The 144,179-nt window shown below is 29.1% G+C and overlaps 8 protein-coding genes and 1 long non-coding RNA gene across 11 annotated transcripts; 3 read left to right on the top strand and 6 right to left on the bottom strand.

Annotated features, from left to right (window-relative positions):
• Positions 1-7,036: 7,036 nt before the first annotated feature.
• On the bottom strand, positions 7,037-7,761 carry LOC130933145 (uncharacterized). Its single transcript, XM_057862679.1, has one exon. It carries the CDS (start codon positions 7,577-7,579, stop codon positions 7,223-7,225), a length of 357 nt encoding a protein of 118 aa, XP_057718662.1. The 5' UTR covers positions 7,580-7,761; the 3' UTR covers positions 7,037-7,222.
• A 21,607-nt stretch (positions 7,762-29,368) lies between these two features.
• On the top strand, positions 29,369-30,919 carry LOC130933395 (uncharacterized). The gene is made up of 2 exons (XR_009067704.1): positions 29,369-29,950; positions 30,550-30,919. It is a non-coding gene; the product is annotated as an uncharacterized LOC130933395 (long non-coding RNA).
• A 4,430-nt stretch (positions 30,920-35,349) lies between these two features.
• Positions 35,350-40,274, bottom strand: LOC130936516 (uncharacterized). The gene is made up of 12 exons (XM_057866601.1): positions 39,953-40,274; positions 39,799-39,860; positions 39,306-39,356; positions 39,169-39,195; positions 38,940-39,044; positions 38,095-38,202; positions 37,867-37,938; positions 37,703-37,753; positions 37,263-37,325; positions 37,050-37,174; positions 36,464-36,659; positions 35,350-36,271 (listed from the first exon to the last, which is right to left on the bottom strand). Exons 1-12 carry the CDS (start codon positions 40,143-40,145, stop codon positions 35,558-35,560), a joined length of 1,767 nt encoding a protein of 588 aa, XP_057722584.1. The 5' UTR covers positions 40,146-40,274; the 3' UTR covers positions 35,350-35,557.
• A 9,579-nt stretch (positions 40,275-49,853) lies between these two features.
• Positions 49,854-56,325, bottom strand: LOC130936124 (conserved oligomeric Golgi complex subunit 8-like). 3 transcript variants are annotated; one of them, XR_009068065.1, is made up of 14 exons: positions 55,949-56,325; positions 55,628-55,780; positions 54,884-55,032; positions 54,696-54,773; positions 54,464-54,557; positions 54,288-54,362; positions 53,861-54,157; positions 53,563-53,630; positions 53,426-53,480; positions 53,129-53,267; positions 52,187-52,371; positions 51,640-51,992; positions 51,324-51,461; positions 49,854-50,002 (listed from the first exon to the last, which is right to left on the bottom strand). XR_009068065.1 is itself a non-coding variant. In XM_057866128.1 (13 exons), exons 1-12 carry the CDS (start codon positions 56,081-56,083, stop codon positions 51,654-51,656), a joined length of 1,767 nt encoding a protein of 588 aa, XP_057722111.1. In that variant the 5' UTR covers positions 56,084-56,325; the 3' UTR covers positions 51,144-51,461; positions 51,640-51,653. The 3 variants fall into 3 exon arrangements, 2 of the variants coding, with proteins under 2 accessions (XP_057722111.1, XP_057722110.1); XM_057866128.1 differs by lacking the exon at positions 49,854-50,002 and having other exon boundaries at positions 51,144-51,461; XM_057866127.1 differs by lacking the exons at positions 49,854-50,002; positions 51,324-51,461 and having other exon boundaries at positions 51,468-51,992; positions 55,949-56,324.
• Positions 56,326-65,351: 9,026 nt separating this feature from the next.
• LOC130934871 (uncharacterized) lies at positions 65,352-66,083 on the bottom strand. The gene has a single exon (XM_057864396.1). It carries the CDS (start codon positions 66,081-66,083, stop codon positions 65,352-65,354), a length of 732 nt encoding a protein of 243 aa, XP_057720379.1.
• A 3,779-nt stretch (positions 66,084-69,862) lies between these two features.
• LOC130936390 (fatty-acid-binding protein 2) lies at positions 69,863-74,412 on the top strand. Its single transcript, XM_057866454.1, has 10 exons — positions 69,863-70,797; positions 71,227-71,449; positions 72,002-72,077; positions 72,210-72,312; positions 72,558-72,626; positions 73,160-73,196; positions 73,296-73,370; positions 73,462-73,513; positions 73,653-73,697; positions 73,779-74,412. Exons 1-10 carry the CDS (start codon positions 70,280-70,282, stop codon positions 73,874-73,876), a joined length of 1,296 nt encoding a protein of 431 aa, XP_057722437.1. The 5' UTR covers positions 69,863-70,279; the 3' UTR covers positions 73,877-74,412.
• A 12,809-nt stretch (positions 74,413-87,221) lies between these two features.
• LOC130935699 (protein OXIDATIVE STRESS 3 LIKE 1-like) lies at positions 87,222-89,250 on the top strand. The gene is made up of 2 exons (XM_057865569.1): positions 87,222-87,632; positions 88,306-89,250. The coding sequence occupies exons 1-2, from the start codon at positions 87,340-87,342 to the stop codon at positions 88,820-88,822; spliced, it is 810 nt and encodes a 269-aa protein (XP_057721552.1). The 5' UTR covers positions 87,222-87,339; the 3' UTR covers positions 88,823-89,250.
• A 799-nt stretch (positions 89,251-90,049) lies between these two features.
• Positions 90,050-109,173, bottom strand: LOC130932746 (myosin-15). Its single transcript, XM_057862155.1, has 38 exons — positions 108,668-109,173; positions 108,116-108,262; positions 107,207-107,352; positions 106,968-107,124; positions 106,795-106,853; positions 105,729-105,885; positions 105,414-105,563; positions 105,182-105,318; positions 104,447-104,593; positions 104,254-104,355; positions 103,592-103,649; positions 103,368-103,469; positions 102,229-102,266; positions 102,011-102,137; positions 101,740-101,913; positions 101,428-101,559; positions 100,753-100,862; positions 99,943-100,003; positions 98,400-98,577; positions 97,832-98,037; positions 97,353-97,472; positions 97,170-97,268; positions 96,444-96,665; positions 96,080-96,219; positions 95,746-95,857; positions 95,547-95,594; positions 95,381-95,467; positions 94,716-94,886; positions 94,448-94,600; positions 93,390-93,566; positions 92,426-92,563; positions 91,987-92,057; positions 91,776-91,875; positions 91,645-91,701; positions 91,494-91,550; positions 91,221-91,301; positions 91,059-91,141; positions 90,050-90,566 (listed from the first exon to the last, which is right to left on the bottom strand). The coding sequence occupies exons 1-38, from the start codon at positions 108,812-108,814 to the stop codon at positions 90,428-90,430; spliced, it is 4,590 nt and encodes a 1,529-aa protein (XP_057718138.1). The 5' UTR covers positions 108,815-109,173; the 3' UTR covers positions 90,050-90,427.
• A 12,021-nt stretch (positions 109,174-121,194) lies between these two features.
• LOC130936100 (LRR receptor-like serine/threonine-protein kinase ERECTA) lies at positions 121,195-128,649 on the bottom strand. The gene is made up of 27 exons (XM_057866087.1): positions 128,178-128,649; positions 127,484-127,622; positions 127,324-127,395; positions 127,088-127,159; positions 126,909-126,980; positions 126,747-126,818; positions 126,574-126,645; positions 126,394-126,465; positions 126,230-126,301; positions 126,069-126,137; positions 125,880-125,951; positions 125,706-125,777; positions 125,546-125,617; positions 125,323-125,394; positions 125,160-125,231; positions 125,001-125,072; positions 124,790-124,861; positions 124,632-124,703; positions 124,471-124,542; positions 124,307-124,378; positions 124,089-124,157; positions 123,908-123,979; positions 123,745-123,818; positions 123,394-123,522; positions 122,901-123,248; positions 122,442-122,812; positions 121,195-121,916 (listed from the first exon to the last, which is right to left on the bottom strand). Exons 1-27 carry the CDS (start codon positions 128,272-128,274, stop codon positions 121,518-121,520), a joined length of 2,991 nt encoding a protein of 996 aa, XP_057722070.1. The 5' UTR covers positions 128,275-128,649; the 3' UTR covers positions 121,195-121,517.
• Positions 128,650-144,179: the final 15,530 nt, after the last annotated feature.

Genomic DNA, 144,179 nt, shown 5'->3' with positions numbered 1-144,179 from the left:
GCCAAAGCTATGTCGGCTTCTGACTTGTTGAGGCATTTGAGCAGAGGTCGAGTATAACCTCGTCGATATAGCGCACCATTGATGATTGTGAAGGAAGATGCTTGCCGTCGGAACTTTTTATCGCTCTCGACTCCTTCTGGTGTATTACCTGTTTGTAAATAGTGTATAAAGTCGTTTCTCCAATCTGTTACCTGCGAAACACTTAACACGTTTGCCAGAGTAACAGTCGGTGAAGTTATTGTGAACTGTTGTAATGTAGAGAGGTCGGATTGTGTACTGCCGAGCTTAGATAAAATATCCGCTCTTTGATTTTGTTCGCGGGGTGTATGTTCTATTTCAAATTTGACGAATTTTTTTGTTAACTGTTTTACTAATAGTGAGTATTTAGATAGTAGGGGATCTTTTACCTGAAAAAGGTCGTTTACCTGCTGTACTACTAACAATGAGTCGCAATATACCTTGATCGCCGAGATTTGAAGATCCAAACATAGTCGGAGTCCGGCGAGTAGTGCCTCATACTCTGATTGGTTGTTACTTGCTTTGAAAGCGAAGTGTATTGAGTGTTCCAATATGAATCCATCATCGGCCTCCAGACGAATTCCTGCACCACAGCCTCCGTTATTTGAAGAGCCGTCCACATATAAGATCCACTGTTTTGCATGGTCCTCTTCGGATGGTACTGTGAGCTCGGCAATGAAATCCGCCAGAAATTGTGACTTGATTGGTCCTCTGGGTTGATATCTGATGTCGAATTCAGATAATTCGACTGCCCATTTTATTAGTCGACCTGCGATTTCTGGTTTGTGTAATACCTGTCTTAGTGGGTGATCGGTTCTGACGTTGATTACATGGCTCTGGAAGTAAGGTCGGAGGCGTCTGGCCAAGAATATCAGTGCTAGTGCGAGCTTTTCTATCCGCGGATAGTTGAGTTCAGCATGTTGGAGGGTTTTACTGACAAAGTATACTGGATGCTGAACTTTGTTTCTCTCTGTAACAAGGGCCGAGCTTATCGCCCAATCAGTAACTGACAAATATAAAAATAAATGTTCCCCTTGTAAGGGTTTTTGTAAAATCGGCGGTTGTGAGAGTGTTGTTTTTAGTTTTGAAAATGCCTTCTCACAATCGTCGTTCCATTCAAATTTATTTTTCTTTTTAATTGTTTGGAAAAAAGGAATTGAAGTTGAAGCAAGGCATGGAACAAATCTGGAAAGTGCAGCGAGTCTTCCTGTGAGGCGCTGAACTTCTTTTACTGTTTTAGGGCTGGCCATGTCGAGTACTGCTCGGCATTTGTCTGGATTTGCCTCTATTCCCCTGCATGTTAGCAAAAAACCTAAAAACTTACCGCCCTGTACTGCGAATGCACATTTTTCGGGATTGAGACGCATATTGTACTGGCGGATCTGGCCGAATATTTCTGTAAGGTCGCTGATGTGGTTATTTCCGACTTTTGTTTTGGCGACCATATCGTCGACATAGACTTCGATATTTCTGCCGATTTATTTGGCGAACACCTTATCCATAAGTCGTTGGTAAGTTGCACCTGCATTCTTTAAGCCAAATGGCATAACCCTATAACAATAGTTACCAAAATCTGTGATAAAAGCTGTTTTATTCTGATCAGAGGGGTGCATCATTATCTGGTTATATCCTGAATATGCATCCATAAAACTTAGGGTAGCGTAACCTGACGCGTTGTCTACTAAAGAGTCTATGGATGGTAGAGGATAAGAGTCTTTGGGGCATGCTTTGTTTAAATCAGTGAAATCGACGCACATGCGCCACTTACCGTTTTGTTTTCTTACCATTACGACATTGGCTAACCAGGTGGTGAATCTGATCTCTTTGATAAACTCGGCGTTGATGAGCTTTTGTGTTTCTTCGAGTGACGCTCTTCTTTTTTCTTTGCCGAGTCTGCGTTTCTTCTGTTGCACTGGTCGGATTGCCGAGTTTATTGCTAGTCTATGACTGATGATCTGTGGGTCGATTCCAGGCATGTCTGATGGTGTCCATGCGAAGAGGTCGGCGTGTTCTTGTAGGAAGGTTCTTATATCCTGCAACTCAGATGCATTGAGTGAGGTACCTACATATGTGAATTTATTAGAGTCATTGTTGAAATACACTTTTTGTAGATCGTCGGAGGGTTTTGGGCGATCGGGGAAATCAGCTCTTGGGTCCAGTTCGGCTAGTGTGTCCTCCTTTTTGTTTAGGGCGACGTTGTTGACTTGTTGCGTCGAACGATTTTGGAATTTCATGCTGATGTTGTAGCATTGCCTTGCCTCTTTATGGTCGCCATGGATTGTAACAACCTGGTGGTCCTGCAGTGGAAACTTGACACAGAGATGAATTGTGGACACAATGGCACCGAACTTATTTAAAAAAGGTCGGCCGAGGATTAGGTTATATGGACTGAAACAGTCGACTACTAAATATTGAATATCATGAGTTTTTGAAAGAGATTGCTCACCCAGTGTGGTTTGTAACCACACTGAACCGAGGACTGGAACGCGTTCTCCTGAGAAGCCGACCAAGTCTCCTCCTGTGGACTGTAGCATGTTGTCGCTGAGCTTCATCTTTTGAAACGTGGAGTAAAACAGAACGTCGGCACTGCTCCCGGGATCCAAGAGCACTTTTCTTACTAACAGATCTCCTAGCTGAAGGGTGATAACCACAGGGTCATCTAAGTTTTGTATGTTGGAGTTGAAGTCGGCGTGTGTGAAAGTGACTTCTGGCTGTAGATTAGAGATTGTTGCATCTTGTGTTGGTTCGTCTACCGAGAATACTGCTCTAAACGATCTTTTTCTTGCTGAGTTTGAGTATCCTCCACTTGCGTATCCTCCTGAAATACAGTTGATTATACCTCGTGGTCTTTCATATTGGTTTGGAGATGCCTTCTCCTTTCCCCGGTGTTGTTCAGAGTGGTTGTGTGTTGTGGCGCTTGTGCCGCGCTTTTGGATATGACCACCAATGTATTTGTCAAGGTGTCCTTGTCTTGCTAGTCGCTCTAAAAGATCTTTGGCGACCATACAATCGTCGGTATTATGGCCGTGTTTCTGGTGGAAAGCGCAGTATTTTGATTTGTCCACGTTCTTTGCGTCTTGGTATGTGCCGGCTTTTCTCGGTGGCTTGATTAGTTTGGAGTTTAAGATTTCCTTGATTATGTCTTCCCTCTTGGTGTTAAACTGCGTATAAGAATCGAATTGAGGTGTTAGTTTAAAATTTTTCTTAAAGGATGAGCTCTTATCTTCTTCACGGAAGTGCGGCTTGTCAGATTTCCGAGCTTGTCTGAGCTCTTCGATGTCAATTTGTCCTTTTGCTTTCTCGCGAAATTCTGCGAGAGTCCTCGGTTTTGCTACCGCGATCGTCTCCTGGAACTTCTCGGGTCGGAGGCCGCTTTTAATTGCGTACAGATGGACTTCGGGGTGGAGATCTGGTATGCTGATTGCGACCTTGGTGAAGCGAGTTATATAGTCCTTTAAGCTTTCGTTTGGCCCTTGCTTGATAGTATTCAGGTAATCGGAGTCGTGCAAATATATTGCGGATCCGGCGAAATGTTCTTCAAATAACTACGCCAACTGATGGAAGCGCGAAATGGAACCTGCAGGCAAAGCACACAACCAATCAAGTGCAGGACCGTCCAAATAATTCGGAAAATAACGACATAAGACTGTATCTGATGCACCGTTGACGATCATTATTGATCGGAATTTCTTTATGAACTTCCTCGGGTCCCCGAGTCCATCATAAGGCGTGAGGGTCAACGGCAGGGTGAACCTCTTTGGTAATTCGAAGTTCATTACTTCTTCTGTAAAAGGGCCTACAGAATCCTCGGACTCTTCTTTTTCGTCTTCGGGTTGCTGCCCTTCGTGCCGAGCGGTTTCTGAAACATGAGTTGGTTGGGATTGATGCTCCTCGTCCTCCCCCTGACGAGCATCGTTGTGTTCAATCCGAACGTGATTTAGTTCGGCAATTTGGGCAGCCATTATTTGGTTCTCGTCAGCCATTCGTTGATTAGCTTGTTGCAGCTCAGCTACCATTCGCATGAGTTCGGACAACGAGGGAGGCGGTACGTCAGCCATGGATGCAGATGGAAGCAGTGGGACCAAAAGAAAAATTATGATTTCCTTGGCCCCACGGTGGGCGCCAATTGATCTTGCCTGGGAAATTGGTCGGCCGCAACTCTTCGAGATCGGCCGAGTTATACGCTGCAAGGCCGAATGTCCACCTCCGAATATCCGAACTTCTTATCTTCGTTGTAGATGTGGGTGTGCGAACAATGCAGAGAGGGCGGAGTGTACCTGCGAAGGCATTCCGAAGCTTAAGTCAGTATAGTATTTTTCTCAGAAGAATCTTACTAAAAAAGATATTTTACCTTTCTTTTATATATGTATATATTCGTCCGTTATGTCGTAAATGATATAAAATCGGTTTTGTAACCGACTTTATCTTACCGTTCGGGATGTCGGTTATGATGATATTAACATCGCCGAGTTATAGCTCATAAATGCCGAGCAATAACGGCAGGTGGCGAGTTATGGTGATGGCCAGTAACAGTTATGAGGCCGAGTTATAGCTCGTATTAATGGTGACCATATCAGTTCTTATTAATTGAGAAATAATATATAAAAATATAAAATTTGAATTTTTAATATATTTATTATCTATTTATTAAAATAACAAAAAATATTAATACAAAAATCCTAAAAAACTGATTTTTTTTTTTTTTTGTGTTAGTATCCCTGTATTTGCTATGGAGAACCACCTCATCACCTAACATAAGTGAGTAAGTTGGATTGGACACATCTACATTTAAGCATATTATTACCGAATTGGATCTTCTTTTCATATTTGCCTAGGGTTTCATTAAACTTGGGCACAGTCCACATGTACAAAGGCCTAACCCACTTAATGGTACTTACAGTTAATTGCTCAAATCCAAAAATGTAATAATGTGTTTAATAACTCCATAAATAATTAAACAGAGACCCAAAATCTTTTTCTTAAAATAGTTATTTTTTTGTTATTTACCGTATTTTCCAACTCGACAGATTAAGAACTAATCCGTTACGAATTTGAGTTCAATTTAAGGGTCTGTCACTGGCCAATATTTAAGTTATTCAGTTATTAAAAGCAATTTTCCTAAGTTTATGCTTTTTTGTAGGGAAAAAAGAAGAAGAAGAAAAACCTAAATTTGTGTTGTTTTTTTCCCAAAAAGAGAAGGTTAGACACGTTTTCTAGTTGCTTTTATAAGTTTGTGTTGGGTAGAATTTGGCTCAATAATACATTATCAAAGTAATGTTATTGTTGGTGATGAATTACCATATTTCACTTTGGTCCACATGCATGACATGCTTTATATATGTCCATGAGACAACTTTAATTAATGTTTGGGGAAAATGACAATTGCAAAATAATTATACAAAAAACAGCATTGCACAAACTGTATAACACTAAGGATAAGTGGAATCAAATCATGTTGTCATGTATTGTGTCAAAAAGATATTGATTTTGATAACATATATATATCATATCTTTGTGTGAAAAGAAAGAAGAAATTATTGCACGGGATGGGAGTATCATCTATCTATAATCTATAATAGTCTTTAATTTGTAGCAATTTAATCAAGGTTTTAAAATGAACTAACTAAAGACTAAAGAATGAAAATTTTATGTTAAAAATTTTAAAAAATCCTTTTGAGATATTAACTATTGTTTTGGTTTATTTAATAGTAAGATTTACTGTTACTTTTATAGTTTTATACATAAAAATCTAGATATATTATTCAACACTATTAATTTAACACCCTTAAATTAGAATATGTCCAATATAATGCTAGGTTAAGTTTAAGTCCTATAGCACTTCATATTAAAAGGACATTTTAGTCCATACCCCCTTTTTTTTGAAAAATATTTGAAGTTTTTTATTTGTCAAAAAGAAAAATTCATCATATATAATGTTCAATAATGATTCCTTGAGAGTGAAGATAATGGATTATAAATTATAATAAGTACTCTGATCTGAAATAAAGTATCATCAATGGGCCATGACAAGTGGGGAGCTTCTTGAATAATCATGAATCATGATCAACAATAATTTTAAGAAACAAATATGCTCTTTATGTTCTAGAATATACTCACTCTTAGACTATATTAATTAATTAAATATTTAAATACTTTCTATAGAAATGTGGTGATTTAGCATATACACAATGGATAAGAAAATTTTGGTTCAATTAGATCATCACGTAAAATCTTTATTGTTAATATATAATATATAATAACATGAATATCCGATCTAGTAATTTCTTAGATAGAAAACTAGAAATGGTATTCTTTTGTGTTGATATGACAGAAAGACTTTCTTTTTTATGGGAAATGGGATAGATTGATAGAAATTAAAGACTATACTATATAGTAACAAAAACATTTAATATTCAGTAGATTATTATTATTATTATTATTATTATTATTATTATTATTATTATTATTATTATTATTATTGAAAGTAGGAAAGATTTCTTCCCTCTTGTCATGTGCTCAACTGCAAGAAGGTTAATCTAGCTAATATTTTATACAAAAAAAAAATAATGACAACAATTTACACCTAAACGGCTTCAACAAAAATTGCATTATAAGTCCCTCAATTCTAAATGATGTGAATACATTTTTTACGTAAGTTAATGATTAATTTGTTGCAGATCGAAATTTTATTTAAGAGTTTTTTGTTAATTAATGAGTTATTGTATGCATAAGGTAGAATTCAAACTTCTAACATTTATTTAAGTAAACTAATAAACTAACTATTAAACTAACTCAACTTGATTATATGAATACATATATATTCATATTTGTGGTCATTTAATCTATTAAATATTCATCTTTAAGAGAATACTTACAAATTTTTTTTTTATAAGATTTTTTTAGTTTGACAGATGAAGAACTAATTCATCGTAAATTTAAATCTTGTGTTTCTAAGCTGTTTATTTGATTATAAAATCAATCAATCTTATTCACAAAATATATATGAAAATACATAATATATATAGAAACAAAATAAATTTATCAGTCCTCAAATAAAATTATATCAAGATCCATGAATCTACAATTAATTCTCATCCTCATGAACAGAAATATTCAAATTTGTAAACAGATAATTAGAGCATACAAACGTTACAAAAAGAATTAATAACAAACATTACCAATAATTAGATAATTCATTGATTCATCACCATCCATAAAGAACTTGTGTGTACTTATACTTGAGCCATCTGAAGCTCTTCCTAAAAGAACCTTTGACTTTTCCTTCAACAGAATACATTTTATAGCTTGCAACTCTCTTCTTCCTTTGAAACTCAGGATCACTTCCAAAACCCCATGACTTTGTTGAAACACTTTTCCCTTTCTTCAACTTAATACCCCTTTGATGATTTTTACTTTGTGCATATGAAACACTACTATAGGACCTTAGATCATGATCATCATGAGTCATAGTTGGTGGTGGTGCACCATAGTAGCTCTCCATATGCACCACTACTTGCCCATTATTATTTCCATAGGACCTTGATCTGTTGTAATTTTCCATGGAAATTATTGGGCTAAGAAAGAAAGAAAGAAAGAAAATAGTAGTAGAGGAAGAAGAAGATTAATTGAATTTTTGTATTTTTGCATATTCTAATCTCTTCTTCTATTTAAGGTTCTAAAGGCTTCTTTTATGAAAAGGAGTAATGAGAATTTTTTAGGGGATTGTGGAAATGTGGGGTCCAAAATAGAGACAATTAAGGGCCTTAGTAGAGTTGGAACTTAGATGGCTTGCTTTTATTTTGAATTTTGAGGAGTATTAGGGTAATAAGTTTTATAATTTGTAGTAATTAATTAGTTATTATTAATATTTTTAATAATATAAAATTATATTTAATAGTGTGATATTATTTATATTTTTTTATTGATTAAATATTGATTAGATTTTAATAAAAGTGTTGATCTATTAGATTCTTTTTAAAAAAAAATTATTGATATATGTAATTTTTTTGGTTTTATTAACAAGAAATTAAAGTTAAGAGAAATTAAGGAGTGTTTCATTTGTGTTTTTTATTTTTGATATTTTTCATAATATATTTAAAAAGAAAAAGAAAACAAGAGATAAAATAAAAAATATTAAAAATATAAATATAAATAAAATGCACTCTTATTATCTCTCTTAAGGAGTGTTAAAATATATGCTTAATGTTGCATTTGGATACTGTACTTTTGGGATAGGATGATAGATATAAAGGATACAAAATTTTGTTCAATTATGAAAATAAAGATAAAGATATAATTTTAAAAAAGAAATAAAAAAGAAAAATCACGTTATTTTATGTACATTTTTGAAAAGCTGAAAGAGAAAATATGAGTCTCTATCTTCTTTTTTGACACACTGAATTGTAATGAAAATTATAAAGAAAAATTTGTTAATAAGGACTTTAAAAATTAAAACATATTCATAAGATTTTTAGTAGTAGAAACTTTAAATATACTGAACACTTTTGTAACTTAAAAATTTTTATATTTTCAATTAAAATTTTTCATTTTAAAAATCTTAACCAATATTTTTTAAGTCACCGAGAAAGACATTATTATTAACAAAAAAAAAACTCCATTTAAGAAAGGTTTCATTTAGAGGCAGTTTCACTTCAAAAATATAAATTTTCAAAATTTCAAAGGAGATTTGTTCAGTATTGACGGCACTAATAAACACCTTACAATTTGGAAAACAAAATAAATAAAAAGAAAAATGAAATGAGCTAATCACATAGCTAGACAAGTTTCAATCACTTTCTCATCTAAATTCCAACAAATACTACTGACTTTGGCCGTAGAATTTTCTTGTCTATGCAGCGTGCTTGGAGGAAATCATTATTTGCCATTGACTTGGAGTAATACATTCGTGAAAAATATTAATATATTAAAAATAATATTCATACACTAAATATTTTTAATATCTGTATAAAATACGATTATAATTAATTAATTAATTATGTATTTAAATTATTTTTAAATTAATCAAATAAAAAAATTAAATATTTATTTATTAAAAAAATACTAATATCAAAATTATAAAGAATGTTAACGTAACAAGAGTAATATATATTTATCTAATCTTATTATTTTGTATGTATTTGCTCATTTTAAACATGACTTTTTATATTTTTAAAACAACTCTAAATATTATATCAAACATTAAATCAGAATTCACTACAACAATTTAGACTATTTTTTAGAATTATTATGTGTCAAAAAAAATTAAAATTCGTAAAAAAAAACAAATTTTGACACTATTTTAACTATGAAAATATGTTAATATAAGTTTTGTCAAAAATAGTATTTTTGACATATAAGTAATTGTAAAAAAGTTTAAATTTTATTTTGATAAATATTGGCCGTCAACAATAATTTGTTAGAAAAATTTGAGAATATATTTTTTGTAATACTTATTAATCGTCAAAAATACTATTTATTTTGACACTTATTGACCATAAAAAATTCTCAACAAAAAATTTTAACAAAGAATGAGATGAGATCTTGAAACTGAAGAACAAACTGAGATTTTGAAGATGAAGAATGAGTAATATGATCCCAAATTGAGAGCAGTGTGATGTTAAAATTGACGAAACTCAACGAAGAAAAGGAATAATGGAGTAAGTTGAAAATAAATAAATGTCAAAATTGAGGAGTAATTTTCTACAATTAAATTATTCATCAAAAAACATACAAAATTTGACATTTGTAATATTTGTCAAAAATATATATTAATTTTTACACTTAACTATGACCGTTAAAAAAAATCATGTTAAAATAGCTCTTTTTTCTTGTAGTGGAATTAATTCATTTCAATCTAACCCCAAACATCAGAATTGCCCATCGACACATGCATGCAGTGGCATCCGGCGGCAGATCATGCTGGCGAAACAAACTTGGACAATCTTTCTTTTTTGGGGCAGACGTTTGAAAATGAGACAAGAAATGAAAAGTATAGATTAAAAACTAAAATACAAAAATTAAATAAGTTTATGTATTATATTTGTTATAAAATATATAAAATTGAATTATATTTCAGTATAATATTTTATTTAAAATAAATATAGAGATGAAAAGATATATTTAAAATTTAAAAAATTAAATGAAAATATTTCAAAAAAAGTTATTAAAGTTTTAGTTTTTGTCTTTAAAAGCTTTAGTTCTTGTGTCTTTATTTTTAAAGAGTATTAAGGTAGCATTTGAAAGAGAGACTGAAACTGAGATTGGGAGACAAAAATTGAAATGAATATTAATAATATTGTGTTTAGTGTAAAAGTGTACAGAATTGAGTTAGATTTCGGTATCCTATTTGGTTTGAAATAAAAGTAAAGACCGAAAATGTTGCAAATTACTTAAATACCCTAAGATTATACAACCTAATCCCTTTCTCAATCTATGTCAAATTTCACAAAGCTTCACCCCCTTTTTTTCCTGTCGAATTTTATAAGTCGTCTGTCAACTTCTTTGTTGTCGCTTACGCCGGCTTAGAAGACTCTCCCGTCGAGTCTAGCTCATTACAACGTCTCCATAGCTTCTCAATTGTGTTGAAAAATACTTCGTAGGGTCGTCTGTTTGGTGTCTTTCGCCGCCTCTGCATCTGCCTTGTCACCTCCGCTGTCGTTTCTTATTAGGTCTATTCTTCATTTTAGAATTGTGTCTCTTCTCTCTTCTCTTTCTCTTCGTCTCTACTTCCTCTTTCGTGTCATATATCACTGAATTTGAAGGTGCATTTTTGGTCTAGATAATTATATAATCTCTAACTATAATTGGATTGATAATTTTGTGTGATAATTTTAATACTGAAATACTGAAAATGGTGCAAATTACTTAAATACCCTAAGTCCTAAGATTATAAAACCTAATCAATTTTTCAATTTATGCCAAATTTCACAAAGCTTCACCCCCTTTTTTTCCCTGTCGAATTTTACAAGTCGTCTGTCAACTTCTTCGCTGTCGCTTATGCCGGCTTAGAAGACTCTCCCGTCAAGTCTAGCGCACTACAACGTCTCCATAACTTCTCAATTGTGCCGCCAGGTACTTCGCAGGGTCGCCTGTTTGTAGGGGTGGCAAACGGGCCTAAACCCGTCGGTCCGGCCCGCGTACCCCCGCTAAACAAGGCGGGTCGGGTTGGAAAAATTGGGACCGTTAAATAGCAAAAGCTCGTCTAACCCGCACCGCTTAAACCGCGGGTTTTAGCTGCCTTTGGCGAGGCGGGGCAGGCTTCCCCGCCGAGCTTAGTATTTTTTTGGCAAAGGGTATTTTTACAATTTTTTTTTTGCCAAAACCCAACTTCCCCCAACCCAACTTACAAGAGAATGAAGATGAAAATTGAGTGTTTTGGATTATGTTTATTTTGTTTTAGAGACAATATTTATAATTATGTTTTGGATTATGTTTATTTTGCTTTGGGAATAATATTTATAATTATGTTTTGGATAAAAACTTGGTTTATAATTATGTTTATTAGATATTTATAATTACAAAGACTTCAATGTTTGTGAATATAAAAATTATAATTTGTTTATACTTTTAGAAATTATAATAGTTAAAAGTAAAAAACAGAAGAGATTTTTTATGCCTTTATATATATTATTTAATAGTTAAAAGTAAAAAAAAAAAGAGGATATTTGGCGGGCTTAGCCCGCTGGCCCACCAGCCCGCCAAAGGGGGGCTTCTGGCGGGGCGGGGCGGGGCAGACTTCCCCGCTTGCCACTCTTATCTGTTTGGTGTCCTTCGCCATCTCTGTATATGCCTTGTCACCTCCGCTGTCGTTCCTTTTTAGGTCTATTCTTCATTTTAGAATTGTGTCTCTTCTCTCCTCTCTTTCTCTTCGTCTCTGCTTCCTCTTTCGTGTCATATATCACTGAATTTGAGGGTGCATTTTTGGTCTAGACAATTATATAATCTCTAACTATAATTGGATTGATAATTTTGTGTGATAATTTTAATACTGAAATACTAAAAATGTTGCAAATTACTTAAACACCATAAGATTATAAAACCTAATCCCTTTCTCAATCTATGTCAAATTTCACAAAACTTCACCTCTTTTTCTCTTGTCGAATTTTACAAGTCGTCTGTCAACTTCTTCGCTGTCGCTTACGCCGGCTTAGAAGACTCTCTCGTCGAGCCTAGTGCAGTACAATGTCTCGATAGCTTTTCAATTGTGCCGCCAGGTACTTCGCATGGTCGTCTGTTTGGTGTCCTTCACCGCCTATGCATCTGCCTTGTCACCTCCGCTGTCGTTCCTTATTAGGCCTATTCTTCATTTTAGAATTGTGTCTCTTCTCTCCTCTCTCTCTCTTCGTCTCTGCTTCCTCTTTCGTGTCATATACCACTGAATTTGAGGGTGCATTTTTTGTCTAGATGATTATATAATCTCTAACTATAATTGGATTGATTTGTGTGATAATTTTAATATTGAAATATTGAAATTTTAATACTAGTATATAGACTAACAAACATGATACTAAATCTCAGTTTCCAATCTTCGTCTCAATATCTCAAAACAAACGCTGCCTAAAGGACTAAGTGTGTGTTTGGATTAACAATTTACAAACGAAAATTTGTATAAAATTGATTACAGTAAAATAAAATGTTGTTTGGATTATACTATTCAAAATCGCTTTTAGATAAAAAATTATTAAAATAGACATCAACTTAAAACATTTTTTTATATTATCCTATCATTTTAATTTAGATATTTAAATAGATCTTATTATAGTTGTAAAAATCGAACCAGACTTCCATAGCAAAGCATGTTCGAGCAAAAGACCTATTGGTTATGCTGCTAGGGATGGCAATTTTTCCCGGTGGGGCGGGTATCCGCGGGGATTTACCCGCCGGGGGACAGGTTTGGAGGCCAATTTCTCCCCGCGGGGACGAGGAACGGGTATCCGTTTAGTAAACGGGGCGGGGGCGGGGGCGGGGATAGAGATACCCGCCCCGTGGATACCCGTTTAATATCCATAAATATGAATTTACCAAAATATCCCCAATATATATATTTTTTTAACAAACCCTATTCCTACTTTCCCATTTCACTCATTCTCTCTGCCCGAACCTCACTCTCAGATCCTCTCCTCATCACTGCCGCCACCTCCCTCGCTCACTTTCCAGACTCACCGCAAGCTTCTCCTCCTTCGGCGAGGTCGCTGGTCGCCTCCCCTTCCCCCTTCCTTTTCCCCCTTTTCTCATCAGATCTCCTCTTCGCGTGCCATCCCTCCTCCTCCTCGTCAGATCATCAACGCCACAGATCTGTCCATCGCCGTCTCCGCCACAGATCTGCGCGTTACCATTAGCGCATCGCCGATTTTCTGTCGCCGTCTACTCCATCTTTGGGTCTGCTTCTCGCCGCTGTTGATTGCAACTACCTCGTCATTTACAGATCTGTGTGTTTTAATTTTTTTTAAATCTATTGTTAATTTGCATTGTTATAAAATCTGCATTATATAGATTTGCGATTTTTTAAATTGTTCTAAAATATGTATTGTTAATCTTCATTGTTTTAAAATTTGCATTGTACAGATCTGAGTTCTTTGAAATTGTTCTAAAATCAAAGTTGTTAATCTCCATTGTTATGAATGCTGTATTGTTAATGTGCATTGTTTCTGAAACCTGGGTTCTTTGAATTTTTTAATTTTTTTTAAGGAAAATCCGCGGGGATATCCGCGGGGAATGGATATCCGGCGGATATCGGGTATCCGTACCCGTCACGGATACGGGGCGGGGACGGGGGACTTCTTGGGGCCGCGGGGCGGGGGGTGGGGGCATGTCCCCGTCCCCATGGGGACCCGTTGCCATCCCTAGTTATGCTGCTTCTTTGTTGCCACTCTACCATTGTGGTTCTTAAGATTTTAAACGACAAAGACTAATTATATAGTAACTCTTGAATTAATTAATTTTATAAATATCTAATTTAATTTTAATTTTATATTCTCTATCCTTTAAATTAATTATATTTTTAATTATGTACTATTATTAATAGAAATATAAAATTTACTAAAAGTCTATTAATTTACTTTATCTATTTCAATATTAATGTTATGATTAAAGTTATCTTATTTGATACTAGTATTGAAATTGACGGATATTATGCATTGTTATTCTTATTATATCAAATTAAGATACTAGTGTAATAGTATTAACTAATTTTATATCTATTTTTATATTAGTTATCTATTTTATATTTTTTATTTACATAGGATCGGTTCAACCAGTAATTTATTAATTAACCAATAAACCAGTAAATCAGTAGTCTGAGCGGTTTGATTATTAGTTTGGTTCTTACAACTATGGATTTTATTAATTAATTTCATAATAAAATTAATATTTACTTATTAAAATAAAAATAACATATAAAAATTGACAAAATATACTTTTAATTAAAACTAAAAATATAAATCATATATATAAAAGAATATTTAATCAAATATGTTATATTTTTTTAAAATTTTAAGTATTAACGTGAAAATATTAATTTAGTAATCTTTTTATATTGAATTTTTATTCCAGTACTCTCAATAATCTTATTCTTAATATTATTTTGGAATCCAACATTTATAATTTTATTATTACTTATGATTAATTTTTTATTTAATTTGTCTTTTTTTAATGGGATCATAATATATATTATAAAAAATTACACTAAAATATAGTATATGAGAATTACAATTATAAAAAAAATACTAAAAATAATAAAAAATTAAATATTTACTTTGATAGTGATTGAAACAAATCTAAAAATTTTTTATGATATTTTTTATATAGTATATTTTTAGTACTTTTTTTTAGTACGTTATAATTTTTTATATTATTATTATTATTTATAGTTATTTTTTGTTTAATTTATTTTACCTAATGAGATCAATAAATCATATTATAAAAAATAATAACAAAAATAATACATAAAATCACAGTTATAAGAGTGTATAATGTCAAACAAACAGTTAATATAAAATAAAAATAATAAATAATAGAAAAAAAAGCTCGTATAAACAGAAATAATAAAAATTGCATAAATAATAGAATGATATGCATAAAGGATAAAATTAGTAAAAGATAAATAAATGTTTAACGTTGATGACTAAAAACCTATTAATAAAATACAAAATTAAAAATGGTTACTTTTTGTAGCCATAATTTTAAATACAAAATCACTTCTGTATTTATGAATAAAAAAATTAACCAAATCAAAAATTAAAGTTTTTAAAAAATTTAAACATCTTTTAATCTGTTTGCAAAACACACACTAAAAATTTTGTATTCAGTATAGGAGATGATTTCATCTCATCGTGTAGTACATACGTGATTTTTTTTAAAGGATGTACCTACTACCTATTAACACTTGTATAGCCCAGTTAACTCTTTGGGCCTCATTTAGTAGATCAATGTATTTTATTTTATCAGATCAATAGACAAAATAAAGATATGTCTATTTCTCCTGCTTCATTAACCAAAAAGAGATATGTCTTTGTTTTTGTTAGGCTGACAGCATTATGGTTAGGCTGATAGCATTTCCATTAAACTGTTTCTACTTTCTCTTCTTTAGCTACAATACATTTTTAATAAAAAAATTTGTAAAATAAGAATTTTATAAACACACAAAAATTCAATTATTAAATTAGTTATTAAGTATGTTTATATATTTATTATATATATTATTTTATATAATTTTAATAAATATTTTATATTTTAACATATATTTTATATAAATGATTAATTTCATAACTTATTTTTTTTATAAATAACATCATTCTTTATAAAATTTACTATGTAACTATAATTTTCTTGCACTTTAATTATATTTTTTGGATTTATTTAAAATTTTTATAGATTTTTTTGTTTATTTTATGTTTTTTTTAATAACAAGGATCAAATTTTAAAAATTTTTTGTTATAAAACTTCTTATACTATTCAAAATCACTCATATATATATATATATATATATATATATATATATATATATATATATATATATATATCCAACAACAACAATAAATAAAAGGAAATTGTAATTAACTTTTCTTTATTTCATGTGACATTATTTATTTTCTAATTTTTTAAAGGTGTAAATTCACTCCATGAAATAATAAAATGATGAAAACAAATACTTTCTTATATTATTTAATTTTTCAGGTTTCGCTAAATTAATATCATCTTATATAATTTTGAGTAAATTGTACAAACTCATCACCCACATGTAACAATAATAATAATAAGATATATGAATAATTATAGGTATATTTTACCTCACCAATCCATAGGTGTTCTCCGACTGGAACAAACTGATTGAGCTGTTGCTACATTTTAAACATTTGTACTAATTAATTGACTAATACCTGTACTCCAAAGATGGATTCTTAAAAGCGAATTTTAATGTGAAGCAAATTAAACTTGCATCTGAAGATATCATAAGCGTGATTTTTTTAAGCGAAATGATCAAATGAATATACAAACTATTTAACTAAAATTATGCAAAAATGGTAAATAATTTTGGATCAAATTAAGCCACCTTCTTCTCAATCTAACTTCTAGCATACACTATGCTGCACCCTCATTGAACTAACTTCTAACAAATCTAATAACTAACTTGTAACCGTAACTAATATAACAAAATAAATTAATTATCTAACTAACCAGCTGAGTTAGACTAACTAATTAACAACTTAACAAATTTAAGCCACCCTACTTGCATGTCTAAGTAATAATTATCAACCGCATGATTATAGTAATTTACATATATTTTATTTAGATTATATATCTAAAAGAATTAACCTAACCGGTTAGGGCAAATACGATGATGAGTCAAATTCTAACTATATATTAATTTAATTGGTTGTTTTTATAGGGATATACAACAAACGAGTTATTTTGATTTATATATGGCTGTATTTGATTGCTATCTTAGTATAAATGAGATATAAATATATAAAAATACATAAACATAAAAAATATTAATTTTATATTGTGTTTAATAAATTAGACATAATAAAATATTATAAAAAAATTAATATATCAAATTAAAAATTTATATCTTAATATTTTAGAAAAATATAAAATATATATTTTTAATAGATATTTATGTATGATCGTGTCTTTTATTATTTTTATCTTAATAAATAAACACCATACACATACTACTTTGTATTCTCCTGTATTTATATTTTAATAAACATGTATGTTAAAAATAAATGCTGCCTATGATAACATGGAGTACATGTACTAAGTATGTAACAAATATTATTCACATTATATAAGGGTAATTTTTTTTATAAAAACAAAATAAGTGGTATACTTTAATATTATAATTTTATATTTTTGTTTAAATTGTGGAAGGAAAAAGTATAAAAGATTGGATTTTTATATCTCAAATTTTTTAATCTGTTTAAAATAAAAATTAAAGAATCGGATTTTTTATCCCATAAATTAGATCATTGAGAGTCTGAGTTACCTTTTATATCAAATTAAAAAATGGGTGGATTCCATTATTTGTTTCTCTCTTTAAATTGCCAATACAAACGTATGACACTTCTCTATCTTCATGTATGTGTATTACACCCAAGTTTGGCCAATATAAAATTTAGGTTGCATAAATCTAGGTAACCCTAGAAAGCACACTAATAGTAGTTATTTGAGTTGAGAATAAATCTTTTTAATTTTTTAAATTATTTAATAAAATATATTTTTTTATTTTATAGTTTTTAAATAAAATAAATATATATAAATTTTAATAATTAAAAATCATAGTTTACCAAATAATTATAGAAAAAAAAATGAAGAGAAATGAGTCCTCTTTGAGTTGAAGTGCAAAGGTGGGGATAAGAAAGACACTGCTACACCGCCACACTGAGCCAATATGGGATTAGCGTGCACAGCAAAAGATGTGTGTGAATGCATGTGTGTGATCATAGCACATGCCTCCAAATTCAAGTCACATGCATCCTCATATCACCCTTAGTTGGCAAAACCCTCTAACCCCACCCCACCATCTTTCTTCTCTCATCTCAAATTATTAATAACCAATCAAAATACAATGTTCTTTAAATATATATTTTTTTAAAAACCATAGAATTGACCTTACTACTCCATACAAGAGATGTTATTGGATTTTTCTAAAATACTTTTAAAAGATTATAATTTATGTATTTATAAAGTGATACTGTGATACACCGTATGTCATTATTATTTACTGTTGATGATTTTATATTTTTTTATTTTAATTTGAATATGAATATTACTCTATAAGTAATAAATGAAATATATTTTATTAAACTATTCAATAAATATGCAATAACTTTTTTATTAAAGAGAACTAACATTTAACTAGTCAATATTAATTAATTTTTTTAAATTATCAAAAAATATTTTTGTAAAAGCAAGACTCTCAATTTTTTAGAAGATTTAAAATTTATAATCTAGAATAATTAAGAGTTTAAGATTTGAAATTTATAATTTAAGATAAAAAATATAATTTTAAAAAATTAACTAATATTCACGACAAAAATTGGTTTTCTAATTGATTTCTTTCCATTATCCTATTAATATTGTATTGGTTAAGATGGTAACAAAACAACCTTTTAATAATTAGAATGTTGAACTCAAGTACTAAAAATAAAAAAAAAATACACTTTATACAAAAATTTAATCTCTTTATAAAACTTCAATTAGGTAGAATTCAACTAATCAAAAATCAAAATACCAATCAATAATCATTCAGTAAAGGAAATTAAAAAAAAAAGACAGAAAGATCTCCATATCATGGCATGGATTTTTTATTTTTTATTTTATTTTTTATTTTATTTTATTTTATTTTTTGTGATAAGGCAAAGAAAGAATGAGAGGCTGGTGTGGTTTGACTGAATAGTCTTTGTTGGCCTGTTCCCAACACACTACATGTCTGGTTGTACCGAATTCCGAAGGACATGCCCCTTTTTTCTCTCTCTCACACTCTATAGTCTATAATAATAATAATAAGGGATTGTTATTATTAGGGTTTATGGAATCCACTTCTATGAACCAATTGATCATATGCCACTGCAAAGTGCAAAGCAACCCCAACCATCCAATGTGCGAGTTTGATTTCAATATATATCTTCTCTATGTCTCACTACTGCATTTGAATCTTATTCTTTTTCTATTTTAACCAATCTATCATAGTCTTATAAATAGTAACTAATAAGGAATAATATAAAGCCATTATATTGGACTCTTCTGTTTTTTTTTTTCTCTTTATTAAAAAAAATTTGCTAAAATTTAGGGCCAATAATGTGATTTAACCTGTAATAAGGATAAAGTTGAATATATAATATCATGAATTGAATTAATCTCTGAATATTTCCATATGCTAGGTCATTGTGAAAACTGAATTTCTCTAGATATAACTTTTTTACAAATATAACACATTCACTGCACTTATATAATAATTTATTGTAAATTATTAATATATATATATTAAAATATGTTGTAAAAATTGGATTATTGGAGGAATCATATATGAGTTGATGGGCATTATGAATGCCCAGATTAGGTTTGCCGAAAGTGGTAGTAGCACATCTGGAAGGATCCCTGTGGAGAACGTGCTAGTCCAGAAAGATTTACCTCTTTTTTTTAGCAGCAATATTCAAGCATTTGCCTTAATTAAAAAAATAAAAGAAAAAAAGAATTAGTTATTTCTTTTATAAAAAAGTGTAAAATATTATATCAACTCATTTATATTTGAATTTAATTTAAATCAACTTAAGATGGTCAAGTGGTTAACTCACTTGTTTAAACAAGTGTTAGGAGTTCAAATCTCGTTTTAGGTATATAATAAGGTGAAAATTCATGTAAAGTCGACTTCACGTGAAATTGATATCTAAGAGTCGTAAGATGAAAATTTAGTCAAATCAGTCAAATCATCTGACGACTCTCAGGTATCAACTTCACGTGAAGTCGACTGCACCTGAGTTTCCACCATATAACAATTCATTTGTCAGTACCAGACTCTTAAATGAAGTTCATTGAAAAATATCGTGGACAATCAAAAAAGTATTTAGATTTAATTTATATATATGATTTTTTTAGAAAGATTAGAAAAGAATTAAAGGATTTGGCAATGGTAGAAAGAAGATGCTCAGCATAATTGGTGTTGATGATGATGCAAGTGGCACTTCTTTAATCCACAAAATAAAACTGTTTGTTTTTATCACAATGTCATTTCTTGTCATTTAAAACACATGGAATCAACTAGTAATGTTAACAATATCCTTCTTGTCACACCAAAAAGGGTAACCCTAATGGCTCCTTACCCTTTTGGGAAAGTTTTTTCTTGCCCTTTGTGGTACCCCACCTCGTATATCATCATTATTAGAAGTACTAAATATAATTATATATAAAAAAAACCTATTTATATACATATATAGTTGCTATGAACATTTGGGGATTAGGCTCATAAATAGAAATATATATGACCTCAAAATTTGTACATTCATGCATGCCGGTGAAGCGTGAAACAATAAAATGTATGTTGGCGTGATCTAATGCATTATTATAAAAATCATCTTAGGGTATAGCTATAATCATAGGAGCTTCTTCTATCTTGCAAAAGGTGATTAATTAGTATAATTAGTTCCTCAAATCACGAGGTTTAATCATCAAATGTGTCATTTGTTCATACACGTTCTTTAATTTTACTTTATTGTTTAGGTTTTTGTTAAAGAGTGATATATATAAAAGTATCCGTTGAAGAATATTTAGTTTATTTGTGTTTTTATTTTTGATTTTTAGTGATTTTTGTATTTAGAATTTAAAAAATGTAAACAGAATTTGAAAATTAAAAATATAATTTTATTTTATTTTATAAAAATTTAAAAATAGAATATATTGAAAATAAAAGTAAAAAAAAAAATAATAATAATTAAACAATCAATTATTGGATGCTTGTGTTATTACTTAAACAATCAATTATTGGATGCTTGTGTTATTACTTATGCAACAAGTTTTTTACTTTTTTTTTTGTTATTTTCATATTAGTACTAGTTAACGAATTACTAAAAAAAAAAAACCAGTATTTCTTCGGTGTCTATCCATTGAATTTAAAAGTCTTTTATTATTGAATTTGTTTAGTCTTATTTATGAAGTATCTCTTATTTTTTCTGACATTATCATGTAATTAAAAAAAAAGAAGTAAAGAAAGAAGTAAAATCATTGTAAAATTAACTTTACATTTGATAGTAGTAGTGTAAAAATTTTTCCCCTTAAATTTTTATTAAATAAAATATTTCATATGAATATTTACTGATGAAGTAATTAAATAGGACGATTCAGTGATCATTACTATTAATAAAAAGTATTAATTTTTTCAAAAAAAAAATAAATTCAAGAAGTTAGTTGTAGTTTCTAAAATTATCGAGTAAAAAATTACAATATTCAATGAAAGGGATATCAAAGAAATTCCACGCCAAATGTTCTAAGGAAATATTAGATAATTAGATCACTCAATCTAAAAAGCCACGTTTAAAGCCTTTCAAATATAATGAATTTTAAAACTCATTGGGTGGCCCGAGAATGTGTGAATAGTAATTTTATTCTTAATTAGTTATGCTGTTAAAAAAATTAGATTTAATTTCGATCCATTGATCATTTAAACATTTAATTAAATTCACCTTTTATGGAATTATTCAAATACTAATTGTAAAAAATATAATTTTTACAAATGCAACAATATATAAATAAATATTTGTATAAAAGAATTAGGCCCAGTTTAAGTAATCAATTTAATTAAGTTCTTTTTGATAAAATAACTTAAACGATAAATGATTCTGTTAAAAATAACTTATAAATAAGTTATTTTGTATTTGGATTTTTAAATCTAAAAGTGTTTATTTTATAGAAATATAATAAAAATTAGAAGTATTATGAGAAAAATCATTTTTTTAATTTCTTTATAAGCTTCTAAATAATTTTTAAAAAAATTACAATTTAATTTTAAAAATTACACCAAATATTAATACTACTACTTTTTATAAGTCAAAAATAAAAAAAATTACTTTTAAAGTTTCCAAACCACCCTTATGCTAATAATACATAAAAGTTAAAAGAGAATATATGAGACTCAAACTAAAACCACTCACTTGCAACGATTGGTTCCAACATTGACATCAATGATTTACTTTGCATCAAGCCTTCAATAATTAATGTTTTTATTAAGTGCAATGATATATATAATTTATTTAAAAGTATAAAGCAAATATACTTTAAACTCCTTTAGCCGCCGCATTAAATCTTAATGTGGGGCCTTAATTTTGTGTGGTGTCGTTCAATAATTGGCTAACTTAGCTTCATGAATGTAATTCCCACCTTTTGTTTATTATATTTTAATTTTCCATTATATCTTTTGTTAAAGGAAGGAGGGAACCTTACATTATAGTTCCATGTGTTAGGTTTCAATTTGTTAATCATCACTTCATCAGCATATTTATGTGTTTATAAACATGCTAAGCATGAATAATATTCCCTTCAAGATTGGACTATATACAATAATGCATGCTGCACTTAGCTAATAAGTTTTGGACTATATATATTGACTTTGTGTCATTCATATAATAAGCATCAATTGAGATAACACATTTGTTTTTTTCTTCTAAAGTTAATCTTTGAAAATATGCGTGAGCATATAACCTTCTTGATTATTGAAGAATTTTACAAGAAGTGCCCAGCCAAATGAATTTGCTTCTAATTGTAATAAGTATAAAGAATTAACTTTTAATTAATTAATTAATTAATTTTTTAAAGATTTAAAATTTAAATTAGGATTTAGAGTTTAGAATTTAAAATTTTGGATTTAAAATCTAGAATTTAGTGAAATGATAAATATAAATATAAAAGAATGATTTAAAAAAAATTATTTGATATTAACTAAAAAAACAGTTAATCTTTTAGTTTAATTCTATAATCAATTATATAATATAACAATATAATAATCACCTATCTATTACTTGGGAGTATAGGGAATAGATTAGAGGGCATTTGTTTTAATGCTTTTGGAAATTAAAAGATTGTTATTTTAGAACTCAAAATATTTTTAAAATATTTTTATTTTTTTAGCTCTTACTAAACCACCAATATCCAGATCTTATTATTAAAATCCAATTAATCTGGTCCTTCCTGAATTGAATTAAGTCACTTTAGTAACTACTATTTCTAAGTTTCATTAAAAAAAAAAAGAAAATCTTAAATTTTTAAATTTAATTTATTCAATATATTCAAAAATAATTCTTTTAATTCGGTAATTAGGTATTTGATTAGTACTTAACTAATGCTTGCAATTGCAAATGTATGTTGGGATAATAATGAATATAAGATAGTAAAATTTAAGTTTCATCCAAATTTTATTGGTAGATTTAAATTCTTCAATTTGAATCTAACTTGCACCTTAAACTTATCAACCCAATCTTATTTAATTCGATCATATAAATCAAATTTATTTTCATTCAAACATAATATTTAGTTATTTTATATTTTATATAATATTAAATATTATTTATATATTATTAGCAAATTAATTTATTAGTTTGGTGACACTAAATTTAACTTGTGCTCAATTTTTTACTTATTTATTATACCAATTATGATATATAAACTAAAATTAATTACTAAAATCAATCTCTAATATAAAATATATATTAAAATATAAATATATATTAAAAATAAATTAAATAATATATTTATATATAAATATAAATATATAATAATTAATTTTAATAATATATTTTTATTATTAGATATATATATATATTATATATTAAAAATATAAATTGAGTGGATAAAATTGTCAACCCAATCCAATCGAATAAGAATATATTGACTAACCGTAGGTACTGATTAGGCTACCGACTTAGTGTTTCTCAAATATCCTTATGCATAAGGATAAAATACAAAAAAAAGAAGGAAATACAGTAGTATTATTTGTACATTATTTTTGGTATCTCATTTTCAGATATATAATTTATAATCATTAGATCATCATTTTCACACAATTTTTTGTTCACCTTTTCTATCATTAAATGCGTGCAATAAGTACATTAAGGAGACATTACATGTTTAACAATAAAAGCAGTTGTTATACATCTATATCATACAATGAATAAGGGGTGGTCCAAATACATAATAGTACGTACTAAATCACTATAGTGATATATCACTAGGAAAACTTTGATTAAATTCCTATAGAAGAAATAAGCGAGGAGAACAAATCTAACTATATTTAAAAACAATAATCTCGCTACATCTATATTATTTATAATAAACACTATTTTGATATTAATATTTTTTTAATAATTAAATATGTGTTATTTTTGTTTTATTAATTAAAAATAATTTAAATATACAAATAAGTTTTATACAGATATTAAGAGTGTTTGATGTATACATAATATTTTTTATTTAAAAATGTTAAAGATATTTTTGTTTGACTTTAATTTATTTGCCCAATTTTTTGTTTGGGTTGAATTATTTTGTCGGTTGGTTTCTGTAATTTTACTAAATTTTTAATTAAATTTTTATTTTTTTTTCAATTAAATTCTTATATCATATCAAATTTTGTAATTAAATCTCTGTCGTGATAAAAATATTAGAATTAACAGAATATTCTATTAAACAAATTAAATATGCCTAATACTTGAATGGATATTTTATTTTATTAGACAAGAACTTAATTACAAAACTTGATATAGTATAGAGATTTAATTAAAATATATATATATATATATATATATAATTAAAGATTTAGTAAAACTATAGAATTGGCAAAATGATTAAACCCTTTTTTATATAGTCTTTTCTTTTATTGATTTTATGCTGAATTTTTTTTAGGATCAATAAATATCAAATTCTTGACCTTTAAATTATAGAAATTTCTCATTTAGTATTTACCAAAAAATTTCAGAATAGTATGTTTATTACTCTATTTAAAACAATAGCGTTGTGGATGGACTTTATTGAGTAATAAATGTTTTAAAAGGACTTGATAGTTTAGCAGAAAAGTTTTGCTATTTTTTAATGATTAGAACCTTTCATTTTTAGTATTCTTTGATGATGTGTTTGATATATTTCAAGAAGGAAATCAATTCCCAATTATTAATATTTTAAGCTGAAAATATTTTTTCGGAGAGGGGGAGGGGGTGGTTTGCTTTTGTTGATATTTGAATAACAAAATATTTTAAAAAAATGAAAAAAATTGGAGATCAATGTTTGTTCCAACTAGTATATATACATGGGTTCTACACGGAATAGTATAAAAAATATATAAAATATTTTTTTAATTTTTTAAATAAAAACACGTATAGTCATTTTTGTTATAAAAAATTTATAAAATTAATTAAATTTAAAGTTTAGCTATTCTTCTGATTAAAAATAACAAAACTAATGAATAATAATTTTATTTATTTTTAAAGTATAATAATTACCCATTAATAGTAATATATATTTTGTAATTAAATTAAAATATTTACATTATAATGTTATCTTTTTAAAGATGTCTCTTTAAATAATTTGTGATTGAATAATATAAAAAAATATTAGTGGTTAAATTTAATTATAGACATCTTCTCATTATTCATGAGTAAAATTTTTAAATTCTTTTACTCTTAATTAAAATGAGTTTGAGCAGTATAATCTAACCTGAGATAAAATTTATTCGTAAATTATCTTTTTTAATATCATAGCAAAAGAAATTATTATAAAAAACTGATTTTGCTGCTAAAATCTACCTAGAACTACTTATATTCTAGTATTATATTTATTCTTAAAATTAATATAATATTATCAACGTTGTTATTTATTGAAATTTATACCAACATATTTTGTCTATTCTTAAGTTTAAGTAGCTATATTTGTTTCTAAAAACATAAACACCTACTAAAATTATTAAAGATAAGATGAATGGATAATTAAATATGCAATATCTTATAGTGAAAAAGTTATAAAGTACAAAAATAGGTAAAATAAAAAAATAAATATGTGTTTTTTCAATAAATAAAAAAATATTTATGATTATATAATTAATAGTGGACATATAATTATTAGACAATAAATTATAAGATAATATTAATGAAAATATTAGATTTGATATTAAAATAAAAATATATAAACAGTGAATAAAATATTAAGATTAAGGAAGAAAATAAAGAGGAACTTTTGATAAATAACCACTTAAATATTAACGTGACAATAAATTAAATCAAAAAACATATATTTGAATTAATTAAATTAAATAATTGATCTAATAAATATAGAAATATTTAACAATAAAAAAATATTAGCTAAACACTGTCAAAACTTACTGCTTTTAGTTTTATTTAATATATTCTACAATAAATAAATACTAAGTAAGATAAATTTAAACTGTTTAAGCTAATTATTTTTTGTCTTTCTAATATTATCATAATAAATTAACTATATTTTTTTAGCTCAACTAAGTATGTTAAATAAAGAAATAAATAACATCTTATAAATATACCATTTAAAAATTATAGTGCTTTTAAAAATTATTAATTAAAAAAAATATGTAAGACAACAAATTTAATGTAAATTAAAATAAAATTAATTCATTTATTTTAGTCAAATTAAATAATTAATATAATTGATTAACTATAATTAATATAATCAAATAACTATAATTAAATAATTTAATATTAGCTAAACTAAGTATGTTAAATAAAGAAATAAATAATATCTTATAAATATACCATTTAAAAATTATAGTGCTTTTAAAAATTATTAATTGAAAAAATATGTAAGACAACAAATTTAATGTAAATTAAAATAAAATTAATTCATTTGTTTTAGTCAAATTAAATAATTAATATAATTGATTAACTATAATTAATATAATCAAATAACTATAATTAAATAATTTAATATTAGCTAAACTAAGTATGTTAAATAAAGAAATAAATAATATCTTATAAATATACCATTTAAAAATTATAGTGCTTTTAAAAATTATTAATTAAAAAAATATGTAAGACAAAAAATTTAATGTAAATTAAAATAAAATTAATTCATTTATTTTAGTCAAATTAAATAATTAATATAATTGATTAACTATAATTAATATAATCAAATAACTATAATTAAATAATTTAATATTTATTTCAATCGAATTAAATAAATAGTTAATTATGATATTTTAAAAATGATTAATCAAAATATATAAAATAAAAAATAATTTAAATTTAAATAAAATTAATTTATTTATTTCAATCAAATCAAATAATAATTAATATAATTAATTAGTTATAATTAATTTAATCAAATAAAATATTCAATAATTTAATATTTATCTCAATCAAATTAAATAAATAATTAATTAATGTATTTAAATAAATTGAATAATAAATCCTAAAATATTTTTAAGAATATACCACGTTATCTATGTTATTAATCGAAAAGATTTGATTTTAATAATATATATAATAGATAAATTCTTATAATAAAAAAATTATGAGACTAGTATTTTTATTAAAATTTGGTCAGCACTTAACTAATAAAATAAAAATAAACAATCCTATATTATTAAATATAATCTTATACTATTAAAAATATTAATAATAACTAATTGATAATTTATAACTAATTAATAACTACAAATTATAAAACTTATTAGTCTTTAGTACTCCTCTTTTTTTAATACACCTAATAAATAATTATTGAAATGTTTCCAAAAAAAATAAATTATGAACACACCATTTATTATGAAAAAAAAAATGCATTTTGTTTCAGATAAGCTTTACATAAAGAGATGGGTGTTGGAGAAGATGGCGATTATGACAGCAGGGGATATAAATTATAATAGATTTTTTAATTTATTGTAAGCATCGGTAACAAGCAATGAATAAATGAGTGTGAGGATCAGAATTGAAGAAGTTGAACTTGTTGCTTATGGACGCATGGGATGTGTAGAAAACTTTGAAATAACAAAACACAAGAATTTTGTTGTGAACGAGTGTCTTAAGACCTTAGGAATCACATACCGAGAATAGATCTTCTTAATTTTTTTTAATTTTTTTATTATATATTTTTTAAATAAAACAAAAAAAATATATGACAAAAAATATTAAACAATAAAAATATCACATTTTATAAAAAAAAAATTAAAAAAATATTGAAAGATCTATTTTTCATTTTCGTGAGTTACTATATTTGTATATTGAACACATTTTGGACATGATATTTGATATGTGTATTTTTTGTATCTAATTATATCTTAATAAAAAATTTTTTTTCTAAATATATTTATATATATTTAAATATTATCACATGTCCAATTTTATTTTTAACATATATTTTTAAAATAAATTTAAAAATATTATATATTATTATTTATTAACATAATTTTTTAAAATATTTTATATAATTAAAAATATTAATAACAATTTTAGTTTATATTTTAATATCAATACAAAAATTAAAATATTATTCTAATTTTTTAAAAAATACTTTATATATATCATATTCATATATCTTATAAGAATTTAAAATTCGTATAGCCGTATATCTTATATCATGTCGTATTTTGTATTCGGTCGTACATCATACCTTGAGAATAGAGAATATAGTTCAAGATTTTAAAGAAAAGGATATTATTATTAAAAAAAATTAATTAAATATTGATAGTTTGATGATTTTCATTTTAGATATCAAATAATTTTAAAAATTTCTAGGTCAACTGTCTCATATGAATCAAGTTGTCTAAGCATATGTCTCTACCGATCATCGGCTTAATTTTTTAAACAAATAATTTTATAATATGGTATTTTAAAAAAATTATAACTAAAATCTCTATATTCGAGGAGTGATTTTATGAAAGTACCTATAAACTAGCAAAAAATTAGTCACCATATTCGGCTATAGACAACACTAACAAAATAGTAATAATAATAATAAAAAAAAACATATTGAGAATACATGTTTAAATAATGTTAGGTATGTTTAATTAAGCAAACAAAAAGTCACAAAAAAAATTAAGCAAACAAAAATTATGTATTTATTATTTTTTATTTACTATTTTTTTCATTGATTTTTCTCTCATTAACTTAACCAAGTTATTAGTGAAAATTTAACTAATATTACCTAACTTTTAAAATAATCGAACAATTGTTTTAAAATAAAAAAGCAGATATATCTTTTTTTTTTAAAATCAAACCTTAACATGTGTATTTGAACTTTGGACCACTTGATAACAAAACCCTAAAGATAAAGTCTCTACACTTTTTCTTTCTCTTATTTTATGCTATTTTCTGTTTTCACTTTCATTATAATGATTAAAATAATATGGGATGACCAATAGAAGATAAACCCCAACAATACAATTATTCCTTCCACATACATGATGCAAGCAAATTTCTCTTTCAGTTTCTGTATAAATACCCCTTCATATCCCTTCTTTCTCTTCATTACAACATCATATGAAACATTTTCCATAGTAATGGAACAGTTTTTGGGTAGGGAGAAGAGAGGAAATAACTAAGGGTTAATTAATTACTTGTCCCTCATAAACACTTTCAAAAGCAATAGTGATGCTTTAGTTAATTATCAGCTTAATTAGTGTGATTATTCATCAAGTAATGGAGAGTATTATGGTATTGAGTTTTCGTCTTCGCTAATTAACGGTAAAGGGTGGTGACAGAAGAGAGTGAGCACACATGGTGTTTTCTTGTATGGTGATATTTCATACTTGAAGCTATATGTGCTCACTCTCTTGCTGTCACCCCGTAACCATTTCTCACTATCTTTTTTCAATTTCTGCAATATATATAGATATACTATTTTTTTTTTGGATTTTATTATCTTCTTATGCTTTAACTAACCCTAGCTAGCAACTTATTAGGCTTAACTTATGAAGCTCACATCTCAGGTATGTCTTCTTCTTTTTTATAATTTATTTTTTTTTAATTTAAAAAATGAAATATTGTAGATATATACATATTTGTAACAATCTATATAACATATAACTGATTTGATTTATTAATTTGGATGGTAGTGGATTCAGTCAAAATTATACCATGGAATGAAGCTGGTGTGTTGATGATTATTGATAAGGGTATCTGGAAAATACTAGCAATAATGATGAAGTGACCTTTTTTGGTTTCTAGTTTCCACTGTTAACAAACAGTTGTATATTCCATTTCCATTTTCTTAAAATGAATTTACCCCTAATTCTGTGTTCACACCCAGATTTAGGGTTTTCAGTTCAATAAAAATAATTGATAAAATTAGCATTTTTTATTAAAAAAAACAATTTTGTTGTTGTCTAGTCCATATTAATAACTTAATTGTAGTTTCATCTTTATATATCATAAAGGTTACTAGCTAATTAATAATTATAATTTTTTTTAGCTAACAAAAATCAATCTGATATTAAAGAATGAAATTTAGAAATTAAAATATATACAGAATTTTGGATTTAAAATAGTTCAATTTACTGATTATTATCATATTTCATATCATTCTCAGGTAACAGTCTTGCTGATGAAATATATACATAGTCCCATATGAATTGATGAGTTGTGATAGGAGCAAAGCTACATCAATGAAATGAAAATTAATTAACAATAATATGTATCTTTCATTTCAAAACAAGAAAGAAGTATCAGGAATGAAGGATGTTGAAAGGGTTATTATATGCATATCTATCATCTTCTTCAATTTCTTGGATATATGTGTCTGTAAGAACAACGTTGTTGTCTCTGATCTGTCAAAATTTATTGTCAGAATTTTAATTCTTGAAAGAAAAAGAAAATGGTGCAGCTTACTATATGTATATGTCATATGTCATTCTAGCTGGAATCAAATAAATTTGAGCAAAATATATATTTGCCAGAAATTTTATATATGTATTATTTATTCTGAGCTATAACTTTGATTACAATAATACAATATTAACACAAATATTTTTAATTTTTATAACAATAATTTAATTAATACATATTTTTTTTATTTTATACAATTAATTAACAACAACTGAATATTAATAATGTTCAATATATAATAGGCTTATATATTTGGATCAAGTAAATCCAATGGCATTAGAATCATATATAAATATTGGATAAAGTTTACCAATTTATCTGTCTTTTATGCTTGTCTCTATCTCCTTGACTCATTCTTCATTTTGATGAATATATATCTCTTCAAGTATTTTGCTTTAATTTTCATATATTTCTCACTAAAAATATACTTAGAAATATATTTCTAAGTTAAGTAAATTCGAGAAAAATATTTTTATATATATATATATATATATATATATATATATATATATATATATATATATATATAAAAGTTCAAATTAAAGACAAATATTTATACCAAGCCAACATTAGTTGTTTATGATTTAATCTGAACGCAACTTGCATGTAACTTTCAGTTTCAGATCAATCTTCATTAATAGGAATGTGATTGATCTATGCATGTCATGAGATATCTGTGCAGTGTCTATTTGTCCAAATTATTTTTTTTTTTTCTATGCCATACACATGTTCAAGATTCCAACATTATTTGATAGGACTGAAATTGAGCATGAATAAGACTTGGTATAAATAAAGAAGAAGACTTCTAACTAAACTTTAAAGGGGTTTGGTGTTGAAAATGAAATGTAATATAGGAGTAATTTTAAGTTTAATAATGGTGTTTTGATATTTTTGATGATTATGGGACCATTGGTTATAGTATGAGTTATTATTTGTCATTAAAAGAAAATAATTAAACGTTAGAATAAGTTATGAAAAATATAATTGTGGCTTATCAAAAAAATGCTATATAATTGTGGTTATGAAATTTGTCATTACTAAATAATGGAAAGAAGTTGTGAAAGATAATAATATAAATTGAATTTAGTTTTAGAATAACCATCCGAGTATCCGGGATAATAAACATCTTTCCAAAAATTTAAACTGGTTTTGGGGTTCACCAATGATCAAACTCTTGATTTTTCGATTTAAAACTCTAATATCATGTCATAATACCACTCATCCCAAAAACTTCAGTTGATGAAAAAGATAACACTAATGGTTATATCTCTAATACTCTATAAACCTCCATTGTATACATTGTACAAATATTCCATTAGCTCTTCATACTTTTCCAATACATAAATATTTTTTTTGGTGATTGAAGTACATAGATATTTAATCACATTTAATCACATCAGTTTTTTTAGTAATTATTCACACAATCAATATAAAAAGTAGTTATTTTTATTAGCGTAGTATTATGTGATTAAATACACGTGTAAAATTGCTTTACATTATCATTATATCAAAGTTACATTTTTATAAAATATGTTGGATTTCTTTTATGTTTCTCAAAATTAAACTATCTTATGTAATTTAAAGTTTGTAATATAACAAAAGTTCTTTTGCCTTTAAGTATTTCCCACACTGCTAGCTCTTCCATTTTCAATATTCTTCTTCCACTCTATAAGGTATATATAACAATAGTTTTTTTATTATTTCATGCACTACTCCATGTTATATATAATATTACCTTTTGTTAAAGAAATTATTACAAAGTTTCTTATTAATTAATATTTGTTATTATTATACAGGTTTCTACATTAGTGCACTTTTAATAGAATTTAAAATTTGAAGTATATATATATGATAACATTTTATAATATCATCTATCTAATATATAGAATAAACACTTTAATAGAAATTTAAAAAACTTCACATTACAACTAATGAAAAATAAAATCAACTAAAATATTGTTTCTCCAATTTCCCACACCAAAATTACTGTATCAATTAGATTTTATACTGACAGAAAACCACAAAAAAAATTGGAAAAAAGAAGTCACTCAGATAAAGACGTTGAAAACGTCTTTTTATAAAGATATTTTTTAATAATTAAAATTTAACACATATAATCGATTAAATTGTGTTATTTTTGTTAAAATTAGGCTAGATAAATTGATTTGACCGAAAAATGATAAATCAAATCTTGAACTGATCTAAATTAATATTATTTTTTTATAAAAAATGACTACAATACCCTATTATAAAAAATGACTAAAATATTTCTATTATATATATATATATATATATATATATATATATATATATATATATATTAATTTTGAGAATCCTAAATTTTAGTTCTTTATTTTAATCATTTTTTATAATAAGGATATTGTAGTCATTTTTTATAAAAAATAATATTAATTTAGACTAGTTCAAAATTTGATTAACCATTTTTTCGGTTAAATCAATTTGTCTAGCCTAATTTAAAAAAAATATGATTTAATCGATTATATATGTTAAATTTTAATTATTAAAAAATATTTAAAAAAAGATATTTTAAACGTCTTTATCTGAGTGGTTTCCTTGAAAAAAAAAGGAAGTAATTAATGCTAAAGATTCACTTTACTAATGGATGAAGAATAATACCTAACCAAATTACCTTTGGTTTAGGGAACTTAAGCTGTTGTTGAAGATGGAAGTAAAGATGATAATATTAAAATGCATAATATTTAAACTAAGGAATTTTTTGTTGATACATACTCATCACAATAATATTGTAATGTAAAGGTAAAATTCTAAATGCAGTGAGCTGTACCCTTTGTAAATATAAAACCAAATAAAGAATATGTGCATGCAGATAAAAATAAACTTGTTATAGTTATAGGAAATATAATTAACATATAAGCTAAAGCCTTCTTTTTAGTCTTTTTATAAGAAAACATGCATGGAATAATGCTTCAATTTGAGTGAAAAAAGAAAGTGATGGTGCAAGTGCTGGATTCAGTTGTGTCTTTTTGCTAGAGTGGTCCTTGTTTTTCTCCTTTTTTTTTTTTTTTTTTGGGGAGAGGCTTCAGCCTTATGGAAGAAGAGGTTTGTTCCATTGGTTTAATTTTACCTTCTTTGAATGAAAATGTCATCAGCAAAATTTGCCTCCTTATATGCCTCTCTAATCTCTATATTATTATTAAATGTATGTTTGGTTGAATTAATAAAAAATATATAATTATTTATGTGTCTTTACTTAATAATTTAATTTTTTTGGATAATTAATTTCTTCTTGATATAATATTAAAATATTTATAATAAAAAAGTCTAAAGTTTAATTTGTGTTGCCTCAATTCTTTTAAATGAAATTTCATTATAAAACAAAAATAAACATATGCATAATTCATACTTCAAACTCAAGAAACTATTATATAAATTTGTGTTAGATGTGTTGTTATTTATGTATCTTTATTTAACAAATTAATTTCAAACTTTTGAAATCTTAATAACTCTATGGCAGTGCTTATTGTACCCTTAATGTTTGTTGGTTTTCTTTTGAACACATTTAACAAATAGAAATATTGCAAAAAATGTTATATCAATGTTCTTTTTTGAATGAGTTTCAGTTATTAATTCCTTCTAGTATATGTAATATTTATCATTTTTTTAATAGAATTTATTACAAATTCTAACTTAATTTGTCAACTTTTTGTTGGCATACGGAATAAATTTAGGTTGCATGCAATATTAGTATTAAAAGTAAAAATACTAGATTATATGATATTACAAAACTCTTTTACGCTATTAATGCATATAAAAATCAAAATGTATACAATTCCTATAAGTAAAAATATCACATATGTAAGTCATGCCATACTAGGGTTTTAAAGAAAATTAAACTTATTATTAGAGTGTAAATTAACTTGCAATTCCCACATAGGCATGCATTAGTTTGCAAAATCTTCTTTGGTTGTTTATAATATGAATCTATTTTTTATACACGGTACGTATAAAAAAGTATTACACAAAGAACAAATAGTATATTATGACATCAACAAAAGTAATTAGTTTTTAAATTATTTAAAAAATCATTTAAATATATAAGTTTAATTGAATAACTATATAAAATTTTTTATATTATTAATGTATCAAAATTAAACTCTTATAATATTTATCGTTAATAAATAATAACAATGACTAATTCTTTTGAAACAAAAGATCTCTCAACTCTTAAGAGAATAAATCTTTGATCACAATTCACAAGTATCCCTCCATTATATTCACAGAGATAACTTATATAAATACATGCTCTCAGCCTCTCATGCTTATTGGTACTACTTTGGCAGATGATTCATTTGAAAAAATTAATTAAAACAAAAAAGAAAACCCCCCCAAAAAAAGTAATAACCGTGCTTTCTCCGTTCAAAAATGTTCATATTATAAATTATAAAAAAAAAAATGCCCCCCTAAGTGGGGAATAAAAAAATGAACTTTAAAAAAAGACAAACAAAACAAAAACAAATCAACATACACAGGACAATGCTCCAAAATACCCCATCAATATCTAAATTTAAAACATACAAAAGAATCAAATTTGAAACATAATTAAGCACCAAAATTGTTTTTTGAGTACTTAAAAATGAATCTAACTTTGCAAATTGCATGATACTTTATCTCATTTTGTATTGTACTGAAGACAAGAATCAAGAAGAAACCAACTCCAATTCAAGCTCATTTCACTCCAATCTGAAAAGCAATATGTTTAATGCTGTACTAGGAAGTTCATTCAATAAACCGTTATCTGAAAACCATTTGCTTATAATGCCTTGAGACGATTCGTTTGGAACTCCGGCCGGCCACTTGTCTACTAATCTAAACCCGAATTGTGATGCGGCCGAAAGCAAAGACGGTTCATCTACGCGACGGAATATATGGCATAGAATCAGAGCAGGCACATTACCATGCTTGTTGCTTGCGCCAGAAGTAATTAGTTCTCTGGCGCTTGCAAACAAAGGCAATATAGCTTCAGGAATGTATGTAACATCTGTGCCAATGATGACATCAAACCCTATTTTATTCCCTTCTTTTATGGCTTCTATGTGATCATTGTTTCCCCACTCCAGTCTCTTTGTAACTAGTTTGGTTAGCAATGGAGGCTCAAGATTCGATGAGACATTTTTGGCAAGGAGGTCGAGGGCAAGAGCATCCCCATCGGTAGCAACAACTAGGTCGGCATGTTTAGCAGCAATCATAGAACAGATTCCCCCACAGCCACTTCCCAACTCCAAGACCCTTTTCCCTGCAACGATATCAGGGTTTTCGGCGAGGACAGAAGCCATCAATCGAGCCGATTCCCACAGCATTAAGCCCGTCGATTTGCAGGTATGCTGGTACTCTTTTGAAAGTACCCTAATCTTGAAGTCCCAACCTCTAAGTTTGATCTCAATAATCTAAAAGGAAAATTCAAGGAGGAAAATTAGCATTCAAAATTGCCATCAGACATTCAAAATTTATGGAAACGTCTTTTAGAAGTAGCCTCGGATAGTATACATCAAATTATTTATTAAAAAAAATGATGACTTCGAATATGATAATTCTATGGTAGAACTTAAAAGAATCAATCAAAGGCGAAAAATTGTTACCTCATAGTCGCTGGAAGGTAAGGCTCCAAACATGTCAAATGCCACACCTTCAGACAAGTCAATTGCAGTGCCATTTAAACTACCATTCGAACTATTTTGCTTCGCTTCAGAACTACCAGAACGATTTCCCTCAGCTTCGTTACTAGAAGAAGTGTTCAAATCCTCTGTAAACCGGAATACAGCTTGGACCCAACGCCTGAAACCACCAAAACACGGTAGGAGAACTATAAAGGGTTACTACAGTCAAGAGAAGATTGAAAGAAAAACCAAATTGCTTTTTCACTTTTAGGCAGTTGATAAAAAGAGGGAAGAAATGAAAGATCATAACTGAAGTAAGATTGTAACTCTTATATACAACACTAAGGTAACGTTGCATGATTGTCCTGAGACAGAGAAAACTGAAATCTTGCGGATAATAACATGTTTGGAGAAGGATACAGAGATAAAAAATTAAAATCGTCCGTCTTGGGACAATTTTAAGATAATTTACGTAGTTCCAAAATAAAGGGACGAATGTGACATGCCTTTCTCCAAAAAGAAAGAACGCAGAACACACATCTATAAAACTATGCAAAAGAAAAGTTACCGGTTCATGATCAATTCTCTCGAACGGTTCTCAACTTGTTTGCAGTATACATGAAGCTTGTCAACAGCAAAACCATTTTCTCTGAATAAATTCGTCAAGAACTCGTTCGAAAAGTAGTAAGCACGCTGGATAGAAAATAAAGCATTACATTAGGAAATAAGAAATTTGGGTGATCAAAGTTGTAAGATAACATTGCCAGAACTGAAACCTTACAGTGCCATCACCTCTGACATAAAAGTTGTCACTAATCTTTTGATCCTTCCCTGAAAATCTTTCCTATAGAACAGAAAATATGAATCACATGAATCATCATAAGCTCAGACAAAAAGAAACAGTGAATCAAAATTTGGAATTAAACAATTCCCAAAACAACACACTATAGTTCGTAATTTTTCCTTTTCTCTTATACTGTAAGCCATCCGAGCCGTATCAACCAAACCTCTATCCATCCTACTCTAACCACCTTGGTATAGTCATCAAACCTAAAAGTAGCAATGTTTTATTTTTATTCACTTTGATATGAACAAGAAAAAGAAGTAAATTTTGATTCATACAATTATTAAAGAGAAATCAATATCAGAAGGAAAATTATCTGGACAAAAAATTGAGCACTAGTCTATTCTTTAGGATATTATATGGTAACAAAAATCAACCTGGGCAAGATCTCCCGTGGCATAGTCTCGGAACAGCACATATCCATTTGGCTGCAAATGGAGAAAGGCATGAATTTCAACACATTTGAAATGAACTGTGAATAAGTTATCTAGCAAGTTTTATGAAAATGTAAATCCAATTATTGAATGCTAAAGTTTCTTACCTTGATAATTTTTCTAACATTTTGCAATACTAGATGCATCTTTTCCGGGGACACTGCAGATAACATAAATATCTGTTTACCAAGTCAGATACTTAAACAAGTGATCTACATATAGTTCTCAATAACAAGAGCACAAAACTTGTGAAATGAAGCCAAAAAATTGACAGATAGTAGCTAAGAAATGCAAATGTGATCCCATAATCATTCTACAATACACAATGTAAGTACCATGGTAACAATATCAACCGAAGATGGAAGAATTTCTTTGCACAGATCATCAACTGTCAAATCAGAGACAAAAGCTCTAACACGGGACTCCTTGAAGTCTTCATGCGTCTACAATTACAAATAAAAATATAATTACATAAATAAATGTAACAAAACATGCTTCCGTTCGATTTGGAATGCTGTAAAATAAGCAATACTTCTCCTTTTATTTTATTTTATTTTATTTTTTATAAATGAGAGAAGCTTAGGTGATACAAATTTGTTCTTGATCAACATATATCAAATGCAGTTAATGCACTCTTTTTCCATAATAGAAATATGAATTCCTATGTCTTACAGGTAATTGGATTGAGTTAGCGGATCACTGAGCAATAGACACTGAGGTTACGAAAGGGGAACTACATACTGCTAACCTGGAGGTGTTTGTGTCAAACACGGTTTAGACCAATGCTCCAATACTATGTATGGATGTGGATTTACATTTTCCGGCACAATTAATCATATCAGAAGAGCTGGCAATTAGGTCCACCGTCCATTACTCTATCATCCATCAAAACCATCTATATCTGAATTTAGTTTAATACTATTTACCCATTGAATTCAGTTTAATACTATTTAATATTGTTGGATGTTTTAACAATTTTGTAACAAATCAAAATGATATAATGGTTTATTTTTTTTATTGATCTTCTATGGTCCAACCCAACATTCATGATCCATCTATTTGCCACTCTAAATTACCGAGTACCATACATTTTTTTATATCAACAGATCAGGAATGAATCAAGAAGCAGACAGCAAAATTGCTACAATGGAGAGGAAGTTTACAAAACGAAGATGTCTACCTTAACTAACTCAATAGCCCGTGGCGAGAAATCACATGCATAAACAAAAGCATCTGGATAAGATGCTATCATTGGAAATATAGTATTTCCGGCTCCACAACCAACCTGTTTAGTAAAAAGCTTTGACTATTAAGCAACTTACTAATACAAAGAACTACTAAACAGGACTTTGACAGAAAATGAATTCCCTTCATAAACACCAAGAAAGAAGAAAATGCAAGTAATATACCTCCAAAATCACTTTTCTTCCTTCTCCCTAAAAATGATTTTCATGCAAAAAATTGCTTAAATTGTCAGTACTGCAAGCATCAAAGTTAAAAAGAAAACAAACCAAATCAAAATTGAAGATATTATTTCCTCACTCACCGAAAAGTAATCTCCCCATTCCTTATCCAAGTAGTGCCTATCCTTAAAAAACTGTAAAAAAAATTGAATCATCACTACAGCAAAACTACTTATAGCAAATGCCTTGAACATGAAACACAGATAATGGGTGGAAAACTTGGAAGAGTGATCATCCAGTTACAGCAATAGTCAATAGACACCACAGACAAGAGGAAACCAAATACAAAGTGAGGCAATAAGACATTTGCATTAACAGAGTATAGAACAGACTAGTCTAGTCTTTAGGTATTACTGCTAATCCAATTCAGTATATCATTTTCACCAATAAACTACACAAATCTCAGCTTTTTATTTTATTTTATTATTACAAATTTCAGCTTATCTTCATTCATTTGCACATCCAAATTCCCAAAACAATGAAACCAATGGCAAAAGATACTTATAATTAATACTAATTAAAAAAGAATATTTCCCCAAGTATCAACTAAATAAAACATAATAAACAACCCTTTACCTTGTCCTTGTGGCGCTTGTAGAAGACATCCCAATACCTCTTGGCTTCTCTTTCATACTTCTCTGCAAAGTAGAACCCAATAAACAAAATCCCAAAAAAAAAAAGCTTTTTTTGTGCGGGAAGTTGCAAGCATGAGCATTATAAGAAAGAGTACCTCTCCAAAAAGGCGTGACCCCATTATTTGAATTTGGGTAAATTTGCAACCTTTGAGTTTGTTGCGGTTTCTGTTGCTCCATAGAATCTTGGGTAGGTGATGATGATGATGATGATGTCATTGCCCTCACTGTTCTTTGTGTCGTTAGGCTCATACACAAGGGTGTGTTAGCACCAAAACTGAGATCAAGCATTTATTTGCTTAAATTGCAAAAAAGAATGAGAAACACTATGTTTATCTATAACAAGTTAACAACATTTCAACGCGCCATTTTCTAACTTTTCATCTCCAGGGTTTAGATCAAGATTCGCACCTCGGGGTTTTACCCGAATTAAACTGGAAAAATCTTTACAAAGCTTAACGCTGTTGTGATATTAGGGAAAAACAGATCGTACGGTCCGATTTGATGGTAGAATAATCGAACGGTCCGATTTAGGTAAACAAATTGGGCCGTTCGATTTGTGCGCCAATGCCACGTGTTGCGCATGCAAGGAGTCCCACTCCTCCTTAATTTAATCCGTGCAAGCTCTCTTTCTCTCACAATCACAATTCACAATTCACATTCATTCTCTTCTCTCTTCTTCAACCTTCTTTCAATTTATTCCAAGTTCAAAAAAGCTACAGCACCACAGTGTCAAAGAAACTTAACATAAAAGATGTTGATCATCTTAAGCTTTACATGGGTAATTATTTCAACTATTTTAATTATATGTTATTATTTTTAGTTTTTTTTTTGTTTTTTAGCAAAAATATTAATGATAATGTTAGATATTAATATTGTTTATAATAATTAAATAATAGTTAATAGGGGTGTGCATGGCCCGGCCCGGCCCGAAGACCCGGCCCGGTCCCGAACACTTTAAGGGCTAATTTGGTGTGATTTCATCGGGTTTAGGGCCGGGTTATGGTCTCAAAAATAGACCCGGTCATTATTTCGGGTCGGATCCGAGCCATAGCTCGGGTCACCCGAAATCGGCCCGGTGGCCCGGTCACCATACACAATAAATATTTTGTATTATTAGTGATGGATGATGGCTATTATTATGTGGAATTTAAGTATTGTAAACCTTAATATTTTGTGTTATTAGTCATTATATATAAGACTATAAATTAATGTTTTATATTTAAAATGCATAAGACTTTAGACTAATGCATAATATTGTGTTATTTATATTGATTTAAATATTTGGTGTTATTAGGCAATATTAGTATTGATTATGGTTATGCTTTAATTTTAGAGAAGAGTTGGTTCTTGTTATATTTTTCTAAGTGAATTTTACCATGTCAAATAATTGTTGGAGTCTTGGAAATTTGGATATTTTTACATGCTAACTTACAAGAAGGTATCAAGGTAATATAATGTTAACGGCCCGGTTTTCACCCGATATAGTTGTGGCCCGAAATGGTATAGGTTTCATCGGGTTTAGGGTCGGGTTCGGGTCTCATAAATGGACCCGGTACATATTTCGGGCCGGGTCTGGGTTACATCAAACCCGGTTTCACCCGGCCCATGCACCCCCCTAATAGTTAATATATTGTAATTAAAAATATATTATTGGAGTTAGTTAGTGAATATTGTTAACGTAGATTTATATATTAGAAAATATATTTTTAATGTATTTAATAATAATAATAATTATTATTATATTTTAGATATATTTAAATTTTATTAATTATTGTTAGAAACTAAATTATTATTGAAGAATATCTGAAAAATAAGTTTAGCATATTTTAAGTAAGTAATGAAAATTAAATATTTTTAAATTTTAATAATTAATTAATTATTATTGGATATTTAATTAATATATTATTGTAATTAAGTTTTTTAAATTTTGAATAATGTTAGTTAAGTAATTTATATGTTAGTTGTACGTAATGCAATAATGTAATAATTGAATTTAGTGTAAATTAATTAATTTATTAACACTAAATGTAATATTAATTTAAAAAATTATTTATTATTATTAATAAATTTAGATGCTGCTTAACATTTTTAGATATATTATTTAATAAATTATTTATTATTTAATAAATTATTTATTATGAGTAATAATATTAGAGTTGTTGAAAATAAAATACTATTTGTAATGTTTGGATATATAATTAGTTAGTTATTTTAAGTCATTAATTATTATTATAATAATATAAGTTGTATTAATCTTGTGTTATATGTTGTGTATGTGTGTGAATAGATAGAATAAAAGTAATACGATATTAGTGTTATTATTATAATTATAGTTTTATTTTATTGTTTGAATAATTAATGATTGTTTGTTAAATATAAATAAATGATATTAATATTAATAAATAATTATGTTTTAAGATTATAAATTATGATAAAATAATTAAATGTAAATTAATTAATAAAAATTTTAATTATTCAATATTTATAGATAATTTTGATGTATTTGACTATATTTTGTAAAATTTATGAATGTTAAATGTAATCATTAATTGGATCTGTACAATTCTATTGTAGATGAGTATTTATGAGAGATTGATTTTTATTATGTTTTTTATATTTAAATAATCTAATGTCAGTTAATAATGGTAAACGTTCTAATCGAGAGGTGGTTTCTGACACACATACATTTCACCTTCCGGTTGATGAGTGTGTTGTGACATTAGAAAATGTGGATGTTATTCTTAGCCTTCCAACAAATAATCTTCGAGTGATTGAGTGACCATGAGTAGTCACAATGTTTTAAAGGCTGAATGTTTGCACCTAAAAGGCAGATTACAGAATAAACTTCATAAAGTTGACGTGATTTCAAAACCTAAAGAATCATTTAGATTTGATTGATCTAAATGGCATTTAGAGGTTCGTGAAGTGTCACATCATATTATTATTTGGGACAATTTTATTTAGAGACATGTCTAGGACAATAGTGCACTGAAAATTTTTGTCTTTGCTTTGTGACTTCGTTAGGATCAGAGAATTTAGTTGTGGATTGACATGCCTAGCACACTTGTATAAAGCGCTATGTAGGACATCTCGTTTCTACTGTAAAAATTGATAGTCCAATGACACTTTTGCTAAACGAGATGTTCTATATAACGCTCTATACAAGTGTGCTAGGCATGCCGATCCCCAACTAAATTCTCTGATCTTACGAAGCTGCGGAATAAAGACAAAATTTTAGTGTGTCGCTGTCCCAAACTTGTCTCCAAATAAGATTGTTCAAAATAATAACATGATGTGGTACTTCACGTACTTTTGAATACCATTTTCATCAATCAAATCTAAATGATCCTTCAGGTTCCGAAGTCACGTCAACTTTATGAAGCTTTCTCTATAATTTGTTTTCTTAGGTGCAATCCCAAATTTGTGCAAACATTTAGCCTCTAAGACATTGTGACTACTCATGGTCACTCTATCACTCGAAGATCATTTGTCGGAAGACTAAGAATAACAGTCACATCTTCCAATGTCACAGCACACTCATCAACCAGAAGGTGAAATGTATGTGTGTCAGAAACCATCTCTCGATTAGAGCGTTTACCATTGTCGATTGATATTAAATTATTCTAATATGAAAAATGTGATAAAAACCAATTTTTCATAAATACTCCTCCATAATAGGATTGTAGGGATCGACAGCAGTAGGTGGTTACACGTCAACATCCATAAACTCTACAAAATATAGCTAAATAATACATCAAACAAAATTATCTAAACACATTGAATAATTAAAATTTTTATTAATTAATTTATATTTTATTATTTTATCACAATTTATAACTTTAAAAATAGAATTATTTATTATCATTAATATAATTTAATTATATTTAACAAACTAACATTAATTATCTAAATAATAAAATAAAATTATAATTAATTATAATTTTAATAAAACTAATATCGTATAACTTCTATTTTATTCTATTCAATACATAACACATAATACAAGGCTAATAATAATAATTAATGACTTAGAATAACTAACTAATTATATATTCAAATATTTTGAACAGTGTCTTATTTTCAATAACTCTAATATTATTAATAATAATTTATTTATCAAATTATTTATTAATTTATTCATTAAATAATTATTTATTTATTAACGTAGTTTTTGATTGCGGATGGCAGCTCATGACGGTGAGCCAAAAATTCGCCATAAAATAATGGCGAATGGCATTGCGAAAAGTAGCGAAAATAACGGATTACCTAAAAGTGCATATATATGTACAAAAAAACATGTAGAAAAATTGCAAATATAATAAACTATAAAATATAATCATATAATCATTTTTCTAGTCATAAGACATCCAATTAATGCAGTAAATATAATAGAAAATTCAGCAAATAAACATAAGACATGGAACATAAAAACTAAAAACTTAAAAGAAAGACCAAAGTCATTGTATTATCGTGTCTTTAAACTAAAGAATGATGAAATAAACCATCTAAATTCTAGCTCTAATAAACTTGGTTCCCCCTTTGGAGCTGCAGGTTGTTTCCTTTTTCTATTTTGTTGTCTTCTCCTAGTATTTTTCGTAGGCTCATTTTTCCATTGTTTCAATTCTACTGAAACGGACAGCAGCTGCAGGATGAGCAGGAACAGTGCCAACAACATGACCAGCAGAGGTAGGGGCAGGGGTATTAGAATCAGGGGCTGGTCTGGAAGTTGACATAGGGAACTAAACTGAACGGAAAAAAATTGGAGGAATATAGGTTTATGAGGAAAGAGAAGGAGACGATGAACTGAACGAACAACAAAAAAAAAAAGGGAATGTATGTAACTACGAACCAGAAAGAGAGGGAACTGTGATGATGAGCAGCGGCAACCACCAGCGGCGGCAACCACCAGCAACGATGGGCGGTGACGAACAGCGATGGGCAGCGGCGAAGATCGGCGCCGATGGCAGGCACAGAGAAGAGAGAACAGAGACGGAAAGCCGTTTTTTACGTTAAGAGAGGAAGAGAAGTTTTTGAATAACAGAGGCTAATTAGGGTTACAAGTATCACTTAGGGTTTCCTAAATTACCCAATTACCCCCAATTTTTTTCAAAAAATCCGAAAATCCCCGCCATTTCCGCCATTTCAATGGCGTTCCGCCATAGCGCCACCGCAATTGCGGCCGCCTTTTCACCCGCCGTGAAAACCACGTTGCGGTGGCCTCTGTATGGTGGCGAGGCCAAATTCCGCCACGCCATACCGCCATGGCGCCGCCATAACCGATATTTTAAAATACTGCTTATTAACAAATAATTTATTAAATAATATATTCAAAAATGTTAAATAATATCTAAATTTATTAATAATAATAAGCAATTTTTTAAATTAATACTAAATTTATTGTTAATTAATTAATTAATTAATTAATTAATTTTCACTAAATTCAATTATTGCATTATGCACAGTTAACATATAAATTACTTAATCAATAATATTAACAAATTTAAAAATATTTAATTTTTATTACTTACTTAAAATATGCTAAATCTATGTTACAGAAATTTTGCAATAATAATTTAGTATCTAATAATAATTAATAAAATTTAAATATATATAAATATAATTTTAATAAAGTTTAACTATTCCGTTAGTTCTTATAATTTTACCAAATTTTTAATTAGGTCTTTATACTTTTTTTTTCTTTTAATTGAGTCATTACACTACTTTTAATTTTGTAATTACATCCTTTTCATGTTAAAAATGTTAAAATTAACATAATACTTTTACCAAAATACATGCAGTCAAAGATTTAATTAAGTTTTTAATTATAAATACTTTCAATTTGCGAAGAAATATTCAGTTAACTCTAATATTTTTTATACTAGGAATGACTTAATTACAAAATTAAAGCAGTATAGAGATCTAATAATTAAAAAAAAAGCATAAAGACCTAATTAAAAATGTAATAAAATTATAGGGACCAATTAAGTAATTAAACCTTCTAATAATTATTACTAAATACACTTAAAATATACTTTTTAATGTATAAACCTATATTAACAACATTTACTAAGTAAATCCAATAATACATTTCAAACTACAATATGTTAACTATCATTTAATCATTATAAATAATATTAATCTCTAACATTATTACTAATAAATTTTGCTAAATAAAAAAAATAAAAAATAATAACTTACATAATTAGAATGGCTGAGATAATTAACAATGTAAAGAGCAGGACAATCAACATCTTTAATTTTGAGTTTTTTTGATATTGTGAGGACCGTGAATGTAGATATATATAGTAAAGAGAGAATGTCAAGAAAATAAAGAAGAGAATCAAGAATCAGTAAAAATTATGGAACGTACTACAAGCAAATAGGAGAGAGTTTCATTAGTTAGTGTTCTGTTTCAATAACAAAAAGTAGTTAGTCTTATAGCTATATATGTAGAAGGTCTATGGTGTAGTTAATGGATATAATTCATTCCTATCAATTCTAGTCATAAAATATTACTCAATCACTTCTTCTCTGCACTCATATCTCAGCAAGCCTAACATCTTGCTGCAGAATTCATCTTAGTTCTTTGCTGCATTAATCTAATCAACTCATTGGGTAAACTTCACATGGTACCAAGAGCAAAAGGGTAACACCATGGCTATGATCCTTAATTCCGTTGCATCATCTTCCAAGTACTACCTTTCAGTCATCACAGACAAATTGGATGCAAATAATTTCATCCCATGGCACCATTCAGCCACCATTACAGTTGAATCTCAAAATCTTGAAGATCATTTTCACAAGGATAAAGTTCCTCAACAATTCACTGATCCTACTGATGTCACTAACCAGGAAAGATTGAATCTGAAGATTATAAAGAATGGAAGTTGCAAGATCTTTTTCTACAAACATGGCTTCTTGCTTCTATCAATACCAATTTCAAAAACAAAGTGGTAAAATGCAAAATCTTCTATGATATGTGGGAGAAGCTTCAAGAAGTCTTTACAACATCATCAAGGGCACGCATTCACAGTGTAAAATCTCAATTGAGATCTGTCAAATATGAAAAATCAGCAAAAGATTACATTGGTAAAATTCACACTCTTGTTGATTCTTAATTGCAATTGATAGTCATTATCCGGATGATGATCATATTCAAACAATCCTTGATGGATTAACTGAGGAGTACCAAGGATTCATCTCATCTGTCATGTCTAAGATGGGACAAATCACTGTCATAGAGACAGAATCATTTCTCATTGCTTATGAAGAAATGCTCCAAAGATTCAAGAAACCGCAACACTTGATTCCATTAGCTAATCTGTCACAAGCATCAAGTTCTTTTGCTTCTAATTTCCAAAGAGGCATGAATACAAGAAGAGGAAGAGGAGGAAGGTTCTCTCAGAGAGGAGGAAGATTCAATTCCAATAATACAAGGCTCTTTTGTCAAATCTGCAATAGACCAGGTCATGCTGCTTGGAATTGTTATTTCAGATTTGACCAAAATTATGAATCTCCAAATGTTATCTCTTCCATCCAATCTACAAATCTTCCTCCACCTCCACCCTTATTCCATCAACCTAGACCTTATCATGCAACAACTTTGTTGAATGAATCACCATGGTATGCTGATTCAGGAGCTTCTCATCACATCACTGCTGATCCCTCAAATCTTTTACACGCTTCAAAAACTCAAATAGGTTCAGACCAACTTTATATAGGTAATGGACAAGGTATAGCCATCTCTAAGTCAGGTTCATCTCTGTTACATGACTCTAAAACTGATCTCACATATAAATTGAATAATCTTTTGATAGTTCCTTAAATTTCACAGAATATTCTGAGTGTTTCTAAATTTGCAGTTGACAATTCAATTTTCTTTGAGTTTTGGCCTAATCACTACCTTGTTCATGATCAAGTTACCAAGAATTTTCTTCTACAAGGAATAACTAAAAATAGCATATATGTGTTTCCTCATTTGTTTTGTTCTATGGCCAAAATGCACAAATTGCCATTTGATGACTCTAACTCTGTTTACTTAACACCTTTAGAATTGGTATATATAGATAATTGGGGACCAGCCCCATCTATTTCCAGAAATAGATACAAGTATTACATATGTTTTGTTGATACTTGCACTAAGTATACATGTATTTCCTTGTTTAAATGAGAGTCTTGTTACATTTCAAAATTACAAAAAACTACTTGAAAATCAAACTGGATGTACAACAAAATCTATACAAATTGATCATAGTTCTGAGTTTTTATCAAATGCTTTTAGATCTTTTCTCTTGGATTGTGGCATTTCACATAACTAGCTTGTCCTTACACGTACTAACAGCAAGGTAGTGTTGAAAGAAAACACAAGAAGATCACAGAAATTGAATTATCTCTTTTGGCCATAGCTGGTTTACCTTTAAAGTTTTGGGAAGATGCCTTTATTACTACTGTACATCTTATTATTAACAGATTACCAACTCCTCTCTTGAACAATTCTTCACCATTTGAGGTTTTGCATCATAAAGAACCAGATTATACTACTCTCAAGGTATTTGGTTGTGCTTGTTATCCATACCTCCAACCATATAACAAGCATAAATTGGATTATAGATCTCAATTATGTTTATTTTTGGGTATGATAGTCAACATAGAGGGTATAAATGTTTATCTTCAAATGGTAGATTATATAGGTGTTAGGCATGTTCTCTTTGATGAAAGGAAATTTTCATATTCTATCATGTTCCCTACTAATCAGAATACTTCTCAAACAAAGGCTACTAATAATGATTTTGTCCAGGTCATAAATATTCCTTTTTAGCACTAATTCTATTGATCACCTCCATATTACACAACCTCAACTCCCATCTTCTGACTCTCATATATTATCCTCATCCACACACATGACACAAGCCTCATCCTTAACATTAACACCTATAGTACACACTACATCAGAAACAATACCTATCAATTCTTCAAAATAGCAGCATATTACTCAAAATCTTCCTCATGGCCATATTCCTATTTCCAACATAGAAATTTAACTACCAGTGTCACTACCTTCCCAAATTATACCAACTCAATCTCTCCCACTCCCACCCCTATCCCCTCCTCCAACTAATAGACATAAAATAATTACTAGATCTAAATCAATTAAACCTATAAAATCTACACTAACTGTGATTACTAATGTTGTTGATGATCCTGAATTTCTGTATCATATACCTAAGAATGCTACTAAAGCTCTCAATCATCCCCACTGGGCTCATGCTATGGAACAAGAATACAAGGCTCTTTAAAGATGTCAAACTTGGACTCTTACAAGTCCACCACCTAATTCCACTATAATAGAAAGTAAGTGGTTCACCAAAAAAAAAAAAAAAAGAAAGTAAGTGGGTGTTTGCACTCAAAAAGAACCCTCAAGGACAAATAATTAGATATAAGGCCAGATTGGTGGCAAAGGAATTTCATCAAAGGGAAGATTTTGATTTTGATCAAATATTTAGTCCTGTAGTTGAGCCACAAAATATTCAGATTGTTATCACTTTAGCTCTTAATAAGGGTTGGCAATTGAGACAATTTGATTTTGATAAGGCATTTCTTAATGGTATTTTACATGAAATAGTTTTTATGGAGCAGCCACAGGGGTTTATTCAACAAGATTTCACACATGTTTGCAAGCTTAACAAGGCTATATATGGTCTTAAACAGACACCCAAGGCCTGGTTCCTAACTCTAGCTTTTACTCTCTCTCATTTTGGATTTAAAAATACTAAATCAGAGAAAAACTGCAACTTCTATTACTCTTCTTCTAGCATATGTAAATGATATTTTATCCACAGGAGATAATTCACATGAATTGCAGACTTTGATTCAATAGCTCAATACAATTTTTTCTCATAAAGATTTAGGAAAATTTAACTATTTTCTTGGACTGGAAGCTACATACCAAGGTGACAATTAGAGTTTTCTTCATCAAAGGAAGTATATCAAGGATTTGTTAGATAAAACAAAGATGTCAACATCGAATACTGTACCAACTCCGATGGTTACATCTACAAAATTACATATTAATGATTCAGAACAGTTTGATGTAGGTCTATTGCGGGAGCTCTTCAATATCTTACTCTGACCAAACCAGATATCGCCTATTCAGTACACAAAATTTGTCAATTTATGCATTCTCCAACTGTCAATCAATAGAAAGTAATCAAGAGAATTTTGAGATACATTAAAGGTACAATGGATTAGGGGTTGTTATTTTCTAAAAACACTGGCTTGAGGTTACTTTCCTTTTCAGATGCAGATTGGGGATCTGATGTTGATGATAGAAAGTCTATCACAGGGTATTGTGTCTATTTTGGATAAAATCTTATAGCTTGAAAAAGTAATAAACAACAAGCAGTCTCAAGGTCTAGCACGGAAGCAGAATATAGAGCCCTGGCAGCAGCTCAAGCTGAATTAGTATGGGTACAGAATTTACTTTTTGAGCTAAATGTGACATTGAAGACCTCACTAGTCATCTACCGTGATAATCAAAAAGCTTGTCTCCTTGCAGCTAACCCAATTCTGCACAGCAAGTCTAAGTATTTTGAACTTGATCTATACTTCATTAAGGATCATGTCAGCAGAGGCAAATTGTTTGTACTAATATTTCAACTCAAGAACAAGTTGTTGATATACTGACGAAACCTCTTACATTGCCTCTCTGAGTGAAGTTTAAGTACAAACTTCGGGTTTACTCAAGTTTTCCCTTCAGTTTGAGGGGGAACGTAAAGAGAGAATGTCAAGAAAATAAAGAAGAGAATCAAGAATCAGTAAAAATTATGGAACGAACAACAAGCAAATAGGAGAGAGTTTCATTAGTTAGTGTTCTGTTTCAATAACAAAAAGTAGTTAGTCTTATAGCTATATATATAGAAGATCTATGGTGTAGTTAATGGATATAATTCATTCCTATCAATTCTAGTCATAAAATATTACTCAATCACTTCTTCTCTGCACTCATATCTCAGCAAGCCTAACATCTTGCTGCAGAATTCATCTTATATTTTTGTATATTTATATATATTATTTTACAAATATTTAATATATATTTTATATTTCATTATATATTTTATACTGCTAACATAAATATCTGTTTTTTTTAAGACATAATATGTACATAGTTTTTTGTTGCCGGTGCACGGTTGGTTTAGGATAATGCTTCAACAAAAATAGTATAATTCAGTAGTGTTGTTTTTCGCTGTTGTGTGGAGGATTTGAAGAGGAAATAATGCACTTATATCTGATAAAACTTAAAAAGATTAACTCTTTTGCACAAGCATGGCTAGTAAATAAGAGGATTGAGAGGGAGTTGCGAAGTAGTGGGATTAGAAATAGGATACAATTATGTGCTTATTATGAGCATAGGACTTTGAGGTACACTATTAGAGTATGTCAATTTGTGTTGGTGGATTGGGTGAATACCTCTTCCATTTGCATGGCAGAATTTTTGGCACTGGAAATAGTATTACATCTGTTCCTTGAGGAGCTTGGAGACCCATCGGGAAGAGTGTCTTTCATGGTCAGGGATTTCAATGTTATTAAGGGTAGGAAAACAACACTCTGCAATATAAGCAACAAGCTCTGTCAAAATTCTCTTCTTTCTTAGGACAAATGCTTTCTATGGACTAGAAGATTATGTAAATTTGACGAAATTCGATAATATAATTACAGCTAGCGACATCCTTTCTTGAAGATACAAAAGAATAATAAAATGCAGACAAGGGAAGAACAGAAATACATTTATATCCATCACTAAGATGTCACACTCTCATTCATGGGCTTTTCAGTATTGGTGTGTTCTTGTTCTGTCTCTGGAACAGGGACTTTGTCCACCACCACCTCATCAGCATTGATGGCTTCGGATTCTTTGGCGGTAGTGGTTTCTCCGTTCTCTGCTGCTGCCGGAACATCGCCATTCTCATCTGCACCCTTTGCTTTGCCATGGTTCACTGGTTTTGGGAGCTCTCTTGCAGCAGAGGATGTCTCTAATAGGCGGCTGATTCCGTCATACAAGTTCTTAGCATCCATAATAATTGTTGCTCCACCGGGGTAACAACGTCCAAAACATGTTGCAGAATGAGGATAAGCAACCTATACATCAAAATAAATATTTCAAGGAATCAAGAACATATATTTACAGTAATTTATTGAAAGAGCATCAGAGCAGATTAGCAGCTCAAATTATAAACAATAATTTTGTATGTACTCCACTCAATGGGACAAAAGTTAGTTAATTTGTTATTATTTTTATAGTATCAGTCTCATGGATGTAAATCATAAATCACCTCAATAAATGCCCGGCAGAGTGAGAGGAAAAGTCCTGATTCGTTCGCTCTGAGCACTCGAGTTGTATTGTACAGCAACAATGAATCAGAAACAGCTCGTAATCCCTTAATCAATTCTTGGGCAAGGACATGTTTTAGACTTATTGGGGCACATGGACGAAGCTCATTCATTGCTGCAGATACACCTGCAGCCACCACAGAGATAGCAGTGCAAATGAATCCAAGGATAAATGAGACTGACTAGAGGAGGAGGACTAAGTGATGAAGCACAATAGCACATATAACATCATCCCATCATAAGATTAACGGCACACATTTAATAAAATTGCTACAAACATCACATATCAACCATGAATATTTCCATTATGCATTGCCGTTTATATTTTTTATCTGATCCAGAAGTTTATAGACACATTCATACACACACAAAGTGATAGAGTCTACGTGGTATCAATCAACAATTGACCATATTGTAAAACAGAAATTACACCATTCAATAACTTCTGGTAGAAATTGGTTTTGATTAATCCAACTAATGTGTCAATTGTTGATGAGAAATTGCAAATTTTTAAAAATTAAATAGTCAGTATGAAATTAGAATTTTAGTGGAATATCACAAATGTCAAATTTTATCAGCAGTACATCCCTTAATTTATTCAGTTGATTTTGTGAGGATCCATTCTGCAAGAAGTATTCATTGGGGTAAAATTGGTCTGAATTGAACTGGAATAAAGATGATTGGCTTTACAAGAGTGTAGAGTATTTTCACATTAGTAATAAGAAAGGTTTATTTACACTTTTTGAATCCATTAGAACTCTTCATCCTATACTCTTATTCAAATGAGGCAGTTGATATGAACTTGCAACATGAATTTGTAGATATAGGCAGATGATGAAGCATCAGCAATTTCCAATTTAGCAAGAAACAATAACTTGACTTACCATTAATAAAAACAGCAAGAGGTGGATGCTCCATCAAATAAGATGGTGGAGTGACATCCTCCTGACTTTCTTCACCAACAGTATTTGCAGGGAAGCCAACAGCTGGGAGTGGAACCCACCGATGCGAATCCAAGACCAACTGAAAACAAATCAAATACTTGATTGATCATGACATGAAATTGGGCTACTTACTGAGAATAATATGGAGGCCATTGGCTCATTTGAGTAAATGAAAAATGGAAAATACATAATTTCAGTTTACACACATGCAAAATAGTTTAACTGTACTGAACTTGCCTGAAAGTTCTCTACTGCGGTACTCATATTCTTTGAGAATAAGTTAAGAACAACCCTGTAGAGAAACCAAAGTGTATTATGATGTGCTTTGAGTATGACTTAACCTAGAGAAAATCATAAAAAGAACTATGTATTACTCTTCAAAGAGTGATGGGAGCAAGCCTCGAAAATCTAGTCCAACCCATCCAAGTCCCATAGCACAGTACTGTGAGAAAAGCAATAAGAAAATGTCATATTAATGTAACTTCTGCATGGAGCAATAATAAATATTTTTATCTCTTTTATTTAAGGCTAATGTTTGTGTTTGTGTGTGTGTGTGCATGTTCGCGCTGCAGGGGGTGTTGAGGCGGGGGAATCTAGTCCTAAGTCTACAGAAATATACCAATGCATTCCGATTTCAACATCAAGTAGAAAATGATGGAAGAAGAAGCTCACCATGCATTGATCCAAAATATTTGAGAGAGATCCACCTTCAGTTATTTTTGGAAGCATAACTTTCAAAGTTTGAAGATGTGACGTAATTTGATGCATTGACCAACTAAAAAGAAGCCCACCATCATAATTTTCCTCACTTCCTGAAGTATCATCAGCAAATATTGCTCGATATTGATTAACAACGTCAAAAAGATGCATTCTGTGACAGTTAATCATCCCTTTTAGGTACTCATACGGATTGCTCTGGTCCAGATCCTCAAGTATACCAGTAAGCCAAGCTTCACGGCATCTTAAGAACTAACATCAAATAACTGTCTTGAGTTAAAAAGAAGCAGGAAGATGGTAATTTAAAATAGTATTGGAAATGAAATACAAAAGATGTAGGCAGAAGAATATTGTATGAAAAATAAAATGCATTAAGTCTCACCAGCAAGCGCATTCCATACTCACTAAATACTCCTATTCGCCGTAAATATCCAATAATGCGGAGGCATTCGGGTAACTAGCAAAGGTAACATTAGTAAGAAACTAAAAGTCTAAATATTTTTCCAGATGAATCAAGCAGCATTTGTACATGCATTAAATAAAATCATGGGCAGGAACCTGAATATTTGAGCGAAGTTTCTGAAGAAGCTGAGAAAGTAGTGATTGGGTAGTTAACCTAACTTCTGCAGCTAATGCTTGAATAACTGGCAACCTCTCCAGAAGAAAAATAAAAATTATAACAAGAAGCTATAAGCATTTCAAAAAAGGAACAAAGAAAATAAGACATTTCCTTAAAATCCAAAAGCAAAACTACATGCTTAACAAATATGGAAGGTACATATAAACTTACTTGGGATGCATGGTTGAAAGTTTACCAACAAATGCTTCCAAATCTAGTGCCTCATCATAATTTCCATTTCGTACACAACTGGACAAACATAGAAATTTATAAGACTTGGTTGTCATCACAAAGGATGTGTTTTCATGCACCATGCAAAACATTAACATGACAATGGAGAATGTATCATTTCAACATACGTGTCCATAAGTTGGGGAATTTCTAGCAAGTCTAACAAAGTGCTATGATTGGCTAGCATTGTTTGGTTCATCTTCCTCTTTTCCAGAATCTGTTCTGCAGATTCTATGAACTCAGTGCATCCAGATGTCAGCTTTGGGATTTCATTTATCTGTAACAAAGGAGGTTGATGTGAAAAACGACACAAGTGTTTTTTATTGTATACAAGAAGAAATCAATCAAAATTACAAGGGCATAACATGGCAATTGCTTTTCTATAATCATAACATTCTATTTGAACAAAATTATTCCACAGTTCCAGAACTTAGTTTTCTATACAATCCAGTAGCGTCAACTGATCCATGTGGTCAGCCCACCCAGTGGGGTGTAACATTCAAGAAACCAAACACCTACCCCTATGTAGCCCGCAACATTGGCCAAGATGCATCTAAAGTTCTATTCCCTTCCCGAAATTGGAAAAGTCATCACAACAATCAGATATGTGTCAATCGGCTCATGAAGAAATATTATATCAAATTGGATGAAATTAATCTTATACTTGCCAACTGCATTAGGACTTTATCACTCCTAAACAAATTCTCAACTCAACGCACAAAAAAGCACAACTACGCTTGCAATACTAAGAAAATCTGCTAATGCTTACGATTTAAGCTCAATTGATATCAAAACTGACATTTGAAAAATATGAACAATACATAACACACAATAAGAAAAATATAAACCAAATTATTTTAAAAAAAATTTACCATGGCTTCAAGATGCTTGTCAATAAAGGTGACTTCCTCGCGAATCGCTATCAATGCATCCGCGGCGGAAATGAACGACCGGTAATTCGTTACGGCTACCTCCTGCATTTGCCGCCGGATCCGCTCCGCATCAACGCGAAGCAGCTCCGGTTCCTAAAAAAAACATCCATCACAACAATTAACACTTCTTTTTTGCATAATCACCAACACTACATTCTGGAATAGTACGAAAAAAGAAAAGGCTTAACGCCAAGTAATCTGTTACATTTAATTAGATAATTCAACAAACTCTATCTGTGAGAAAAAGAAGTGAAATGAAACCTTGTGGAGGCGATCGAGGGTGAAGGAGAGGAGTTCGGAGACGTATGGTTGCTGCGAGTCGGAGGCCAAGGGGAGCAGCGCTGCCATCGGAGAAGACGACGTCGTTTCCTCTGCGCTATGAGACTGATGCTCCATTATTTTGGAGCTCCGAAATTGAGATTCAAGTAACCACTTGGGGGATCTGGAGCGAGGTTGGGTTGGGGGTTCGTTGTTGAAGAGTGAAGATGACGGTGCAGGTGGTGGTGGGAATCACAATGGTTTGTTGCTGTGGTTAGGATCTGGATCCACTGAAGCAAAATTCCTCAAGAGAATGAATGCTATGGAGTTTGGAGTTGGTTTTAAGCTGGACCACTTTTTCCAGAGACCATTGATGGTCCCTTGAAATTTCACTGTTGATCGTTGTTGTGCTCCCGTTTGGCCGTTTACTTGTTTATTCTAGTATTTCTAATAAGAATCTATCTATATAAAAAAAAAAAGTAAAATGTCAACATTGAAAAATGAATGGGTAAAAAATAAAATAAGTATTGTAGCTGCCAAAATAATAGCTCTGAAAAGAGTGTGTTTGACAAAAAAAAAAAAAAAAAGTTATTCCCTGAGACAGAGTAATAGAAACTTCAAAGCATATAAAATTGGGAAGGAAATTTTGGCTATGAGCGGCTTCTTTCTCTTTTTTGGGTTGAAATTTCAAATCAGAACTAAGTGAATAAATTTAAACTTAGGGTTTTATATTTCAATTCTTCTATGTTCTATCCTTGATTTTCTGTCTCTCTTCACTTCTTTCTTTCTACTTGGGCGCTCTCTCTCTCTCTAAAAAGAAAAAAGAAGGAGCTCACTGGTGATGGAAACAGTAACTGGCATAGAATACGACGACAGAGGCTCCGAATTTGTTTCTGGCGAGTAGCAAAGATGAAGAATAATAAATTAGAGGTGTCGGTTGCTGTTGATGCAGCTGCAAGGAGAAAGAATAGTGGCACGGTGAGTGGTGTTACTACCGTCAGAGAAGAAGGAGCAGTTGGCAACAAGTTGACGACTTCAGTCAAAAGAATGGAGAGCTCCGAGATCCTGTCGGTGGTGGTGTGGCAGAGGTAAATTTTCTTCTTTAAAAGCAGAATTTTATTTTCTTTTTTCTTTTGAAAAAAAAATTACAGAAAATGCCATTAGGGTTCGGGATGCAAGCAGAGAAAATGCCGGAGCTCCGGTGCAATGTTTAGGTAAGCGTTCCGACAATGTATTTTTGTGGTGTGGTATTATTAGTATTTTAGTTTACTCTGTCCCCTGTTAGCAAAATCTTCTAACTAATAAATATGATGGAACATATTCTTCTTCCTTTTTTTTAACATTTTAATTAGAATTTTTATATAAGTAATTTGAAAAGCTCTGGCTGAAGCTGCGCCTGCCAAAACGGTATGAGTGATGCGTCTGCCTTAATTGCTATTTTTTTACCTTTCTTTTATTTATATTATATCATTTTTGTCACTTCTTTAATTTGTTCAGTTTAATTTTTGGATGGCAAACATTAATATTTAACTAAGTTTATATGTATTTAACTAATTTTGTTCTTCCTTTTCCTTCCATAACTTTTGTATGTTTGGTTTTGAGTTTCCTTTAAAAATGAGTTTCCTTCCATGTATAAATATTGAAACTCAATGGCACACAGATAATGCAAATGGTTAAAGTCATGTATTACATGCAGTATTTTGTGAATATGCAGCAATAATACTAATAATAGTTCATAAATTATCTTCTTTAATTTACCTTTTCTTCTGCCATACATGCATAATGAATGTACCTTTCCAATTTTTAGTTTGCATTGCAATTTCTATGAACTCAGTATATACCACTGCTACAGTTCTATGTTATGGTTTGTCAGACAATTTTTTAATCATTGAACCATGTTCTTGAAACAAATTTTTTAATCAATTGCATCTTTCTTGTGTGCCCTCGATATGATGAACTTGGATGTAGCTGCTCAATTGTGGTTTAGAAGTACAGAGAAGAAGGCAGATAATAAGAGATGTATTCATACTAATTTTGTGTTATTGCTAAAAGTTTTTAATTACTCTCTCTTGCTTTTTGTGTTGTTCCTCCCTCTCTGATTTGAACTTTTATGTGTATTCAATTTTCATGATTTTATTTTCAGCTTAGATAATATTGCTTAATCTGTTCACCATTCAATTTGCATCATTATATTGATCCTTGGAGATGATGTAGTTGTTGTGCTACTAATAATCTCATTTTTAATTATTATATTATTTGTGCTATGTTATTGTTTCAGAAATCACTTAGTACACAATTATTAGCATAATTTCATAATGATATATATGCGATGGAGGGGAGAAGAGAATAGATATAGATTACACACTAAGAATCACAGTTTTTGGGTATATATAGATGGATGATCATATTAGTTAAAGAATAGATTCATGGACCGAATTCTTTTAATGTATACAAATGATTTTTCGGAAGATTGTATAGTGGTAAATAAATCATCCGGGTCATTATATGCTTTTAGGATCCTTGAAACTTTATACTAAAGATATTTAAGTACAGATTATATATTAATTATTAAAATGATTTCTTTTAAAAGCCACGGCTCGACCATGTGATCTTATTTTATAAGATTTGACGCTGCTATAGTTTGGGTAAAGGATGTATGATATGGAAATTAAATTATATTCATGTCTCGATCATAATGCTCTGTTAGAGCTTGATTCTGTGACTTTTGGCTCATAGTAGAGACCTGTTTAAGATTAGGAAAGGAATATTTGGATACTCACATCCATATGTGTTTTTGACTTATATGTGATTTGAAGTTGGCTTAATTACTTTTGATACAAGGCATATTGGTGTAAAGCTGAACCCATAAAAGAAAAAGTAAATGAATGATATTTTCATATGTAGAATATTCAATTCATCATCATGAATAAGTTTCTGCTTCAAACTGCAAGCTTCCAATTTTATCTTAGGGACCATATATGGTTAATGGTTTAGTTGCCAATAGCACCATTGCCACTTATATGTTGTCTCACTTTGAATTTCAACACGTATTCATGTAGCACTGATGGTTGTTTTAATCGATAAACATGTTAGTCTCTTCCTAAAAATAGTTTTTCATTCTACGTCTCAAATTGACTTGCCTAAGGATTATTTCTTGTGAAGTTATGAAGATGTAATGTTCATAACTTTGAATTTGTAAGATATTGTACCTTTTTTGTTTTGTTCAATTGTGTTCATGTCTTGAGTTTCATCTTTTTATATAGTACTATTTGTTCCAATCATCTCATTCCCCAAGGCATTATTGTTTTTTTATTGGAATCATGGTGCAGGTTCCTCCTATAACTGATAGATGCAATTGAGAATGAATCAGATTAAAGCTTCCTAAAGTACTCTTGAGAAAACACAAGAAGTTTGAAGGAGATGGTTGTGCTTTTAAGATATATCTCTTAGTTTTAATATTACTGTTTTTCAATAGATTCCAAATTCAGATTGTAAATCAATGTAGAATAATTATTATTGATTTTATTTTATTACTTTGATTTTACTTTGTAGGTTTATGACATTTGTGCAGACGAAAGTGATCGGAAGTATAAATAGTTGTTAGAATGAACACGTATAAATAGTTGGGTAAAAGACTTACTTCAATAGTTTATGGTGTTTAAGTGTCCAGCTATGATGTCTATTCTTACAAGTTGGAATCAAAGTTGTTATTAATTCTTAACTAAGACTTATATATCTCTTGAATATATATTAGATATAGGTGTGCATATATAAGATTTGATGTACTAATATTGTTTTAATTAGTTCTATTGATTGTAGAATTATTATCTCGATTTTCTAATCTGATTTTATAATATTTTTAATCAAAATACAGAAGTCATTTGTCCAAGTTTTAGGTTATTGTGACCAAAATGACATACCTTCTCCATATCATAGGAGTAGAAAATTACTATGGTATCGAGAATGTATTTTTTTTTTACAACTGACTTGATATCTAAATTCTGTTGAAGGTCTTTTACTTGGTCAATGTCTTTGTTTTTGCTTGAATTTGTATTTCTATTCTGATTTAGTTTTTTGTTGTTGTTTTTGGTTTCTTTTCATTATTTTTCCGCCTCTTATTCTTTATTCCTGTTTGACTATCATGTAGAAAAAGAAACTGTTAGTATTTAGTATTGTCTAATATTTTTTTTTTGCTGATTTGTCATTTTCAGTTGTACTTTTGGGAGTTTTTGAATTTCTAATTTGTGATTTGAGTTTTGAAATGATATTATTTTAAGGAATAGGGCAGATAGAAAAGACAAGATAATCATCTGTTATATTTATTTCATTTTCACTAATTGGATCTAATATTAAAATATATTTATGTGTTCTAGATATGCATTTACCATCAAAGTTTTAGGGTTTATAGTTTTGGTTGAATGGAACCGTCTTATACACTATATTATAAATTTATATATATTAGGATTTTTTTTCAAGTTAATAGTAATAACTATTAGTATTAATAGATAAATACAAACAAATTTTTAGAATGGATTAATATTTAGTCCGCACGTAAAAATAACAAGATTTTTTGGCTTTCATCGTCTTATATACTCTACAATTAATTTTTATACATTAAGATTTTTTTAAATTAAGATTTTTTTAAGTTAAAAGTAACAACTATTAGTATTAACAGATAAACACCAACAAATTTATAGAATGAATCAATATTTGGCCCGCGCGTTGGCTCTTACGCTAGTTTCTTTTATAAAGAATAGAATTGAACGAAGAAGAATGAACATTTGTGTTTAATTTAAAGGGGGAAGAATATATATATTGTACATGATAATTCTTTTAAATTTTTTTTATTCTAAAAACAATAGTCTTCATTTTTTATCAAAATCTTTTTATTTATCACTAGTAGCTCAACAGGTGTTGCCGTGTCTGTTCAACCGCTTTTCTATTGAGTTAAAAAAATATTTTTATATTTTTATTTTTAAAATTATAAATTTAATATCCATAATTAAAAAATAAATTATAAAAAAATAAAATATTTTAAATATTTAATATATGTAAAAGGTATAAAATAAATAAATTTAAAATAAAAAATTATATTGTTATTATGTGTAATAAAATTAAGATAAAGATTTACTCATATTATTTATAAACTAGTTATTTATATACTAATTTAGGGCAAATCACTATATTAAACCAAGAGAAGAAAAAATTTATACAAATAAGTCAAATGAAAATCTAGAATCTACCAATAGCCATTTTTATATAGTTCGAATATACTCAATTCGAACTCTATTTACATATAATTCAATCATATTGATTCGAATTATACACACACGCACACACACACACACTAATTCGAATCAACCTGATTCGAATTACACATATAGAGTAATTCGAATAAGGATGATTCGAATTACACCTTGATTTATTAAAAAAATTAATAATTTATTAAAAAAATAATAATTTAAAAATTAAAAAATATATATTTTATTTCATTCATTAAAAAAAGACTAACAAAATATTTAATTACGAGACTTCTTTAAAATATTAATGAGCTATCAATTCGAATTCCATACAATACACTTTTGTCCATTTTTAATAGCTCATAAATATTTTTTAATAAATTTTTTTAATAAATTTATTTAAATTATACTACAAAAAATATTTTATTCTATGCAAAATAATTTTTAAAAAATAGCTTAAAAAATGTTAGGAGTACTATAAAAATTTGTAATGTTCTAATGACTTAGGTAAATACATGCATGTACTCAAATTTTAAGTAAAGTACTCTACATAGTCAATAATAATTTAGAAATTAAAAAAAATATTTTATTCTATACAAAATAATTAAAAAATATATTTTATTTATTTTTCCACACATATTTTCTGTCATTATATTGTCATTGGAATTCTCATATATTTCTAATTTCTCAACCTAACCTTCACACATTCTAACACAATTTTCATATAATTTTACTTGAGATATGTGTCTCATTTTTTGTGATTTGTATAAGTGAGTCAATATATATAAATGGGTAATAGACGTATCAGTACAAGCTTTATTATTGACTAATGATAACTCTATTTATATTAATACAGAGACTAAATCAAATAAATATTTAAATTATTAGTCTCTAAAATTTGAAAAAAAAAATATTATTCTTCGTTATAAATATGTTTATTATAATTTTTTTTAATTTTTAAAAGCTGTTTTACCAAACACAATTATAGTACTTGTGCTTATTAAAAGCTATTTTTAATGTGATTTTACCAAACGCAAGTGCTGTAGCTTTTAAAAAGTCGTCTTTTAAAAGACAGCTTTCACGAGCTACTCTTCAAAAGTAAAAACTTTACCAAACCAAGCTTTATTCAAATTATACGGTGAGCAATTCAAATTTTATACAATACTCTTCTGCCCATTCTTGATAGCTCATGAATATTTTTTAATAAATTTATTTAATTTATACCACAAAAAATATTTTTAAGCCATTTTTTTTAAAATTATTTTGCATAGAATAAAATATTTTTTGTAGTATAATTTAAATAAATTCATTAAAAAAATTTATTAGAATTTGTTAGGAAAAGGGAGTAATTCGAATCAATATGATTCGAACTTCCCCTTGTCACGTGATGTATGTAATTCGAATTGACTAAATTCGAATTATGGTTGTCTAATTCGACCCTACTTGATTCGAATTACTTGTACACTTGGGTTGGTCATAATTCGATCTAGGTTGATTCGAATTATGAAGAAATATAATTCGAATTTAGTTGATTCGAATTACATTATAGTGTATTCTGGTTAATTGATGAATGAAATTTTTGTTTGGTTGATTTGCGTAATATCAATCTCCCCTTGGCATATATGTGTTTTTTACCCTTAAATTTACTTATTTTCTCAATCTTATTTAATTTAGATTAAATTTAAAAATTTATATTCATATTTAAAACACTCTTTAGCAGCAAGGCTTATATATTAAAAATTTACTTATTTTTTCTTTCTAACAATTTCAAGGCTTAAAAATTAAAATTAATTGAAGAACCAAAACAAATTAACAACTTCACATAATTCTATAAGAAGTTCAAATAACAAGATTTAGCATGTATATATATATACCGAAAAAAATAAAAATATAAAAAAGAAAACAAAAATAGAGAAGAGTGGTAAAAATAGGTTTAGAATTTTAAGAAAGTAAAGAAAAAATTATTTAAAAATATAGTTTATTTTGTGTCTCAAACTAAAAGTTAACAACTTGTTATTTTAGAAAAATACAAAATACACATATTTTGTATTTTTGTATATAATTATTTTTTTATATTTTAGAAGACAATTATTGAATATGTATTTTATAATTTAAATCCTCTAAAATGCAAAAGTTAATAAAATAAAAAAATGAAGAATTAATTATTATTAATTTTTTAATTTCTATAAAATATGTGTTATACTATCTTAATTTAAGAATAATTAATTTTTATTTTATTATTTTACTAATTTTTTTTAGAAAATCTTCGTTATCTTAGGTTGTATTTGTTTCTGTTGACAGATCACAGAGACATGAACAATAAATATATAAAGAAATGTTTAAATAGAGAGATATGGATATTAGATACAATATTTTTGGAACATTTTTATTTCATTTTTGTATTTACTCCTAAAGGAAAAATACGAATAGACACAGAGATAGAAAGGTGGACACACAATTTTTAATAAAAGTTTTTTTCTTTTTTGTTTATAGTTATTGTTTATTATTCTTCTATTATCTCTTTTTATTATCTTGTGAAAAATTGTATTCATTTTATTAGATAGATCTATTTTAATAATTTTATATTATATTTTAATCTTATTTATATTTATCTAAATATAATATTAAATATTATATTAGTATCTTGTATTTAAGTACAATATATAAAAAATAATTTTTAATATTTTTATTTCAATATCTTTATCTTAATGTCATATTCTGTCTAAAACAATAAATACAGCCTTAGATATTGAAAATAACTAAACATCCTCAAAGTAGAAAGCAATCCCTTATAATTGAGGATTTTGAGGAAAGATGGAGAAACATCTCTTTATAACTCCTTACGAAACTTAATAATTGGCCAATTGATAACATATCCATTGTATAACATAATAATTGGAGTACTCTAATAATTGTTTAAAGAATTTAGAATCGAATTTGATAGTCAAACTAATTTAACGTGCATAATCTCTTGTCTTCTTATTTTTCTTTTAAAATTAGACATTTAAATATATTACACCAAATTTCATTCAAAATAACAAAAAAATTGTAATAAGACTATTTAGTGTACGTCAATGAGTTATATAATTTAAATAGTATAGTTTTTCCATACTAAATTAAGAGGTTACAGGTTTAAATCTCCTATTTTTAATAAAAAAACTATTTAGTGTACAAAAATTTTGTTATCTTTCTTCTTTTTACGAAAAAATTTTAATTTTTTTATTTTTTTATTATATTCCCAACTCAGTATGTTAAGAATTAATTTACTGTTGCGATACTTAATTCTGTTTAAGAATTTGTCATTAACTTAAAAGTTATTATATACATAAAACAAAATTCAAATTTCTAATATTTACTTAAGTAAACTAATAAATTAATTATTGAACTAAGTGCTTATTTGGGGTCATTATTTTGATAAAAAAAATATTTTTTCAATAAAAAGATCTTTTTTTAATTTTTTTAGGGTGTTTGGCAAATTTCTAATAGTAAAAATAAAAACACTAGAAAAATAAAAAAATATCTTTTTTGAGAAGTTATAATTTACATCTTTTTTTTTTATTTTTTTTCTTTTAAAAAAAAGATGTTTTTTATGTACTAAATAAACAAAAAAGTACTTTTATATTATTATACCCAAACATAATTGATAAATAAAAAGATCTTTTTACATAAGATACCCAAACATAAAATTACTTTTATTTTTTATAAAATCTTTTAAAAAAAGATAACTCAAAAAAAGATTTTTTCTTAAAACTCACCTAAACAAACCCTAACATATCCGTGATCCAAAAACTCAAGACTCAAGAATCCGCATTGGGAGGCATAAGGAGGTATCCAGAAGGCCATGAAGTGCAAAATCACATAGGCGATTGATAATTATCTTCAAAAACACTCAAGTTTAATAAAATTCAGAATAACATGACAAATTAACCAATTCTTATTGTTTGTGCAAAATTAATTTACGCAGACTGATTTAACAAAACAACTATTAGAATTATACTCTTTAGATTGGAGATTTATCCTATGTTAAGAAAATTACTATTTATTCACATTTTAACAATTAGGATAATAATGCTACATAATTAAAACAAATTAAAGAACCCTATGGAACACAAAAAAAAAGTTCCTTGAAATTGTAGTGGTGGGAATATAGCATGGTGAAGATGAACCTATTCATCATTTATCTCTGAAGTTGGAAATATGATGCTGCGGCACAATGGGCAAGAATACGGTGACTGACAGTTGGCACAGCGTCGGAGCCAGCGGAGCAAACAGCGATCATGAAAAACATGCCAGCAATTTGTACGAACAATTTCTACGCTTGAATCTTCATTACCATAGTCAAACTTCTCCAAACAAATCGCGCATTCAGCATCATCATCTTGTTCATCAGTTTTCGATCCCTCCAACGGATTCACGAATTGTACTCGTTCAAAAAAGTTTTGACAGAGATCATCACTATAGATATCAGAATCTTGAACAACAATGTAGGAGGTAACATGAAGGTTCACAATCATCTCCCGCCTGTTGGAGTCACACCTTTCACCGCTTAAAATCCTTCTTGCAGTTTCGCCTATGTCAGGTAAAATTTGGTCCAATACCTCAGGCGGCACAGGTAGTGAAGAAAAGATTTCATGTAACAAGATTGTGTCTTCTCTGCTAAGGTTTGTGAGTGGAGTACAACTACATAGGATGTCTGAAGGAACCAGGATTGCTTCAGTGGCTGTAGTTGTAGTAGAAGAAAAGTGAACCTCAGGAGTTGGGTTTGAGCGTTCAATAATTTGGATCACTTTTTTGGTGCAGTTGAAGATGATGGAGAAGCAATCACCGAAATAAAACTCTTGTGGTATGGATGGATCTTCAATGGGAGTGATTTGCAAAGAAGAAGAGGTGAATTCCATGGAAAGGTAATGATAAAGAAGTTATGGAGGGATTAGGGAGTTTAATAAATTTGAAGTATTAAAGTCCGAATAGAAGGATTGGAAGGATTGGAAGGGGATTAAAAAAAAATGACACAAAAAGATAAACAAGAATTACTAGATAAGAAATTTTTTTACTAGACCTTCAAAGAGACTAGCACGGAAAAAACAAGAAAATAAATCACTCACTTCATTTAATCACACTAAAAATATATGCATAAAGCAATTGAAAATTTTAGTTGTCAAAGTTGTGTAAATTATTCTACCAAACGTGTTTAAATAGACTCTTAATAAACTAACTAAAAGATAAGATAAAATAACTTAATTTAAATTTTCTAAAGATAAAGATAAGATAACTAAATTAAAACTTGATTTATTTTAGGATAAATTACATTTGTTTAGTGTAAATCAAATATAATTAAAATTTAATTTATATAGAATTACAAATAAAACAAGCATGTAACACAATTCAGTTTAAGATATCTACTTAATATTAATTCTCAATCTATTTATTCATATAATTTATCCAAAAATAAAAATTATCTTGTACGAATATAAATACAGATTTTTCGTGTTGAGTAGTTAAAATAGGTGTCCAAAATTAATTATATATAAAAAATTAAAAACAAATAAAAATATTTTGATTTTAGATCAATGAAATTAAATGTACAGAATTATTCTTAACTATAAAAATACTAATATACCCTTTAAGAATTATAATTATTTGATTGTGTGAATAATTTAAAATTTGAATTTGATTTAATTAAAAAACTAAAAACGTGTTCATCAATTTGATACATTTGTTATTATTTTCTTAATGAATCGCATTATATCTTCCGCAAGGTAAACGGAGGGTTTTTTTTTTTCTTTTTCTAGTAATCTATTTAGTAATTAGAAAAAGATTTTCTAAAATAAAAAATTAAAACAATTATAAAATAAGTTATTTTTTCACCACTTTTTCGCTCTACAGCGGCTTGATTCAACTTTGTTTACTCTTAACAAATAATTAGAGACAAAAGAAGAGTCAAAATAAAAGAAAATCAGAAGCATCAATGAGAAAGTGGAGTGCAATTTTTCTTGTGCAACTCGCTTCCGCAAAAATGTGTGTTACAATTTTTGTCCAAACGAAAACGCGAATGGAAAGAAAACGCCGACGACGATGCAAGTAACCATCATAGTTTGGGAGCTGTCTCCATCGTTAGAGCCACGTCACGGAAAAAATGATGGCACCAAAATCCAAAAAGGGCATAACTGTCATTTCATGTTTCGTGTCCAAACCGTGGCCCCTTTAAACAACTCAACTGATTCATAGCACTTAGCTGTGAGAGTTTGTTTGGAAGAAAAGAAAAAAAAAAAAAACAATAATTCTTCATCTCTTATTATCAGAGTTTCTTAAATTTGGTTTTTCTTAAGGGAATGGACTTTATCATTTTCAGACATATTTTTTAATAAAAAAAATATTGTTTATCCTTTAAAATTTAATTGGTCAGTCTTTTTAACATTTTATTATTATTTAATTAATTTAAATATTCATTTTAATATACTAATTATTTAAAAATAAAAAATTTATTTGTTTTTTTTAAACTGAACAAAAAATAATATTTAAAGAATACTTAGTTATAGTATTTTTAATATAATTTTCATTCATCACAAAATCATTAAATTAGAATAATAGTATTAAATTCTAGAATGATATTATCCTTTTTTTAAATTTTTTAATAATATATTTTAGTTATTTAGTTATTGTATGATAATTGTACGAATTATAAATTGGTTTTCACCGGAAAGGGAAAAAAGAAAAACAACTTAATTATTGTGCACATGCAACCTAAAAGAGTTCTATATTATCTTATCAAATAATTGTAAGTGAATGACCTTTTTTAGACCATAAGTCAAATCATTCACTTTAATCCAAGTGACAACTAATATAAAATTAAATAAAAAGGCCGAAAAGAAATTGAGGACTAATTTATACCCACTTTTTAGTTTTTTATTGATTAGAATTTTTAAAGGAATATACAATTGAATAACAATATAAAAGTTTAAATATATTGGTTTATTAAATTAAAATAAATTTTTTTTGATAGACAAACACTAACTACTTTGAAATGATTTTTATTATTAATCAATAAAATTTAACAAATTACATTAACTATTTTTAATAGTAAATAATTATTTAAAGAAATTAGTTACTCTTTTAAATACTTGATACGTACTTTATATTTCGACCACAACTACTATAAACTCGGATTTATAAGCCACAAATCAAATAACAAACCAAATCGAGATAATGACAAAATCATAAAATTGATAATGGTAACAAAGGCGAAACCTACCGAAAATATCAACATAATTTGAGTCCTACCAAATATAATAAATTCTGACTATTTGAAACGAGGGAAAAATAACATAAAAAGAACAATTGAGAAATAAGGAATTATGCATTCATATTCTCTTATTTACTTGCTAGTCGCTTCTTTATTAGGATTTCGACCCTAATTTGAGTATCGAAATTTCCTTCGTAAGTGTCTGAAGTCGACGATGAACGAATCAACCCGCTATTCTAAAAAGTTGCTATAACTCGGTGGAACTTTCATGGATAGAACAATATTTTTTGATCAATAGTATAAAATTATTAGTAAAAATTTACATACAATTATTTTTATATGAAATCAACTTCAGTTTTTATCAAATTTATTTTACATACAATTTTTTTTTATTTGTCTTTTTTCTCTCCTTTCTCCTCCTTTTTCATTATCATTATAATAATCATCATCTACTTATCTTCTTTTTCTTAGTTCAATATTACACAATTAGTTTAATAATAAAAAAATTTTAGATTAATGACACAAAAAATCTATTAGAAATGACACTAATTTTTTTCATAAATAACACAAAATAATTTTAAAGAACTACACATATTCAACATCTTAATTCATTCGATCAACAAAATACCTTTAAATTTATTTTAGAATAAAAAAATACAATAATTTGTTACAAAAGATATAAGAAATGGCTAAACATTTTATATATGAGTTTAATACCACTCAATTAATTAAATGATAAGAAAAAATGGTTAAACAATTTTTCGTATCACGATTAAGAAATTTTGGTGTCAACATTAAGAAACTTTATGTGTCACAATTAAAAATTTTCGATATTATTTTCTAATAAATTATACACAATTCAAATCTTTTCTTCCTTTTCTGTTATCATTATCTTTTTTTTTTATTTCACTTTCTCATAATTCTTCTTATTTTATCATTTTAACAAGAATTTGTATTATAGTTAAAAAGTTATAGTGTTATTTTTAATAAATTATGCACAATTTAAAATTTTTATTTTTCATCATTATCATCATCATCTTAGTTCACATTCTCATAATTTTTTTATTTTATTCTTTTTACTAGAATCTATGTTACAGCTAAAAAAATTTAATATCAAAATTATTTTTTTTTTGTGTTACGATTAAAAAAATTTAGTGTTATTTTTTAAAATAATTTTTCTAGAATTTAAAACTCCTCATTCTTATTAATAAAAATAAAATAAAAAAATGCTGCAACAAGTGAAAAAAAGGAATAGGAAAAAAATAACAAAAAAAACGACAATAAAAAAAACGTAAAAAAATGTGAAAAAAAATGCGTGATTTACATGTATATTGAATTATTGTATAAGTGATTTTTGTTGAAATTTAGGCCAACTTAATTAAATTTGTACCATAAAAATGTTAGATGCGTGGCGGGACCAAAAAAGAATATCAATGTAACATAGAATTGGGTGCTGGTCGGAAACAAGCAAAAAAATTCCACTTGGAAGAAAGAAAAGAAAACAAGTTTTCCAATTGTGTCCCCAGATTCTGTTTGGAAGCGCAGAATCTCACCGGCCACCGTTGAGCGGTGACTTGTTCCTCTTTTCCACCCAAAGCATATTCTCTATTCTCTCTCTCTGATTCTCTTCAATGCGGAACCCATTTTCATTTTATTTATCACGCATTTTCATTCCAAAAGCTTCCTTTCATATTTAATTCCCAGTTTCTCCCTCACAATTTTAAAACCCCCTACAAAAATTTAAAATATCTAAAAAACCCCTCTCACAAAAGAAACGTTTTCTTCATTCTCCTTTTTTCTTGGACCTCCTTTAATTTTTTTCTTTTTCAAATCGATCCTTGCGTTTCCGCAATGAAGAACGATTGGTTATACCCAATGGATTCTGATTCTCTGTATCCGGATTCACTCTTCTTCAATGTGGATCCTTTTATTGTTCACAATTTCATTAACTCTAACACGATCTTTTCTTTTCTCGAGAATTCTAGAAGCTTCGGGAATGACGCGTTCTGCTGCGTTTCGAAGTTCGCCGGCGCGTTTTTGCTATTGTTCACTGGCGCTTCCGTCTCGAATTTGGCGCAGGACATTGCAGGTTCCAATAACGGTTATGGCGGAATTCGAATGGGGAATGGTGGTGGTGCTGGTGTTGCAACTACTGGTTCTTCTGTTAGGGTTAAGAATGTGCCTAGCGTTGGAAATGATGACGGGTTTGGGTTTCGGTTTCGGTCGAAAAGGAAGAGAAATTTTTCGTCTGCGAGTTTGGGAAAGGTTTCGAGTTTAACGATGGATTTGATTTGGAGAGAAGCTAAGAGGTTTCAATCGTTCCCTGTTCTTTCATTAGCTGCAGCATTGGTGCCACCACTTCAAAATTTGTACGTTGTCGCTTCTAAGAATGACTTTTAGATGTTTGATTAAATTCCTCAATTAGTTGAATTTTTTTTTCCATTTCCATTTTTAAAATGATATTTGGAGGACTCATAATCAATTATGGAATGTCAGCATATGTAAGTTAATGGAGGACTCATAATCAATTATTAATGTGGTTGATGATTGTAATTATTGTTCAGAAGTTGGCAACTGATTTTAAATTCGTCCGTCCTTTGACTGTTGAACCCTCGAGGGATGAATTTGAAATAGGTTGCCAATTTCAAGAACTAATTCAATGGTTTACTCTAATTTTGTTATGTGATCTAATTTGTTAACAATTTGAATGTTTACTTTCCGAGTTCTCATTCTTTATTTTACTGCAATTGCAGCTCTTTTGGTTTTCTTTTAATTTTTTTCATTGATATTGATGCTAGATCATCAAATGTACTAGCTGGCCCATGGCAGGATCCTGATGTGCCAATGCATGGAGGAACCGAACAAGTGGCTAAGGAGGTTGAGCGCCAAGGATGTCCCCGTTTGTTGTTTCATGAATTGAATCTAGCAAAAGCTGCAGTGGAGCCTAAAACTGGAATTGAGTTTCCTATGATTCTGGAAAATGCGTTGGCTGGAGCGCAGAGTGCTGGCTTCAACTCTGAGGTTAATGTTTGGTTTCTTGTTCTCATTCTTTTGGCTCCTTTGTATGTTAACTATTCGCACCAGGCCTGTTTGAGTTTCAGTGAACATTATGCTGCAAGATTCTTTTCTTATTGATGGCTAAGATTCAAGGTGGTTAACAAATATAAATATTGTTGGGAATTACTTAGCTAGTTGCTCAGATGAATTCTACCTATGTTACGCTTTGTTGCAAATTTTTTTCATAGCCGATCCCAAGTTGTCAGTTGACAGCAAACATAATATCGAATTTTCATGACCTTGGATCAATAATGTGATTATGCAATCCCATCTAGGTGAAAAAGACTTCGTTCTTGTTGTTGTTGTAGTAGTAGAAGTAGTTTGGGGTGGCAAATGAATGGATCTTGGATTGGATCATAATTTACACATTACAAGTTTGTTAAAACCATCCAACCGAATTATATATTGAATGATTCAAGCATTTGATTTTATCCATTGGCCTATGAGCACATGTGGCATCTTAAGGTCACACTTACCTTCATTTTCAAATAAATTAATGAGCTTAATTTGTTTCAGGTGCTGGTTGGTACAGGATCTAAAAACATGACAATAGTTAGAATCAAGTCACTGAAGCTCTATGCTTTTGGATTCTGTAAGTTTCCTTGAATACCTGATATGTGTTTGCCTTTTCCTTTGAAAAGATAAAAGAAATAGTTTTTGATACTTATCCTGTCCTTAGCAAAGTTCTTTGTTTATTGAGAGACTCCTGGTCTTTATTTAACAGATGTTCATCCATACTCCCTCTGTGAGAAACTGGGCTCAAAATATGCATCAATTTCCACTGATGAACTGAATAATCGTCAGGATATCTACCAGGATCTTCTGAGGTCTCGACATCATATGGGCTATTTTACATATACATCATTTTTATTAACAGATAAAAGAATTCTCATCTCTGTGATTGTAATTAACAATGATTATTGAAAAACACATGGCAAAATTTCTGGAATCTGTAAATAGTCAAAAGGGAAAATTTGGCAAACTATTGGGTGCCAATTTTATGGTTTCATCATTCATGACTAATGGCTTTGGTATCAGTTTTGACAGATCTTTTTGCGTGTTACTGTTGCAGGGAAGATATCACTATGACAGTCAGGCTTGTTATAAATTGCAGGGGAATGAAAATTAACAGTGTGAGAGAGTAAGTAATATTTTTCTCTTATAAGTTGTGAAAGTTTGTGTTTTTAATCTTACAAAAAGACATTTGGCTTTCCTCATGTTTGTGCATGTGCTTTCCCCTTCTATAGAGGATATTTTGACTGCTGCCATTATGCTTTAATCCTTTTTAATCTTTTTTATTTTTTTTTAAAGAAAAAGAAAAAGAACTTAACTTAAAATGTGGTATTTATTCTAAAACCAGATTCTGCCTTGTTTCTCAAGTTCAAATGATATAGCTCTATTTTCCACTTTACCACTGGGCTAATCTTTATTCAACAAAATGAGAAGTTGATATTGCTACTAAGTAGTTGCTGAACCATGTTTTCATCAAGAACGTAATTTGGTTGATTTGGATTCAATAATTTTCGGTACCATCCATTCAATTTTGTTTAACCTCAACCTTGTAAAGGAACTGAAAAGAATAGGTCCTCAGTTGATTATAAAGTTGCAAGGTAGCAGGAACTGATTTATTTTATTTTATTTTATTTTGTTAACCACTTGTATGTTTTATTGCAGTGCTTTCGAGAAGTCACTTCGGGCACGACTTGTTAAGGTACTCTACCTCTTGTAGTATCATTTTGTTACCACTGCACTGGATTTGTTCTGGCTTCTAACTTCTGCCAAACCTATTTCTAACACTTTTTATGGTCAGACAAATCCCTCAACAGACTTCAATTGCATAACTGCATTTGGTTCACACTTCACACAAGATATTCCTTTACCGTTGGTAAGCAGTCTATGACCAAATTTCTTTCTATTACATTCCCAAAGTACTAATTATGTCATGAAATTACATTTGTATCATCATAATATTACAGGGAACAGTAGTTGAATTCCGACGAACAGTTGATGGACGTTTGATAACTGAAAGTGAGTAATACACTCAACGAATATTTTTTTAAATGTATTACTGAATTCATGCTCAATTCCTTTATAATATCTATGTATGTAACTAGATTGTTGACAAATTGTGTTTGCGCTGCTAAAAATGTTGGTTTTATCTGGACAGTTGGTGGCAATCAGATTGGAAGTGTCCACAGCAAAGAATTGTGCAGTGAGTAAAATCAAAATCAATTTCTATAATTCCTTAGTACGGTATCAAACTGAATCTGGGTTCTAATATTTGAATTTTCAGGAGCTTTCTTTGACATGTACCTTGGAGATTTCCCTGTGTGTGAGCAAACAAAAGATGAGATTGGCAGGAACATTGCAAATATAATTAGGAAGTGTTGAAATGGTTGATATTTTACCTAATTGTCCTGCTTTTAGAATGGACAATTTGGATATGGGTGGCATATATCCTTAGGTTATAGCTTAAGTACAAAGCACAAGCTCACTGGCTTCATGAAATTGATTTCTATCTGTCTTTAAAAGATCATGATCATTCCTTGACATGATCTTTTCAAGATTTGTAAGCCACTGGCATAGCAAAAGTTGAATTGTTATTGGAAAATTCATTGATGATTGATGTGCATCAAAGTGATGCGCATATTCATCCAGATGTATATTCATATTTTAGCAATTGAATGGGAAAAAAAAAGGTTAGATAAGAATCAGAATCTTTTTATTTTTGTTTGCTCAAGTTGCTAATGATAAACCGGCTAGATTTACTTGGCTTTTTTCTTAAGGCCATAGGATAAATTTGTGTGAAAATTCTACATGGCTTATTACATATTAGTTTTTATCATGGATTACATATTTACATTATAGTCCAAAATATAAGACTCACAAAAACATCTACTCGATGGTGTAAGTTAATTTATAATCTTGCCTTCAATCATCAAAACAAGTATAGCTTTCATACAAGTCTTGTTTTAAATTTTAATATTTGTTATATGTTCAAAGATTCATATCATTGATTTTACAAATAAATTTGCTTGGGATATAGTATTATGGTTTATCTTTTATTATGATCTCTGTTCAATTTCAACTGACTATTGTGGCCTATATAAATTGTCTCAAGCTCCGGTTATGGTTCAATGGCCAAGAGAAGGTTATCCATAAATGTTATGTCTCAATAGAATATTATAGTTACATAAAATAAGTCTTATATTCCATTTAACAGAGGAGGGTTATGCAAGTTTTGCAAAAGAAAAGTACAAAATACGTAACAGACAAAATAAAAAATTGTAGTTTTTGGATTGACAAAAAAATTTAGCATTTTGTTAATAGTAAAACATAAAACTTTTGGCTCCAAAGTGAACGTTATTGAGCATGACAATTATGACAGATTTGAGAAATTATAATGTTAGAACTAGAAAATGTTAAATACGAAGTATCCAGCCTGTTGTTGAGCTTCAACCTTTTGTAAGCTATAAAATCATGTGTGTGTTTTCTTGACTTTTTTTTCTCTTGAAATTTGCTGTTGTCATATTCTCTAAGTTAATTCTACAGTGTCTTTTGTTTAGTGTCTAATTTTTGTCTAAATTATCTTTTATAATAATTTTAAAATATTTAAAGTTTTTAACTTTAAAATTAATTACTTAACTTATGTTAACAATTAGGCAATGTGACTTTTAGACATCATAGCAAACACATGTTCTCTATCAGGCAGGGACAAGTTGTTGCATGTTTTAATTGCCATGAGTTGGTGCATACCTTTTGGAATTGAAATATTTGTAGAAACCCTAAAACTAGATTCATTGAATGTAGTCCTATTTGGTTAATAACGACATTAGGAAATGCACATGCTTGATTATGACACCAACTTGGAGGTTTTCCAACCCTAATGTCATGGTTTGGTTTTTTAAATTTTGATAAACTAACAATATAAAAAATTTTACACGGTTATTCAATCGAATTTTTATATTTAGATAATTTTTTAAATAATAAATTTAAAAATTAGTTAGTTTTGTTATGTGACAACAAATAATTAGTTGTTCACTTGTTTGTATAAAATTCTTTTATACTAAAAATGTATGTAAATTGATTCTAGAAATACGTTTGGTGTGCTATAAAATTACCTATAACTATATACTATCATTTAGTTATTATGCATTATTCTGATAATAAAAGGAGACTAAATTTTATCCCCAGTAAGTGAATAAATAAATTCGTAGAATAGTATTAAATTTGCTTTAAACATATAAATAACTCAGTTTTTTTTTTATGTCTAAGCTCAATACCCTTTTTCTTAATTGACTGTTAACTCCACTAGGCTGTTTTAGTCGGACTATAATTGCACAAAAAATATATTAAGAATTCACAATTTTATTATTCAACTCATGTATTTTAATGACTTTTTTTTGGGTATGAAAATAAAAATAGTGATATACTTTAATATTGTAACTTTTTGTGTTTTTTAAAATTGTAAAAAATACATAAATCGGAGGGTCCAATTTCTGTATATTAATTTTTTAATTTATTTTAACACATTAGACGGTCTGATTTTTATACCTCTCACAAATTAAACGGTATGATTTCTGAACTTCTTATTTAAAATGCCAAATCCTATCATACCAATTTTTTTTTTTTAAGAGCTAATATATTTTAATATCAATTGGCTAAATGGTCAATTAGCTTCTACATGTCTTTCCATAATTCCATCGTTTTTTTTTTTGGTATTTCTCTTTTATTTTTTGGTACTCCATGTCTTTCCATCGTTGTTAACTGTTTTTCTTTTTCCTCCCTTCTATGGTCCAGCAATTCTATATGTTTTTTTTAATTATTATTTGAACGAAAAGAAATTTAAGTAAGTTTTGTCAAGCCATCTTGTCAGGTACAAGCTTGATAAAGTTGGTATGGGCTTGAGCCTTGTGTAGGTTTGAGAGTAAAGACTTGCAGCAAAAACATGAATAGAAGAGTTTTTGTCCTGACCAAACAAAAAGCAAAGAAAGAAAGGTTAAGAAGAAAAATGAGGAATTTTCATGTGAGATTTCAAGGAGTTTTTTTCCCTTGGTGGATGGAGGCTTGTACTAATGGCATAAGTTGTACAAGATGAACTTTTAAGTAGAATATCTTAGACAATGTGTGTGAGTTGCATGACAAAAAAATATTCCAGATATAGTTGTTGTATACACATTATGAGATTTAAATTTCTCGATATTTGTTTAAGCAGATAAGTAAGTGAACCACTTAATTAGTCAACTCAAATTAGTTTATTTTATATTTTGTTAATTTTTTTTTTTACGGTATTTCCTAATCTGACAGGTTAAGAACTAATCCGTCGCTTCATTTAAGGGTCTGTTGCTGGTCAATGAATTGCTGCATGCACAAGGTGGTATTTGAACCCTCGACACTTGTTTAAGTGAACGAGTGAGGTGACCACTCAATTTTTTTGTTAGGGTTATTTATGGGGTTGGGCTGAGCTAAATTTTAATCTGGCTGAAGTGTTATCTTGGATCGTTTCCGAAACACCAACTCTATGACCCAAAAAAAATTGACCAACTTGAATTGTTGAGTTAGACCCCACAAAAAACAAAAACTCCACTTATAATAATTTAGAAAATGACTTGGTCAAACCGAGTCAACACATTGTCCAAACAATGTACATGAATTTAAAGTAGGCTAATTTTATGGTGTCTTTTGTTTGGTATTTAATTTTTATCTAAGTTATTTTTTTAGTAACTTTAAAATATTTAAAATTTTTTAATTTTTATATTTTTAAATTTAAAATTAATTATTTTACCTATTTTAGTAATTAGGCAATACTTTTTAGGCACCATAGCAAACACCTTTAAAATAACTACAGATAACATTCAACAGATATTATATTATACAAGATGTATATCAAAACAAAATATTTTAATATAAATAACATTATATAATCTAAAATTTATTAGTTCTAATATAAAAGTATAATTTATCATTGATTTGTTGAATAATATACTTCTCAAAGAATTTAACTTAGGATAGTCAAGTTGGACCAACCTAAAATTTGATCCAAATTTGACTAAAAAAATAAATTAAGTCAATTTTAGACATGATTTAAAACAAAAAGATTGATTTAGAATAGATCATGAATATCCATAAATTTAATTTATGAAAATTGACTCAATTTGAACCAAAATGAAATTCAATCTTTAAAAAAATACACCCGTATAAAACAATTAGTTATAAGCAAGAAATAGATTCCCTTAAATTTTTATATAAATTTATTTTGTAAGTAGATTTCACTTTATATAAGATTTAAATGAAACTAAAAGAAAATATGTAAAACAAATGTTGTAAGAGGTGAAATGTTACTTTGTAAAATCAAACAAGAGTAAAAAGTGAGAGGATACATTATTTTCTAGCCATGCATTGTAGTTGTAGATCCATAATTAGTATGGTTTTGGTTTCCTCAAGCATGTTTCACAAATAAAATAAGAAATGTATAAAATAGAAAAGAAGCATTTGCGTGTAGGTTAACAACCAACAAAAGGTGGTATATGATGGTGACTTCCCCAAACCTCACCACCGCCACCACGTGATGATGGAAATTGGAATTAGATAACTTCCTAATTTCTATCCTAATCACATTCTCACTCTCTTCATATGAATTTGGATATTCTAATGTGAAAAAAAAAAAGTAGTAGAGTAAATGGTTTATTATTATTGATTTTATAATTTTATAAAATATATATTATTATTTTAATTTAGAGAATTGTAATCCTATTTATATTTATTTTTCTTGTCTCGTTAAAATACACAATTAATTACTAATAATTTTGTTATATTTATATTTTTATAATAAATATTTTTTATATTAATTTTTAATAATTAAATATATATTTTTATTTTTTAAATTATTTTAATTAATTAATAATAACTATATTTTTATACTGATATAAAAAATATTGTGTATGAATAATATTCTTTTATATGCCTATATATGTCAATGTGTGTTTAAATAAATAAATACAGTTGCTTGTGGTCCTTGAAATTCTATAAAGAGTACAACTTCAATTTTAAGGCATGTGCGTATAAATAGTGCTATTTATCTATTTTATTTCTAGGTTTTAATTGCTTTATGAGTTGTGCCACTCCTTTTACCACAAATGAGAGAGAGATAATAAGTGCTTGTAATTACTAGATTGAGAAAATAGATAGATCCTTTTTATCTTGCATTTCACGCAACAAAATATTTTTACATATAGAGCCATGTTTTAGAGTAGAAATTGGTTAGGTCAGGTAATCAGATTTTGTTTTTAAAAAATGTTGGAAAAATAAATTATTTTTGTAATTAAATTTAATTAATTTTTTATGTGTCTTATTTTTTTAATTGATTTTTATGGTGTTAATAAATTATTAAACTAATTTAATTAAATTTTAATTATCAAAATAAGTTTATCATATAATATTACCGTTTATTTTTGATAAAATAGATTTATAATATATTCTGACTCAGCTCAATTAAAAATTAGAGATTTATTAAACGGATTTGTATCTAGTCTGTATGACGAGATGTTCTCGACATAATCCGATCTTTATAAAAGAAGATTCGGACAGTTGACGAAAATTTTTAAAGGGCAGAATTCAAGTAAAAAGATCGCTGGAACAGATAGTGGATAAAGGAGAGGAACTTATTCCTCTTATCATATACATCATTTTTATCTAAATTAGCCACCTACTTATGCGAACGTTTATTTTAATATCAGAATATCTTTACAGATGACTCCAACAGCTGATTCCACACCATCTCAACTCTGACACTCAAATTCCGACCCTCACCTCCAACAATCTCTCTGCCAGGAGTCCAACGAACTACCAAACACAATATAATTTATCGGAGTTTGCTGCAAATTATTTTTCAAGTAATAAATTCGATCTGCTATTGAATCTGGTTAAAGATAGTATGATTCACAGTTATCAAACTCGGACTGGACCGGCCGGTTCGATCGGAAAACCGATGAACCGGATCCTTAACCGGTTCGGGTTAACAATCAAACCGCATAAAGCATATGAACCGGTCAAACTCGGAAGACCCGGTAAAAGTCGGACTGAACCGCGCATTGAAACCGGACCGGTCAGACCGGGCACGTGGATTTTAAAAAATTTTGACGCTGTGTCACCTGGCACTCCTTGGAAAATAAAGGAATTTGTAACCACCAGGCTACCATGCTTTTTTGATATTTTTGATGCCTTTTTATAAATATATTATAACTTATTAGACATATCCTAATTAATAACTTTATCTTATTAACGCTTTTATTCATGTAAAATTTAAAATCTCCTTACACTTTTGTCTTTTTATTCTAATGATTAATTTTATATTTAATTTAATTAATTTTTTATTTTATATTTACTCACTTAAATTAATTATTTTTTAATTTTACATAATTATTAAAAATATTAAATGTTGTTAAATATTCTTTAAATTAAAAATATAAACAAAAATATTTTTATTAATCATACCATATTTTTGTTATTGATAATTATATAATATTTATTAATATTAACTCTTTTTCAACATATATTTGATTAATATAATTAATTAATAAATTATTGATATATTAAAATAATTTAATTTTGCATAAAAAAATTTTAGTATAAAAAAATTAAATTTTATATAATTATTTAATTATAACCGAGTCAACCGATTCAACCTGTGACCCAACGGTTGAATCAGTGACCCAGTGACCCAGTGATCTCACCGGGTTGATTACCGGTTCGGTTCTGATAACTATGGTATGATTGTTCATTCACTCATTCAGAGGAAGATCATTCCCTTATTTATACATTTATTGGATTCCTTAGCTTGATGAGATTGGATATATAAGGCATAGAAAAATATATTTAAAATATCAAAATATTTTTAAGAGTATATATTTAAATTAGTTTTTAATAAACTTTAAATTAAATATTTTAGTTTTAATATTTTTTATTATTTTAAAAGTTTTTGAAAATTATACATGTCAAATAAATTAGTCTTTTTATCAAATTTTTAATGTATATCAAATAAATAAATTTTTAATAAATTTATTATAAAATAATTAAATTTTTGACAAATATTTTTATAAGATAAATTAATTTTTTATAGATAAAAATTTATTTTAAAAAGTTTTAAAATAGTAAAAATTTATTAAACATTAAAGTGTCTGATTTAACATTTTGGGACCAATTTAAATGTTTGTTGTATTTTTAACCTTAAAAGACTCGCTCTTAAGATATAATGTCTCATATTATTTTATTATTCTTAATAAAAGAATAAAATTACAAAATTGGGAAGGTGGGCGTTGAATGTTGAGTTCAAGGGAAGGGCCCCACCGGGCTTCTTATGTTTGCTTCTTCAATTCAATATTCAATTGAGTATTGAGTTTTGTTATGTGTTCGGATAAGCTTCACATTTCACAAACCCAATCCACACTTCATTTCCACCTCATCACTATCCAACTCTTTCTACTGCATTTCATATTCAAATGTCGCACAGCCAATAATATTGAAGTCTCTGTCATTTTAGGTGAGTTTTATGGTATTTTTTATTATGGTGTCTAAATTGTCTATTTTTTTTTTAAAAATAAAAAATAAAATATTTAAAATTTATTAAATATTATCTATTTACCTTTTTTAGTAAATTAGGCACAATATCAAAGACACCATAATATTCACCGTCATTTTAAATGATGAATATAACATCACACTTTTTTTAATTCTTTAATAATATTTTAAATAGATCTAAAAAAATTTGATCATTTAACAGATTTGTTTTTCAAAAAAATTAAGTAGGTCTTCAATTTTTAAGATTATTAAATATATATCATATATGTCTTCAGCTTAAGTTTAGTCAATTTACAAAACACTCTTTTTTCTATATAGAGATGATTAGTGTAACGTATCAGGTTCAATGATATATGTTACTTTTAAGGCATATTAGTTCCTGTGCACATGGCCAAAATATTATTTTATACGATAGCATTTTGAACGGGAAATTTTCTATAAAAAAATTCATCATTTCCTTTTCTCTCTATAAAATTACTTGATACCCAAAATCATTACCCATTTTTTACAAGTTAACTCTTCATCTTCCTCACATCCATTAATGTTGACTGAAGTCTGTAACAGTGTTTTGACGGAGTTGACGACGACTGATTGGTAGTGGTATGTCATGCATATCGCCATTGTTAATAAACTTTTTTCTGGATTAAATTGAAAGTGAAGAGTGAAATATGATAAACGTGCATGTCATGTATAAAGTAAATTAAAGACAGTATGTAGTTTATATAGCTTAAGTAAGAGTTATAAAATGGTTTAGGGATTGCCATTTCATAATAACGTTAACAATATATGTGTTAAAAAATTTGAATTCGTTTTGATGATGTTGTATTGTGTTTGTTGTTTGGTTAAGTTGTGATAGATTTTTGTTTTTTGATATTTAGATGAGTGAAGGCGTGGTACCTGTATTTCACCACGGTGGAAGTTTTGTTAGAGACAACAAGGGGTACTTGTGTACGTCAATGGAGAAGTCAAAAATTTTTTTCAATGTACATTGACTTGATATGTTTCTTTAATTTGAAGAAACTTTTTTTGGACTTGAGTTACCATGACTACAAGACAATGTATTGGTATGACCTTACTTCTGCTAATTTGAAATATGGTCTTCATCTAATTCATGGAGATAAAAAGATCAAAACTCTACAAAAGAACAAGATGCTAAACGAGGATATTGACAAATTCTAGATCTATTTTGACCATCCAATCATAAAAGATATGAAGTTTATTGATAATGATGATGATAATATTAGTGTGAAGAGGTAGATGTGCAAGAGGTTAGTGTTGAGAATGATAGTGTTGACAATGATGCAGATATTGAGAGTTTTAATAGTGATGATGGGTATGAGTATGCAGGAGATGAATTCATTGAATTGTATAAGTCCCCACTTTCCGGATATAGTTTTTCGGATTCAAGTAAAGATGAAGAGTCAGTCAAAGGTGGTAAGAAAGGGAAGAGTAATGAGAAGAAGAAATCTCCAATGAACACCTTACATAAGAAATCAAAAATTGGTAAGTTTGCTAATGGACCAATTGACAAGGACAAGGACAATGATAAGTAAAAAAAGACAAGCATTAAAAGACAAGAAGGAGTTGGACCATCTGTTCAAAAAAAGAAAAATGGCGGACCTATTAAGCCCAATAGGAGTGATACTGGGCCTGCTGGAACAGAAGAAATTGTTAATAGACCTCGTAGTGACAACAAAAATAATGCTACACTTGCTGGTGCTAATGAAAATGCATCAAAGTCCATAAGCTTGCTAAACTTGATGAAAAACTTGGTGTGGAGTTGTTACCTAAATTAGACATTGAATTTAAGTATGAATCTGAACAATTTTGACTCCTAAAGATTCAAGTGATGATGGGAGAAATGAGTTTGATTAGCTTCAGTTTAATCCAAGTGCAGAATTTGGAGAGGTGCAATTTCAACTGAACATGGAGTTTGAGTCACTTGAACAGATATTGGAATGAATGTAAATGCTACAAGTATAAGTGTATATGCATAATGTATTTCACTATTTATCCCTAGCACTAAATCCTAATATCTTTTTATTTTGGACTCTCAGAATGTACCTACTAAAGAAGCAAATGTGCATGCTAAACCTCCACAGCAACTTTTTAAGCATCCAAAGTAAACTATAGTGAAACTGAATTGACCAGCTGATGTCTCTGCAAAGACAATGATAGCTGCAACAAGTGGCACAACTTCCAGATTCTTTAAATTCATTCCTACACCAGACCTAAATGTCTCTAAAAAAATAATTACTTGTCAATAAAATATTTTTTTTAAAAGTAACATTTGTGTGACTTGTTCAAGAAAATCAACCTACTTTTTTAGCCTTGTATGGTAAATAGTTTATGGTCATATTTTGTTGTTTAAGATGCTCTTGCTTAAGATTTTAAGTTATTTGTTTAACATATTCTATTTTAAGATACCTTATTATCTATAGGTTTATGAGATACACTTATATGGTCTCTATGTCTTTATGATATATTCTATTTTAAGATACTTTATTATTTATGGTTTAAATACTTAAAATATATTTTTTAGTTTACATACAAAATAGTATATCCTTAATTTATGTATTTCTTATCTTATAATTTGAGATTATATGTACAATGTCACATTTACCAAAATATCATTATAGTCATTTTATATGTTATAAGTTATAAGGTCATTTGAAATAACAACTAAATTTATAATTCTAAACTCCACCAAAATTACAACAAAAAACAACTACAAATGTCCTTAATATTAAACCATTAACAAAGGCAAAAATTCTACTTTTTTTTAACAACATTGTCATTTTTTTTCAAATATCAGTTCTTCTAATACCTTAACTCTCTCATCTAAATCACTATGTAAACCTGCACCATCCAAAGAACCATTCAAATAAGCCAATTCACTTCGATCTGCTACGCCATTATTCACATGACTAAAAATGTCGTCAAATCAGCAAAAAATCACAATGTGATTGATTTTTCTGTAGATAGAATAACACATCCAACAATCACCATCTAATTCTTAACAAATTTCTTCAAAATTAAGATCTTTACATTGAACAAAATCTATAAATACCTTGAAGTAAGGACACTCGAAGAAGATTCTATTTGAGTTCTCCACTGTCTTAGACCGAGTGACTATAGCATATATCCTGCACTTGCACTTGGGGTGTTCTTCTTTTATAAAACGCCTATTACCACCGAAAGTAGTGCTTTCAATGCTCAACCTATCACTGGCAAATCTCCCACCACGATACTTACTTGTTGTCGATGTATTGCCTGCTATCGCCATCACAAATTAACTTCCCTCAGTCTATAATGGTCTTGGTCAAAAGCACAGAAGAGAGATCAGTCATGGATTACGTTATAAGAGAGTTGAAAGATAAACTCTAATTTTATGAAACTTTCAGGCTAAAGGTTGGGAATTAATTTGTTTCATTCAAAACGACGTCGTTTGGAGTAGTCATAAAGCGATGTTGTTTTGATCACATGTACAGAAATTAATGTGTCCTAGAAACAACGCGTATCATTGAACCTGACACGTCACATTAATATTTTTTCCATAAGAGAAAAAGTGTTATGTAAATTAACTAAACCTAAACCGAAGACATATATGACATATATCTAATAATTTTGGGACTGAGAACCTAGTTATTTTTTGGGAGGCAAATCTCTCAGATGACCAAATTTTTAGAAATCTATTTGAAGTATTATTATTATTTTTATTTTTTTTTTTACATTAGATTGCTGTGTATTTTTGTGTGAAAAATGACATTTAACTTATGGAGCATCACATAGATTTGATTCTCTAAAGTTATAAGTTAGTATATGGAAAAAAAAAAAAAAAGATTTTTTCACTCTTTTTTTTCAAAAAATAATTACTTTCTATGAATGAATAATCAGTGACAAGTATTTCGTATTATTTAATAAATATGTAGAGTTAAATTGTAATTTTAAAATTCCATTAAGTAAACTATATATGAGCCAAAATTTAAGAAGTAAATAATATTTTTCTATATTATTTTACTACTATGGAATTTATTACATGTAAAATATTTTATACACATTTTATATACTATAACAGATAATTCTTTTTAGGTTTAGTATAAAATTTAAGATTCATGCTTTATGATTTAATATTAATTAAAAATTTATGATTTAAAATTTAAAATAAGATGAAATTTGGGATTTGAAGTTAAATATTCAGGATTTAGGAGTTTGACATTTGGAATAAGAATTCAATCCTAAACCAACACATGATCTGCTTGCTTGCGTGATGTGTTGTGAATAGTCATTAACCTTAATACATAGATTAATTAGCACCCAGAACATTAATAGATGGATTAATTAACCATGAAAAGTTATGATAGTAAAATAAAATCTCATGGAAATGGAATTGACCCACTATAAGGAATGGTCTTCAACTTCTATTCCTTAAGTTTCAAACTTTGTATATTAATATTTGGATGAGATAATTGAGATCATTTATATTTTTTCTTAATTAAACCACAAACTTTTAAATTTTATTAGTAGGAATTTGATGTTACACAGTTCTATAAAAAAAAATTATCTTATTCATGAAAATTGTATACAAATATAAGGGATATAATTACCCTAAATATTTCTAGAGACAATGCAAATATATATTTTTTTGAAAGATTATTTCTAGAAACAAATAGAATTTGAGAAATAAAAGGTAGATAAAGATGCTTACCGAGTCATTTGAAGATACCCCTGTATTATAGATAGAAAAGATAGATCACAGCTCATTCTTAATATTCAAAAAGGAAAAGAAAAAAAAAAGAAAAAAGAAAACTTGCAAAAGCTTCATACTTTCTTTTTTTAACATCCAGTGGATCAAGATAAGACCAACCCCCACTTTACCCCCCTCATCCCATAATATATTATTATATTTTCCCCTAACTACTAATAATAGTTTTTTTAAATAAATAAAAAACAAAAGTACAGTACTATCTGTTGGATACTCTATAGTCTATCCACTACGTTCTTTATTTAAAGAATAAAATATTATTAAGAGGAGGATGATAATCAAGTTGAAGGAACTCATTATCTATTAATTAAGTATGGAGAATTAAATTTTCTAATAAAATAATAAAAATATTTTATAAATTCTTAAAATTAATTAATAAATTAATTATTATATATTTATATATTATTTTCTTTTAAAATAAACTATTTTTATCTAAGTTTTCCTTGCATTGTCATCAAGACATGGAGCAAAGTCAATAATTAAATTTATGGTAACAGAATAATAAACTATTTTAAGTGATTCTTTTATGAACAAGAAGGTTATAATTATAACTTCATTAATAAGCGAATGATGAACCGGCCAGCACTAATGATTTTAAGAAAAATAAATATGTAATGTCTAAGGATGAATCTTATTTAAAGTGCTAAAATGATAGATACGCAGATATATAATAGAAAATATATTTAAATTGACAAAAATTATATTACCTAATAAAAATAAACATTAAAAATTAAAAATATTAAAGAAGTCATTAAATTTTTTTGTCAAGAACTAATTAATAATATTTAAAAATATAAATTAAAAATTAATTGTTAGATTATCAAAATAAAAAATTAATCTAATAACTAAAAATATTAACAAAAAATAATAAATTTTACTAATTATTAAATTTTTTTAACAATTATTTAAATTTAATTTGAGTAAATAACTTAAATAAATATTTTTTTAAAAAATTATTTAAATAATAAATATTTATATTAAAAATAGGTTATAAATAAATTATTTTATGGTTAATTTTTTTATTTTAAAAGTGTTTATTTTAAAAGAAATACAATAAAAAATTTTATTATAAAAAAAAATTATTATTTTTTATTTTTTATAAATATTTAAATAATTTTTTAAAAAATTATAATTTAATTATAAAAATTATATTAAATATTAATATTATTAGTTTTTATAAGCTAAAAATTCAAAAAATAATTTTTAAAATTTTTTGAACTAAAAAATATAAATAATATATATTAATTAAAATTAACGAAACAACTGAAATATAGATATACTTGAAATTTTTCCAAAAGTTTAAAAGACTAAACTATCTCGTTTTGTGTAATTACTCCTAAAATTATAAATAAACTAACAAACAAATTAAAAAGAGCTATAATGTGTTTTGTGTTTTTCTGACAAAAGCACATTACTCTCTCTCTCTCTCTCTTCATGCAAATCTATCTGTCTCTCTCTCTTTCTTGAATCTTTGTATGTTGAGTTTTGTTTTGTGTTAGGCTTCTTGAGGACAATGATGAGCCTCGAAACGCTGGGGTTGGCGGTGGTGCCACCTCCACGCGCCAACGTGTTTATGGAGGCGCGTGAGGTTGATGACGTGGCAAAGAAGCCTGCAGCTGCGGAGGTGGAAGAGTGCAGTACGTCGTCGTCGTCGTCGATCGGAAGGAACAGCGACGACGACGACGACGTTTCGTCTGAGAGATCAATGGACAGTAATAGTAATGAGAATGGTGAAAATGAGGCTCAGAGTTCTTACAATGGACCCTTGCATGCCATGGAATCTTTAGAACAAGTTCTTCCAATAAGGTACCCTTTTTTTTATTTTCATTTTTCAACATTATTGTTTAGTTTTTATGCATTTTTCAACTCATAAATTTAAATGTGTATTTTAAAAATCATTTATGTGCTTATACTCCTTAGATCCTTAAGTTTGTAGCTTTATACTATCTCATTCTGTATTTATTTTTTTAATTAGAAGTTTTTATAAAAGAAAAAAGAAAAAAAATTTATTGAACTCAGTTGAAGTTAGGTTGGTATGTCATTTTGATTTTATTAGTTTTTTTGTTTTATTTGTTTGTTAGATGAGTTAGCTGGTTGTTAAGTTGGAAAGGGTGCTTTTTTTTTGGGGAACAAAGTTATTTATATTTTATTTAACTAAAGTAGGGTGCCAAATTGTTCAATCTTTTATTGTGATCATGGATTATGCATCAACTAGTGTCTTGGTTGATCCTTGATGTAATTTCCAGCTATTGAATTTGTCTCCATGTGTTTTCACAAATTAAACTCGGCCCTGAAAATTTGTGTCATTTGTCTTTTATTTTTGGTCAAAATGGTAGAAACATGTTAATTTGATTTTAGCAAATGGATACACCCTATATAAAACATTAGATTAGTCAAGAAGATGTGTGTAACAGAAAATACAATTAGGTTAATGTTTTTTAGCATCTTTTGTGATGGTTTGAAGTATATGATTATGTAGGAGGGGTATTTCAAAGTTCTATAATGGCAAGTCCAAGTCATTCACAAGCCTTGGTGATGCAGCATCTACACCATCCATGAAAGACATTGCGAAACCGGAGAATGCATACACAAGGAGGCGTAGGAACTTGATGGCGTTTAACCATGTTTGGGATAATAAGAGTCGAAGTTCCATGTTGAGGAGCAATAGTGGTGGCATTTACAAGAGGACAACAACATTGAGCTCGAGTCGAAGTTCATTGGCTCTGGCTGTTGCAATGAACAACTCTGAAAGTAGTAGTAGTATGACTAGTAGTGAGGATTCGACAACTTCAAGCTCGAATTCGACGCCCCAATTGCTTCTTCCGCCACTACATCCGCGTAGCAATAAGGCGTCTGTGTCTCCGACCTCTCTGCTGCAGAGGAGTTTCTCTCCATGGAGGTCATTTTCCATGGCCGATCTACATCATTGTGCCATTGCAGCAACAGTTAAGATCCCAAGCCCCTCCCTTGGAGATGAAACAGCTCATCCATCATAGGAAATAAACTTTCTTAGTTAAGAACTACGTCTTTAATTTTGACTTCATTTGAAAGAATCTTTGCTCTAGTGGTATTTATTTGAAAGAGCAAGAGGCTATTAGGGTAAAAGAAAAAATTGTATGCAATAGATAGAGTCTTGCATGTTTAGGAATGAATCATCTCATGTAAAAATTTCATCTCTCGTTATTTTCACCGTTGATTAGATGTTTTAGTGGGTTGCAAGTTTGACTCCACTTTCTTAATCAATGGTAAAAATTGACATATCGTGTGAAATTTTCACATGAGCGATTACAGTTAGGATATCTTCCTGAGTTCTGATAGAGTATTATATATTAGGCCATGAGAGCTCTAACTTCTCCAATTTTTCGACTTTGTAATCATATAAGCTATATTATAGATCGAATGTCCATATTGTGTATTCTACTTAGCAATGTGATTAGATGTTTGAAGAATCACCCAAATAGGTAAGAGTATAATCTCCTTATGAAACGCCGTTTGATGGCTATTTATTTACTGAACTTTGAATTTATCCCAAACATAGGACGAAACTGACACTTTAACCTATATGCCTTACATATTTTAATGCCTTTATAAAACAAATTAGAATAATTATCCAAATTGATTCTTAAAGATTTTCAGACATTTTGATCTTCAACAAATTTTTATTCTCAAAAAGTCTTCAAAAATTATCGGATAAATGATTCTTACACCATTTTGAAAGGGTATTAATTTGTTTTAAGTGTATTTTTTAAGTACCTAATTGTCTTATAATAAAATTTGTTAGAAATTTATTGTTTAACACGTGAAAGATTTGATTCAAAGCGATGTAAAAAACCAATACGGAGTATAGTATACTTCTCTAGAATTTTTAAAGAATACAAATTTATTAAGAACTAAAATGTTCTATCTAAAATTCTTTAGGAACCAAAATAAATAGTTTCTCAACAAATCAATATAATCATATTTACAAAGGAGATTAGTATTACAATTTACAATTGATATAACCTAATTTTGAAGGCAGCATATCATCTTCCAAATGAAGTACCATCTGTAGCCTACAATCATAGGGAAGGGAAAGGAGTAATTTATAAAACTAAACCACATCCTCAGCTTGGGGAATCATAAAATTCTTTCACAACTCCTAAGTATATAACCCTACTTCTAAAGTTCTGCAAATTCATAACTTTAATTTGAAAGACTTAACGGAGAAAGGAACTGGACTAGTATTTACATCAATGAATGAAATTACATTACCCTTTTTTTTTGCCATGGCTTTCTGAAGCAATTATACTACAGAGAATACAACATAAAAACCAATGACAAATATACACCAGAAGAAGAGCTGCAGTATTAATAGCAGCAGGATACCATCCATTAAGCGTCATCTATCCCTGAATAATTACTTACAAGTAACTAGAACTACTCAGAATAAACAAAGTAAATGACTCTCTGACTTCTGATTACAATGTCATGCACTTGCACAAATATATATGATGATAACCATGGATGCACATGTGAAGAGAAACTTGTGTCTCCACTGTGGATATGCTTGACATTTAATTCAAGAGATGAGATACTGAGGTTAAATTGAGCTTCAGCAACGATCATGAAACTGTAGTAGACTTCTGAAGCGAAGTAAGAAATTCGGCACAGGGATGTTCAGACAAGAATGGTGGAAGCTCAATATCATCCGGATCTATAGCAGGGATTGCCATATCTATGTCTTCAGCCGAGAAAGGGATACTGCAACAGGAACCAAAGGTGATTACAAATAAACAAACAAATGGCATACTCAACTCACAAAGTTCCGAAGTCCATAACATAAAATCCTAGGATTTGGCTCCTCTACACTGCATGTTGCACTTTAGATTTAGTTTAAATAAATAATTTAAAAAAAAACATTTATAGCTACCCATATCAACGGTTGAAATACTTCACTCTCCAATATGTGACATGCACTTTAGAGGAGCAAAAGTGTGGAGATTGACATCAACATCTCATAGTAGAAGATTATATTTATTTTGAGACAATTTCTTTGATTGTTGTTATCCTGCATCGTACAGAAATTCAACAAGAACCAACTGAAGAGCTAAAAGCTATGCTACTCAACCATAGACATCGTCAAGTCACTTCATTTAACTCTTTTTTCACTTCAGATTTATGTCTTAACATCAAAGAAACAAATGTTAAAAACACAGCAAGCACAGCACAACTAAATGGATGAGAGAATTGTACCTCAGATCGTCATCCAACAGAAAAGAATTTGAGGTCAAGTTCTGATTGTCCTTACTAACAATTTCCCTCATTTCACTGACTACCTGTTCACCATAAATAGCTCAGAACAACCAAGGGAACAATATCACAATTGCATTTAAATCAGTTTTAAACACGTCTTACCTCATTGGATACGCTCTGGGTTCCATACTTGTCGTCCCAGTACATAGTACTGATTCGATAGATCTGCCTCACCGTCAGTGCCTGTCAAAGAATTACACTTAGCCTTCTTGCTAAATTTGTGTTTATATAAACTTTGTAAAAGAATAGATGTTGCAATGGATGCAAGAAAGTTACTATGGCACTGGCATCTACGTGAATGATGAAACTCAATAGAATGAGAAGGAAAATATAGTGAATTCAATGATAACAATAATGCTGTAACCATAATCATACCGGGCAAAGATCTTGGCAAATCTCTTCCAAAGATTTCTTCCTCTTCTGATGTATTACCTGAATAATTCGAACATTGGAAAGCAAAAATGAGGGATAGCTGTTCTATTTGACACCATCAGAAGTCCAAAAACAAAAAAGCAAGTGCTTATACCAAGAACCCAACAGCTTGTCTTATATAATTAAGCTCATGCCAAGATGTTCCTGCATACTACAATTCACAGAAGAACCAAGTCAGGTCATGAAACAAAAATCTCAAACTAGCATTAGCAATCACATTTTTACCTCCTCTGTTGCATTGCCTATCCACTTCTCCAATTCTGCTAGACCAGACTTCACATACTCACCATTTGAGAATGTGCAACATTCACGCCGCAAGAGAAGACTACAAATAAATAAATAAATAAATAATGTGGGCTAAGAAAATCAACAAATTAACAAAGCAAAATAGCGAATTGAGGCTATAAAAAATATTAAAGTAATTATAGTTTTTTACCTGTTAAAAAGGGTTATATTGATGAAAGAAAAGACCTGGGTAACTAGCTTGCGGATGAAGAAGGAAGGCACCTGAACATGTAATATTTTGTTAAAAGGAGGGAGAAAGGGATCAGTAAATGGTTGAGACTTTGTTAACAATAACAGCTCAAGACACCTTCACGTAAATACAGAAGGTATAGCTAAGACCTAGGTAACCATGCTTTTATATATTATATATATAAGAATATCACCAAGAAAGCAAAAAAGGAGGAAAAGATATCCTCCTAACAAAAAGATAAAAACTAAATATTACTGAAGTTTGTATATGTAATACTGCAGGTTTAACATGCATATCGATGTGATACACACAATTATGATGAAATCATGAAAATGGACAAAAACATATGATTAGACTAAACAGAGAAGTAAAAGGACCAATGAAAGAATGCAGAACATACATGGTTTCCACAAAGTTGGCTCATGAGTGTGTCCAAAAATTTGACAATATTGTCCCATTGACCACCAGATGATTGTTGAGGAGGTGCACCAGGAGATCTGGTTGATTTTCCACCATGGGATCGTCCTGCTTTGGGTGCCTAATGTCCCATAGACATCAAAAGTAAATTATAATTCTTTTAGGAAAAATCACTAGAATCTTAATGTTGACGTGAAATATAACCCTAGCAATCATTGATGAGGAGAGGGTCTGAAAATTGTCAATAATAATAGTAGCAATATTAGATAATAATAACTTACAGGATTATGAGGGCAGTTGAAAAGCTTATCTATAGCTGCTAGTTACAAAAATTATATCATTCCATACTAACATTAATTTCGAAAAGAATTCTAGTTTCTTTCATCCACCAAGAACTGTATTTTCTGAACTTCCCCACAAGAACCAAACACCAAAATCAAGCTTCATGGATCACAATTCACAAACAACTAAGATAAGTTTCAACAAACACAAGTATTTCCACATATCCCAAGATAGAGCAAATGGTGATTGCTAGCTGAGAATCATCACTTATGAAATTAAAATTCATCTCATTACGAAATAAGTTCCACTGCATAAACTATTGTAAGTAAAATGGAAGTAAGTAAAATGGAAGAAATTCAATAATAATGCCGTTGTTACAGAGATACTACTTAAATACATGTGGAAATATTTTAAGTAATAAAATTGGTTCAGAAAACAATAGACTCTCTTTCCCTCCAACCTAAAAAATGATTGTGTAATGGAAACCCAATTCAATAATCTGCTTCACTTGAAGATAGAAAGCTAGTCACGCATTATAACCATAAGATTATTGAAAGCAAAAAGAAAGAATCAACTACTCAAACAATTGATACTGTAGCCTTGGCTTATTTGCAAAATAACAAGTCAAAAATCAAGAAAAAGTTAAAGGAAAGATAAAGGGCCACCTGAATACATTGCCCCAGAAGAGGGGAGAGTTCCTTTTTTAAATTGTCTCGTATAAGACCAAAAATTTTCTCTACACAAGCAGTGAGCTGTTGCTTAAAAAGTATAGCTGGATATCTTGCCTCCACATGTGAAAAACCATCATCATATCCAATAAGCTTCATTGGAGATTTTGGTCCCTGGAAATGCTATCATAAGTTCATAACTACATAAAGAGGAAGACACAAAATAAAGTTGCGGAATACTGGACAAACAGTGTAAACTAAAAACTCTGTAAATAATCAATGCTGATGAAGTTTTAGTGTGTTTCTGCCCCTATATTACCTACACCTCTAATGTGCAATTCATTTGTTCTTTCACACCTGCCTGGTGTGTGAGATTAATATGTCATTACCCATTAGTATAAATCATAATTATGTACAATAAATAATAAATAATGTAACCAAATAACAGGAGTTGAATGTTAAATGGCCTTATATAATCAAATTTTAAACTTAAAGGTTAACTTATCCGTATATTTTCACTTAATTTTCGGTTATATTCCTAGAGTTTGAAACTGAGTTACGGCATTGTATAAAAAGATGCAATCAAATCCCTTTAGTTTAAACATTTCTAACTAAATCCATGTATATCACAAGCATTTCTAAACCAAGTCCCTCCAGTTCCAAATTTTTTTATTAAGCCTCTATAGTGAATTATAAGTTCTTTTTTTTCTCATCTCTAAAACTTTTTGTACAATATAGAAACTGGATCACAAAGTTCTTAAACTACAAGGATTTGGTTGGAAAATGTTTGAACAATATAGGGACTTAATTGGAAATGTAAAAAGTAAGTGCAAATTTTTTAGCAATACAAAAACATGATACTGATTTTTTTAAATAAAGGGACTTCAATGAAAATTGAATGAAACTATCAACACCAAAGGAATTAATCAACTTTAAATGTCCACAATTTAAGCTATAGAATCTTTTCCTGTCATCCATCATAATGGGCCCTTAGTCCCGCCCCCAAAAAAATCTTATTATACATTTATGAGTGGGAGCGGTAGAAGACAACTTACATGGCCTAATCGGCTGCTGAAACCAGAAGATCCCGTATGACGATGAGCAGTGGGAGTTAAAAAGCCATTTGAACGTATGTTCCTCTGTAAAAGGCACAGCAGGGCAGATGTATTTGAAAGCCAATATGGCAATAGAGAGGCATCATCCTTAACCTGAATGACACAAAGAAGCTACATTTCAGATACAGGACTACCAATATTAAGCTACACTGAAAGAAAACTGCTATATGAGAAAGTTTTTACCGATGAGAGAAAATATCATATTTACCTTTAGAACATCGTTTATGCCTTCAATTATGTAATCAAAAATAGCTGTGCGCTCAGATTCGAAGGCACGCCATTGAAGAAGACATTTGTATATGATACGAGCTGCCAGAGGTTTACCGTTTTTAAATCCCAAATTTTCTTTGATACACCTAGAAAGAAATTCATAGTTATCCTGCACAACGTGAAATCTGTTAGCCAATAGAAAACAGATAATTACATGTTAAATAGAAGATAGAATCATAGAAGCAATTCTAGCTTTTGATGAATAAATTTAGAGGAATGTGTGTGGTTCTTTTTTTATGCACTCACTTGATACTCACTTTGAGCAAAATGGGATCATACAAATACCTACCTAACTTACCTTGGTCCTTGTGATTAAGCTATTTTACTTTTATAAAACGAGGTTGTTAGAATTGAACTTCATACACTTGGTTGTGCAAACTATTAAGCTACAAAAATGTGAAGAAGTTCTAAAAGTAAAAAAGTCAATAGAATAGTTTGTTAACCTCACAAGAATTTCCTCTACTCTTAGACTCATCATACCTCCATGTTTTTATCATCTTTGTGGAAAAAAAAATCATTAAAATTGTACGTCGTCTAGACAAAACATGACCTCAAACTAAAGGCAAAGGATATAGTACACAACCAGAACAATAATAAGTCTACCTGGTGCCTCTCTGCTGTTAACTTAGGACGACGAGGGTCTGTCAAGCCTGATGTAAAGGGAGCAAGTTTTGTGGGTGTGGGTGTCTCCTGCAAAAAACCATACCACATAAAATCTATAGTTCAATTTAGAAATTATTTTAAACTGATGAAAACAAGAGTAGCTTACAAATAGGGGCTTTCTCTCAGTTCGGGAAGCAATTACGCTTGAATATTTCTGTTGCAGAAAAAACAACAAATTAAGCAATAATGTTTATACAATTCACAATACAAACTCATGAGAACACAACAGATAAAATAAACTAATAATAAACAGAGCAAACCAGAGAAGGAATCATCTATTAATGAATATGCATGAAGCAAATTACCTCTGACAATGACTTTGCAAGACCTGAACGGTTACTCTTAGGAGCAGCACTTAAGGCTTTCTGCCGAAGCACATGATTTTCTTCCTCTAAATTCAATACCTTCCCCTCAAGGCTGTAGTTGAGTTTAAAAAAATGAGTAGTTACAAAAAATTACCTTCTAGAGTGAGGAACCATATACAATATTACAAGTCAGGAAAATTTATAATAAAGCTAAAACTTTAAAACGTGCAAAAAGTAAAGGCCAATGTAATGGGAAATATACATTCAGTAAATAAATTTGTATTTTGGTAGAAAGTGGGAAAAAGGGGTTACAGGGAGGAGAAAGAAAGGGCACCTCTTAACACTTTGCTCCAGTTGAGAACACTTCTGTTCAAATTCTCTCAGTTTCTCAACCATTTCTATACGGCCTTTTTGAGCATCCATGAGTTCAAGCTCCAAATTTGTGCACTTCTTTTCGAAGGCACTCAAAGAATCCTAGAAATATAAGACAAGGAAAGAAAAATAATGTAACCAAATTCAGGAGAGAAAACAAGAAAGAAGTAAAAGTTAAAACAGCGATTCTGCAGACATAAAACTTAATCTCAATGCAGCATTGGCTAGTCTCAAAATATCCCATATACATGGAATTGGAAATGAACAACTTTGTGTTCTCTTATCGCACATATAGCAGCACACGTGTAACCACATCCACGAAATACCTTTAGGAGAGCATTTTCCTTCCGTACTTCCTCCATTACAACCAACTCTTTCTCTAAAGCAGATTTTTCCTTCATTGACAATTCCAACTGATTTTGCAGAACAGCATTCTTATTGCACTCGTTAATTGTTGCCAATTTAGCTGCATCTAATTCAAGATTCAAGGCTTCTAACATCTTTTGAAGTTTGGAAATCTCCATTTGCTTAGACTCTTCATTGGAACCCTGCATATGAATGCAGAAATAAACCATAATAAGTTGCATACATATCAAACCTTGAATTCAAATAATAAAAAATAAAAACGAGAGAAGAGGAAGGAAACAATGGGGATAAAACAATTTGAAATGTTGTCAACAGGCAGATATGCCAGATATGAGATAATTAAATGATAGGAGCTTAAGTCCAAATGTTCACATAAAAGAGTAATCATGTATGTAAACAGAGTGGGGGAGGTAACTGGAAATAGTACACTAGATGATCTCCAGTCACATTTACCAGTTAAAATCATAGAAGCCCCCCAAAAACTAAATATATCAGCCTTTGGAATCAATGAGATGTAAAAGTAAAGATAATCTAGATTTTTTTTTTGTGGATGTGTGTTTTTTTGGTTTTTGGGGGGGGGCATGTTTCAAACACATTCAATGCACAAAAACTCTTTCGGCATAGAAGGATTAAACATTTCCAGCATAAAACCTATAAAAAGTGTCTTTATGACGGGGAAAAGGTACCCTTATTTTCTTTTCAAGATGCAAACGCCATGTAAGCTCGTCCAATTGCTTCTCAAGTTTACTCTTAGCTAAACGGAGAGCACCAGCCTCATTAGCCTCCTGAGAAAGATGAATCACAAAACAGTTTAGTTAACAACAACTGCTAAATTGGATCTCCCCAGTCTAATAAAGGAGATCACTTACTTGCTTAAGTCTCCGAAGCTCTCTTTTAGCTTGTTTACGCCGCCAAAGGCATTGTATTGCCACAATTGAAGCTTGACGTTGTCGGAAAGTTGACCTAACCTTGGCCATCCTCCAATATGCCTGTGATATTCAAGTTAAATGTTCAATAAAATAATACAACAGATTCCATCATGCCTGAGTAACAACTGCACACAAACAACAGCAACAGAAAGTAAATGTAGCAAGAATTTAAGTAATTAATGCATTGTCATGCCTCATGTCATAAAAACATGTGTACTAGAAGATTGGAACTTTTAACATCAGCTATAATACTGCTGTTTGATAAAATCAATAAATTAAAAATTCCTAACACAAAAACAGGAATAAGTAACATCTGATAACTAGGATGATAAATGCAAATTTAACTGGACTATATTAAGACCAAGAAAAAGGCCATTGCAAAAGTCCTACCACAAATAAAATCCCCTTGGTAAAATTACCTGAATAACAGTAGCAGCTCTATGCTCCTTTCCATGCAAGAATCTTTTGCGAGTTGTAAAACCACGGACATGTGACTGAATGATGACAGTAGATGAATATAGTTCTAAGTAAGCACACCTCTTTAGACACATACGGATGTATTTCTGAATAGAGATAGCTGCAGCGGTCTCCCTTTTAGCAACGTAAATCTTTCGTGCAATGCACCCTACATTTACAAAAAAAACAGATAAAACAGAAGACCACCACATTGACGTAAATACAAAAGTAGGGGTTCCTATATGGAACATGACAGATCTTAGAAGACTGCCAACCAAGAGAGCACAAATCCATCATGTGTTGTCTGGCACCAAGATACCAGTTAAGGATAGAAATGTAACTGAACTCGATAATATAGAAATTAGAATAGTTTAACCCATCCAATATCCATTTAACATTAAATCCCAAATTAAGTACTTTCCACAAAATTTCACTATCTATCAGTTGTAACAACAGTTAACCATAGAAAGACAACTTCTTCTGGGAGCAGCAAGAAGTGGTTCATGCAGTAGCAATAAAGAAAAAACTAACCCCTGCAGCATGACTGAATAGAAATTGCAGCAGATCTGAGTGAGATGAAATCCCTGTGTAAAATAAATGTCCTCAGTCGCCGCTGAATACATTTTGCAGCATTGTCCAGAACCTCAGCTCGTCTGGAGTCTAAAATACCGATTTGACCAGCCCTGAGAAATACTTTGGTCCTACCCAACTGAAGAAGAAGAAACAAATATAACCAATATAAATTAACTAGATTAGTAAATCTCAATTTTGTTATTGAACAGCAAATACATGGGGTAAATGAATGGCTGGAACCTATGTTACAAGGAGAGAGAAGAAGTTGATGATGACAAACAAAGAAAAACAAAAGAGACAGGGTCTGCTAGATTATTTAAGGAAGGCATAATTGCCAAACATAATCATAATCATCATTATCTCCACTTATGTCATCCTTACATGGTATCCAGCATAGCAATCAAAGAATTTAATTCATTAACATATCAATTACATAGAAATACATGTTAGTATTTGTACAAAGTATACTTGCATTATAGTGATACTCAAGGATTATTAGGGAGATTTTATCTCGGGTAGTTATATGACGACTGTTTTTACATTGCGGCCATGGCGGTACCATGGCATTATGGCGTGGCAGTTTTGGGCTAACCGCCATCTTAAACGTGCGGCATTGCAGAAATGGTGCTAGGCAAACGGCGGCCACATGGCGGTGGTGCCATGGTGGTCCAATACTGGTATGGCGGCAATGGCGGTACTTTTGCAATATTGTTTTTAAAAACTTTAAGGATCTTTTGGTCATTTTAATAACCCTAAACCTAAAATTTACAAAAACAAACCTTCTCTGGCTCTCGTATTCTGCCTCTTCACGCCCTCTCTACTCTGGCTCACTCTCTCTGTCTGCTGCTTGAGTAAGATGAAGACTTGCAATGCTGACAGCATCGCCGCCAATAGCATTGCCAGCGTTCTAGAAGACCAGAACAACAAAGCGCCATAACACAAAAGATGCACGGAACATTAACGAATGCGCCATGACCTGCAGAGGAAGACGATGACATTGAACTTTGCTGGTGAATCTGCTTCTCTAACTGCTTCCTTTTTTCTTTATAATTTGAACCCTCAAGTTTTTGTTTTTCCATTCTAATCCCCCTTTTTTTCTATTCTCACCCCTCAATTAGTTTTAATCTTTAATATTGATTGTTATAATATGGATAAACAGTTTCATATTATTATTGATAAATTATCAGTAGTTAGTAGTTTAGATATAATTTTTTATTCATCTTTTAGTAGTTTCACTTATATTTTTGTACATTATTTTAGCATTTTTTTAATGTATCCGCCATTTGCCGCAACACCATCCTTTATAACCTCATGGCGGTTTACCCTTCTGCCATGAGCCGCCATCTGCCATCAAAAGCTATGGATGATGATTAACTTACATAATGCATAATTTATTATAATATTGAGTATGACATGGGATTATGAAGTTTCCCAGCTTAGAATTGTGTATCCCTTGTTGGTCAGTGATATTCCCAGAAATTGGGATGTAATAGAAGCATACCTGAAAGTTATCAAGCTTGAGCTTCTTCAGAATTCTCTCAGTTGCAACTTTATCATCATAACTATTAACAAAATCAGCACATAAAAATTGATGAGAAGTGAAAATATTTAAATTTTTTTAGAAAACGAAAATTAAATGAGAAGCACATATTGATAGCCAGAAAAGAATAAATTGTTCAATAGCCACAGCTTTTCCTTAACAAATGATGATAAGAAAATATACAGTTAAGCGCACACTGCAGAGGTGGAACCAACTTGCTTTTACAATTCGTTCATTTATGGTGCTGCTAATTAATACCATCAAAAAGATCACATCACCAAACCAGAACAAATTAGCTATGTGACCAGATTACCAGGCATAAAGCACATTTTCTAGCCCAGCATTTAGAACTTGGTTTTATCCAAATCAATAGCTAGCCATGCAAAACCAGCAAACTAGGACTAAACCTGAGAATCACTAACAATTATCATTAAAATGGTTTTAAGGTTTCCACTTCTTATCCATAAAACCTAGTATACGGGAATCAAAGGTTGTAGGATTAAATCCTTCAACAAAAATTACTAACTACCAATATAGCACAGTTAAAGCTACATGATTTGATAAGTTTGTCATTAAGCAGCATAAATGCAAATGAACTTTGAATAGGGTAAGAAGTGTTGGCTTCAGTCAAACTATTCACCATAGATTCACATATGTTAGCAATTTGAATTTGGACGTAACCAAAACCATGAATTGGACAAAAATATATAATATGAATAGAAGAGGTATCCCTTAATGGGTAACCACAAAAATCACATTTAGTAAACTCACCTCCCGTCCATTAATTCAGGGCCTATTAAGCCAAAGCGATCCACAAACTCTGAATAAGTCCTTCGGGTGGGGTAACCAGCTAGGCTTATACGAACAGCCTCAAGGACACCCTTAATGAAAGAGATGTATCATATATGTCAAAACACCGTTCAATGAATGAGAAGCTACAGCTTGTAAACCTAGAAGACAACATGCGAACAATACCCACCATATTTGCATGAAAATGTGAATCAAAACTTCATCATCGACTTGGGTTAGAGCTTTATCTTTTCAATTCTTTGGAAGGAAAATCAGTGACAAACCAACAAAGACACAAAAACAAAGCTTTTTCTGACAAAGAAACTGGGGAGAGGAAAGATTAAATGTGATTGCGCTAAACTATGGTTATGCCAAGGTCATTTGCAACCAAATGCATCTTAATGAGTTTGTCTATTGCTATCTTTCGTTTCCCTGCCTCTAACCACTAAACTATCCCCCATGTCATCTATTCCGAGAGCTTCCATAGATTTCTTCTCTCACATAATCAAATGACATAAGACAAGATTTTCACCAATCCCCCCCCCCCCCGAAAGGTGTTACTCAAACATAACGAAGATTAGGAATCGACATGCTGATAATCATCATGTCAGAATATTGCTCCAATAAAAGGGGATACAAAATATCTAAACTACTCACCCCACATCGCAATTGGTGTATGACACTGGAATTCTCAAACTTTTGTGGTCGGTTCAAAGAATTTGGCTTCACGCATCGTATGTAATGAGGCTCTGTTGATTTAAGGGTCTCCATAAGAGCTTGGAGTTGTTGCTGAGCTCACAATCCACCAAACATGCACAGAAGACACCCCCAAAACAAAAAAGGAAAGGTAAGTAAAATCAGCCATATGAAAATTGATGTTGAAAAAACCTTATTCTCCATATAATTTTGTCCCAAAAATGGATCTCCAAATTAGTAAGTAAAATGAGAAAAGGAATCAAATCTGCACACCTTAAATCTGGATGCCACAGATGAAAACTTGTAAGATGATCTTGAAGATTCCTCTGGTAGCAAAGGAAAAAGACCAGACACAAAGGGGCATTTCGAAGAAGATAATAGATTACAGTGTTCTACTACAACATAATCACAATTTTTGTCTAAGAAGGAATCTGTGTGATATGTAACCTACATAAATGAAGCAGATGATCTCGCCAAAATTAGTAATGTTACATTACAAGAATTTTCGTCCAAAACTACAGGATGTACAAAAATACAGACTCACCTTTCCAGCATAATGAGAAATACTGAAATCAGTTTGTGAAAACTTCTCCTTTTCCAATCTCGGGTGAGACTGGAAATGGTTAAACAACTTGGTTGAGAATGTTTCATACGTAGATTTTGGGAACATGCTGCAAGGAGAAGAAATTCAGCACCCGTTAAATTTGGAACTGAAATATACCAATATACACCAAAATTCAAACTAAAGAACCAAAACTGTACCAGGCTTCATCCAAGAGAGCAATGATACCAATGGGTTTCTGCAAAAGAATGCAATGATAAGACCTCAGTAAACCAAAATTACAGACATATATGCACAAGGTGAAATCCAGCTTAGACATTGAGCTATAAAACATTAAAATATATCGAGTTTGTTTGTAATAATTAATAAACTATATTATACTATCAATTGTTTCATCTGAACATTGTATCACCTAAAACGTTAAAATTATGGATAGAAGTAGGATTCAAGCCTAATTCATTTTACTGTGCGAGGACTTCCTTCTTTTCTCTCTTGATAAATAAAGTGTTATTAATATAATATTATTTATCAAAAAAAAATTTCTACAGTTTTTCTTGATCTCCATTTACCTCAAAATACTGGCTTATACTCTTTTTGATCTTCTATCCTATAGTGACTTAAGAAAGATGTGAAATACAACCATCTTTCCCACAAGTGCTAATAAATAGAAGTTACTATTTTACTATATCTTTTTGTTACCATGTAATGATATACAACCAAAACAATATCTAAATGTACAAGAGAGTATCATGTGTTGGTTAGTTTTTTATACTTTATTACATAAAAAAAATATATTAACCATAAAATTAGATACTAAAGAATATGTATCTTCAATATATTTTATAATTGAAAGCATTTAAGAATCCTGAAATTTTAAAATAAGAATAAAAGATAAACAGGTCCTTAGCCATTTTTGGAGGGGACACTCAAATCCCTAACTAAAATTAATTAAGTCCTTGACCATTGAAAATGTGAGACACATGCCCTATTGACTAATGGAGGGACCTATGCATCTCATTGGACTTGCATTTCCATTGGTCAGAGACTTATAAGTCATTAATTCTGGTCAAAAACCTATTTGTCTTTTATCCTTAAAATAATTATAATTTACAATAAATAAGAAACAATTATAATATTAATAATTTCATTTTAAAACTTATCAAAATATTTTTTTATTACAATTTGCTTTTACTTGTTAAAATTTTGCTTGTGTTTAGAACTAATTACTACCATCAAAATACAATATAAATAGTATTGACAAATCTTATAAACTTGGTCCTATCCTATCATAAAATTTGGAAAATTTCCACCTGAAAAGCAATAACGATTAACCAAAAACCTTTTCAATTAGATCCAACACATCTTGGTTGTCCACAAATTCAATGTAACTCCAGTTTATTTCTTCTCTACCATACTCTTCCTGCTCCATCTTGAATACATGCTGAAACAAGTCACAAGATAGATGTTACAAGAAAAAAAAATGAAGAAAAAACATCAACAAGACCATATAGAGAGATCAATGCATGAACTTAGTGAATGTAACGTACAATAACACATGTATACCTCATTAAAATGTTGCTGAAGCTTTTCATTTGCAAAATTGATGCAGAATTGCTCAAAACTGTCGGAAGAGAGCACAATGGATTGAGCAAAACAATCATAGTGGAAAAAGGACCAATTTAAATAGACAACAGAAGCAAACAAATAAAAAACCAACAAAGGGAATAACAAGATAAAAAAAATCCACATAGGATATTAAGTGCATGTTTGGGCGTCATTATTTTGTTAAAGAAAGATCTTTTTCCAATGAAAAAGGATCTTTTTTTTATTTTTTAACGTGTTTGGCAAATTTCTAGTAGTAAAAGTAAAAACACTAGTAAAATATAAAAAAAAATCTTTTTTGAGAAGCTGTAATTTACATTTTTTTTAAAAGATCTTTTTTCCTTTAAAAAAAAGATGTTTTTCATGTAATAAATAAAAAAAAAAAGTACTTTTATATTGTTATACCCAAACATAATTAATAGATAAAAATATCTTTTTACATGAGATATCCAAACATAAAATTACTTTTACTTCTCTATAAGATCTTTTAAAAAAAGATAACTCGAAAAAAGATCTTTTCTTAAAAGCTCACCCAAACAAGCCCTAAAGCAAACTATGCACACTGACTGAAAGGCTAAAGAAGGAAAAGATTAAAATCCAAGAGACATTAATCAACAACTTACCTATTATCCTTGAAGCACTCAAAGCCATAGATATCGAGAACTCCAATTTGAATCTGAGAATTTGTATCCTGACCAACAGACCTATTGATCTTATCAACAAGCCTGGCAGAGCAACAAGATCAACATAGTGACACCTTAAACAGTGCATAATAAGAAGATAAACATGTTGATTCTGAATTGATCATAAGCATACCAATCAAACAAACGAGCATAAACCGTTTTTGCCAAAGCATCCCGTCCAGCAACAGCAGCATTACAATCAAGAGCTTTAATTATATTTCCCTCTCGAGTTTGTATTGACCGAGTACACAATGTTGCTAGTAGTAGCTCTACATCACATCTAGAGTGAAAATTAAGTCTTTAATATTGGCAAAGGAAAGAAACTTCCATTGATGAGCAAATCTTAAAGTATAAATACCTAATAGTCCAACTCATTTAGTATTTTTATCATTTCTAATTCTGCAATACAAAAAAGAATAATAGGCAACATCTGTTCACAGATAAAGTGATATACCCAACCAAATATAACCTGCTAAGGCTCTTACTCTGATATATAATGCTTTAGCCCTGACCTGTGAACAACTTATATTCACATGTTCATACTTGTTTTCAAAACGGAAGTTGGTTTACAACCTTACTTCTTAGAAATTGTTGTATGTAGAAGTTATATTATTTCCTCTTACCCCAGCCAAATTTTAATTGTATATAAATATCCATTTCTACTTTGTCATTCATAAAAAAATAAAATAAAATAAAAAAACCAGTACAGAGCATTACATGCTTTATTGCATGGTTTTGTCAGTTAGTTCTCGCCATATATTTGTGTGAAGTATATTTGAAATAAATGCATAGCGAGAAAATTGAAATTTCAGCCAACTTATAATTCATATTAAGAACATAACATTTCAAAGATAATGTAATTGCGTACATGAAGAGTTCAGCAGCCATCCGCATATGAAATCTTGATTTCTCATCCTTTACTACTGACGAGTCATGCTCTTTTCCAGGAGAAAATTCAATATTCCCCAAATGTAAAATTGCAGCTAAGACACGAAATATGGCTTCCTGAGAATAGGTGGAGGGGTAATTATAATTAAAGGGGAGCCTATATGTAAAATTATCTAATAAAGTGAGTTATACTAATGTAAACATTATCATACCTGGTCCTCATGACTTATGCCAACAATATCCATTGACCTCCTCGTCTTCACATATTCTTCAGCATTGCTTACACCATCAAGTTCATAGATTTTACTTTGGTTTAAATAGTGGAAGTGGCTTGGATGTCCTAACTTATACTTTTCTGCATCCTAAAATGAGGCACCCCAATTATAAAGTATTAAAAATTAATACTTTGAGTGATCATGAAATTATGAAAACCATAACCTGCACATATGCAATGCAAAATATCGCATTATACTGCGATGCTGGCCCAAAACAGAAATCAAATCATGGGTGCAAAATAAATTGAATACCATTTCAGATGCACACAACTGATAAAAACAGTGATAATTTCTTTCTGGATTCGTTATCTGCACTACTCGTGATCTTTCCAATAAGTATGTTCTAATTGCAGCACCAGATATTCTACCACTTGAATCAAACTGAATTTCAACAAACTTCCCAAAACGACTGCAGCAAAAAAAGATAGTAACAAGATTAGGTTTGGGCAGTAATAGTTTCAAATGAAGAGCTTTTGAAAAGGCATCACAGTAGTCACAGTTTGCATAACATACACTAAAGTGGAATCATCAAAAACATACAGACTGCATGATTGAGCATCAAATCTACTCATATGAAAACTTTTTCTTGAGCACTGCTACACAAACCATGATGTAGTTTTTCCAAATAGAATTGGCACACACAGCAAATTTTGAGTGATTGGATAGAAATCATGAGTGATCAAAGAATTTAAGATGTTCCTATCAAATTTTGCCACATAATTCGAGCCTTATGTTTCTGGCAAGTTCTTGGCCATATAGTCTCTTCCAAATTTTAAATCTAAGAATTTAAGTGATGCTTTTTCACCCACTTAAGTCTCTGTCTGATCTCACAAACTTCAACAACTATCATCCGTTAACTTCATTGCTTCTAAATCAGAAATCTCTTATATGCATGAGAGGCTATAAATCCCAGAAAACTTTCCTTTTTCTATGCTACATTCTGCACCTTTTGAAATTTTAAGTATCCACAGAACATTAAATAGAACTCCAAATTAATATCCCAAAAAGGACTGACACTTCCATATAATACATAATACAGTTTGTTTCCATATAATTCCACTGTCCTGGATACATTGAATAGATTCAAATGTTGTCTGGACCAGTGAAGGGGGAAGAACAAACACAACATTACAACATCCACAGTTAAGCCTTTTCCTCCTATAACAAGATGGGAACAGTTATTGCAAAACAGCTATTGCATCTTATCTTAAACTATGACTATAGACAAATAACCTAGAAAAATCTAGAGATGGAATCTATAGTAAAGGGCAAGTAGTCACGTAAAATAAATAAGCAAACAATGCAGAGCCAACTTCACCTTGAATTGTCATTTCTGACTGTCCTTGCATTACCAAATGCCTCTAAAAGTGGATTTGACTGAGCAATGAAAATGTGAAATTAGTTTCTCATAGTGGCACATAAATGATAATTGGAACTTCAAAGCGGGCCAACCACTGAATTCATGATTGATTGAACCCAAGAATAGCTTACTTCCAGAACTTGTTGTTCAACTGTTCTATCGTCACCAGCAGCACGTCCACCAACAAAGGTAAGATACTGCATGATTAATTTTGTTGTCTCAGTTTTGCCAGCACCACTTTCACCGCTTACCAAGATAGATTGACTTTTACCTTCACTCATCATTGCTCTAAATCATGACCAACCAAAAATAAATAAATTAAAAAAATAAATTAAGAAACCAAAAATAAACACATTAGATGCATACTAACCTATAAGAAGAATCTGCAACAGCGAAAACATGTGGGCTAAGCTCACCGAATGGAGCTCCCTTATACTGCTCCATCATATGGATTTCATACAAATGAGGAAGCTTTGTGAAGGGATTAACAGCTATTAAAATGCTTCCTGTATAAGTCTGTAAAAGAAAAACGAATCAGGGGGGAAAACCATTAAATCACTGCCACAATAGGGGGAAAATGTTCATAATCAATAATTAATATTAGCAACAACAGCTCTGCATTAAAATTAAGTCAAATCCATTTAGTGGAGTCACCAAAATGGAAAATGCAGACTTCAAAACTACATAAGATAAACTATCTTAGGCATTTGAAAGTGACTGATCCAGATAGGCAACTCAATGCCAAGTCATAAGTTGCATTCCAAACATGAGTTACATTGATAATCCATATAGAGATATTTAAGAGCTAAGACTTCAAAAGTGGTCTATCTACAACGAGCCATATGTACAACGCCATAGAACATGTCATATATTCTTCAAGAATCCACGACCACCAAACTAGATTTACGAAATTTATTATGCTTACGGTTATATTGCTAACTTTTAAATCGTTATTAGTCTCTTTAATTGAAGATTTATACCTGTTTGTTAACTTTTTAATTAATTTTAAATTTTTTATGCTCTACCACATACATGTCCTGTCATACAATTTTAAGCCATATCCTCATGTTCTCTTATCATGTAGGTGTTCCATGAGGCCGTGATATATCCTCGGTTCATAGGGTAAGAAACATATTTAACTAATGTAGCTATCCCAATGTCAAACTCATATTATCAAACACTCTCTATCTAATTTCAAATGCCTAAGCTCTCAACCAAACTCATTATTTTGAGCATCCAGAAAATATTCAGTTCCATTCAATTTAACCCTCTCACTCACATAGATATCATTGAGCGCATATCTCCTCCGAAGATTGTACAACACTCCTGGCTCATTCAAGTAAGCCAGCTTAGTCATGTCTTCAACTCCACCATGCTCTTCTTCATCCGCATCCCGCGGGAACAGCTTATCAGGGGTAGAAAAAACCTGCACCACCACCACCACCACAAGCAATAAACACACCAATATCCAACATAATAGCTTTTTTTTTTTTCAAAAAAAATAATCCATTCTTTCTCCAAAATCCACTGAAAATCAAGATCATTACTTCATTAGCTTTTCTAAACCTAAAATAAAACAATAGCAAATAATCCACACACACACACCCCTGAACCTCCGTTCAACTTTGAACTAGCAACAAAAAAATCAGTGACTCACTAGAATAAGTTACGAAAATAATCATTTCTCTTTTCTTTGTCCATAATCTACTGAAAATTAACATTTAAGATGTTCTGAAACCTAAACGTTAACAAAATTAAAACAAACCTAAACCTCGAATAAACTAGCAACAGAACCGAACAAACACGTGAATAATGAATGAGTGACACTCACCTTCTTGCCGGAGTCGGTCACGAGCTGAATACGACTATTGTTGACTCCGCCGCCACCGCCGCCGCCTCCGGAGTCAACAACTTCGGCAGGTATCCAAGCATCAACCCTGTCCTGGACCCAAACCTTAGCGCCCTTACGAAGACTCATTGTTGCTTAGTCAGCACTGCAAATTGAAATTGAAACCAAAAGCGAAACCCTAGGAAAGCGAGAGAGAATACGAGCATGAAGAAAAAGAAGAAGAGGAGGAGGAGGTTTCTTCGGTTTTTGGGTTTTGGTGCAGTGTACTTGTTGAGTTGTTAGTGAAAAAAAAAAGAATTTCAGGTTCCCGCCCTAAGAAAGAGGTGTGCAGCGTCCGTATTATTTTGATTTTGACTGAAAAATCAAAATCTCGGAATGGCGTCGTTATTTATATCACAGGCTTTGGTGGTCGACACCACACGACACGTCACCACATTAAAAACCCACCCCTGCCTCACCGCCGTTAATACTACTCAGTCAGTGGGTTTCCGTTTTCCTTCTTTTCAGCTTATCTTCTTCCGCTTTCAAAGCTATCAAGCTTTGACGTATATTGCTTTAACGGATTCACGGAGAGTATAAATTTGTCATTAAGCCATTACTAAACTTTATTTTATTTTATTCTTTTTCGATTTCCGCTTAGGTAAGTAGTTTTTTTTATTATTTTGGTTATGTGAGTCGAGTTTTTATTTTAATATTAGAGAGCAGTACGTGGAACACATATATATTAGACAAAACAGAGTTTAATAGAAAGTTCGAAATTCACAATATGCTTTTAAGATTGTTGTACTTTTAGTTTTTTAGACATAAATATTATATTTTTACGAATAAAAAAAATTCTCCTACAATATGTTTTGACAAATTATTTGTGTTAAAAATGTTTCAAAAATTTGTTAAACACTAAATTACCTAATATTTAGAAGATTTACTAACGATAAAACAACGTAAAAAAAATTTCTATGTACGTCTACATATATTAATAAGGGTCTACTTAGGTATAGAAGTTATCATGACATTATATCAATAGTAAACATTTAATTTAGTTTCTATTTTTATAATAACTAATTCAATTCTTAATGATAAAATGAAATGTGATATTGTAGTTTCTAATCATAGTCTCTGTGCTTTTAGTAAAATTGCAAATTAGTATTTACATTTTAAAAGTTTGTAATTAAAGTCTTAAAAAAATTAAAATTTATAATTTGTCTCCGCTGTTTAAAAAGTATTTAATTTAACATAATATTCTCAACATATTCTCTATTTTAAACATGTAAGCTGCACATGGTTGACAATAGAGACCAAGTTATAATTTTAGTATAAGTATGGGACCAGTCGTGTAATTTAACTATTTGAAAATGACCAAAAACTCTCTATGCTATCTAAACTCACCCCGCTCCTCCTCAGCTCTCTCATTCTCGTTTTCTCATTTTTCAAAATGGCACTCCAATCCCAACGCTCTCTGTCTCTCACCTTGACTCCCCATTGCCGTGCCTCTCGCCTCCATCGCCACGTCGGATCCACTGATAAATTGAGTTGCTATTTTATGTTGATTTGTTGCTATTTTCTTCTTAGACATTGAATTATCCGCTTTGAGCATGTTCAGGATTGGAATTGTTCTCTTCCATTTATCGATGTTTAGTATTGGGATTGGAAGAGAAGAAAAAGTTGCCGGATGAGAGGCTAAATGGAGGAAGGAGGCGAGACCCAACTCGTGAGCACAAATACGGTGGATCCGGCGCGACAACAGTGAACCGAGGTGAGAGACAGAGAGCGTTGGGGTTGGGGTGTCGTTTTGAAAAATAAGAAAGTGAGAGTGTGAGAGCTGGGAAGGGGAGGGGTGGGTTCAAATAGATTAGGTTTGCAGTGCTGACTAAGCAATTTATAATAGAGAATATGTTGAGAATATTCTATTAAATCAAATACTTTTTGAACTGCGAGAACTAAATTACAAATTTTGATTCTTTTTAAGAACCTAATTATAAACTTTTAAAGTGTAAGGACCAATTTGTAATTTTACTAAAAGTGTAGGGATCAATTTATAATTTAACCTAACAACTATTTAACATCAATTGGTTTAGCACAATTTAAAAACAGAGAAGAAAAAGATGGTGGTGGTTTTGAAAGAAAAAACAGTGGTCGAAATTCTTGTATCTTTAATCTTCACACTCCTTGTCACCATCACCAACAATTAGAAGAATCTTAATTCACATGTAGAGATTGCAATGGCATCTATGAAGACGGAGATCTCTTTTTCGCTCTCCATTCCCATTTAGTAAAATGCTCCCCGCCCTTGTTCCATTTTTATTACATATCTCTGTTAATATCCATGGATATTATTAAGTTTTAAATTTAAATTTTTTTAAATAAATTAGCACAACTATAATAAAATCCTATACAATTCAACTAAGTATATCAAATCAAACACAATTTAAACACAAATTTTACATAATAACGTACATATAAAATTGTTAACAATTTTTTTGAAACAAAACATTCAACACAATAAGGTGGAGCATCAAAAGAAAACTACTAAAAAGATAAAGAACCTAAATTATAATCATCTTTGACAATGCCATCAACAACCCAAAAGATCAAAATCACTCCACTATTTGTAACTCCTAATCGACCTGTTGACTACTTTCACAACACCTGTTTATTGACTTCTGAAGATTCTGTCATTTCTTTCTAACCAAGTGCTCCAAATGATAACAATAAAACCAAACTCACCAACATTCTATCAAATGGACTACACGATTGACCCCTGAACCACGTAAACTTACGGTCATTCAATTATATATCCACTAGTTTCATGCTATGTATCCATGTTTTGAAGTCTTCCGCTGTTACTGCTAACACATTAGCGCCTTTCCTTTCTTCCAACTGCACAACCTCAATGAAATCACCCATGTAGCAAAGAGGAACTTGGCATATTCCCGATAAAAACTAAATTCTCCCCCCACAGCAAGCTTCGCCTCTCTTGTATGCGCACCATACACTAAGCAAATCGCACAATGAAAATTATTGTTTGTTAATTCTCCTTTTATACACAAACATATATTCCCTTTGTAACAAATACTCAACCTAAACATCATATCATCCCACATCATTAAAAAACTTACAGAAACACCTTCTGATCCCACAAATTCTCAACCCATCACATAATTACCCTAAAATTGCACTATATCAAACTTAGTAATCACCTCATTCTTTATCTCTATCAATTCTAACATATACACATTATTTTTATGCTTAAATTTTTTACTATTCTCCGCTTTTCAACACCCCCTAAACCCCTCATATTCCACGAACTAAAATCATTTAAAAATTTTATTACACATCTTATTCCGGTTTTTGGTGCGGCTCCTTATTTTATCCTTCTGTTTTACTTGCCTTTTTTGTGCCAATACTTCATTCTGAATTGAGAGAATAGCCATAATGTCCACATCCTTGTCGTATAAAACAGCTCCTGATTCAAGTGTCAGATCCCAAGCAGCTCTATTTTCAGCCATATCTTTATCCCAACTTCTTCCGTGCTCATCTTGATTAGTTTCACCACATCTTACTTTGAGACTCCCAAATCTTCCAAGTTCCTTACAATCCCTTCATCCTCCAACCTAATTTCCTCCACCACTATATCCTCATCCTTTAAATCTGAATTATGTAATGCACCACTCATGTCCAAACTAGCGTGGATCTCATTTACTGCACTTAGTGGAATGTTCCCCTCCGGTGTGTTGCTCGGACAATTCTCCGCATCTTAGCCAATCGCTTTCCGGCTTGATTCTGCTCATCGGGTGCATCAGGGGCTTCACATTATTCCCTACCCTCCACGCCATCAAACTCAGCGCGGACATTATCACCTCCGTCACCAGCAACTAACTTCCGCGCTGCTTTCAGATCAGTCTCATCAATGCTATTCACCGTGGTATCAACTCCTTCGCAAACTCCATGACCAGCCACGCCCCCTCTCTTTACTGTCGCCTACAGCAGTCAGTAAGAAGACCTTCTTAAAACATACGACGTACTTTCCGTCACACCACACAGTTACTTCGTCGCCACGCCCCACTATAGACCTTATATGCTTCAACTCAGTCCCAACTGAATTTTTATTCAACACCAAATTAAAATTAAAATTTTTAACATATAAATTAAAATAAAATAAATTAGGATTAGTTAAACAACTTATATATATATAAGAACATTTAAATAAATTTTTATATTTTCATTTATGATTTTATATATTATTTTATTATAATTTAATTATTTTAATTAATTTTATTGTTCTACTACCTTCTTGTATACTTCAGTGGAATTCTAAAAACTTTAGTCAGTGCTATACTTTTTAATTATTTGTCATTTTAATGAGCTGAAGACTTGAAGCCTTGAAGGTCACCCAAAAACCAAATAAAAGGAAGTCGCCACATGCAACCTTCTCTAACAAGCATCCAAGAAGGACTCGCTTGAAGCTCTTCAACATTGCTATAAGATAGTTGAGTCAAAATCTCCAAAATGACCTTACATAACTTGAATATTGGGCCAAATCCAAACCATAAACCCTTTCTCAGAGTTTCGGCCATGTTAGTTGAAAAAGCTTCAAGAAGACGAGAATAGTTCCTTTTAATTTTTTTTTAACTGAGAGAATAAAATGTGACATTTAATTTTTTAATATTTGTTTATTTCACATATAAAATATATAATGAAAAATCACATTTTACCTCTTTAAATAAAAAAAATAAATAAAATTAAGATCCAAATTCCAAATAAAAAACCTCTCATCCCCTCTAATCCCCATTTGCCCATCACATTGCCAATTTTACTTTTCCATACTCCATTTTTGGTAAATTAATTGTCTCTTTTGACATTTTACTTGATCTTTTGTTTATCAAAATCTTTTTTAGATAATATTTTTTCAGAATTTGTTTTATTTAGTATTAATTAATTATTATAATAATTAGTAAATATTAAATAAGACAAATTTTAGTTATTTTTAACTAATTTTTTGTTACTAAATATTTTTAATCTTTTTATTTTAGCAATTCTCAATAAAAATATTAATGTAATAAACTACAAGATTTTAAAAGAATTATTACTATAAAAGTTAGCTATTATTAAGACTCATAACAATTAAAATCATTATTTATCATGCCTTATTTACTATTTTTGCACAAAATTCGCCTTTAAACAAAATCCATGCTCTGGCAACAACCATTCAAGTTCCATGTTCTAGTACAAACGTTATTATTACAACTTTTTTATTACGCATTAAAATCAGCAAAAGAGTGAAAGACTCCACTTTTTTATTCTTTCCCATGTGGTGTATGAGAGAATGGTGAAATAAGCGTGTATTTAATTTTTCTTTTTATTTTTTTTTCCTTACTTATTTTCCTAGAACTAGAAAGAACAACTCTAGACATGTGCCATGACGCATGACATAGAATAGAAAAATAATTGTAGAACTAGAATCCAATGGGAAATAATGAATGGCCTAAGAGATGCCAAATAAGAAACAAAATAACAAACTAATCTTACAAAGTCCATACATTTGTATGTTTTTAGGATGAACACCTAATCTAACGTTAAACATTTCCCCATAAGAAAATCTTGCACAATTGTAGATAAAGCCACCACAAGAAGCTCTTAAATCAGAAAATGATTGGCCTTTTTGGACACTTATATTTATATGTGCCTGTTAACTTTTATTTCATAGTTCAATTTTTTTTTCATATTTAATTATAACCACTCATTTATATTTTGTATTATTCTTTACTTTGTTTTTAGACTTTGTTATCTTAAAAGAAACAATTTTCACGACTCATTAAAAAATGCGAATGCATCATAATATTACCCTGTAATTATATTCATATTAATAGTAAATTGATATTTCAACTAAACACACAAGATGATAAGAAACCCTAACTTTTATAAATGAATAAATGAGTAATCTATCTAAAAAAATAGTTACATCCTTTTTGGGTGAAAGTCTACCTAAATACTTTATATTTATAATAAGTATTTAATAAATAAAGATTTGGATTTTCTAAAATTTAAATTTCACTTTAGAGAGTAAAAAATAATTTTCTGTTCTTGAATAATTTCTCTTTCATATTTATTTTTGGTCTCACCTATAAAATCAATGGTGAGAGATCACACTTTATTCTTTAAAATAAAATTCAAACTTTAGAATATCCAAATCTAATAAGTAATGAAGATGGGTGTTAGGGGTAAACAATTTTTATAATTTGTAGCCATCAATTAGTCATTAATAAAATTTTTAATAATGTGAAGTTACATCTAATAGTATAAAATTATTTATTTTTCATTTACTGATTAAATACTAACCAAATTTTAATAAAAATGCTGATTTTCTATACTTTCTCTTTTAAGTTCCTAGAAACAATACAATATAATTTAACCTATGAACTCTTTATACAATCATATTGATAGTACTCTTTATACAATATTCAACGGCCGAGAGACGGTTCTATATTGTTCTTCACATAGCAGTTGAAGAAATTTCCAAGAAACAAGTTAGAAAAAACAAACAACCTAATTAAATATCCAAAACAACAATAAAACTAAAAACAAATTAAATTATTCAGCTAAAAATACAACAAAATAGTTATTAGTTTTAGAGTAGTACTAAGTTTCTAACTAATAAACATGCCAAAAGAAACTAAAAAAAAAATATATTGAAAAAAAAAATCAACCTTCTTCTTCCTTCTTTTTCCAACATAGAAAAAAAAAATAAGAGGATAACCATAAAAATCAACACAAACGAAGAAAAATAAGAAAAGACAATATATAAACAAAAAAAGGTAAAAACCAAAAACGAATTTATGCCTAAAATTTAAAAATATTCTGGATCAACTAAAGGTTGGTCATGTTTCTCTTTAGTTTTCTTTGGTCGTTATTATTATTATTATTATTATTATTATTATTATTATTATTATTATTATTATTATTATTATTATTATTATTATTATTATTATTATTATTATTATTATTATTATTATTATTATTATTATTATTATTATTATTATTATTATTATTATTATTATATATTATTATTATTATTATTATATATTATTATTATTATTATTATTATTATTATTATTATTATTATTATTATTATTATTATTATTATTATTATTATTATTATTATTATTATATTATTATTATTATTATTATTATTATTATTATTATTATTATTATTATTATTATTATTATTATTATTATTATTATTATTATTATTATTATTATTATTATTATTATTATTATTATTATTATTATTATTATTATTATTATTATTATTATTATTATTATTATTATTATTATTATTATTATTATTATTATTATTATTATTATTATTATTATTATTATTATTATTATTATTATTATTATTATTATTATTATTATTATTATTATTATTATTATTATTATTATTATTATTATTATTATTATTATTATTATTATTATTATTATTATTATTATTATTATTATTATTATTATTATTATTATTATTATTATTATTATTATTATTATTATTATTATTATTATTATTATTATTATTATTATTATTATTATTATTATTATTATTATTATTATTATTATTATTATTATTATTATTATTATTATTATTATTATTATTATTATTATTATATTATTATTATTATTATTATTATTATTATTATTATTATTATTATTATTATTATTATTATTATTATTATTATTATTATTATTATTATTATTATTATTATTATTATTATTATTATTATTATATTATTATTATTATTATTATTATTATTATTATTATTATTATTATTATTATTATTATTATTATTATTATTATTATTATTATTATTATTATTATTATTATATTATTATTATTATTATTATTATTATTATTATTATTATTATTATTATTATTATTATTATTATTATTATTATATTATTATTATTATTATTATTATTATTATTATTATTATTATTATTATTATTATTATTATTATATTATTATTATTATTATTATTATTATTATTATTATTATTATTATTATTATTATTATTATTATTATTATTATTATTATTATTATTATTATTATTATTATTATTATTATTATTATTATATTATTATTATTATTATTATTATTATATTATTATTATTATTATTATTATTATTATTATTATTATTATTATTATTATTATTATTATTATTATTATTATTATTATTATTATTATTATTATTATTATTATTATTATTATTATTATTATTATTATTATTATTATTATTATTATTATTATTATTATTATTATTATTATTATTATTATTATTATTATTATTATTATTATTATTATTATTATTATTATTATTATTATTATTATTATTATTATTATTATTATTATTATTATTATTATTATTATATTATTATTATTATTATTATTATTATTATTATTATTATTATTATTATTATTATTATTATTATTATTATTATTATTATTATTATTATTATTATTATTATTATTATTATTATTATTATTATTATTATTATTATTATTATTATTATTATATTATTATTATTATTATTATTATTATTATTATATTATTATTATTATTATTATTATTATTATTATTATTATTATTATATTATTATTATTATTATTATTATTATTATTATATTATTATTATTATTATTATTATTATTATTATTATTATTATTATTATTATTATTATTATTATTATTATTATTATTATTATTATTATTATTATTATTATTATATTATTATTATTATTATTATTATTATTATTATTATTATTATTATTAAAGTAAATTACTATTTCTACCCATAAAAATTGAAAATACTAATATATCTATTCATAAAAAAAAATTATTTATACTCATAAAATATGTGTTCCGCACAATATAATTATCCAAACACTAAAAAACACATAAAATTCCTAAATTACTCTTATTTTCACCACCATTTTTCTAATCTCAAATCCTACCACCACCCAAATCCCAGACGACCTCCCTCCATACAGTCTCCGCTCTCTTGGCCCTCCCTTCCTCCTCCGTCCGTCACACAATCACCCAATCGCGCACCACTATTACCGTCGTAGCTGCAGCCGTAACTGTCTCTCCACGCCTCCAGCTGCGCACCTTAGAACTCTACGTCGGCGTGTCCCTTGACCGCCTCACCTCCTCCAAACCCTCATCGACTTCTTCCATTGCCGCCGACGATGGACTTCCGGTGTCGAACTCCCTCATGTCGAACTCCTCCACCGCCGACCGCCTCCCCTCCTACTAACCCACCGCATTCTTCTAGAATCTTCTAAAAAACGCATTACCCACCCCCTATCTTCCTCCGCAGTCTTGACTCGGTGGTGGTGGTGGTGGTGAAAGTGGAGGGAAGGTTTGGTTGGTTGGGGTGGCGGAGAAGTGTGATTTGATTCTCGTAATGACGTCTTCTGATTCCATCTTTCTAGAAGACTTCGGCCAGACGGTGGACCTCACGCACCGAATCAGGGATGTGCTTGTGAACTACCTTGAGGGAACCACCGTCCTCAAGGAGCTAATCCAAAACACCAACGATGCTGGCGCCACTACCGTCTCCCTTTGTCTCGACTGTCGCTTTCACCGCTGCGACTCACTTATCACCAACACCCTTGTCTAGTGGCAGAGCCCCACCCTCCTCGCCTATAACGACACCGTTTTTACCAAGGAGGATTTCGTCAACATCTCCATGATGGGAGGCAGTAGCAAGCACGGCCAGACTTGGAAGACCAGCCGCTTCGGGTACACTAACTTCGCCCCCCTTCTCTTCTGCTTCGTTTTGATTCCTTGAGCTGAATTTGTTTGTCTTTAATGATTTTTTTCATGGTATTTATCTTCCAAAAGTTTTGGCGGCAAATCCTCGGAAGCGAAGGGGTTAGGGTGACAGTTGGAGGAGGGCGAGGTAGTGGTACTGAGGGGCGATGTGGTCGATGTTGGGATTGGGTGGCTGAGAACATTGAGAGAGGGGGGAGAGACAATGGTAGTAGTGGTGGAGAGAAAAGTAATTTAAAAATTTTATTTAATTTTTTAGGATTTGGATAATTTTACTTGCAAAAGCCATTTTTTATGGTATGTGTGTGAATACACAAGTTGCATTTATAACACATTTCCAATTTAGAAATACAATCAAACCATCAACCTTATATATGTGAGGCAATTAATATGAACAAGCTAAGTTGGCAAAAAAATCCACCACCATATGTATTTGAATACACAAATTGTATTCACAATAAGTCTCCAATATAAATATGTAATCAAGCTATTAATCATATGTATGTGACACACAAGTTTCAACTTCGTGCATTAGCAATTAAAAAAAAAAAATTCAGTTTGATATTTTTTCATTTGACCATACATGTTCATACTCTTCCAAAATCAAATTTCGACCACTTGTATGAAGTCATAATTTGATCATCCTGTATCTAAATTGATTTTTTATTTTTTTTTACAGTCTCCAGTTTATCAAATACAAAAAGAAGACACAAAAGATTAATATAAATTTTGTATAACTAAAAAAAAGACCAAACAACTTGGTTTGCAAAAATATAGAAATACACATAGTTGAGGTTGATTTTTGGTGGAAAATATAGACCCTTTCTCCCAAAACAGTAAACACATTCTTATCTACTTATAGTTTTGCAATCGTCTGGGATGGTGAAGAAAATGGTTGGGACTCAATTGATTTTCTTGCAACCAATGTTTCCATTACACCACCATATTTTTTCCATTGTCTCTTGCACATTGTGCTAACCTAAGAAATCAAGCTATTCATGCAAAAGCCCAAAGGTTGAATAATGTTGAACCACCGTTGAGTAAAGAGGTTGTGTTTTCCATGATCTTTTCCTTTTTTTTTTTTTTTTTGGTTTTACATACTTGAGTTGAGAAAAAGTAGAGCAATTTTCAAAAGGGTCATGAACCTTATAGGTGGATTTTTGGCATTATGGAAATGGTTGGATGAAATAATAAGAAATTGGAAGAGTCCAATTACAACATTGCTTTTGCATATTCTTTGCAGTCTTATGCTACTTTTCCCATAACTAATTTTGAATTTAATTTTGATGCACTATCATATTTAGTGTAAAGTAATTTTACACGTACATCTTAATGTTACATCAGTAAAAATAATTATCTATTCACATTGATCACGTAAATGGTCATACAAAATAACGAATGTGATTGCATAAATGTGTAAAACACTTCACACTATCAATGCATTAAAATTAAACTCAACCAATTTTACCCTGTTAGCTATTCTACCTTTTCTGGATTGGCCTAAGCGGTTATTTCAAATAGGCTTAAACATCCATGTCACGTTGATGCAACAAATTTATCTACATCTGCACATGAAGATCTTTAAGAAGAACTTGACATGTTTCTAACTAAAATTCAAGGAGACTTTGAGAAGGAGAAAGGATAGGTTGAGAACCATTTATAAGAAGACATAAATTGTTGCTAATAAAGTAATAATATAGCCTTTGTATACAGTTTTTGTATATACATAAATTGGTTTCTTTAGCAGTTTCCATTCCTACTAAGGTTATTATACATTTTTGTATCACATACTATCTGAGGCATATGTAAGATACAGGGAAGTTTTACCTTGTGTTGCTGAGAATTTGTATTTTAAAATTTGTTAAATGGGAAGAGGGTTCATTGAAGTATATATAGCCTTTCATATTTTTTTGTCTGGTTCATGTTTGTTAAGCAGCTTGCATTTTTTCTGAATATTCCACCATTTTCTTATATTTCATTGAGTATGATATGCAAATTTATTGAGTTATTTTTTATTAAAAAAAGGTTAATCGTTATGATATAGCCTGTTCTAACTGTTTATTTTACCAAAATAAATTACTTTTATTAACTGATAAAAGATATACATATTTTTTTTATTTTTCCAAATAAACAAATTTTCAAAAATGTATTTCAGCCTTTTTTTTTTAAATCATACATAAAATTTGATCAAATCATTTTTTGAAAAAACTGAAAAGAATACACCCTTAAAGTGATTGTCATTAAAATCATATGGTTACCTAAAAAATCATATAAATGAAGAGATGTAATTAATTACTAACAAACAGTATAAAAAAGTAATAATATTTGAAAATCTGAAACAGCCATGACACATAAATCTAGCATAATCATATTTCACAATTTTGAGGCAAACATGGCACAGAAATCAATGGCCTAACACTCTGAATCCTCTCTCACTTGTGGGGTGAGTGTGGTGACCCCATTGCCCTTATTTCCATGTTGAAGCTACAGGACATTTTGGCATCAGGCAGTAATAAAAAGAAGCAAATGAATACAGTGCCTATTAATACTTACTAACTTGCCAGCATATAAAGACACATGACACTGATCCATGTCCAGCTAAGAAAGAAAGAGAGAAAAAGAATCAAATCAGTGCATTATTGCTGTTCACACATTATGCACTGCTTCTTCTATCTCTCTACTAAAGCCATTAAGAGCCTTTATCTACCCCACAATGCACAGTGGACCCTCTACACTACAACCCTCATTTACTACACTGCAATATTGTGTAAGTGTGTCTGTGCAACCAAACAAAAGTACAAGAAATTTGGTTAATGCACCTTTCCAATTTTTTATACTAAGGTACTTGAATCAAACACATCATCTTTGCAAACTAGTACTAACTACTAAGATTGAAAACAAAAATAATTAGAATTCTTATACACATTTTTTTTTTGGTTTTTGATTTAATATACATGATATACGAATCATATGATGGTCAATTTGATGATAATTTCCAAAAGGGTCACTGAATCACTCACTATTTTGGGAGATTACCTCTCCAAACTTGAGGAAAAGTTGTGCATCAGAGGTACTCATTGAAGGGCAATTAACCAAGTGTGGTGTCTTGAGGTTTGCATATTCATCAATGTAGCATGATGCTGGAACTTTTGCACATGGTAGTGAAGGTGGTGGAAGAGTTCCTTCTTGTTGTTTTGATGAAATGGTGGTGGCGTCCGCGGTGGTGGACGGCATGAGGCTGCCGAGGACACGTGTCACTTCGTGCATCGTTGGCCGATCCGATGGTTGCCGCTTTGTGCATAATAGAGCAAGCTGATAGACCTTCTTCACTGCTCCAAGGTCATTGCATGTGGCAGTGATGTCTGGATCAACAGTTTCCATCACTGCATTGTTTGCTGTCTTGGACAAAATCTACACAGTAGAGAACCATTATCCATGTAAAAATCAATTTGGAATTTAGAAAGATGCTGTACAAACAAAATAACAGAGTTGTATTATTTGTTCATATCATGTGTGAATTGACATGTCTCACAGTACAAAAGCACACATCATTTTCCAAAATAAGCAACAACCTTTTAACCTAATAAGGAGAATAGTGTCTCATTTCCAACAACTATAAGTGATGACTTATTTTATTTTTACCTATGATGTGTTCCACACATTATTGTGAATCATTAGGTAAATAAATCGACATCATTTGTTAATTTACCACATGAATCAATCGACATCATTTGTATAAATCATATTTAGGTTATACTTTAAGCATAAATCACAAACAACTAGGTGGTTCAAGTCTAAGTGAAAACTTGAAGTTGGTAGAGAAAGTATACATAACATTCTAAAATGTTGGAAATGAAGAAACACACTAGAACATGCAAGCAACATTATGCATTTATAAAAATGGCCTATAAATTAGATAGCAAATAGAAAACTCACCAGATGATGGAGGTTGGATTCATTGTCAACAGCTTTCCTTCCAGTTAGCAACTCAAGTAACACAATACCATAGCTATACACATCGGATTTCTCGGTGAGCCGGGAGGTTCTAGCATACTCAGGGTCTATGTAGCCAATTGTGCCCATTATGTAAGTCGAAGTATGCGACTTTGTGGGGCAAAGAACTTTGGCTATGCCAAAATCAGTGAGATGGGGCTCAAAGTCTCCATCCAGCAAAATGTTTGATGATTTCACATCCCTGTGGATGATCCGAGGACTACAATCGTGATGTAGATAGGCCAGCCCTTGTGCTGCTCCAAGTGCTATCTTCAGACGCATATCCCAGTCGAGCTTCTTCTTCTTACTAGCCCCTGAAAAGAATAAACATAACAAAGTAAGAAAAAAAGCACATACAGCATGAACCAAAAGCATTTCCTAAAGAATTTGTTATCAGATTACCATGAAGAAGATCCCATAGACTGCCATTTTCCATGTAGTCATAAAACAGAAGGTGCCCGTATGGGGATAAAGAGTATCCTTGGAGACTAACAAGATTCCGGTGCTTAATGCTTCCGACAGTCTCGAGTTCGGTCTCAAATTCTTTCAAGCATTGTGGATAGTGAGAATAGAGCCTCTTGATAGCCACTGGCTTGCAATTTTTGAGAACACATTTGTAGACTGTGCTTGATGCACCATATCCAATAATGTACTTCTCGCTCAGGTTTTCAGTCATCCTCATGATATCCTCGTACACATGAAGCGCCATATTCATATGAAGAATCACTAGTTTCGGAGGAGAGAAACTAACTGCCAATTAAGGTCATGTGTCAGTGGTGGAATGATAAAAACACTATCACTATGCATTAATCATCACAAACACTCCTAAAATGAGCCATGCCAATTTACAACTAAGATGAAATTTTGATCATCTACTCAACTAAGATGAATTTACCTGGTTTGTCGAGTGATCCATCCGGAAAAGGAGATGGATTGTATGGCCGGCATGCTGCGAGCAATATCATAAGGACGATTACAAGGCCACCAAGAGCAATTCCTAGAATAGCTGCCTTAGATAATGTTGCTGCATGATAAATAACATATTAGCTTATTTCTCATGTTTTTCACATGATTAACAGCTACCAAACAAACATAGAAATAAGATCAATGATATTATACTAAGGCCACAATCTATCACAAACAACTCGAAATCTCAAAACATGGACTAATCAAGGTACAATAATCAAAGAATATCTTCTGAGCAGACCCTAAAGAATTACATTTCCTGTTAGGTAGTTGTTCTTACCTCGCTCCGTAGGGTGATTAACATGACAAGGTGAATTCAACCAATTGCCACAAAGATCAGGGTTTCCAATGAAACTGTGAAAGGAAGTTTGTATCAATGAGGGGGAAAAAACATGATGGTTACCACATTGACTACACAAGAATCAAGTGTAAATGATCATTACCTGTCAGGAGGGAACCTTGAAAAGTTATTGCTTGTGGGAATAACACCAACTAGTTTGTTATACGATACATTACTACAAGATTCAAGATATTCAGCTTGTTAGTTAAAATAAAAGTGATGTTGTCCAATCCCTGCAACTATGCTACCAAATTATATGAAAAAAATTAAAAATACAAACTTACAGCAGCGAGAGACTAAGGCAATTTACAAGCGACGTCACATCCCCGGATAATTTGTTGTTTTGTAGCCTCCTATATAACATTTTCAAAAAATAAAATTAAAAATACTAACAGAGATAATCATTGATAACCATTTAACACTCCAAGAGTCTAAGATCATCAACGAAAGTTTGTGTTCTAATAAAGATAACAAGTTGTTAATTTCCAGCATCTGAACTTACAATGACACCATGTTCTGAAGCTGGCTAAGTTCTTGAGGAATCAAGCCAGAGAGTTGATTATTTGACAAATCACTGCAACATAGAAGGACAAAAACCAATTAGCAAACAGAAAAAAAAAAAGGGGGAAGTAAACAAAGGAGAAAAAAAAAAGATAAACGACTTGCATGTCCATAACACTTCTAAGATTAGCAAATTCTGCTGGAATAAATCCTGTTATATGATTTCTGCTCAGGTTCCTACAAAAATCAAATAAAAGCCGTGAGTAAAAGAGAAACTGCCAGATTCGAAAAACAATAAATAACAAGAAACTTGCCACAGTACTCACAGCTTTAGAAGATGTTCCAAGTCACCGAGGGAAGAAGGAATGGAGCCAATTATATTATTATTTGAAATATCCCTAAGAAGGAATCCGAAACATTATCAGTATGAACCCGAGAGATTTACATTTTACATGAGTAGATACATTAAATGATTCATACTTACAATGTATCCAAATTACCAATCCGTGATAGCTCGATCGGAATAGGCCCTTGAAGATTGTTGGAAGAAAGGTTTCTAATGGATAGTGATCACAATTTCATGAAACAAGGACTAATTAAGCAAAGTCCAAATGTGTAATACTTGACAAGTTGTTAATAAACTTCAGTTGAATCCTACATAATAGAATTATAAATAGGTTCTAGCTATCACTTACAAATAAGTCATACTCTCCAAGCTCTTCAGCGCTCCGGGAATTGTTCCAGTCAACTTGTTCCCATGCACATTGCTAGTAGAAGAGAATAGGAATCTCTGTTACCTTAATGTACAAGAAAAATCATAGTAACAAAGTAGAGGTACAAGGTTTATTTCTTACAGGCTGTTAAGGCTTTTACATGAACCAAGGTTATCAGGAATCGGCCCCTCTAGATTGTTGTTGGCAACATTTCTGCAAAACCATTGGTGACCCATCAAGTTAGGATAAATTAAAAAAATGAAGAAAAACCATTGAATTGAAGCTTCGAAGTAATGGTGCTTACAAGTCAAACAAATCAGTAAGCTTTCCAAGTTCGGGTGGGATGCGCCCACTTAAATGGTTATCATTCAGTTCCCTACAAAAGATGGTTGACCATTAAACATTATTTAAAAACTTGCATTCACTCTTGGAACAGTGAGTTCAACAAAGTGCCTCTAGAACAGACATCTTTGTTTGAAGGGAAAAGAAACTACAACATAATGTAGCTGAAGAAATAAGGATCTTACAAATAGTGAAGCTTTGTCATGTTCCCTAGCTCCGGGGGGATGAAGCCTGTGAGCTTGTTTCCATGCAAATACCTAGAAACATTTCAGCAATGATGTCAAAACACATACTGAGTCTAAAAATTAAATACATACAAGATGAAAACTAATTGCTTATACTTACAATTTTTCTGTGTATGTCAGGTTTCCTAAGATAGGAGGGATTGATCCACTTAACATGTTACAACTCAGATCTCTGGATAAAATGTATGAAATTAATATGAAGGACAAAGAAGAAAACATTAATTAAGAAACTTCATAGTGTTTGTTTCAAACACTACAAGCTAACAATGCTTACAAGACGGCGAGTGCTTGCATGAGACCGATCACCGACGGAATATGGCCGGAGAGTTTATTCCCTTGAAGTGACCTGCCAAACTCAAACAAATCCATCAAGCAATTTCTAGTTTTCTACCCTATTTTTGACCCTACAACCAAACACCTTAATGAAATATAGCTATACAAAGAAACATCATGCAACACCTACAAGGTAGCTACTTGAAGAAATCCAATGTTGAATGGTATCTCTCCAGTGATTTTGTTGTAGGATATGTCCCTGACATCAAAAGAAGTTACATTAAAATTGTAAAGAGACAATAAAAATACAAAACATTCTCCCAAAATCAGCTATCAAACTGGACTACATACAAGACTTGGAATGAAGTACAGTTTCCTATGCTTTCAGGAATGCTTCCTGTCAAGCTATTGTTTCTAACATCACTGCAAACCCCACAAGAAAATTTATCAGTTCGACTCGATTTATGTTCATATTACCAAATTGGAATGAAAGAGAGTGATATGGAGATACTTACAAATACCACAATCCAGTTAATTGGCACATGTCTGGTGATAGTGAACCAACCAAATTGTTACCTCGCAAGCCGCTGATGATCAAAAAACAAACAAAGCAAACAATGTTATTGATAAGATCAGAAATAAATATGTCAAGAAATGATAGATTATACTTGTTGCATGTATTGAATACTACTTACAGATACTGCAAAACTTCATTCCAGTATATAAGTCTTGGTATTTCGTCACTTAGATTATTCTGTGCCAGGTCTCTAGAGAAATATATTCAGAGAGGTTGAGAATCATGGAAGCTAAAACTATAATTATTTGGATGAGAATGAGAGAAACAAAAGAAAGGAATAAAATAACTCACAGAATCTTCAAGTTAGGAATCTGAGACAAAGTTGAAGGGATTGGACCAATCAACTGGTTATTCTTTAAAACCCTAAGACACCATTAAAAAACAACAAGAATTGTTATCATCAAATCTCTGTTGGGGTAACAGAATGACAGAGAAATGCACAACAAAACTCACAAATTTTCCAGTTGTTTCAACTTTGATATTGAAAATGGTATATCTCCTCTGATCTCATTGAATGAGAGGTCCCTGAACATGCATAAAAAAAGAATTCCAAGTTCCAAGTCATTAAGCTGTTCTTAGATTATGAATTGGATTCATGAATTCACTTCTTCTGAGTGAGTTTGAAGACATACAAGCTTTGTAAAGATGAACAGTCACCAATCTCATCTGGTATCTGCCCTGATAATCTGTTTTCTTTGAGGTCACTGTACCCAAAAAAAAAAAAACACAATCACACCATTGTAGCAGCAAGGACAAACAAAAAGCACAAAATGCCACAAACAACTATAACTAAATTTAATTATTTGATGAACACTTCTGTTTGCAACATAATCTTTCAAAAGCAATTTTGAAAGTGTAAAGAAAGTACATGGTGACCAAGCTCTTAAGGTTCCCTATTGCTGGAGACATTTCACCATCAAGATTCAGTCCTGAAAGATTTCTGCATTAAAAAAAAAAGAAAATAAGGAAAAATAAAGCATATGAACACAATGTGGTAAGAGTAATTTTTAAGTTTAATAATAACTCACAGTGCAACAACATTGAAGGTGACATTATCACAAGTTATCCCTCTCCAAACACAATAATCTGAAGAAGGTGAATCTGTCCAGTCATATAGAACATTATCCACATCCCTAAATGACTTCTTTATCTCCAACAATGTTGCTCCTACCATTCAAAGTAAACATTATTCAAAGCATTAAACTTGTTTGTAAGAACAATAGTTAGGAGCTTCAATATTCAAAGGAAACAGAGTTCTTCTTCCAAATTACATGTTCATATGCAACAAAGCACTCATTTTCCATGCTAACAATGTGGAAATTGACATCCATATAATAATAAAAATGAGGGGGGTTAAAAAAACACAAGATCCCCAAGAAAGAATAAATTAATAATCAAGTCAAAATCAGTGAGAAAAAAAGGTGCTGACTTTAATTAAAAAATTGGACCAAATGATATTTGGATGGAGAACCCCAAAACATAAAAATAAAATAAAAATAAATAATTCTGAGTCTTTTTCTCAATACCCTTTACTAAGAAAAGAGAGAAAAACATAGCAAGTACTTGGCTTTTCTAGCAATGCCCTCCATGAAAGAGAAGTTTCAAGTTTCAAGTTTAAACATTGATGTTATGTTCTCTCACACTCAAAAGATATCTTAGCTAATCCAAACACATGAAGAAAAATGGGAAAGAAAAAGAAGAAAAGACAACTTAAACACTCACCATCATCTGAATCCACAGTGTTGCCATAACCACAATTGAGAAGAAAAGCAGCAACAACAAGAACCACCCCAAATCTAAATGCCATAGAACCTTCCATTGACTTAAACCTTCACACACACACCTCACAAAAGGAGAGAAGAAAAGAAGAGCCAGTGAAGAAGCTCTCTCTTTTCCTTCAACTAGGAACCATAAACTAGAAGAAGAGGAAGAAGAAGAAGAAGAAGAAGAAGAAGAGGAATCTTAATATACTATAGTGTGTTATATTATGGTGCAATGTTTGTGGCACTTGTAAGTAAGTAGTAGTGGCACTTGTTCTGTGACAACACAGCATTTGAAAAATGAAAGTGGTTAAAAGGGTAAGGTTGAGTTATGCCTGTGACAATTCTTCTGTGTATTCCCCAACCCTTTTAGCCATTTATGTGAAGAATATTAATTGGATTTTGCCTTGTTCTGATTTTTCAAAATATGTAACAGAAACTGAATGAATTCACATCACAAACACAACAAGAGCTTTTAGCCTTTGTGTTCCATCACATCCTTTCTGGCAAACCAACACAAGTGTAAGAAAGATGCAGCACAAATAAGAGAAAAACAAAATTAAAAACAAAAATTATATGAGTGTGTGAGTGAGTGAGATAAGAGAGAGAAGAAGAAGAAGAAGAAAAAGAGAAGGGGAAAATTATTTCACAGATAAAGTTAAAAACTATCTGCAACCACTTCTGCTATCAAACCTGCAACTTCTGCAAACACCACACTACTTGTACTCTCTCTCTCTCTCTCTCTCTAAAATCTCTAATAACACTTCCATTATTAATATATTTTTTAATGTGAGAAACTGTATATGGTTTGATGGTGTGACATTCATTCAATTTCTAGCCATACCCCCTCTACATAGTAGTAGTAAATAGGACTGTGCTCTATAAATCTAAATCTATATCTATGTCTATATCTATATGCTATTATTAATGGTGCTGGGCTATGTTATGATGCTTTTGCTATTCTTGCATACTTGCATGCCATTCATGTAACTTCTTTCATTTCATAACAATTTTGTTATTAGAAATTCGGTTAATGGAATGCATTTCAACTTAAATCTTATAAAATAGTCTCAAGTGTCAAGAGAGTTTTGTAAAAAAACATTTTTTTTATCTAAAAGACAGGATTAATAGTTGGTTCTTGACAAAATATAAAAAGAAAAGAAAATAAAAAGTAATGCAAATCCATTTGAGGTGACAAGGACGTCTCTTTCTTTCTCTTTCTCTCTCTTTCCCTTTCACACTCTCTCTCTTATATCATATCACTTTCTCAACATTGCCATCGGATGGCTTCATGTTTATCAATCTTGATTTATTTATAAACATTACTCAAAACTAATTTTGGTGAGAGGACTCGTCCGTATAAATAAGTGTTGAGAATTTGAATTTTGTCTTGTGTATAGTAATATATTAGTTAACAACAAACCTTTAAATAAAACTTAAATTTGTAACAAACTAGTCATTGATTTATGTGGTGGTGGCAAAAAAATTTATACACATTCACTTACCAAGTAAGTTTTAAATCTTAATATTCTAATTAAGAATTCAAATACTATTTATTTTGAATAATTTTTTATTACTTAAAAGTTGACAAATAAATCCATATTTTTCTTAATTCTCATGTGCTAAATTAATTTTAAAAGATAAAGTGTATTAATAGTTTCTAGAAATTATTAGGTTAAATACCTTTTCCTATTATCGTTTTTTATTTAAAAATAATGTTAGTATAGATAAAAACTAAAAGAGTAATTAGGATGGATATTTAGAAAGAAAATGCCAATAACGTAATTATAGAGGATCTTAAATTACTTTCTTTTTTAATTAATAGTGAAATTTGAACTCAAAACCTTTAAATAAAAATATAAAAATTATGTTATTTAAACTATAATTCTTTGGTTTTAAATTACTTTTTTTGTGCTTTAGAAAAGTTGAAAAAAATCGTTTGACATCGATCTATGATGTATTCCATGCATTCTTTTTGTTCTAGAAATAAATAATACAAAAACAGCAGTAATAGATTATTATTGGTAATAGATTTTTGTTCTTTTTTGTTCAATTGTATCACCTCCTTTTCAGCAAGAATGAAAGTAATTGTACCACTTTAATAAGCTACCTTTTCCTAAATAATTTATATGAATGCCACGGCCCATTTGATATGATTATAATATTATGTAATTTATATTATATTATATTATTGCTCTTATTGGATAGTAAACGTTTTCTTAAAGAGAAAAAGCAACATTATACAACAAATTAGAGCACACTATTAAATTATCTTTACTTTTGAAGGAACTTAGGTCAATAATAAAAGAATATTAATTTTTTCAGCACTTAGACAATTTAATTTTATTTAGTAGACCAGGAATTCAACAAAAGTCAAGTCAAAATAGTTGGATCACTATCATCATTTACTGCAGTAATAAATATTTTACATTTATATATAGATAGGATAAATAACTCACTTAGAACTATCGATGTTAATGGTAGCAACTTAATTATTTTTGGAGGAATAAAATTTTAATAGGAAGACTTATTCTTCTCTAATTAGATACCAAAACAAAATATAGAATGATCTCATTGTTAATCTAATTCACTAATCACAAAAAATAAAAAATAAAAAACAATTACCACTGCCTCACTAATTGAATGGCGAGTCCAAACAAAGACAACATCTTGATGAAATGGATGGGGTTCATATATGCCTTATCACCATATATAAGGATAATAATATAAATAAAAAACATTAAATTTATTTTCTTAATTATTATTTTTGACATTATTATTGATTGACATATGAGTATAGTTATCAAAAACCAAACTAGAAGTTGAACCGATCACACTACTAAATCACTTAATTATTGGTTCCATTAGTAGATCAAAGATAAAATCGTGTTATTTTGTCATAATTAAATAATTAATTATATAAAAGTTAATTTTATTTTATTATTTTTATAATAAATATTTTTTAGTTTTATTTTATATTAAATTAATTATTATTTTTTAATTTTAATGACCCATCAATTAATTCATATTTATTATACTCTTTAAATATTTATCGAACAAATAAAATTATAATTATGAAAATAGAATATATATAATTAATGAAAAATATTTTTTTTAAATTTGTATATATAATTTTATTTTGTTTATATAATATATTTAACAAAAAATATTATGTATAATAAATAATAACTTTGCTTAATTTTACTAGATTTAATTAAGTCTGATCAAATTAATTATTTATCCAATTTAAATAATGATTTAATCTAAATTGATGATTGGATTAAATTTTTTATTCGACCTATCAAATTGAACCGAATTTAATTTAAAATTTAGAATTTAGAGTAAATGTCTTGCCATAAAAAAATAATTTGTCAATGTAAGAGGCAAGTATGTGAAGTACGTCTTAAATAAATTTTTAAAAAATGGTCTTATTGCAGAGTGAATAATAAATTTGGCCAAAGTATAATCTTACTATTTTAAGAAAGTTAAATACCCCATTTTCATAATTATTATCTGCTATAAATTTAATTTGTAACTTAAGAACCCTTTTTCCCTATATGAACTATATATATTATATATTGATGAAGAGTAGTTTATAAGTTTACTAAAAATAATTTTATTGCATTTATCACGTAAATTTTGTATATTCACAGTTGACGAGATATTATATTATTATTAAAATAATAATATTTTTATTTATAAAATATACACTTTTTCTTCTAAAAAATACCAAAATTAATGTAGTCTAGAATAAAAGGGAACGAAATTCACACCCACCTGAGCCTGATAGAGTAATTATACGAACTGCAACATTATTGAAGTCTGAAAAGTAGTAAGGGTAAATATTTGACCATATTGATACTCTGATTCTGGTTTCAATTTTGAGACAGCAGAACAGAAAGATTATTAGAGCCATCATTTCACGTTTTCACTTCTCAGTTCTCAGCCTGCCATCAACTATTTTTTTATTATTATTTTTTATATATAAGTCCAGCCCACAGGTCCTACTTTGGGGGGTACTCCCTCCTTTGATTAATTAGCTTATAAGCCTGTTTTTAATTTTTTTAGAATAAAATTATGTGAAGAATAAATAATTTTACTAAATTTTAAAAAATATATGTATAATATTGTGGATTTTTTATTTTAATATGGAATTATAAAAAATAGAGTTTTAATGGAGACACTGTTCTATACAAGCACAATACACAAACTACAATAATATTAAAATAATACAATACGTAGTCTATATATTGTCTTTATAAATTTAAAAAAAAATGATTTGACAATTTGTACTCTGTAAATTCTATAGCTCCCAAAATTTTATAAAACACCACACCTTTTAATATTAAAGAATTACATCAATTCTTATCCGATATCTAAAAAAATTAACCTAATATTATACATGATAAATTTTCAATTAAAACTTAAAAGAAATAATTTTTACTATTCATAAAAACTTTATTTTTCAGTAACATTATCCATATGGATGGATAAATCAAATAAAATCTTGGCAGAACTGCAGGAGCTAAAAGGCCATCAATTAGAAGTTCATTTAATGGTAGATATGACTTATTAACAAGCCATATAATAACGTGTATTTATTTTTTTTAATGTAGATATTTTCAAATTTTTTAATTAAAATTTTATAAATATAAAACTTAAATGAGATAAAAAAAATGTTAGAAAAAGTTTTTTATGATGTAAAATTATACTTTATTAAATGAATTGAAAAAATTGAGAAACTTTGTTCTCATATTTTATCCATCTTAGTGTATCAGTTATTTCTGATGCCCTTGTTTTTATTATTAATATATAAAAAATGAAAAATAGCTATATGTAATATCATCTAATTGAGGTAAAATACAGCTAAAAGCCTAGAATAATTCAAAAAAAATATATTTCTTTATTCACAAGAAAATCATTTCCTAACTGAAATCATGAGATGAAAACCAAATGAACCTATGCAACCTAACATTCATGATTTACTAGTACATAAGCACCTAAATTCAAAAAAATTCTCACTATCACTTTAACATGGTTCATAGTATTTCATTTTTTACTTTACAACTCATTATAGTTTAATAAGATGGCTCTCATCTACATTTTTCATTTGTTGATCATAATAAATACTCTTTACAAAACATTTATTAGGAGAAAAATTACAATTGATTTATCTTAATAAATACTTTTTTATTATTCATTCATTATCAGACTCATTTATATCATCTAAATTTGTTTTGGCAATTTAGACACAAACTTATAGTTTGAATTCAATATTACTTACTACAATCACATGATCATTTATATAAGCCAACACAATTAGTTATACTAAACTTACATACTTATTTGATGCTGAATAAATAATGGTCCCGTCAATAATTGTTAGAATAATAAAATAAAAGAAGGTTTTGAATTGGCAAACAAATACATGACAAAATGAACAATAAAGTAATTTTATAGTTTTTACAAAAAATGTATTTAGATATTTAAAATTAAAAGATGTTTATATATATTCTATTTCTCTATCCTTATACAATTAAAATAAAAATAACATTATTTAATTTTTAAAATTTTTTAAATTAGACTCTTGAATTTTTTTAAAAAATCTTTTAAATTTTAAAATATACCAAATAATTTATAAGTCCTTAGCCAATTTTGCACATAAATTAATAACGTTAACAATTAATGTGTGATGTTACTGGATAATTAAGTGTGTAAGATGAATAATTTAGCCTATAAAAATTAAGTAATACAATTCTATTTTTGAGTCTTCTTCTTTTTATATTTTTTTCTACTTTTACAAAAAAATCCTACGAGAAGATAAAATTAGTGCGAGAGGAACTCCATGTTTTTTAGAAGGAGTAGTCGAGATTTTTTTGTATGACACAAAAGATATAAATCAGTCATGCAACAGTTAATATTTCATCCAACTCCATGTACTTACCTGATTTGCATGAAATTACTGCTGCTATCCTCACTTTTGTATTTGATTTTCCACGAGAAACGCCAATACTTTTAAACTAAGTTTCCAAAACTTACTATCTCGGAGTCCATACTGGCGTGCTTTTAATTATAGTCAATAAAATAAAAAGATGGAAAAAAAAAAAAGAAAATTGTTTATGCTACTTGAACAACAGAGTTATTTGTTTATAAAGGATGTATATTCTTAGGACACTGTTTATTTTCTTAACTTGCATCACCTTTGCAAATTTGCAGTGCATAGGAATTTTTGTTAAGTATATGATTTTGATTTAAAAAGTGAAATTACAAGATTTCATTATAAGAAAAAATATTTATTGTTTTAATTATTTTCTTTAGTTTATTATATTAGAGTTAGACTAAAGTGTCATATAATTTAAATGAGTCATTTAGATAAAGACGCTTAAAATATTTTTTTTTGTGACTGCTTAAAACGTTTTTGTTTTAAGATGTTTTGTTACTAATTAAATTTTAATATATATAATTGATTAAATCATATTAATTTTGTCAAAATTAGGCTAGACAAATTGATTTAATTGAAAAAATGGTGAATCAAATATTGAACTGATCTAAATTAATATTATTTTTTTGTTATAAAAAATGACTATAATACCCTTATTATAGAGAATGATTAAAATACTCTTTTATATATATATATATATAATTTTAAAAATTTTAAATCCTAACCCTATGATAGAAAAATAAAGGACTAAAATTTAGGATTCTCAAAATTAATATATATAATAAAGTATTGTAGTCATTTTCTATAAAAAAAATAATATTAATTTAGACCAGTTCAAGATTTGATTCACTATTTTTCGGTCAAATAATCAATTTATCTGGCCTAATTTTGACAAAAATAACAAGATTTAACTGATTATATGTGTTAAATTTTAATTATTAAAAAATATCTTTATAAAAAGACGGTTTTAGCGTCTTTATTTGAGTGGCTCTCATAATTTAATACATAGCTTACTATATGGGATTATGTTTAGAATTTTGAACAATTTCAATTTGCAATAACATTTAATAATATTACTTTTCAGTTAAATCATTATAATAAATATTAATTTATTTTTAACATATTCTAATAATTTGTATCAAAAAATAATTAAATGAAACGTATAAATATTTTGATACGAGTAAATAATATTTGTAATATAATATTTTTTATTAAGTCACTTCCAACACAATAGACAGCATTATACTTATCATTCTTAATAATAAGATTGCTCTTGTTAACCTGTAAGATTGACAGATATACTATCTATTTAATGATATCTTCCCATGATTATTAGCTCTATTATAATATATTATAAGAGTTAATGATGAAATTAGTTTTTAAAAAATAAATTATTTTTTAAATTTATTTATGAAAAAATTTATCAATTAAATTAATTTTTTAAAAATTATAAATTAAGTATTATAGTCTTTCTATCACTTAATTAATAGTTTTTGTTAATGATTGATGATATAAAACTAATAATATACATGACACCTAACATATTTAATTGGATATTGAATAAATATGTTTATGAAAATCTATCAATTTAGTTTATTTTTTTAATATATAACCCTAATATTAATATAACCTAGCGACACTAAATTGATAGATTTTCATAAATATATTTATATTTTAGCGTCTAATTAGATATACTAAGTGTCATATATGATGTAAGATAACGTTCTATATAATTAATTATTTAAAAAAACTAATAATTAAATGACTCAAAAAATAAAAATGATTAATTTATAATTCTTAAAAAATTAATTTAATTAATAAAATCTTTTAAAAATAAATTTAAAAAATAAATTATCTTTTAAAAATTAATTTAACTATTAATCCTATCTTTAATCCTATCTTATCCTAATGGATGGTAAATTATTTGTGTCCCTTTTTCCTAGGAAATTATCTTTACTTTAGCAATGACCATAGTTGTAAGAACCGGACAGGACCGGCCGGTTCGACCGGAAAACCGGTGAACCGGTGGTCCAGCCGGTTCGGTTTTAGTTTTGGACCGAAGAAGGAAAAAAACCGCCTAAAACCGGCCGGTTCGTCACAAATCGGACGAAACCGGTCAAAATCGGCCGGTTCGATGCAATTTATGAACCGGCCGGTCCTATGGTGCTCCCAACAAATGCAAGTCTTGGGTGCTCCAGCAGCATTTGAATATTGGATCCAATATACAAAAATGCATGCAATGGGTTTTGAACCCTTGCCCCCTTGCTATGCAAGGATAAGGAATGCCACCAAGCTAGTGTGTTCATCTGCAAATCTATATGTTAATTATTCTATATATTATATATATACACAACTGAATTATTTTATATTTATTTAATTTAATTTTAGTTTTATACTCAATTTTTTTTAATTCTTTAGAATTTATAGAATTATTAAAATAAGTATCAAATATTTTAATATTTACATTTACATATTAAAATGCTAGTAAAGATATTTATTTTAAATTTTTTTAGAGTATTGAGTTAGTAGGTCTTCGAAAATTTCGACTTAAGACTAATTAGTAGGGACATCTAAGTATCACCACTAAATTTCACATGAAAAATTAATGGAGTGACGTAATGTATTCATCGTTTACTATCTTGAAGGACCAAATTGATATTTTATTTTTTTTCAAGGGCTAATTAATTTGAAGTAAAAAATTTTAAGGATGAACATAATTGTCACTTTATTCAATTTTTTACTATTTTATATTTTTTATTTACGTACGACCGGTTCTATCGGTTCAACCAGTGACCCACCGGTTGAACCAGTAAACCAGTGAATCAGTAACTTGACCGGTTCGATCACCGATTCGGTTCTTACAACTATGGCAATGACATTATTAAAATTTTAAACGATCCAAATTTTCACACACACTATCAAATCTTAAATACCCAGATTTCAATAAGGCACACAAATAAGCATAGTAATTGAACTTAATAATAAATTACTCTAACTTGTAAGAGTGCAAGAATAATTAAATTAACGCAGTTCAGATATTAAGCAATAATAACAACCTACCCACTTTGGAAATACTTTCTCTTTTTGGTACTCGCCCATAATGCAACACTTTAGGTTGTGATTAGGGATGGAAAAAGGCCAGATAATCTGCTAGGAGCCTGTAGTTTGACCTGTATTTGACTTGACTTATTATAAAATAAGCACAAATTCAAATTCTTATAAAAATTTTATTATATTAATAAGCCAAGCCCAAATTTATTAATTAATTTTATAGGTCTGTCAGACCTACCTGAACCTGTTAATATATAATTACATATATAAATAATTTTTTTATTATTAAAAAAATTATGAAATATTTTAGATTTATTATATTTAATTATAAATAATTTTGTATATTTTAAATACTCTAAAATTTAAATTTTTTTATAAATATTATATATCACATATTACATATAAATATGTTTATTAAAAAATATTTTTTTTAAATAATATTTTTATTTTTATAAAAAAAAATTATCAGGTCTTTTATTTAGTACTTTAAAAAAAGTCTATAACAGACTGCAGATCAGCCTCAAGCCAATTAACTACATAATAGGCCAGACCTGTTAAGAACAAAGCCTGACCTGACCTGACCTATTTCCACCCCTAATTGTAACTACTAATTACTTAACATCCAAGTAAGGAACATGAAGTATGCATTAAGGAATAATAAAATAGGATTACAAATAACAAAAATTAGGTCGAGTAATTAGTTCATTCTATGCTTAATTAAATGTCAAAAATTTAAATATCTCTTTGTGTATATAATAATTTATTAGTCAATAATAAATTATTAAATAAAATTTATATTTATGTATTAATCTTTGATATATCAAACTAAAACTATTTTTTGTTTTTGATATTGAAGTAACAAGAATATTTTTAAAAAATATGAATTGTTGGGATATTATTTTTAAATATAGAACCGTTTAATTAGAGAAGTAGAAATCGAACGATTCGATTTGTTAGAAGTACAGTAATTGACAAATTGGACTGTCCGATTTATATAGGTACAGAAATTCAACTGTTCGATTTATATTAAAAAAATTAAAAATTTTGAGATACAGAAATTTCAGACATTTTGATTTGTGTACCTTTTACCATTTTAAAAAATACAAAAAATTACGATGTTAGAGTATATCACTATTTTTACTTTCATATTAAAAAAAAAAAGCCAACTAAAACTACTGTAAAAAAAAGTACAATAAAACAAAGTTTAAAATAAAAATAAAATACCTTTTGTATTTTAAATATGTGATGAGAAGGTTTGTTTGTGTTGTTTGTTGAATGAGGATCTGCTTTTGTTGGTGTGTGTCCTCGGGAAGGTGATCTGAATTCTGATTTATCATTGAATATTGCAATGCATAGGCCCTATTGGCTCTGTGGGTCCCACCCTACGCTCCCCTTTAACGCCGTTAACGTGCCTTTCACTTTCACATCTCTGCATGCATGTCACTGTTATCATCACTCTTCTATCTCCTTTTTAATCTTGTTATCCAACGATTTTACCCAATCTACATCTCTTATTCTTATTATATTGTTTGCCTTTTCAAAAGTAATCAAGATACTGCTTACAAATTCTCTCAAATAAAATAATAAGTTTCATTATGTATTTTGTTAACCACTACAATATTCACATTTCTAGTTAATAAAGATTGTCTAATAATAATCCATTATTAGCTTGTAAATGTTTGGATAATTGAGTTCAAAATATTTTTTGTCAAAAAGATTAATATTGATTACTCTTGTTATTGGATTAAATACACTTCCCTTTTTTACATTAATCATTAAGTATGTTTGGATATATATTTTAAAAGTTATTTTTTCTCATATAAAAAGGATCATTTAGGATTATTTGACGAACAAGTTTACAATCCCACTGTAAATAATTTAACTGGTTTTGTTGCAAATAAGTTTAAACTAGTTTTTGGGTATTATTTGTATTCTATAATATAAATAATTAGTGCATACTCATGGTAATTTCAATTTATCATTTAGAAGTAATTTTTATATCCAATTCAAATTAAACAAAAATGATTATTTTAAAATTATTTTTCAGTTAAATTATTTTACTCTATATAAAATATATATTCAACAATCAATTAACAAAATACATTAATATATATTTCAGAGTTTAGCTAACATAAAGTACATGTTAATGTTACTAATTAAAAAAATTATTATAAAAAATATAAAAAAAATTAATTTTCAATGTAAATATTGTGTATTGACTAAAATAAAATATTTTAAAACTAAACCCATATATTTATTATTTATTTTACGGCAATACGCCGAGTGCACAAACTTAAAATTAAAGCTTACATGCTTTTGACGAAAACGTGTAGAAACCTTATGAGAATTAATTATTAACAGAATCTTATAATAATGAATTACTGCCGTTAAGTACTTTCTTAATTGAACCTACTGTTCCCTGTATTAAGTCATGCTCCTTATTTAGGAACACAAGAAAGTTGAAACTTCTCAATCATTATATTATTTATATCAAACCAAGCATAAAAGACGAACCCATACTGTTATTTATGCTCCCTTAGCTTCTCTCTTTTTTCCTTATTCATTTTTTGTTTTCCCTTTTATAGTCTTATAAGAGATTATCCCTTTTTTTAATCACCCTCATATTATTGATAATTTTATTTTCGATTGGTTAAGGTTTGGGTTAATAATATGAAGATCTTATCATCAATTTATAAAAGGCTTTGCTGACTCCAATTTGCTCATTTTTGTTTTCAGTTGCAACTTGAAAAAGTCAGCACTCTTCATCATATAGGCAACTTTTCTCATCTCCCTCACTTTAGTAAATAAAAAATAAATTTAATTATTCTGTTAGTCATTATAATTTTATAAAATTTTTAATTAGGTCTTTATATTTTTTTTAATTAGATTTCTGCACAAAAATTTTTTCAATTTAGTCTCTACACTTTTTTTTTATTTGAGTCCTTATACCAATTTATTTTTTTTAGTTGGGTCCATATACAATTAAGTCAATTACTACTACGAGGGACCTAATTGAAAAAAAAAATAGTACAAAAACCCATTTAAAAAAAGTATAAGAATCTAATTAAAAATTTTGCAAAACTATAGAGATCAATAGAATAATTAAACCTAAAAAATATTAAATTCATTTTTAATATGAAATAGTATATAAATTTTATTCTTTAACTTACTCAAATATTTTGATAATATTTTTTATTAATTTTTCATATTGCCTACCATCCAAAACTAAAGAATAATTCATCGTTATTTTAAATATTATTTAAAAATTTATTATTGGTCAATTTGATTTATTCACAAAATGTGATTCGAATTACGAGTTGGCATGACAATATATTATTTATTAATTGAAAAAAGGCTTGATTTATTTTTTTTATGAAAAGCATTTTTTCTTTAAAATATTAAGATTAAACAAAATTTAATTACATTAAAGGACTGAGAATGTGGTCCAACATTCACATGCATGGCGTTTTAGTAGGAAGGCCCTTTCAACAACAATTGTTCCCAATCACGTGCCCATTAATGTGTGTGTATTTAAGGTTTTATGGGACCCATCTATATAATAATTCTCACTCTGAAAATCTGAATAATTGATGCTGCGGATGTATTCTTTTTAATTATATAACCTAAGGTAAGTAATGGGTTTCCTCGATTGAAAAGAACAATATCTCACATCAGAATATAACCATGTATTAAAAAAAGGTAGCAGAGGTTTTAATAAAATAAAATACAAAACTATTATATACATACTAAAATTTAACTATATATAAAAATTGTTATTATATATTTGTTTATAAATATATATAATTTTTAATTTATATTTATATTTTAATATATATTTTATACAAATAATTATTTTTTTATAAGTAATAGGATCGAATAAAATAACATGCATTTTTTATTTTTCACATCACATTGTTCAAGTTCTGATATTAGAGAATGTTACAATGAATATAATAATATACACGTAGAGTACATAATAGGTTGAAGTTGGTCCAACTGTATATTTGTATCTTTTTTTGGTGAATATTAAATTGTATCTGATTGCTTTAGTATTTTCCCTATTCAGCCATATTTATTTACTTATTTTTTTTAAATATGGTTAAGTATAGAAAATAAATAAAATTGAATTAAATATGAGACAGAGTTCTAACTAAAAATTATCATGTAATACAATTATTTTTATGAGATAATCATATAACAATCTGTATTCATTTATCAAAAGAAAATTATCATTATATATAACTAGAGATGGAAAAAATATATATTTATGGTTGGAAATTGGAATAATAAGAGTCAAATTAGAGAACATTTTAAACTATTTTAATGAGACATTGTTGGCTTTCACTCCTCAATAAACTTTGAAGGTAGTTAATACAATCACTCTAATTTGAGATTTTTTTAACAACTATGCTACTATTATATATATATACTAAAAATTAACTACTAAATTAATTATTATATAGAATATATGTTAAAATATAAAATATATATTAAAAGTATATAACAATAGTAAAAACTTACATATATTTATTTTCATGTAAAATTAATAATTAAGAGTTATTAAATAACAATTAATCAAACATATCAAATTCTCTAACAATTTTCAACTAACAATTTTATATAAAGTCAATTGTATTTGAGTTTTCACAATAAAAAATATGTCTCATTTTTGTTTTTGTAATTGTTATTGAGAACCTTAATCTTTACTGAGGTGATTTTACTGTAATATTAAAGGTGTTCATGGATCTGATCTATATATCCGTAGTATTTATTCAAATTCGATCTGAAAATTACGAATATGGATCCAATCTGCACACTCATATGATCGATTGCAGATTCTATGTAGGTATCCCCATATTTGCGGATCTGCAAAAATAAATAAATAAATTAATATTTTTTTTATATTTTATTTCAATTAATAATTATCATATTTGTTGTATTGTTTTATTTTTATTGTTTAAGAAAATTATGTTTAATTATTTTAAAAGTAAACATGTTTAAAAGAGTAGAAAAAAAATTTATTGATATTTTTTAATAAAAATAAACTTTTAAAAATATTTTTATGTGTATCCGATATGCAAATGTGCGGATTGGATCGGATCCAAGAATAAAAAAATGCTGGATATTGGATCCAATCCAATCCAATGATTTTAGTGCAGATTAAATCGGATATAGATCAGATCGAAATTTTAGTTATATCCGATCCGATCTGATCCGCGTTCACCCATAGTAATATATATATATACAATATACTTCTATTATTTCAATAATAATAAATAAATAAATAAACAAAGGTGTTGTTAGCATTGATTGTCCATCAAACATAGGCTAAGGATGATCAAAGTCAAGCTTTCAAAATATTTAAAAAAAAAAATTCTCAGTGTACGAGAAAACTAAAAAATCATATAGGTTGCTTAATTGGAATTAATTAAACTCTATATATTTTTAGTTTTCTCTATAATATACTTCAAAAAAAGCATGCATGGGGACGAAGAAAGATGGGATGAGAAACACACTTACTTTAAAGGGGATTTGGCAAATTTTTCCGCATCGAGGAAAAAAAATAACAAAAAAAGAGAGGACAGAAAAAAGGACTGGGGTCCTACTTGAATTTTTTTAATTTTTAATTTTTATTTTCTCTTCAGCCATCAAAGAAAATAGGAAAAATAATTTTGGCATCTCAATTTATTTATTTATTTTTGAGAAAAAGAAGTGCATATCTGATCTTCAGAAGGATGTAAGATTTCACTAATATTTTTGAGAAGATAAAATTGAAAGACACAGAGCTATATATATATGTATATATCTATTGAATTCAAAGGAGTAGTAGTTCCATTTCATTGGTATCTATTGCATTCAAACAATGAATTTATCAAAAGCCCATGTATCTATTTCAGTCCACGTTGTTCCACCAATCTGAAGTTCATGGCAAATTAAACTCGGAGGAAGCTTCAACTTTCAATTTGATAACTCAGTTCTCTATTTCTTTGTTCGTCAAACAACTCTTTTATCTCTTATCTCTTATCTTTGCTTAAGGGCTCCTTTAGAGTAGTTCAGATCCCTTACTCTTTGCTTTTAACTATAGGGAGAAAAATAAAAATTGATCCATAGGTTTTTACATAATATCAGGACATTTCATTAACCCTATTCACTCAGCAGATAGGGCACTCCAAAAATGAAACAGCACTTGAGAAGATAAATTCTTGCTTCCTGTAAGCATAATAAACATTACATTATAATTCAAAAAATACTAGGCGGCCAAGCATTTTTTAAACCAAGTTTTTAATTAAGTCCGTGTGTTTCTTCTCTTTCGTATATACTCGGGCACTTCTTTTTCTTCATCCTCCTCTTCCTTCTTCTTCGTTATCATAGTCATTGTCATCTTTTTTTGCACACTTCTTTTTTTCAACACCATTATCCTTGTCACCACCGCCACCACTATCATCATCGCTTCCCTGTCTTCTTTTTCTTTTTGATGTTATTGTTTAATTTCTTTTTTTCTTCTTTTCCTCCTCATCCTCTTTTTATTATCATCATCGTTTTTGTCGTCTTCATCTTCTTCTTCTTCTATAAATATTAAAAGAACTAGAGCAAAAAAATTTTAGTGCATAACATATAAATTTTGGTGCACAGCACACAATTTTCAGTCTAGCACATAAATTTTGGTGTACAATATAAAAATCCTGGTACGTAGCACATAAATTTTTTGAGGATTATACTTCAAGAACATTGACGCAGCAAAATTTGTGTTATGTGTGAAAATTTCTATGCTATGTGAAAAAATGTGTTATATGCAAAAATTTGTATACTATAAAAATGAAATACACAGAGCACATAAATTTTGATATACAATACAAATTTTGGTGCATAACAAATTTTGATGTGCAACACAAATTTTTGAAAGACTACATACTTGGAACATTGACTCACCCAACTAACAAAATACATTTACAGCAAAATGTATGTTATGTG

Source organism: Arachis stenosperma, chromosome 6, assembly GCF_014773155.1.
Source record: "Arachis stenosperma cultivar V10309 chromosome 6, arast.V10309.gnm1.PFL2, whole genome shotgun sequence".
NCBI lineage: Eukaryota > Viridiplantae > Streptophyta > Magnoliopsida > Fabales > Fabaceae > Arachis > Arachis stenosperma.
Note: the sequence above shows the minus strand (reverse complement) of the source record. Positions and strands in the feature narration are given on the sequence as shown.

What these genes read in the sequence shown, in the direction of transcription:
- LOC130936516 (XM_057866601.1), bottom strand. Translation starts at nt 40,145, where the DNA reads ATGCTTGATCTCAGTTTTGGTGCTAACACACCCTTGTGTATGAGCCTA. An exon ending in CCACGGGAGATCTTGCCCAG is followed by an intron (nt 37,326 to 37,702) that starts GTTGATTTTTGT and finishes TCTGTTCTATAG; the next exon opens with GAAAGATTTTCAGGGAAGGA. An exon ending in TACCTTCCAGCGACTATGAG is followed by an intron (nt 36,272 to 36,463) that starts GTAACAATTTTT and finishes TTTTCCTTTTAG; the next exon opens with ATTATTGAGATCAAACTTAG.
- LOC130936100 (XM_057866087.1), bottom strand. Translation starts at nt 128,274, where the DNA reads ATGGAAGGTTCTATGGCATTTAGATTTGGGGTGGTTCTTGTTGTTGCT. An exon ending in TGTAAAAGCCTTAACAGCCT is followed by an intron (nt 125,073 to 125,159) that starts GTAAGAAATAAA and finishes CTCTTCTACTAG; the next exon opens with CAATGTGCATGGGAACAAGT. An exon ending in TCTATGGGATCTTCTTCATG is followed by an intron (nt 122,813 to 122,900) that starts GTAATCTGATAA and finishes TATTCTTTTCAG; the next exon opens with GGGCTAGTAAGAAGAAGAAG.
- LOC130936390 (XM_057866454.1), top strand. Translation starts at nt 70,280, where the DNA reads ATGAAGAACGATTGGTTATACCCAATGGATTCTGATTCTCTGTATCCG. An exon ending in GCTCTATGCTTTTGGATTCT is followed by an intron (nt 72,078 to 72,209) that starts GTAAGTTTCCTT and finishes TTTATTTAACAG; the next exon opens with ATGTTCATCCATACTCCCTC. An exon ending in AAGATATTCCTTTACCGTTG is followed by an intron (nt 73,371 to 73,461) that starts GTAAGCAGTCTA and finishes ATAATATTACAG; the next exon opens with GGAACAGTAGTTGAATTCCG.
- LOC130932746 (XM_057862155.1), bottom strand. Translation starts at nt 108,814, where the DNA reads ATGAGTCTTCGTAAGGGCGCTAAGGTTTGGGTCCAGGACAGGGTTGAT. An exon ending in TGTTGGATCTAATTGAAAAG is followed by an intron (nt 102,267 to 103,367) that starts GTTTTTGGTTAA and finishes ATTCTTTTGCAG; the next exon opens with AAACCCATTGGTATCATTGC. An exon ending in TCAGCAGCCGATTAGGCCAT is followed by an intron (nt 93,567 to 94,447) that starts GTAAGTTGTCTT and finishes TAGCATTTCCAG; the next exon opens with GGACCAAAATCTCCAATGAA.
- LOC130934871 (XM_057864396.1), bottom strand. Translation starts at nt 66,083, where the DNA reads ATGGAATTCACCTCTTCTTCTTTGCAAATCACTCCCATTGAAGATCCA.
- LOC130935699 (XM_057865569.1), top strand. Translation starts at nt 87,340, where the DNA reads ATGATGAGCCTCGAAACGCTGGGGTTGGCGGTGGTGCCACCTCCACGC. An exon ending in GAACAAGTTCTTCCAATAAG is followed by an intron (nt 87,633 to 88,305) that starts GTACCCTTTTTT and finishes ATGATTATGTAG; the next exon opens with GAGGGGTATTTCAAAGTTCT.
- LOC130933145 (XM_057862679.1), bottom strand. Translation starts at nt 7,579, where the DNA reads ATGGAAAATTACAACAGATCAAGGTCCTATGGAAATAATAATGGGCAA.
- LOC130936124 (XM_057866128.1), bottom strand. Translation starts at nt 56,083, where the DNA reads ATGGAGCATCAGTCTCATAGCGCAGAGGAAACGACGTCGTCTTCTCCG. An exon ending in CCCTCGATCGCCTCCACAAG is followed by an intron (nt 55,781 to 55,948) that starts GTTTCATTTCAC and finishes TGTTTTTTTTAG; the next exon opens with GAACCGGAGCTGCTTCGCGT. An exon ending in CTTTCAACCATGCATCCCAA is followed by an intron (nt 54,558 to 54,695) that starts GTAAGTTTATAT and finishes TCTTCTGGAGAG; the next exon opens with GTTGCCAGTTATTCAAGCAT.